Source organism: Mixophyes fleayi, chromosome 2 (genome assembly GCF_038048845.1).
Source record: "Mixophyes fleayi isolate aMixFle1 chromosome 2, aMixFle1.hap1, whole genome shotgun sequence".
NCBI classification, from domain to species: domain Eukaryota; kingdom Metazoa; phylum Chordata; class Amphibia; order Anura; family Limnodynastidae; genus Mixophyes; species Mixophyes fleayi.
Genome location: NC_134403.1, coordinates 366767797 through 366911975, shown reverse-complemented (window position 1 = coordinate 366911975; position 144179 = coordinate 366767797). Strand labels below are relative to the sequence as shown.

General features: G+C 43.7%; 3 protein-coding genes and 1 long non-coding RNA gene across 6 annotated transcripts in view; 1 reads left to right on the top strand and 3 right to left on the bottom strand.

The window, feature by feature from the left end:
- The window catches only part of STYXL2 (serine/threonine/tyrosine interacting like 2), a 67891-nt gene extending 46832 nt beyond the window's left edge, over positions 1 to 21059 (bottom strand). The window contains exons 1-2 of the mRNA XM_075197355.1: positions 20976 to 21059; positions 11752 to 11882 (exon numbers count right to left, since the gene is read on the bottom strand). Of these exons, the coding sequence (XP_075053456.1) occupies positions 11752 to 11861 (110 nt within the window). The 5' untranslated portion in view covers positions 11862 to 11882; positions 20976 to 21059. The remainder of the gene's footprint in view (positions 1 to 11751; positions 11883 to 20975) is intronic.
- A 40249-nt stretch (positions 21060 to 61308) lies between these two features.
- GPA33 (glycoprotein A33) lies at positions 61309 to 84171 on the top strand. The gene is made up of 7 exons (XM_075197354.1): positions 61309 to 61481; positions 75042 to 75193; positions 76899 to 77112; positions 77299 to 77463; positions 80920 to 81036; positions 82272 to 82398; positions 83640 to 84171. The coding sequence occupies exons 1-7, from the start codon at positions 61442 to 61444 to the stop codon at positions 83821 to 83823; spliced, it is 999 nt and encodes a 332-aa protein (XP_075053455.1). The 5' UTR covers positions 61309 to 61441; the 3' UTR covers positions 83824 to 84171.
- A 6600-nt stretch (positions 84172 to 90771) lies between these two features.
- On the bottom strand, positions 90772 to 111225 carry MAEL (maelstrom spermatogenic transposon silencer). Of its 3 annotated transcripts, XM_075197351.1 has the most exons (13): positions 110830 to 111223; positions 106684 to 106797; positions 105573 to 105602; positions 99475 to 99541; positions 98951 to 99106; positions 97810 to 97851; positions 97595 to 97722; positions 97411 to 97465; positions 95179 to 95320; positions 94592 to 94654; positions 93332 to 93467; positions 93055 to 93112; positions 90772 to 91058 (listed from the first exon to the last, which is right to left on the bottom strand). In XM_075197351.1, exons 1-13 carry the CDS (start codon positions 110959 to 110961, stop codon positions 90943 to 90945), a joined length of 1239 nt encoding a protein of 412 aa, XP_075053452.1. In that variant the 5' UTR covers positions 110962 to 111223; the 3' UTR covers positions 90772 to 90942. The 3 variants fall into 3 exon arrangements, with proteins under 3 accessions (XP_075053452.1, XP_075053453.1, XP_075053454.1); XM_075197352.1 differs by lacking the exon at positions 105573 to 105602 and having other exon boundaries at positions 110830 to 111224; XM_075197353.1 differs by lacking the exon at positions 93055 to 93112 and having other exon boundaries at positions 90947 to 91058; positions 110830 to 111225.
- A 3666-nt stretch (positions 111226 to 114891) lies between these two features.
- LOC142140534 (uncharacterized) lies at positions 114892 to 116690 on the bottom strand. Its single transcript, XR_012688534.1, has 3 exons — positions 116591 to 116690; positions 115832 to 116130; positions 114892 to 115666 (listed from the first exon to the last, which is right to left on the bottom strand). It is a non-coding gene; the product is annotated as an uncharacterized LOC142140534 (long non-coding RNA).
- Between the last annotated feature and the right edge of the window lie 27489 nt (positions 116691 to 144179).

The window sequence follows — 144179 nt, the reverse complement described above, 5'->3', positions numbered from 1 at the left end:
GCGTTATTATGTATTTTCCACAAGAACTCACTGAATCCTCAGTGTACTCGTTAACTCGGTTCAAACCCCGGAGATGACTTATTGGAGAAATCAATTGAAATAACTTTATTATCTATTTTTTTTTAATGATCTGGGCATGAATCACTGATAGACTACGGCTGCTCAAACCCTTCTAGGTCAGGGAAGTATTCAGACAATAGAAAAACAACAATTACTTAGTGTCACTGAACCCTGCAGTAGCCTGTTACAACGTAAGGACAAATATTGTTACATTGTATCACTCTGGAATGGGCAGAGATAGCACAGCCCACAAACCAGGGACCGATTCTATGCCTGAAATATACCAGAAATAGTCATACTTGCCAACTATCCCGGAATGTCCGGGAGACTCCCGCATTTTGCGAGAGTCTCCCGGACTCCCGGGCGAGTGTGGCAATCTCCCGAATTCTGCCCACTTCACTAGGAAGTGCCCCAATTCCTAGTGAAGTGGGCAGAATTAGATCCCAAACGCCGCGATTCCTGGTGAATCGCGGCGTTTAGCACCGCCCCCGCTATCAAATGACGTGATTTGCGTCATTACGTCGCGGGGCCAAAATGACGCAATTTCGGCGCCCCGCACGCCCATCTGCTACAGAGAGTCTCCCAGGCACCAACTTAAAAAAGTTGGTAAGTATGGATATAGTCTGTACAACTTGTTGCACTCAGAGATACAGGACAATAACTGACACAAGTATTAGTGTATATGAGCTTATTGTCACGTATTCACAACCTGCTGCGATTGGCTGAAGACAACAACATTTTCACAACTGTCTCACGGAATATTTGCTGCTGAATTTTGTGAGTTTCCCCAGCGGAATCTGTCCTTAAGTGTTTTAATGTGGAATTCCCCATTTTTGGTGTAAAGCTGAACGGTCCGTATAGCAATATTTCTGACTTGATAGAATATAATAAGTCTGAATCCAGTGATCATTGCAAGAGAAGTCATAGAAAAATATATGTTGCATTTTTTATGATATAATGAAATTTATATTATCATGAAAATGTTGTATATTGTTATATCATATTATATGGCTGCAAGAGTCTCGTACAGCTGACTTGTCTGATATTATGATATATCTCCCTCCGTGCTCGCAGTTGATCTGACTCCGGATACTAGACGGCGCTGGCTGCTGATACTGAGATTTCTGGTAGGGATATTTGTTTTTACAGCACAGTGAATAAATGATATGTAGGAAAAACTACAATAACATCTGCAGATTTCCAACCGATAAACAAACAATATAAAAACAAATATATAAACTTTGTGCAACATTGTATCCACCCAGAGTACATCTCACTAATGTTACCTTTATACATAGACATGAATTAGATTCAGTATTCATATTATTGCCCCTTTAAAGTAGATTTGAGGGATATTTCTTGATAAAATATCAGTTAAATGATATTACCCTACGTCGGTGATGGACAACCTCATACATTTCAGGGGCCACAATTTAACTTACAAAAGGGCCGCACATTATCCTTAATCTCAGTAATAAGATAAACCAATACATTTTATCAAAGAAAGAGACGTCTATCTGTAATATATAAGTGTATACAAGTGTTACAAGCTGGAGCAAACAAATCTGACAATAAAGCAGGAAGGAGCTAGGGGCCACAAGTGAATGCTCGGGGGCCACAAGTGAATGCTCGGGGGCCGCAAGTGAAGGCTCAGGGGGCCGCAAGTGAAGGCTCGGGGGCCGCAATGAAGGCTCGGGGGCACAAGTGAAGGCTCAGGGGCCGCAAGTGAAGGCCCGGGGGCCACAAGTGAAGGCTGGGGGGCTGCAAGTGAAGACCCGAGGGCCACAAGTGAAGGCTCGGGGGTCGCATACTATCCTAGGGTTGCCCGTTGACCATTACTGCCCTACGCTTGTAGCATAATTAAGTTACTATTAGTTCCTTATACTTTATCTGAAGAATTTGAAAGATAGAAGTCAGTCTTATTCTAATACTCTTATCAGTCAGCAGTATCAGCCTCTGTTACACGCTATATACCAATATAGAGCTATATATCAATTATTCTAAATATCCGTCATTCTTAATATATCACTTTCTCCTCTTGCTTTATGCTGGCTCTAACTTCATTACAGCACTAGATCTGGTCTGTCCTTTGGAAGGAATTCAGACTTATGAAGGATTCCCAGACAGCAATGTGTTACCCTCTGCGACTTGCCCCAGCAGGGGGTAAATCTGGCTGCTATCTCAGGCAGGTTGTAGTCTGTACCTGCTACCCACATGTGCTCGCTCCATCTGGTGGACGCAGCATGTTACTGCATGCTCTTCCAGGAGAGAGTTGTGCTCCGTACAGTACATCACAAGCCGCAGAAACTACAGTTTGTGTTTCCTAGATCACTATAAATAAATGTGCCCAAAATTATTGACTGTACAGAGCAGGTCCCCATCCAGCCAAGGGTGCGGTTCCCTGGCACTTTTTACAGACTGCTAAATAGTAGGTGAAACAAAATTAAAGCGTGATTCAACAAGGTACGTATCTGACGATTTTGAGTGTATCGTGCGCAGAATCACTCTGTGCTTGCCCAGAACCGGAAGATACAGCCGTGAGCGCAACCAAGTCCACTGCGTCTGTGAACACAAAGGGCGTTTACTGCAGCCTATGATTTCGGGGAGTGAACGAGTCGGGGAGTGTTATGCCGTAGTCAATGTACAGTAGGGGCGTGCCAAACTCAAGTGCACGCAGCCACATCTAAATCCAGCTCTGGGCCTCTCAAAGTTATTTGTTTTCCTGCTGTATCTCTTGCTCCAGCTACAGGGCAGTAGTGATGACAGTCTCATATGCATGCTATAACATGTGTTTGCAAACACGAGCAACTGTATAAATGTATTATATGCTCAGTAGATATTGACAACATCCTAATAAATGTGTTTAATGAAACAAAATTATTATTATTAACCAGTAACATTAATTCAATAAAAAAAAGAATACTGTTCTTTTGCTAATTTATGATCCACGTAAGTATTGGACGCATCCTGCTGCGCCCGGCGTTGCGGAGTGCGCAAAGCCTGAATACGTTTGTTTAATACGCTCAGAATGCTATAATGGGACGGGGCTGCAGACTTACAGTCATGCGCACACTCTGTATTTTCATACCCATGGATATAAAGTATGTAAACCAAAAACTGAAAGTACACGCTTCAAAAACAATTCAATGACATTGCTTAATTTTACGCCCTACACGACTCTGACCCATAATTACCTTCTCCGTCCTCCTCCAATATCACCTGAACATTACATTATATATTATATTATATATTTAACGGGGATAACAGATAAAGAAGGAGAAATATAAGAAACATGAGGATAATATTAAGCACAGGTGACCGGCAGTTCCAGGATGAGCCATGAGATTGAAATGTAATTACAGAGAATAAGTATACAGGGGTCACACGACTGTACCTCTCCGTGCGCTAGGCGAGCACACAAGTATATGGGATGTTCACTTGAAAGCACATTATTATCCCTGGTTATAGAATTCTATTTCCCTGTGAAATAAATCCACGGCACAAACTGCATTCTCCGCAATGCACAGAGTATTATAAACCAGACAATATAAAGGAGGACAAATCAGCAGGACACTTGGAATATATTGAGATACCAATGTCTCTGTAAAAGCTCTAGAAGAATAAAAGATTCTGTCTCCTCTTTATAGACAGGTTAGAAATCCTGATACAAAAAAAATCCTTGAGCTCAAAACCTGAAAACATAAAATGCTTATGAAATGTGACCCAATTAAAGTGAATACAAATCAGAATAGCGAACACTGCAACCTTTAGTGAATAGTCCAATAATAATAGGAATAGTTTCCTTTCATCAGTATATAACTTTCTGTGTGTATCTGAAAAATAATGGATGTATGAACTTTGTTTTGTATAAAGGTGTGTTTGCCACTATTATCTTTCTGCATTAGTGTGATAGAAACCTCATATTGATACTATGTACTAATAGGGGGCCCTGCTTCTCCCACTTTATAACTCTCAGTCTGTGGCTTCCTGCTGCCTCCATTCCCCTCCTCACAGCATGTCACTGCCCCTGTCACATGCAGCCCTGTCCTCACTAACACATCACTCATCTCCTGATATACTCTGTGCTGCTGGGGGACCCTACTCCTTCCACTATATAACTCTGTCCGTGGCTTCCTGCTGCCTCCATTCCCATCCTCACATCATGTCACTGCCCCTGTAACATGCAGCCCTGTCCTCACTAACACATCACTCATCTCCTGTTATACTTTGTGCTGCTGGGGGAGTCTGCTCCTTCCACTATATAACTCTCAGTCTGTGGCTTCCTGCTGCCTCCATTCCTCTCCTCACATCATGTCACTGCCCCTGTCACATGCAGCCCTGCCCTCACTAACACATCCCTCATCTCCTGATATACTCTGTGCTGCTGGGGGACCCTACTCCTTCCACTATATAACTCTGTCTGTGGCTTCCTGCTGCCTCCATTCCCCTCCTCACATCATGTCACTGCCCCTGTAACATGCAGCCCTGTCCTCACTAACACATCACTCATCTCCTGTTATACTTTGTGCTGCTGCGGGAGTCTGCTCCTTCCACTATATAACTCTCAGTCTGTGGCTTCCTGCTGCCTCCATTCCTCTCCTCACATCATGTCACTGCCCCTGTCACATGCAGCCCTGTCCTCACTAACACATCACTCATCTCCTGCTATACTCAGTGCTGCTGAGGGACCCTGCTCCTTCCACTATATAACTCTCAGTCTGTGGTTTCCTGCTGCCTCCATTCCCCTCCTCACATCATGTCACTGCCCCTGTCACATGCAGCCCTGTCCTCACTAACACATCACTCATCTCCTGATATACTCTGTGCTGCTGGGGGACCCTGCTCCTTCCACTATATAACTCTCAGTCTGTGGCTTCCTGCTGCCTCCATTCCCCTCCTCACATCATGTCACTGCCCCTGTCACATGCAGCCCTGTCCTCACTAACACATCACTCATCTCCTGATATACTTTGTGCTGCTGGGGGACCCTGCACCTTCCACTATATAACTCTCAGTCTGTGGCTTCCTGCTGCCTCCATTCCCCTCCTCACATCATGTCACTGCCCCTGTCACATGCAGCCCTGTCCTCATGAACACATCACTCATCTCCTGATATACTCTGTGCTGCTGGGGGACCCTGCACCTTCCACTATATAACTCTCAGTCTGTGGCTTCCTGCTGCCTCCATTCCCCTCCTCACATCATGTCACTGCCCCTGTCACATGCAGCCCTGTCCTCACTGACATAATCACATCAGTGATCAGGTTACTGCCTCCCACAGCGGGATCAGCGCTCTCTTCTCCTGCTGTGACCATTATGATGATCTGATTGGCTACAGGTTGTTCTATCTCCACCTGCTTCATGATGTCAGAGATCACAGAGAAGCAGAAGATGACTAAAATAAAGTTTTCAGACCCTACTGAAATGCACCTTAAAAATGTAGGAGAGGCTCATATAGTGCCTGATTCATTAAGGTATCAAAATGCATGTATATCGAACGTCTGCATTCAGCTACACAAGGATCCGAAGAAACATCTTGTTAAATTTGGGTGTAGGTGCGCTCTGCTCTAACAGACACTGCAGTATACGTCCAATACATATGTGGAATATAAAGTTCCAAAAGAATGCACAGAAAAATTCAATCAATGTCATCTCTAATATATCCATCGAGTACAAAACATTTAAACAAAAAAAAAAAATCTGTTTTTCTTTACAAATGTTTCCTAATAAAATACACTTATTAGGATGTTATGAATGTCTGCTGTACATAAAATATATTTTTATAGTTGCTCTTGATTACAAACACATGTTCTAGCTGTATACACAGCCGTCATCACTAGTAATCAGCACTTACACCTGACCTGTAGCTGGTGTTTTATGCTCTGTACTCGTTCTACTACCAACAGCCGAACGTGAGCTGTTCACAAGGAAATTATTTATTGCGAAATGCGTCAGCACTGGATGATCAGAGTCGTACACATGTATGAACTAAAGATGGCAGCTCCTATCCGGTCCTGGAAAGGGATTAAGTACCAGACACCGAACGTTTCAGTTCATTTTTAGCGTCAGAGAAAGTGGGTTCAGCCGCCAGACGTCGGTGGGAGTATTCTGGATCAGAAGCCGTTACCTATAGGGCATATCACGCTTACAGACCCGGGGATGGTCACCATACTTCCCAACATCCTCTTCTGGCCAAACTCCGCCCAAAAAACAACACCCAATTTTGTGTTAAGCTGGTTTTACTCCTATTTCTAAATGAGGCCCATTGTGGATCGTCTGATGTCATTCCAGCCTTGTGATGAAATGATAATGATACTGTCACTTTATAACTCACCCTACGTTTCAGTGGATAGTCACTAGTGATCACTATAGTGGGTGGAGCTTGACACAATTTGCACTATTTAGTCCCGACCCCTATGCAAGAGGGTCAGTCTCCCATATGTTTTGGGAGAGTAGACAACTATTATTTTACCACCTTGATCAAAAGTTTTTTGAAAGTTGTCATTAAAAGTAGTTGTGTTTTAATATTCACTACAATAATCTTTTTTCTGTCAGAAAGTTCTGTATCTCAAGCTAGAATATAAGCCAACAAAAATTGACAGTTTTTGAAGTGGTTTATTATATATCTGCCTTTTCTCTCATCGAGCTTTAAAAACAACTAATTCAGGAGATTTTGTTTATTTCTGAATTCAAATACAAATTCAAATATTAAATAGTAATCCTGTAAGACTTATTTTAATGCTTTAAAATCAAAACTTTTATTTTGTGTTTGTTCAGGCATGTTTTTGCATCCAATTTGAATGTTATTCCTCTTTTAAATACTATATATATATTCTGTTCATTTTGTTTGTTTTGTTTTCAACTGAAATTGTACACAATTATTGGAAAAATTCAGAATTTGCATCTAATTATTCTCTTTGTAATCACTAGGGGGCAGCATAACACAGATTTTAATATATTCCTTTCTGCAGAATATGATAGCTCAGCCCTGTAGCTTTATGGTGCAATTATCTCTTCCACCTCTACCCATAAAACTTCACTTTATACTTTCCTAAATTCAGTAACTGTTTGGCCTGAGTTATGTCAACTAAGAACAGCTCTGCTTGATGTTAGACATTTGAAGGTACCGAGTACGATAATATATAGCAATAAACACTAAGGTCTGGGATTTACTTGAGAGCGGTTTGACCAAATCGACGGTTTTCGTGCTGTTAAAGGTTCGGTTCATAAACTGCACAATCTACTAAAAGCAAAAATAGCATCAAACGAAACCGCAAGGTCTCAATTCACAAGTGCAGTTCGGAGACGTTGCTGGGATACAAAACGTCACATTTATCTAGCAGCCGGTTTACCAAACTACATGCAACCTGAATATTTTTTTTAAAAGCCATCGTTGTGACAGGTCGCTTAAACTGCATGCTGTTCCAGCGATCTCATCTGTCAGAAAAAGTTGAAATATCAATAAACGCGCTCTAAGCATCTTAGATTAAACGGTTGTCGGTCATTTCATTTCTGACAGTTAAAGGGTTAACCAGACAGCTGGAGAGAAGTCACTGAGTTCCGTTCCCAGGGGAGAGATTTATTTCAGCGCAATGTGTCTGCGGAGCGGTCCACGGAGACACGTTGCCCATGTTGAGGATGGAATCTTGGCTCCCCATAGAGGTGCACGGAAAAGTGAGCGAAGATTCCTTACCGTAATGACCGGCATTGTTCTAAAGATGAAAAGTTTGGCTGGAGAATAACAAGTAACGAGGGAAGCAATTTATGGCCAAGAGAAAATTAAAAACCACCCCAGGACTACAGCTTGATACTGTGACAATAAGTATTTACTACGTGTAATGAATGGCTGCCATAGATCTGGTATTCCCTATCTCTCCTGTCATGGTACGCTTGTGCAATCTTGGTCTTCATATTACATCCAGACATCGGCCTCCTTGCCGCACACATGGGATATAGAGACATTTAGCCAAACGATCTCTCTCACCGCCCTTACAGTTAAAGCAGGGGTCCCAAGGTTTGTCTGTGAAACACCCGTTCCACTCGATTGTTCAGTTTACCAATTATGTCATTTTAATTGTCTATAAACCTCTATGCCCCTTTTTACAAAATAATGAATCGAAAATGGTGGACTTGATTATTAATTAGTACATTAGTATGAAGCAATTTATAAAAAGAGGTCATGGTGTAAGCATAATTAAAGGGGAACTCTAGGCCTGATTCATTAAGGATCTTAACTTAAGAAACTTCTTATTTTAGTCTCCTGGACAAAACCATGTTACAATGCAAGGGGTGCAAATTAGTATTCTGTTTTGCACATAGGTTAAATACTGACTGTTTTTTCATGTAGCACACAGATACTTGATAGCTTATTTGTACACTGACATTTAAAGTTGATATTTGTGTGCTACATGAAAAAACAGTCAGTATTTAACTTATGTGCAAAACAGAATACTAATTTGCACCCCTTGAATTGTAACATGGTTTTGTCCAGGAGACTGAAATAAGAAGTTTCTTAAGTTAAGTTTCTTAATCAATCAGCCCCACTGTCTTTAAATAACACTTTAATGTGGTCTGCTCTGTCAATATATTTGTATCCGATGCACAGAACTAAGCTTAACTGTGATACCAACCAAGGACAAAGTATATCAATAAATCTGCCTGCAAAATAAAAAAGAGTACCTCTCTAAAGCTTGAGGTGGACTTAGATTTTGGATCAGAGCAGAGGGCATCTTGGTTCTACATTTATGCGGTTGAATTTCATTAAGGCTGAGGTTCAAATTCTTTTGCTTTTTTTTTCAAACTTATGTTTAAATTAGGGGTCTCTGATATTTCTTTATTTCCTGGGGACACTGGGCTGCCTGTGAAAAATCCATTAGTAATTCCCAACTACAGAGCACCCCCCGACCTCACAAGGGTTAACAATCCCCCACCCAGATCCCTCTGATTTATACGACAGACAGAAAAACAAGCTGCTAAATTTATCCTGTTCTCCCCTTCCATAGCTCCAGCACTAATTAGCATATTCAAATAAAGATTATGCATGCAAAAATATGCCACTAAGCCATATTCCCAGCTATTTGCATATGCATGTTCTTATTTGCATACATAAGCAGTCCCACGGATTAATGCATAATTCTTACTTGTTCTGTGGTCAAAACTTTTCTGCAAATGTTATAATAGTTTCACTTTTTTGCTTAGTGAAAGTTTTCCATTGTTACCTCTTATTTTATAACTGTAGCATTGACATCAAATGGAAGAACTTTTTTATTAAACTCTGTTATTATGAAAATAATAGGAAAGTAGTACTATATCTAACCCAAGCTTAAGCCACCTGCGGGTCTTCAGTTGGAGCAGAACTACAACTCCCAGCATGCCTTTGACCTATGCAGCTTTTCCACAAACTGGGTCTTTGTCTATGAAAAAACATCTATTGGGATGACCCCAGTGCCAAAAGTTGTTGGCTATCCATTGGCTCCTGGTTCCTGTTTTAGTTCTGGACAGGGCTGGCAAGAGGAAATCAGGGCCCTGGTACAACAAATTCATGGGGACCCCCTTATAGTCGAGCATGCAAAAAATAAAAAAATAAAAAATCGGGTGTGTGGTCATGCCTTTGGGGGCGTGGCAAATGCACCATTGGGGCGTGGCTAACATCAAAATCTCTAGGCTCTCAATGTGCTGGAGTGTCACATATGTCCAAGCACTCCTGACTTTCAGGACATCTAGCACCACAGTGTAGTATACAAAGAATGCAGTGTGTACACAAAGAGTTCAGTCTTGGCCTGCACCTTACATTGGGCACAACACTCACCAAAAATTGGTATTGTTCCTACTAGAATCACAACATTTCACACACTGTGCTGCTCTCTCCTACCTGTTCTTCTCACTTTCACCACCTGTGGCTGCTGGTTTCTTTAGTTGCGGCTTGTCTGGATCCTGGAATGTTGAAGGACCTATTTGGGGGAAAAAAATGGCTACATTTAGAAAATTACAGCCAGCCCCGGCGTTAAATCAATAGCACCCACGATTAATAATTAGGCCTTCCTCCAGCCCCAACATTAAAATAATAGTATTCACATTTAATAAATAAACCTATTCCCTTCCTGCAAACAGCAATACCTATTTCCCGCAACCATCACTGCCATTAAATAACTCATAGTCACATTTAATAAATAGACCTCATTCTCCCGAAACTCACCCCCATATTCAATAGCCCCCAAACCACCCCATCTTAAATTAATAGTCCCCACTATTAAATTGCCCCACCATCATCATACAAACAAAATAGCGCCCATTAATTAGCCACCACCTACCTCACACACACTACATTGCAACAAGCCCCCTGTGCCATCACACACAATACTGTGCCCCTTCATCACAACTACACTGTGCCCCCTTATGCTCACACTGCGCCCTCCATGCTGCTTTCCCCCATTCTATTTTACTCTGTGCCTCTCTCCCCATTATTTTTTTTTACTCTCATCCTCTCTGCCCCTTCTTTTTCACTCTGTGCCTGTGCTCTATTTTTTTTACAAGTGCTACTCTCTTCTTTTTTTTTTTTTTAATCTCAGCCTCTCTCCCCCGTTTTTTTACTCCCTCTGCTTTATAGTACTGTCCCCTTCTGTTTTCCTTCCTCCCCTTGCCTCTCCGTTTCTTTCCTTACCTGTTGTCAGCTTGTATCTTTTCTTTTCTTCTCTTCTCTTCTGTCTTCTCCCTTGGTCTTGTCCGGCGCTCCTCACTGACTGCCGGGCGTGACATGATGAAGTCACGCCCGGCAGTCAGTGTGAATGGTGCAGAGAAGAGAGGAGGGACCGGGCGCCGATCACGTGAGTATTAATTATTATTTTTTTGTTTGTTTGTTTTGTTCCAGCTCCCCCCACCAACGATCTTGCCGGACCGACCCCCCCCCCACTCCTCCCCCCCGCAGGGAAAAAAAATTAAAACATGAAAAAAACGCAAGATGGAAAGAAAAAAAAAATTATTAAAAAATGTGCAACGAGGGCCTGGGCCCGGGTAAAATGTACCCGCTCCCCGCCCCTCTCGGCGGCCCTGCATACGGCCAGTCCCTTCCCCTTTCCGCCACTGAAAACGTTAGATGTAATAAGGGTCCTTTGCCCTCGAAGATGAATTGAACAGAAACATTTGTGTGGGTTTCCTCCGGGTGCTCCGGTTTCCTCCCACATTCCAAAAACATACTGGTAGGTTAATTGGCTGCTAAAAAATTTACCTTAGTCTGTCTTTCTCTGTCTGTCTGGGTGTGTGTGTGTGTGTGTGTGTGTTTTTTAGGGAATTTAGACTGTAAGCTCCAATGGGGTAGGGACTGATGTGAGTGAGTTCTCTGTACAGCGCTGCGGAATTAGTGGCGCTATATAAATAAATGGTGATAATGATGATGATAATACAAGGGTCAATTTGTTAGCAGCCAATTAACCTACCAGTATGTTTTTGGAGTGTGGGAGGAAACCGGAGCACCCGGAGGAAACCCACGCAAATACGGGGAGAACATACAAACTCCTCACAGATAAGGCCACAGTTTATATCTTTCTAAATTCACTTTCCTGTTATGACCTTCATCCCAACCTCAGTTATTCCCACTATATCACGGTTTTCTTCCAGCATCAGTAATTCTAGCTCACCTATGAACAATTAAACTTTATGATCATATTGAGGATCAAGTTGGACTGAGTTACTCACTTGCTGGGTGATGGACTCCGCAGGTATCGAGCTTGGACGGACAGAACGTCATCATCGTCACTTTTATCAGGGACCACTTGGTCGCTGTCCTGGTCGGGACTACTTGCCATGGTGATTTGGTGTCAATGGACCTGTATGAAGAGAATGAGATTTACGTTTTAGAAATTCAAGCAGTCTTGGAGGGAAGAGTCAAATTCAGGACAATGTGCCTCTGGACATTGGACGTTGACGCCTATTACGGTAAGGAATCTCTGCTTATTTTTCTGCACACTATAGCGAGCAGCGGGCAAACAAGTAATCACATGATAAAGCAACAGGAATCACCTTTTAACAAGAAAATATTTAGTTCCATGAGTCTCAGTTATCACAGTCGTCTACAGCAGGTTGTAACGACCTGCCTACTAGCTTGCTGTTTTGTATTGACAGCTCCTGACTCCTGGATTTTTGGACTTTATTTGTGTTTCATTTTATGTGTCATCAGCAGTACCTCTGATCACCAGAGTTGCTGCTATTGTGCCTGTTTCTTGTGCTTTAGGAATTAACCTTGTTGAACTAATTATTCCTTACACCTGGGTGTTCCCCTATGTATACTTGTCACTCCCAGCATACATTGCTGGTTATTGCTGTTACATTCTGTTGTTACTATGTTGTTCCTGCCTTCTGCTGTGCTTCTGGTTACTTGCTGCTTGGGATCTTTCCATACCTCCTGCTTCCCTGCATCTGCCTTGTACCTGGTATTTTCTGCAAGCTCATATTACCTCCTGCTTCCTGCATCAGCTTTGTGTATTTACTACAAGCTCATGGTTACCTATTGTTTTGTACAGTTCAGCAGAAACATTGAGTGTTTTTCAACATATTTGTGGCTCCTAGCTGTATTCCTGCATTCAACCGTGTTACAGGTGTTACAGCATTCCTCTCAATAGTTACAAATTTGGATTCCATAAAGGTTGGAGTCTATTGGACTATAGGGCTGTTTCAACAAATTATTTTGGCAAATTAGAGGCAGACTAAGGTCTACTTTTATTGCTCTGATTTTATCGTCTAAATATTGGGAGGTATTTTACGAGGTCATAAAGACCCGTTTTGTCTTAGAAAAGCAGATGTGTGACAATAGGGTAAACAACCCAAAATGTTTATTCAGGAACACAGGTGCTTCACACAGCTCCCCCCCCCCAAAAAAAAAAAAAATACTACATCAGCTGAAATCTTAAAAAAAGTGAATGTTGCCTATTCTCATTATAACATGGGTCCAGTCCATTTTGTGTTTATGAGAATGCGACCAATCAATTTATTAGGGACCAATGACATCACTGTGACATATTGTACCACTGCGCCCCTCTTTGATGTGACTATTTAATCATTAATCGGTAAATCATTGCATCAAGAATATTGCTCTCCCTCCATTGTGTGAAAGGGACATGGGGCCTGATTCATTAAGGTACTTAAATTAAGAAACTTCTTATTTCAGTCTCCTGGACAAAACCATGTTACAATACAAGGGGTGCAAACTAGTTTTCTGTTTTGCACATAAGTTAAATACTGGCTGTTTTTTCATGTAGCACACAAATATCAACTTTAAATTTCAGTGTACAAATAAGCTATCAAGTATTTGTGTGTTACATGAGAAAACAGTCAGTATTTAACTTATGTGTAAAACAGAAAACTAATTTTCACCCCTTGCATATTAACATGGTTTTGTCCAGGAGACTGAAATAAAATAGTTTATTAATTTAAGTACCTTAATGAATCAGGCCCCATGGTGTTTTTATAAATAAATGAATAAGTACAGGTGCTGACTCATCCCGTTTGCGGCCACTGAGTGATCGTTAAGTTACAGTTAAAAACTGAGCTAAGTAGGAAATATCCATTGGACAGGGTTGCACTGATCAGCAGATTTTCAATGCAGCCCTTCAAGATGGGGTCATTCTACGAATAAGCTTTTAACTCTTTTATTTCCAGATCATTCAGGGAATTGTTGGAAATATGCAGGTGTGTTACTAGCTATGGGCCCGCTAAAGGCGTGTTTTGTGAAAAGGGAGGTATACGATTCAAAGGGATATTGAGCTAAAATTAGGCAGATTCCAATATAACATTAAAGCGGCAGGTCCGTTAGTCCTGATATGTATCACTGGTTGTCGGTGGCAATTGTGCTGTACAATTGTTTTTTTTACACCATGAATTATATTTGCTAATATCCATTGCACCAAGACACCAACCCTGACATCTAATTGTATTATTTTCCCACCTGTCGTATCTGTAAAAATCCTGTTCTTGTTCTTCGTTTTCCGAGAGCGTCTGTTTATATCCTTTAATCTGTATTCTATCTATTTTCTGTAACAATCTAGTCTCCTATTCTTCCTCTATATCACATTATTTGTCTAGCGGTCGGCTAATATACCCAGCACCCTCGCGCTCTTATTCCTTCCATCACGGTAAAGTCTTTCAGCTTAGATTCCTCTCTGAGCCAGACGCACAAAGCAAGCATTTTTTTTTCTGAATTAAACTGTATTTTCCCCCCAAGAAACTGATAGCTTCTTACCTCGCTGACACTGATCCATATTCATCTGTTTACACAAGAGAAACCTCTGATGTCTACACAGACTGGCGCTCAAATATCCAGACGTTTGTCTTATTTATAAGGCGCCTATTGATGGAGCCCTGAACCATGCGGAAAACTGGGGGGTTTTTTGCATGGTTTAGGCAATTTTAAGTAAAAATATTCATTTAAGAGAAGCCTAATGCAGGAGATATCTCCCACATTAGGCAAATTAGCGCATTAACTGCAGTCCCCATAATACTCAACAGGGACTGCGGTCTGGTTATTTTTATCAAGCTCTGAAAAGCTGTTAATGATTAAACAGGCCCCTATCTCTTACGTAGACCTATGTTTCGTCTCACAGAGGGTTTCCTATTTTAGGGTATTTCTGATTAAAGTCATTAACATTAAATTACGACTATATCATACTTGCCAACTTCGGACATTCCAGGAGACTCCTGAAATTCGGGTCGGTCTCACGGACTCCCGGGAGAGCTGGCAAATCTCCCGCATCCCGCTACTGGCTTCCAAAAATTACGCGATTCGCTGTGAATCACATCATTTTGGCCCCGCCCTCCGAGACAAAACGGCATTTCCGTCGCGGGGGGCGGGGCCAAAATGCCGCGTTTGGCCGCGTCCCGTCCCCTCCCGCCCTCCAGTCACGCCCCTCTCCCGGAAATAACTTTGCAAAAGTAGGTAAGTATGTACTATATAGACTCTACATCAAAAAAAGCATCATGTTATAATGTACATACAGATCCCTTTCCCCTTAATCATTATAATCTCACATAGTACCGTCTGCTAATGTTGTCTTATTTGCGGCTCTGTTCTGTGCTAAAATGTAATATACGATTTATGGCTCTTGCTGATAATGGTTCAAAGCGCTGCAGGGACAGATTTAAGAATTAGCCAGAGTAGGCAGGAGCGTAGGGCCACAGAGATTGAGAGATGGCATTTAATACTTGTTTTCTTTTCATTGTGAGATAAAAATTAAGTAAAGGAATGAATGGCGTGAGGTGAGGGTAGTATAATCTGCTCCCCAACACAACTGAAAAAGCTGCAGCATTTCCTGTGCAAAAGGGGTGGCTATGGGATGGGGGGGATTAGGGATTCAGAGGCCATGTGTCTATAGAATCCAGTAATGTAAACACGCAAACCCAGCCTTGATTAACAGGCACAAAATTCTTTATTCATTTAAACGTTTTAGGGTGCAGGAAAAATTTGTAACGTTGTTTATGGAAAACAGTTTTTTAACACATTTTGTTGGAAGACCACTTTTATATAATGTTCAAATGCAATAATAGCAAAATGACATTTATCAATAAATGCAGGAACATGATGATTTTTTTTGCAAACAGACCCAAGACCATTATATGTGACTCAGTGCAGTACAGGTGGCATAAAGTGTTCTTCTCAGTAGCGGAACTATCATTGGTGTCGCTAGTGGGGTGCACCGGGGCCCATGGAGATAATGGGGCCCACTGCATGGCAGATGCAGAGGGTTGGGGGCCCCGGTTCCCTCCTCCCCACTTCCCTGCACCGGGTCCCACAGCTCACTAGTGATTTCCACTCTGATTATTCTCTGGCCATAACGTATGTCACTGAACCCCAAACATGTTGATGAAAGATAGGTCATACTTGTCCAATCTCCACGAATGTCTGGGAGACTTCCGTATTCCCGGGAGGTCTCCCAGACTCCCGGGAGAGCAAGCCATTCTCCCGCATCCTTCCCACTTCCTACTGAAGGGGGCACGTTGGGAGTCTCCAGGACACGATTCGCCGGGAATCCCGTCATTTTGGCTCCGCCCCTCACATCTAAATGACAGTTTTACTGCATTGCACATGGGGACAGGGCCAAAATGACGTGATTCGCCTCCCCCTTCTTTCCTCACACCCACCACCCCTCTGGGATATCCCACATGGGAGGCTTAAAAAGTAGAGATGCTCACTGACCCCTGTGAACTGGATTTGGTTTTGGATCTGGATTTGCTTCGTGTTTTGGTTTTGGTTTTGGCAAAACCGCCCCCGTGTGTTTTGGTTTTGGTTTTGGATTTTTTTAGAAAAAATCCTACAATATGCTAAAATCACATAATTTTGCTCTTCTTTCGTTCCTACATTATTATTAACCTCAATAACACTAATATCCAGTCATTTGCAGTCAATTTTGACCACCTCTCAGGTCACAATATTATTTTCACACACTTTCAGACAAATACTGCAGCGACCTGGCTGGATGGTAAGCGACAGAGCAATGACACAAACACACAGCAGTTCCTAGCACATCTAGGACACATTGGCACACAGCAGTGGCTGAGAAGAAAAGTGGTGCAAGATGTTATGTTGGATCTTAAAATGGAATCCAAAAATCGCGAGATCCGACGACGTAACAATGACGTTTTCCTCATTTTCAAATCCGAAAAAGCGCGAAAGTATCGAGCTGGCTCGGCTCGGTACTCAGATCTGCTCATTTTGGGTATGTTCGGTTCTTGGGGAACTGAGCCTGAGCATCTCTATTAAAAAGCTGGTAAGTATGAGATAGATGTATATGGGAGTGTACGCATCCTTGCAATATCGCCCCAAACAGTCATAAATCATGTGATTGGCGCAATAATTGCATAGATGTGTGCCCGGCTTAAGGAGTATTGCAGCAAACTGACGAATACTTACATCTGAAATATGAATATTTACAAACTTTTGGATGAAAAATATATGTATATTTGCTTTAAACATCACAGTGTTTTTTCTTTTTCTATCCGCCAGTGTATAACACGGCCAGTTTGTCTTTATGGATAATAATGAACCTATTTTTACGTGGTCCCTGTTAATGAAAACAACTAATAACAATTTCTGTACAAAATCCCAACTATATAAATAGCTTATAATTTTACTCTCTAATAGAAGTAAGCATTTTCTGTTGTGTGCACAGTAGTTTCTAGATCCGTAGCGCCCTTGTTAGGCTATTTTACATAGCCTGAACCTTTTATTTCAACACTACGATGCTGCGACAATTTTCTCGCACTTAGCCTCGCGTGTGCCTATTCCACCGAGAAGCTGGGAACTCGCATCGCACTGAGCAAGGTTTTTTATTTGAATCTGGGCTTCACTTCACCCTTAGGCCTGTCAGAGATATTCAGCAATGACACTACATATTGCCGGGGACCTCTGCTGCCGCAGGGCTTTAAACATCCACTTCTACTAAAGGCCGCTCTCCGACATCTGAAAAGCCATTGAGGACAGTCTTCAAAGCCGTGCGCGCCTGGCCTCTCAGCTGCACTTTTTATTACTGAGCCATGAGACGTAAAGTCAAACTGTTCTCTCACACCAAGGGCCGCTCTCTGTGTTTGGCAAACGACCGTAGAGGGAATGTCATAGAACCTCGAGGATACAGCATCAGCATTCATAAATACTTGTCAAAAGCTGCACAGAGAGAGCTGGATGACTGAGCGGCAGGATGACGCTTCCCCAAAGGCAGCTTTACATCGCAGGCACAGGCAGCACAATCTGGATGGTAATGTGATGCGGCTCCCGGTAGCTCTTATAGAAAGGGCAGCAGAACATTGTGTGCACTTGTCTGTCTATCTCTCTCCATTACACAATCCCGGTGGCTCAGTGGTTAGCACATCTGCCTCACAGCACAGAGGTCATGAGATCAATTCCCAACCATGATCTTATCTGTGTGGAGTTTGTATGTTCTCCCCGTGTTTGCGTGGGTTTCCTCCAGGTGCTCCGATTTCCTCCCACACTCCAAAAACATACTGGTTGGTTAATTGACTGCTGACAAAATTAACCCTAGTCTGTGTGTGTGTGTGTGTTAGGGAATTTAGTCTGTAAGCTCCAATGGGACAGGGACTGATGTGAGTTCTCTGTACAGCTCTGCGGAATCAGTGGCGCTATGTAAATAAATGATGATGAATCATTTACATGTAAAGAGAAATAAGATGAAATTTGTGTGTCTTTGTTGTGACTAAAATAAACACTTAATAAAAAATGTCTAATTTAATTCTGACTTTAAAGATTTGCGTGTCTCATCTACCCTCATTACATCCTCCCGGTTACAGGACTTTTTTCGGGCTGCACCCACTCTATGGAACTCTCCCTCGCACAATAAGACTCTCCTCTGGTCTACAAACTTTCAAGCGTTCTCTGAAAATCTACCTCTTCAGACAAGCTTATAATATTCCTCAATCACCCTCTTAACCTCACTACCTTTAGCCTGTTACCGCCTGTTACACAATTTCACACAAGTCAACTACCAACTGACCAACATTGTTGTGTGATAGGATCATTTAGCTTATGAGTCACTTTTACCTTTGCAGTCTGGCTGGGCCAAGATGCAAAATGTAGACTTAACCTCATGTGTCAATCTCCCATTGTCCCATAGATTGTAAGCTTGCGAGCAGGGCCTTCTCACCTCTTTGTCTGTTTTACCCGGTTTGTTTATTAGTTTATTATGTTTGTCCCCAATTGTAAAGCGCTACGGAATATGTTGGCGCTATATAAATAAATGATGATGATGATGACTATTTCTTGTGTTAGTGTGTACTCAATATACTACAATGGCATGTTTATAGCATTTAGGATTACACTGTATGCTCCACTATTCCAAAATGGCCTGTTCCACTGCAAAACTCAAATTTCTAAAAATTTTGCTAATACCTAGTGGTCGGGTAGAACCACTAGTCCTTCTGTCACTAAATCAAATGAGCACTTATGAATGCTACAATTTTCGAGCCAAAAAAACCTTCTATATGACACCACCTTTGCAGAAGATTTCAATAACTAGTAATGATAACTGGTGGTTTAAAACGCGTTAAATATTGGCTTTAAATAATGTCACTAAGTAATTCAAGACCAGTCGTCACACTATACGAAATAGCTTATTTTTCCTCTCATCGCTTCATATCATAGACACGTACAAAGTACACGTTGCTAAGGGCTCCCATGATAACCAGGCCGCTATCACATGCTTATCTGTTGCCTTTCAGAAGCTGATTCACCACTGTGCTTTTATATAAACCTTATTTATTCCAGAAAATAGAAACAACCAACAATACTTATGTAGCTTCCGCCTACGGCTAAGGCTGCGCTGTCAAACAAAATGGAAGCCCTGAGCCCTGGTCACACTACCAGCGTCGTATAAACATCACTTAATATTATATAAGGGACGGTCAACAAAAGCGCAGTAATCTGGTTCTTAGTAATGTCTTAGATGGAATATGGAGACTCTTCGCGGCTAATTGAAATCCCCCTAAACCATTGGGCGAGTTAAAAAGTCTGTTAACACTTTAAAATACAAATTAAGGTGGGTAATTTATTTATTTATATGTGCAATTTTACATAGCTAAAAGTAATCTCTAAATAAGCCTAATGTCTTTGAATATATATATATATGTGTGTATGTGTTTGTGTTGTGTGTGTGTGTATATATATATATATATATATATATATATATATATATGTATGTGTGTGAGTGTGTATATATATATATATATATATATATATGTGTGTGTGTGTGAGTGTGTATATATATATATATATATATGTGTGTGTGTGTGAGTGTGTATATATATATATATATAAATATATATGTGTGTGTGTGAGTGTGTGTATAGATATATATATATATATATATATATATATATATATATGTGTGTGTGTGTGATATCCTATACATTCTGTCACAGAAGACAAAATGAGTCATGTGACACAAGTGGGCGTGTCATTTTTTGCAGTTTGAGGAATACCCCGGCCCCATCTCTGTATGTATACAATACCCACCCAGCGAGTCGAACGTCAGTAACTATTTACCAGCATTGGCGTGTTATGGCCGCATTGAAATGGAACAAAAAACTTTAAAAACGATCATTGCAGAACAACGTAAGCCAAATACATTTAATAAATGCAAACGTGTACAGTCTCCAGTCTACAGTGAGAAAGCTTTATATTTTCACAGCTGTTTACATGCCCTTAATTTGAATTAAAGATACATCATAAATGCAGAATTCTAACACCAGCGTATAAACAGACTTAATGATCTTTGTATTCTTTAAATCATATTTTCCTAGAATCCTTATTAACACGACTGTTATCCCTTAGTCAACTTCCACCATTGAACAGTTCAATCTCTGATCACTGCCAGTAACAAAACAATGCACATTTGTATATAAACGTGATATAAAATCGCACCTACGCAAATGCTGAAAAACAATAACTATAAGACTACAAGACGACACATACAGGACACGTTATATTACAAAGTGTGGAAAGTGTTACGTTGACTAACTCCAAAGCTTGTCTCCTTCATGTTGCTAAAAGCAAGTTGTGTAACCTTCGGAGAAAGCTGTGTCCATTTGCAGACAGAAGGCCGGGGCAGCTGGTAGAGCTGTTATTTTGGAAATAAAGAGATTAGTTAGATAGGGAGTAAGCCCAGGCTGAGCCTTGGGAGTGGACGTTGGAGCTGGCTGAGAATTTTATGTTCCAAGTGGTCGACTGTGACAAGAAACTGAGACCAGGAGACAGCTGGGATCCTATGTCAAATGCAAACCGTGCACACGTAGCAAGAGACAGCTAAACCAGCGTGGAATACATATACCCTCTGCCGCTGTCACCTCAAACCTGGGGCCCAGGCGGACGTGCATTAAACCTGTCTTGGGGTAACGTAAACAGGGCATAAAACAAGCACAATTACCTGGTTTTCGGTGAAGACCCTCTATGAGATTTGCTGTCTCGCACAGGAAGGGACGAGGGAGGAAAAACAACAGTGTCTCAGTGAGCCGTCTAAATTTAGTGTCAGCCCCACATTGGCTGCTGATAGTGCCCGCACATGGAATGCCAGTTCTGTGAGTGAGGCGGGGGCAGGGGACCTGGTCATCACATCAGAATAACCCAACAACACATTAATGACAGGTACAAAGCTCAGGGTCCGGATGGGTGATAAAAAGTACTGGTATTGTTGGAATAAAAAATGAGTATTGTCGTTTATTATCGAATCTTCTCCATGTCCAATATGAATGCTGTTAATTAGATACAGGAATACAGATCTCTTATCCGGAAACTTGTTATCTAGTAAGTCTTGTGATCCAGAAATAAGACACAGTAAATAATTGCTGCTGTACGGTGATAGTGTCCTACACACGGACACCGTCATTGAGCGTTTCTTCCTACAGTCACTATGAGGAGCTCTGCTAAGCAATTTAATGTAGGGGAAAGTAATTTAATATATTTAATCTATTTTACTTATGCCGCTGAAAATAACAGAAAAACATTTGTAGCGGGAAAAATCCAAAGTATACGAGACAGTAGATCTAATAATTGTGATCAAATCTTATTTCAGTTTATATTTTTATACTTCTTTAATATTTTTACGAATTAATTTTTTTATAGATCAAGGACAATGTTTCACGGGCAAACGCAGGATTTGTAGAGGGGGGGTTTCCAAACCACGCCACCAGGGGGCGTGACCAGCATGCATGGGGGAGTGGCTATAATTTTAGACAGTGTTTGGCTGCTCTCCAACTCTTCCTATCCCCATAATATACATGGGCAATGCTGCGTGCGCTACTGTTAGGTGCACACAGCTCTCCCTTTTCAAGCAGAGCCGTGTGAATCGGGAGCAGGCTCCAGCCACCTCAATTATACAGTGCCTGAGGCTTGGAGGGGGGTTTCCAGGCACTAGGAAACGCCCCCCCCCCCCCCTTGGTTTGCGTAAAACGTTTTGTAGCTAAAGAAGTATGTTGAATCTCACATTATAATCTCGGTAGATTCTGGGCTCCTGACAAACAAACGTTGACCACACTGGTGCTGTCAGTGCTGAATTCCCTGGGGCAATTGGGCCCTCCAAAAAAAAAAAATATATGGACCTTCGTTGTAGAAAACAGCCTCATGCTGATGGGTTTGGGTTAATAAATAGTTAATTGATGCAAAAGTATTTTTTGCCTGTGTAGCACTGGTCTCAGCAAGTCTGGGCAAATGCTGGGAAATGCGGGCGCCTGTAGAACTACAAGTACCAGCATACCCGTGGCTGCCGGAGCATGCTGACATTTGTAGAACTACAAGCAGAAGCATGTCCTGGCCCCTGTAAATACATTAAAATAAACACCCCGTCATAAAATGTGTTATTTAAATAAACACACCCACACACCCTCTTTTCCCAAAATATTGCTCACCTAAAAATACCGGCGGTTTAGTCAAAATCGCCAGAAATAAGACAGCTTATTTAAATAGCTGATTCTGATAGGTTAATGAGCTCGGACGTGCAGAGTTATCTTGTCAGTCATAACATAAGAGAGAACACCCCCTGACGTATGAATTATTGTGGCAATCGTTATCTAATGTATGTGGGGGCAAAATGAATTGATAATTAAGTTATGGGGGCAATTTTTATTGTTCATTATATTAAGGGAAAAATATTATTGTATTATTATATTAAGAGGCAATAATTATTTATGTTGGGACTACAAGTACCAGAATGTTGATAGGTGTGGTGCACATGAAATAATAAGTGTTGTCTCCTTTATAAATTATTATTATCCCTGTTAGCAATCAAATATTATTGCCCCTTAATATAATTATATATTCTCTTTGCCCCTTCATATAATGAACAATAAAAATTGCCCCCATAACTTAAGTATAAATTAATTTTGTCTCCATAAACATTAAAATGATAATAATTCATAGCTCTATGGGGCCTCCTCTTATGTTATTATCCAGCAGTGAGTTGTACCCTCCCACAACCACCTCTTTGTTTGCACGTGGTCAAGGTTAAAAGTCGGGAGAGCGATGTTGAGCGTTTTGATGACTGAATCACCCGTTTTTGGGGCAGTTTACCGGAAGTTTTGCCTTTAATACATCGGGCGGTTTAAATCTCAATCCATAAAAATGAATCGGATCGGTAGTTTAGTAAAACCACCGTTTGATGCCTTTATCTCATGCTCTCATATAATTCTAAGACTCCAGTTAAAAATGTAGACATTAAACTCTCGTTACAGCCTAATTATTTTTTTTACGATTATTTTACGGTTTTGGCAGCAATTATCCAGCTGTATATAATGAGTGTGATCCATTCTCACACTTACATGGGATCCTCTATTAGGAGTGTTACTAGGTTATATTTCATCATGCTGGGAATCATAAATTAGGTAATGTGTCTATCACCCTCCGTCTCCCCTGCAGCAAGACAAACACTGGACCTGTGTACCCCAAATATCCTAAAACTACCCCCAGCCTCTGCATGCTACTAACTGAGCTAAAGACAAACACATGTCACCCAAACAAAGGTGAGAGCTCTGTACTACACACTCTGGGACAATGGGCAGTGTCAGACTGAAATACTACACTGAGCATTGTCAGATATAAATAGAAGCTAATGTGTCTGCTTCACCCTCCCCCACAATACTGACAAAGAGCAACTGATGTGAGATCCTTCAAGGTGTCTGCACTGAGAAAGAACCTGTGATCATTTTTCTCCCTGTCATTAGTAGAAATGTTCATTGACCCCCGTGTTCTGGTTTTGGCAAAACCGCCCTTTTGCTCTTTTTTCCCCTAGATTATTATTAACCTCAATAACACTAATTTCAAGTCATTTGCAGTCAATTTTGACCACCTCACAGGTCACAATATTATTTTCATACACTTGCGGACAAATACTGCAGCGACCTAGCTGGATGGTAAGCGACAGAGCAATGACACAAACACACGGCAGTTCCTAGCACATCTAGGGCACATTGGCACACAGTGGTGTCAGAAAAAAAAATGGTGCAAGATGGAATTGTCCTTGGGCCCTCCAACCCAGCCTTATGTAAGATATTGAAAAGGACATGGCTTAGTGGTTAGCGCTTCTGCCTTACAGCACTGGGGTCATTAGTTCAATTCCGACCATGGCCTTATCTGTGAGGAGCTTGTATGTTCTCCCCGTGTTTGTGTCGGTTTCCTCCCACACTCCAAAAACATGCTGGTAGGTTAATTGGCTGCTAGCAAATTGACCATAGTCTGTCTGTGTGTGTGTGTGTGTGTGTGTGTGTGTGTGTTAGGGAATTTAGACTGTAAGCCCCAATGGGGCAGGGACTGATGTGAGTTTGTTCTCTGTACAGCGCTGTGGAAATAGTGGCGCTATATAAATAAATGGTGATGATAGCTGAGGGAAGGGACCTAGCTGATCCTGGACTGCTTGTTATTATTTTGTTAACATAAGTTTCTGATTTTCCCAACACCTTGCCATGAACTCGCTTCAAATGGCGTAACATGGATGACGTTCCTGGATGGTTAAGGTTCCTACCTCTACTGACTGTGGCTTTACAAACGCTACAAATGGCTACACAGCTGTTGTCAGGATTTGGGTAGAAATAATTCCACACATAAGAGGTGGATTTTTTGCTCTTATGCCCGGCATGATAATGACCTTCTTCTTATCACGTGCAAGAACTGCTTCCACTGGTGCAGGACTTACACACACAACCTTATCCTCATCAACATCCTCATCAGCGCCCTCGTCAGCTACGCAAATATCCCCCTCATCCTGTTGCAATTCCAAAGTGGCATCCTCAATTTGTGTATCACCAGCTACACTTGGGCTGTTCATGCACACATCTGCAGAAATGCTGAAAGGGGCCTTCTTTGTGGGTACAATATCAGAAAGGTCTGGCTTACGCATAACACTCTTGGATAGACTCTCCTCAGGGATTTGTGTCATTTCTGAATCAGAACATACATTTTCCTCTAATGCCTTACTGTTTTCTTCCAGCTTGGCTTTTACACGTAAAAGTATTTGGGCACCACTTTTTGAGTCAGAATAACAAGGTCTTGCTAGGTCATGACTGACCTTACACGAAGATTCCTCAGTGACAGTTGCAGAACTAGCACTCATAGAGAAAGGCGAAGGCCTCATTCTTTCCTTGCCACTGCGTGTGTAGAATGGCATGTTGGCAATTTTATAATTTTCTGCAGATAACTTTGCTTGGATAACAGGTCTTTTTTTCTTTGCAAATGTAAAAGGTGTTTTTTTTACATTTTTGCTTCCCTGACTTAAAAACACTATGCGCTTTAACATAGGCTTTAGCAGATGATGTAGAGGGATTATGTCATCATGACTGGTGCCAGCAGCTGCTTGGTGCTCCTGTTCTTCTGTGTACTGCTGTGAATCCATTTTGATAGAACAGTACAATTTGACTGCAGATTAAGAACAACACTGGCAGCCCTATTATTTCTACTTCAGCAATGACAATTAGCAATGGAGCAATCAAGCTCTCCTCTTTGTGTTTTTTTTTATATAACACAGTACAATGTGACTGCAGATTTACACCAAGTCTGCCAGCCCTAGTATTTGTATTTCAGAAATGACAATTAGCAATGGAGCAATGGAGCTCTCCTGAATGTCACTGTAGACTTTGAAGAACACTGCTACCCCCCCTCTTTCTATTCTACCTATGACGCTGCCCAACTGCACTAGAGACTGCCAAGAACTGTGCTACCCCTTTCGTGTCCCTCTGTGAAATGGCGCTGGATCGCCGTGGAGAGCGGTACTTATAGAATCCAAAACTTGCGAGATCTGACAACATAACAATGACGTCTTGCCTTGTTTTCAATTCCAAGGACGCGTGAAAGTACCGAGCTCGGTTCTCGGATCGGAGAAGTTCGGGTGTGCTCGGTTCTCAGGGAACAGAGCCTGAGCATCTCTAGTAATTAGGTCTTTCTGTTCTTTGTGTATCCGACATGTTTTCTGCTACAAGCACATGTGATAGGGTCATTGACATGATGTAAGGAGGGGAATGGGGCCAGCAAGAAGCCACAGACTGAGAGTTATATAGTGGAAGGTGCAGGGTGCCCCAGCAGCACAGAGTATATCAGGAGATGAGTGATGTGTTAGTGAGGACAGGGCTGCATGTGACAGGGGCAGTGACATGATGTGAGGAGGGGAATGGAGGCAGCAGGAAGCCACAGACTGAGAGTTATATAGTGGAAGGTGCAGGGTGCCCCAGCAGCACAGAGTATATCAGGAGATAAGTGACGTGTTAGTGAGGACAGGGCTGCATGTGACATGATGTGAGGAGGGGAATGGAGGCAGCAGGAAGCCACAGACTGAGAGTTATATAGTGGAAGGAGCAGGGTCTCCAGCAGCACAGAGTATATCAGGAGATGAGTGATGTGCTAGTAAGGACAGAGCTGCATGTGACAGGGCCAGTGACATGATGTGAGGAGGGAAATGAAGGCAGCAGGAAGACACAGACTGAAAGTTATATAGTGGAAGGAGCAGGGTCCCCCAGCTGCACAGAGTATATCAGGTGATGAGTGATGTGTTAGTGAGGACAGGGCTGTATGTGACAGGGGCAGTGACAGTCTGAGAGAGATGTGGGTTAGTGTGTGATCACTTCTCAGCTGCTAATACACTAGAGAGGAGGACTGACCTCAGCATACACTTTAGGGTTTATATAATAACACGGGGCAAAAAGCAATGATGTGCTATCATCCAGTCAAATATCAGCATTCAACTCTCTGGTGCAGCCAGACGAATGGAAGCTGATTGGTTGCTATGGGTTACAGCACTTGTGTTCTACTTGTACCATTTCATTTGTAAAATTTGCACCTTAATGATGCCTCTCCTTTAAACCAGTTTGTCATCAGCAGGGTCAGCGGTGCACTGAAGTGCTAGCTCACAGGGTCAGCGGTGCACTGAAGTGCTAGCTCACAGGGTCAGCGGTGCACTGAAGTGCTAGCTCACAGGGTCTGCGGTGCTCTGAAGTACTAGCTCACAGGTCAGGGTATTCCTCACATAGCCTGTGCTTATGTGTGAGAGACGACGAGAGTTGGGGACTTGAAGTAACTGCATATATTTACACCTATAATGCATATTTCTGCATACATTAAGCATACATTTGCATATTTAATTCTGCCCTGAAACCATTTCACAATAAGTTGAGTAGGTTAAGTGTTTTCTCATATGCAAAAGAGCAGTTTGTTCTAGAACGTATTTTCTGCACAGATGAACCTCTGAGGGAGACAAGGACGGTTGATTAATAAAGATGTTTGGTACAAATCTGCAAAACTGGAACCATCTATGTTATAACAGTTATTTAACAACTGCAAATCTTTCCTTCCAAAATTGTCAAAAAATGACATTATTTACCAGTATTTAAAAGAAAGAACTTAAATATATTTTCTAGAAAAAATTCAGATCAGTTCATAGGAGTAAAATTACCTCCTAAACTTAAAGATTTTGCAGGTCCGTTTTGGGGTATATGTCCCTCCAACTTGGGCTGCTCCTCAAACGTCCCATCCCTGCAGCACAATGGAATAAGGGGGCATGACCAAATGGGTCTGGATTTGATCTTTCTAAAATGCGTGGTCGGTAACAGCAACAGGTGAACCAAGGGAGCTGACTGTCATAATTTCAGCCCTTTCTACACCTCTGAAGACATCATGCCTCCCCAATTATGTGACACATATCCTGGACCAGTAGATAACTATAGTTCTGGGAGAGGATAATGGCATTGCAATAATTTAGATTAGAGCGCTCTTAGCAGCAGAGTTATGCATAGGAAAGGATTCCAATGGCTGAAATCTGGAATAGAAACATTGGAATCATAACATAATCATAACATAAGGGTCAAATTAAGAAGCCAGCAAGCTAAGTCAGTCCAAGACCAGTTTCAGGAACGAGTAACAGGTAGCAAAGGGCAACCCATGAGTAGGATTGAAAGAGCAGACCAGACGCAAGAATCAAAGGAGGTCAGGAACACAGGAATAAGGAAATCAGGAACACAGAAATACAAAACTCAGGAACTCAGGATTAAGAACAAGAGCCCAATAATCTGGCAAAGTACCTGTCTCAGTGATGATCTTTTAAAGTGCCTATAGCAGGGGAGAGGTGGAAAAAGGTAAATTGGCAGCACTAATGGTGTCTACAGACTAATTTCCTAAGCAGAAACCAGGGGTTGCATGAAAATGTATTAAGACATAAAAAGATAAATATGATCCAATTCTACCAATCAGTTCACATATGGAGCTCAGACTATATAAAATGTGTTGGTGCTAGCGACCCTAAGGAGAGAACCGGTGGATCTTAAAAGTGGCTGTGATTTTGGGACCAGACACATCACCTCTGGATAATTAGCTCAATATAAAGTAGTCTCAAATCCAGGTGTATGGTAATCTCACCACCTATGGACAATACTTGATCCTGCTAAAAGATATCTTTGACGATGAGAACAAACATTGTCCGCAGGTTGTAGTAAAATCCTGTTAAAATCCTTGACGCTTTTCTCTGCCTCACAGTTTCATCAGAAGGAGATTTTGGTGCCCTAGTGGGGACAAATAAGGCCTTATAAATCCTTGCTCAAGGTATTCATCTAAGTATCATGTTATAATCGTGCATTTATCTAAATTAATAAAACATTATTTTCTATTCCTATTCCCTATTATCACCATCCTGGGATAGGAGGATTGTAGGAAAACATGTACCAAACAATTTCTTGTAAAATAGGCACAGGGAAGATTTTTCGGGAAATAGCTTAGTCGATGGGGGCTACCCATGATAGGACTCATATTTCCAGTATGGAGCGGCCCAGGCTAAAGAATATTCCATGAGGGTCAGAGGCACCTTTAGAGGATCTGTGGGCGTCCACAGCTTCAGATGTAAAATTAATCAACAGTGGGCAATAAACTGCCAATATTGTTGTTTATCTCCCCCAAATTTCTTGGGGGTTGTAATTTGACAATCGGCTCCGATCAAGAACAACCTCGGGTGGTACCTGATGTTGAGAAGTCGCTGTAGGTCTGGAACCGATAGCTTGCCAGATAGCCAGACAAGACGCCATTGCTACCGCCTAGAACTGGATATTGAGAGAGATTCCAGAAAAGTGGTTCAGCTGAATCCGTTTTAGGGTAAATTATTCTGTCTGGAAATGACTGGTTTAGCTGCAGACCTGTGCGCAGGAAAATAATTCCAACACCTGCAATCTGGAGTCACAGCAGTGAGATATTATTATTATTACCATTTATTTATATAGCGCCACTGATTCCGCAGCGCTGTACAGAGAACTCACTCACATCAGTCCCTGCCCCATTGGGGCTTACAGTCTAAATTCCCTAACATACACACACACACAGACTAGGGTCAATTTGTCAGCAGCCAATTAACCTATTAGTATGTTTTTGTAGTGTGGGAGGAAACCAGAGCACCTGGAAAAAAAACCACGCAAACACAGGGAGAACATACAAATTCCTCACAGATAAGGCCATGGTCGGAATTGATCTCATGACCCCAGTGCTGTAAGGCAGAAGTGCTAACCATTGAGCCACCGAACAAGATCAAGAGCTCAATAATCTGGCAAATAGTTAGTCTCAGTGATGATCTGTTATAGCACCTCTTGGATCGCCTTCTTGGAATTTGCTTTGGTGGAGACATTCCACTGATGACGATTGACACCACAAGCGCACACAAGCGCACACGTGAGCGCACAAGTGGATGTCCGTAGACCCAGATCTGAAAGTTCAGGACGTCCTTATACAGAAGACAGATCTGGAAAATCTGGCCAACAGAACATGTAATATATGTAAGAGATACAAGAATTTTCATAAAGTGAAGACAGACAATGGCACCTCTCCTGAATGGTGAACTCTGCAAGCATTCTTTCCTCCATCATAGAAACTAAAGTTCTAGAGCAAAACTATTTTATCAACCCTTAATATTTACATTAGACAACTACAAATTGAAATTATACAATACAGGTTTAGTGCCGCTGTAAACACCTTGGTCAGTTATCTGAAAAAGAACTATCCAGGACTTAATACACTAGTTCCCTTAAACAACATTAATTCCATCTACCTACAACACTATAAAATCCACCTGGGTGGGATAAGAAATAAAACTGTATTTTCGGTATAAACCAAGAATCTCAAAAATATGGACAAGTTATTTTTTTGAGAGATACTTGGCTCCATTTTATCAGAATCTCCCCCGCCCCCCCCCCCCCCCCCCTGTCCAAAGGGTTAAACTTTAAAATTTGGTTTTTCATTGCACGGTTGACAATTATTTAAGATTGTAACCTCTTAAAACATGATTCCCACATAGATGTATTTTTCTAATCTTTAAATAGCAAGGTAAGTATCTTTTTTATCATTGTTTCTTAGCCATCCTCCCACAAATCATTATCTCCTTTTCAAAAGTTCTCTAGTTGGCAAACGAAAACGGCTGCCAGACACACACACAGCCCAAAATACCACAAACTCCATATTAAGATGATCTCCACCACTCATTCTTTCTAAACTTATGACTCAGAGCCACAAAGGGGACAAATCCTTTTGGGTGTAAAGTTTTGCTTTCGTCCATGAGGTTCATAAATAACTACAACTCAAATGGGAATTAGACTAACAGATTAAAATGGGTTTGTTGATTTAACTATTTTTGTTAAAACATTGATAGGGTCTTGCCCAGATTTGTAAGACTGTCAGACTGAGTCCTGAGCTACATGTGTGATTTTCTGTCAGAAACACAGAGATTTTATGAGAATTTACGATATTAATCTCATGCAATTAATGTTGCATTTGCTATTTGGAATGAGCTGAACAAAATTAACTGCCTGAAAGTCATGCCATAAGAATATCAGGGAGACTCCCTGAAATAGGGGTGATCTCCCTCACTCCCTGAAGAGTCTGGCATTCTCCCTGATGCTGAGCCAGTACAAGACGTGGTTGGCTTCGCCATCTGTGGCATGATGACACAGTTCAGAAATTGTGTCCTGTGTCCATGTATTGATGCCTATGGAGGTGGCCATTTTCATGGAGACCAAGATTTAATCAAAGACTGACAGGTAAGACAACATGACTTCAGTAATGGAGACAGAAATTTAAAAGACACTAAAGTCTCTAGAGATTCATTTGCTCCTTTTTCTTTAACGCATAGTTGCCTAGTCTCCCGGAACGTCCTAGACACTCCCGCATTTCTGACCTTCCGAGCTCCCAGGAGAGCAGGGCAATCTCCCGGTTCTCGCCCCCGCAATAGATAAGTGGTGGGGGGGGGGGGGTTAATGAGGCAGATATCGCGCCATCTTAGCCCCGCCCCCTAGTGTAATTGTATAAAATTGTGACAAATGCTCAGGGGCCAAAATGATGCAATTCGTCAAGCACCATCCCCGCGCACCCACCTCCCCCGGGATCTCCCTGAAGCCAGCAAGGAAAAGTTAACAAGTATGTATAAGATTGACTGACTGAATGAAGTAGATGACCGGACTACACAGAGACTACAAACTGCTTGTGTGATTGACCTCACTGTTAGATATAAAACTAGTGATCTCTGTTATTGAATTAAAATCTGAAATAGCTAAAAATCATCTGTACAGCCTAACCGCGAGTGTTTGGATGTGTGTGTGTGTGTGTGTGTGTGTGTGTGTGTGTGTGTGTGTGTGTGTGTGTGTGTGTGTGTGTGTGTGTGTGTGTGTGTATGGAGAGGTCAATGTAAAAGTATGTTATCTCTTGTGTACAGTGTGGAAGTTTATTAGAGTAAATCATGTGTCACAATCATCTCGTGTATTACAGGACTGGTTTCAAAATAACATGCAACAGAAATATATAATGTAACAAAATGACACATTTAAAAACACAACGTATCTAAGGCAACATAAGAGCTAGGCACACGCCTTGCCCGTGGTACTGATAGTGTGCAGGTTTACACAAACACTGGACAGATCTAAGACTATACAGTTGTTGTTAGTGTAAAACTATAATTAGCCATCTCTATGGAAGTACACAGAGTGCAATTGTGTCTCCCATCTGTGGCACTCTGCTGACACCTAGTGGACAATATGCAGAAGGATTTTTATTCTCTAGATGTAAGCAACCTGTGGCTTTTCTGCTGTTGTGGAACAATAAGTCCAAGCATTCCCTTACAGCCATTCTGGGACTTGTGGTTTCACAACAGTTTGCGATCCACAGTTTCTCTAAGTAGACAGACCATTGGTTATGAAATATGCTGTATACAGCCAACCAATTAAAGGCTCATTGATAGTGGTATATATTGTACTATATATACTCTATTTTCTGATGTAAATAAGTAAAAATAGTTAAAAGTTCTGTAGCAGTATTCAGTGATTTGTAGACGTTGATGGCACACGCAATTCTGTTTTCTGTTTATCAGCATTTTAGGATTGTATTCAAGTGTATGGGCAGCACGGTGGCTAAGTGGTTAGCACTTCTGCCTCACAGCACTGAGGTCATGAGTTCAATTCCCAACCATGGCCTTATATGTGTGGAGTTTGTATGCTCTCCCCGTGTTTGTGTGGGTTGCTCCAGTCTCCTCCCACTCTCCAAAAACATACTGGTAGGTTAATTGGCTGCTATCAAATTGACCCTAGTCTGTGTGTGTGTGTGTGTGTGTGTGTGTGTGTGTGTGTCTGTCTGTCTGTCTGTCTGTCTGTGTATATTAGGGTATTTAGACTGTAAGCTCCAATGGGGCAGGGACTGATGTGAATGAGTTCTCTGTACAGCGCTGCGGAATCAGTGGCGCTATATAAATAAATGGTGATGATGATGATGATGATGATGATGAAGTGTTGCCTCACAGCACTGGGGTCATGAGCTCTGCCAATACCCAACTATAACCTTATCTGTGTGGAGTTTGTATGTTCTCCCCGTGTTTGCGTGGGTTTCCTCCAGGTGCTCTGGCTTCCTCCCACACCCCAAAAACATACTGGTAGGTTAATTGGCTGCTATCAAATTGACCCTAGTCTGTGTGTGTGTGTGTGTGTGTGTCTGTCTGTCTGTGTGTGTATATTAGGGTATTTAGACTGTAAGCTCCAATGGTGCAGAGACTGATGTGAGTGAGTTCTCTGTATAGCGCTGCGGAATTAGTGGCGCTATATAAATAAATGATGATGATGATGATGATGATAACTATATAAATATCCGCTGAGGATGAAGTGAAGTGAAGGGAGAGAAAATGTTGGGCAACTTATCTTGAGAAAGGGCGTAACAGGGGTTTTAAAATCCCCGAGTCTTAAATAAAGTTTACAATAACAAAGGCATTCCGTGAGCAGGAATGAGCAACATATATCAACCCACACGCAGTAGGTGACACGTAACTGGATACCGCTACTAATAGTCAGCCATATGCCATTCTCTGCAGCACAGAATACTCCTCTCTCTTCCAAGTCTTCCCTGGCTATAACTGCTCTTCAAAGCAGGAATTGTCATTCAGTACAAGAGTAGTGTACAAAACCCTTTAAATCCATGCAAGCAATTGATGAAAAAAGAAGAAATAATTAGTAAAAAAGACATTTATCCCAAAATTCCACAACTTGAATTGACACAAGTCCCATCCATAAACACCAGGTAAAATTAGATTATTTTTTTCTTTTGCCTATTCGGGCTCCAGTCTTCCGCCCCAATTCCACTTTTTGATATTTGCTCACACAAATGCTATTTATGGCATTCTGGGGGATTGCAAAGGAATTACCAAGAAGGAGGCAAACATAAAAATATAACCAAACAATCAACCAATATAGCTTGGCGCTACAAATATGGTAATAAGCCAATGATACCAAAGTATGAGGTCTGCGGCCTCAAAAAACATATATAGAACACAAAAAATATATACAAAGGTATCACCGCCACAATGAACTGGTAAACACTAAAATTCCAAGTAGATAATATTTATTAAACATGTAAAAATGTATAAAAATGTATAAAACATCACATGTTCAATCCACTATATATATATAGTGGCTTTATCATGTGATGTTTTATACATTTTTATACATTTTTACATGTTTAATAAATATTATCTACTTGGAATTTTAGTGTTTACCAGTTCATTGTGGCGGTGATACCTTTGTATATATTTTTTGTGTTCTAAACATAAAAATATAAATTGAAAGGGTTGTATTTTTGGAGCAGGAGCTGCAATACGTATAACAAAGCTCTGCTCGAAAACGAACAACTTCAGTTTTGATGGAGGATTTCAGAGCAGGAAGGAGGGTAAAGAGCAGCGCAGCGGCCACATGGTAATGGCTAATGATACTTGCCAACTTTTCCTCGTTGGCTTCAGGGAGATCCCGGGGGAGGTGGGTGTTCAGGGGCGGGGCTTGACAAATTGCCTCATTTTGGCCCCGCCTCCTGAACGTTTGTCACAATTTTGGACAATTACAGCAGGGGGTGGGACTAAGATGACGTGATATCTGTGTCATTAAGCCCCCCTCCCCCGCCACTTATCTATTGCAGGGGCGAGAACCGAGAGGTTGCCCTATTCTCCCAGAAATGCGGGAGTCTCCTGGACATTCAAGTAGGCAACTATGCGTTATAGAAAAGCAGCTAATGAATCTCTAGAGACTGACGTGTCTTTTACATTTCTGTCTCCATTACTTGAAGTCATGTTGTCTTACCTGTCAGTCTTTGATTAAATCTTGGTCTCCTTGAAAATGGCCACCTCCATAGGCATCAATACATGGACATAGGACACAATTTCTGAACTGTGTCATCATGCCACAGATGGCGAAGTCGACCGCGTCTTGTACTGGCTCAGCATCAGGGAGAATGCCAGACTCTTCAGGGAGTGAGGGAGATCACCCCTATTTCATGGAGTCTCCCTGACATTCAGGGAGAGTTGGCAGGTAATGGCTAATGTCATCACTATGTATGCGCACCATCGCTCTGTGGAAATGTGACGTTCTCTCCTCCATATTTTTCTTGACCCCAAATCACTGACTACCATCACTACTGGGCAATCTTTATCACTTGTGCAATAATTAAATTATTTTGCTCCTAAAGTAAGGCACGTTGGAGCCTCATTTATTTTGAAATGAAGTCATGAGAGACGTTCAGATCTGCTTTAATTTCGCCACTCACATTTATCATTTTAAATATTTTAATTACAGCATAAATTAATTTTCGAGTTCATAAAAGCTAAACCAGAAGAATCCCCGTTTTGTACTGGGCCACAGAATACGGCTCAATCAGTGCGGCCACCAGCTTGCAGTCAGCGTGGAACACGCGGATTCTGCCCCATGTCTGCCAGGCTCCTTCTGGAGGGAACAACTTGTGCTTAAGCTTGCAATAACGTGATAATATACAGGAACATAGGCAGCAGTTGCGCTTGGTTTGTGCATTTCCGCATTTATAAAATCACCCTTACTGGCTTAGAATGAGTGATATGCATTACAAGAAATGTGGCATCATCCAACAAGCAACCAATCAATGATTGACGGAAGACAAAAGAGCTGTTCTGACCATCAAGGAAGAAACAAAAAACAGTACAATTCTTTAAAACAGGGAATATTTGTGCAGGTCTAATTCCAGATAAAGCTTTTGCCCAAGTTAATTACAAACAAACCCCCAAAAATATACATAGTCTTAATTGTCACATTATGAATGCAGAGATGATGTCTCACCATAATTACATCCTTTTCCCTTTTGCACGGTGTTGCAGACTCAGCTGCCACAACATGTTCAGATGCATTTTGTTTCCTCTAAGTACATATTGGCTAGAAAGATAGTGATCAGAGAAAATAACTCATTTTGGTCTTGTCACTGGGATGTTTATTGATTTTCTGGCTGTCGGGTAATTTCTGCAGCTGACGGAATAGATCTTGTGCACTGCGGTTAATGCTCCCGCTGTTAACACTCTCAGCACCAGAATCCCATACCATTAGCCAAGAATGCCGAGGCGCTCTATGATTGAGGGTATTATTATTATTATTATCTTTTATTTATAAGGCGCCGCAAAAGGTCTGCAGTGCCGTACATGACATATACAGAAAGCAGTGATCCATCACATAATACATGAAGAGGACAATACAAAGACCTAGACATACAGAATAAACAAATATACAGATAATACGCTAATGCAGATCAAATTATTTACAGGGCAATGAGTGAGAGTGATGGCAGTAACCAGTAGGAAGTAGGCCTGAACTTAAGAAAACAGGGCTAGGGCAGCAGGCCAAGAGGTGATGGAATATTAGAGAATACAAGGAAAGAGAAAGACGGCCCTGCTTGTGAGAGCTTACATCCTAAAGAAAAAGGGGTTCGATTGGGGCAGTGGGGTGAATGCAGAGAAAAGGGAGTTAGGAGGAATGTTTTTGGTATACTATTGTCAGGAGCCGCGGCGGCCGCAGGCACCGCCGCGATTCACTTTCTCATTGTGTCAGCCAAGGCAATGGCCGGACGCCGAGTGTGCTGATCGCTGCGCCCCGGCAAGGGGTGTAGCCGGGGGCATGGGCTAACTAGGCTCTGGGCTGATTAATTAGGTGACTTATTAATTACCTGGGGCCTGGTGATCATTTCAGGGCTAAGCCCTGATTGGGTATTGTCAGTATATAAGGCAGGGAGGGCTTAGCCTCCCTGCCGGTTATAGCGTCCTGTTTTCACTACTCCTGCCAGCTCCTGAGCTATTGTTTGGTGTTGAACCTTTGGATTGATTGCCTGTGTATGACCTATTGCCTGTCCCCGGGTTCTGAACCATTGCCTGTGACCCTGACCTATTGCCTGTCCCCGGGTTCTGAACCATTGCCTGTGACCCTGACCTATTGCTTGTACCCGGACTCTGAACCATTGCCTGTAATCCTGACCCATTGCCTGTACCCGGATTCTGAACCATTGCCTGTAATCCTGACCCATTGCCTGTACCCGAATTCTGAACCATTGCCTGTGACTCTGACCCTGCTGGTAGCTAACTTCTCCTCCGGCGCTCCGTCCTGTCTGCAGATCGCTGGCCTACCTCTGTTCCGTGTGTTACTTCTTGTACCTGTGCGCAGCCGTGTGAGTATAAATTTATACTACTTTGGCTTTAAGTCCTGGGGGCATCTGAGTACCTGTGAGCATAACCAGTCTCTACGGGAAAGACGGCTGCTAACGGTGAAGACCTCTTCTACCAGTTCTATGAGTTTATGTCGCACTGGTTGTCGTAACAACGATAGCGCTAGGCTTGTATAGATGTTGAAGTGTATGCGCTAGTACAACTGGTTCCTCCACTTAGTAGAAGCAGAAATAGGTATTACTTATCTTTCCGTCACCATGGAGCTCAGCCTCTGGTGAGATGTTGTGGGATGGATTTGCGGCTTTTATCACTGAGGTGTGGTCATTGCGTGGGGTCCAGATCCATGAAACTGGATGATGTTTGTGCCGTTGAGCTGAGGTGGTCGTCCTAGCTGGATGTTTGGTGCAGGATGGTGGAGATAATGGAAAGGATTAGAGGGTCAAAAACTGGAGTTACAAATCTGTGTGAAAGGGTCAGAAGAGAAATGGTCTATAATGGGAAAGATGATGGGGTAGAGATGGAATTGGAGGTATATATATATATATATATATATATATATATATAGAGAGAGAGAGAGAGAGAGAGAGAGAGTCAAAGGTGGAGTAGGACTAAGATAGAAGTGAAAGTGCAGATAGATTGAATGGTATGGTAATAAATACGGGATGCAGGGGTAAATGTATGGTTGACAGATGAATATGGGAGTGAAATAAAGTAGTACAGATGTGACAGCGTTAAGACTGTAGGTGGAAGTTCCAGAAGATGCATGAAAAGAAATATGAAATAAAATTGGTAGTAAATGCAATGAATGTGGGTGATGGAGATAGATATAGAGATGTATGGGTGAGTAAGCGTGCAAACGGGAGTAGGATTGGAAAAGTAAATAGGGATAATATACAGGTAAGGTGAAAATAAATAAAACTAGAGCGTAAGGATGAGGATGATGAGTATTGGAAATATAAATAGGGATAAAATAGGTTTAGACCTAAGAGGGACACGGTGAGTCAGGTAGGCCAGACAGAAGGAGCTTACAGTAATCATGGTGAGAGATTACAAGAGAGTGAATGAGAGATTTGGTGGCTTCCTTGGTGAGAAAGGACCATATCTTGGATATATTCTGGAGGTGGAAGTAGCAGGATCTTGAGAGGGACAGAATGTGAGGTTTGAAGCAAAGGGAGGAGTTGAGGATGACCCCAAGACATCGGACTTGTGGGACAGAAAGGGGTGTATTATTATTATTATTATTATTAACAGAAAGACAGGGGGGGTGAGGCAGTCCTGACAGGGGAGATGGCCGAAAGACAGCAGGAGACACGAGAAATAAGGAAAGGGGAGAGGTCATTGGATGAAAGATAGATTTGGGTATCATCAGCATAGAGGTGGTACTGGAGGCCAAAGGAGCAGATGAGTTCCCCAAGGGAGGAGGTGTAGAGGGAAAAGAGCAGGGGGCCAAGAACGGATCCTTGGGTAACGCCGACAGGTAATGGAAGAGGGGGGGATCTGGAGTCATGTGAAGAGACTATAAAGGTGCGGTTTGTGAGGTATTTGGAAAACCAGAGAGGACAGTGTTACAGTGCCCTATAGATTTGAGAGTTTGCAAAATGAGGGAGTACTCAATGGTATCAAAGACAGCAGAGAGGTTGAGAAGGATAAGAAGGGAGTAGTGTCCTTTAGAATTAGTGAAGAGATGGTCATTAGTGACCTTAGTGAGCGCAGTTTCAGTGGAGTGGAGGGAGCGAAAACTGGATTGGAGCGGGTCAAGGAGTGAGTGAGAGGAGAGAAAGGAGGTGAGACGTTTGGAGGCCTCATTAGGGCAAGAAGGAGAGGTGATGAGAGAGAGGAGTGAGACCAGGGAGGAGGAGAACGTGGTAGGATCAATGGTGTCTAGGTTATGCCTGGTGAGAGTAGCCTTGGGGCTGGGGAAGGTGAGAGGGATAGAGAGATGCTAAAAGAGAGTAGATGGTGGTCAGAGCAGGGCCGGATTTACCGCTAGGCAACCTAGGCACCTGCCTAGGGCCTAGCGGCTCTGGGGGGGGCACAGCTGGGGGGGACAGGAGTAATTTTAAAAAAAATGAAAAAAAAAAAATTCGGCCCCTCCCCTGACTCGCGGCCCCCCGCGACTCGTGCGGGGGGGGGGGGTGTGCCGCGAGTCGGAGGAGGGGGGGTCGGGTGCCGCGAATCGGGTCCCGGCAGCCTCTTCTCCTCTCAGTGATAGAGAGAGGAGGAGAGGCTGCCGGACCCGACGAGCGATCACGTGACTCTTTCTTTTTTTTTTTCATCTGGACTGACGGAGGAGGAGCAGCGCGCAATAGAAAGGTAAGTAAAACAAGGGACAGAAGTGGTGATGGTGAAGGGGCACAGAAGTGGTGATGGTGAAGGGGCACAGAAGTGGTGATGGTGATGGGCACAGAGGTGGTGAAGGGGCACAGAAGTGGTGATGGTGAAGGGGCACAGAAGTGGTGATGGTGATGGGCACAGAGGTGGTGAAGGGCACAGAGATGGTGATTGGCACAGAAGTGGTGATGGTGATTGGCACAGAAGTGGTGATGGTGAAGGGCACAGTGGTGGTGATGGTGAAGGGCACAGAGATGGTGATTGGCACAGAAGTGGTGATGGTGATTGGCACAGAAGTGGTGATGGGCACAGAGGTGGTGATGGTGAAGGGCACAGAGGTGGTGATGGTGAAGGGGCACAGAATTGGTGATGGTGATTGGCACAGAGGTGGTGATGGTGAAAGGCACAGAGGTGGTGATGGTGAAGAGGCACAGAGGTGGTGATGGGCACAGAGGTGGTGATGGTGAAGAGGCACAGAGGTGGTGATGGTGATTGGCACAGAAGTGGTGATGGTGAAGGGCACAGAGGTGGTAATGGGCACAGAGGTGGTGATGGTGATTGGCACATTGGTGGTGGTGGTGATTGGCACAGAGGTGGTGATGGTGATGGGCACAGAGGTGATGGTGAAAGGGTACATGTGATATTGTGAAGGGGCAAAAGTGACAATGAAGGGGCACAGTGTGATGATAGAGGGACAAAAGTGACAAGAGCACATACTTGGATTTATGCGTATTATTTTTGCAAACAACTTAAGTAAGTATTTCTGCCCTGACTTCAATATTTATTATGTTGTTTTGACCCAACTACTTAAAAAAACGGGACTGCTTGGTAATTATTTAGGGGTGCCTTTTTCTGCAGCAGGGTGGCCTTGCTCTTTTCACATGTTAGGTACGCCTCCAAAGATGCAAGCCACGCCCTCACCTCTTTTGGCGGCGTGCACATGCTTTCATACTTTCATATCTACTTAACTATAGGGGTATATGGTAGGCATGCGGCGGCACATGCTTTCACTTCTACGTAACTATAGGGGTATATGGTAGGCTGCAAAAATATAGTGCTATGGATTGTTGCAGGGAGGGGCCCCAAAAACAGTATCCTGCCTAGGGCCCTATGAGGTCTAAATCCGGCTCTGGGTCAGAGAGACAGAAAGGTGAATCGTTGAGGTTGGAGACAGTACCGAGGTGTGAAAAGACCAGATAAAGGGAGTGGCCACTGTGGTGGGAGAGGAGGTCAATTGACTGAGGCCAAGGGAGTACGAGAGGGATCGAAGTTTCGAGCAGTATGGGGAAAGAAGTTTACCAAGGCCCCCACCTTGCCCGTCACCAGGTCTGGGTGTGTGGGAGAAGGACAAGTAGAATGTTCACCTCCTGTTCTCCTCAGGGGTGATTTTGGTGTCTTTAATCAGTTAGTTTGTAAATATACATTATGGTGTCATTTACAGCTGGTCATATCTGCGTCCAAAACGCGGACAGATTGCGCACTGCAGAAAAAGCGCATTTACATGTTTATACGTGGATATATGCAACGCAATAATAAACACAACAATGTGTCTGAATGAAAATAAAGCACATTAAGATATGTTTTAAGCATGTCATGGTGCGATGGTATTATACTCCAAACACCATTTATCATCCTCATCCACTTGGGTATTCAAGTATGTATGCAGGCGCATGTAGAACTGCAAGTGCCAGCATGCCCATTGCTACCAGAGCATGCTGTCACTTGTAGAACTGCCCTGTAGAGCATGCCCTGGCACCTGGGGATTGCTGGCACTTGTAGTGCCACATAAAAACATACACACCATGAAAAAATACTCTCCCAAATCCCTAGTTCATTTTTTTATACAGTTCAATCCACAGGGATATATAACAGGGAAGTCTTCATGCTGAATGCAGCCGGGCTGTTATATAACTTATCTTCAGTATCCTCATCCCTATATATTTCTTACTTGCCTCCTCTGGTATTTTAAACACTCACATTGTTCTAACAGGTGGTTGCTCTGTTCATCAGCTCTAAGATTATCTACGATGTAATTCTTCTGGGAGCTCATTATCTTCACCTGTCTCCCTTCTCGGCCAATCAGGGTAATTGGCTTTCTATCTAATTCCTCAGTTTCATATCCCTGCCTGTACAACAGAATTGTTTGCTGTGCAAAGTGCTTGAACATTTCCGCACTGTTTTCAAGATCCTGACCCCAATTTCTCCGAGTGACTTGTGCCTGCTCTCTGCCCCTCGTCTTTTTCAGTATAGAGGAAACCGGAGCACCCGGAGGAAACCCACGCAAACACGGGGAGAACATACAAACTCCACACAGATAAGGCCATGGTCGGGAATTGAACTCATGACCCCAGTGCTGTGAGGCAGAAGTGCTAACCACTAAGCCACCGTGCTGCCCACCACTAATCCACCGTGCAGCCTGTTTGTCCCTCGTGCCTCTTTTCAGCATCTTTGTGTCTCCCCCGTTGTATCTGGTCTGTTTCTCTTTTGTGTGGCCCCCTTGAATGCAGAATCTGTGGGGTGTCCACACTCAGCAGGTACAGGGAACCCTCAGACTGTGAAACCCACTCTATACTAGGAAGGGACCTGTCCTCTCCATTAGCCACCAGAATGTGGTCGATATTGTGCTTGAGCTATCAGGTATTGTTCTGCATTGTATACTGCTATTTGGAAAATAATTAAACTAAAGGACTTTTTGTTTGAACACAGTATAACAAGAATTGTATCATCTAGGACAGAAGTAAAAACGTTAGAAATAAGTTATAGCTTCAGGCAAAGCAAGGTAGTGTTCTATATAGATAAGAAAGTTGTAGAAAATACAGATTACAGATTGCCATATAAATAGGACAGGATAAGAAGAGACTTAGAATACACTAAAGCGAATACTGAATGAAGGGATAGTGGGTTAGGGAAGAGTAAAATGAAAGAATAGCGTAGGAAGGTGAGTAAAAAAAGAAAGAGTGAGTAGTTTAGGGTCCTGTCCTAAAAGACTCTTTCTTTGTTGTTCAGGTTTATAATCTTTTGGACAATAATATTTTATAAGATGCGGCTTCCATGCAGTATTATTACCATTTATTTATATAGCGCCACTAATTCCGCAGCGTTGTACAGAGAACTCACTCACATCAGTCCCTGCCCCATTGGGGCTTACAGTCTAAATTCCCTAACACACACACACAGACTAGGGTCAATTTTGTTAGCAGCCAATTAACCTACAAGTATGTTTTTGGAGTGTGGGAGGAAACCGGAGCACCCGGAGGAAACTGCTATCTGTACCATAGCGGAGAAGGAAGGTGGAGAAGAAGGTTACAGATTTTTTTTACTTTAAGATCTTTGAATCATTCTAGATGACTTACATGTAGGGTGAACATGAGAGCTGGTTTTTGGCATTCCAAGATGCAAATAGGAGGATCTGTTGCGGATAACTTAAATTCTTACTCATGAGGACCAAGATACAAGTAAGTACAACTCCAGTTCCTAGGACCCAAGTATGCAAACACAGGCATTAAATGCAAATGCTCTGACATTCTTTCCAATTACCAAAAAGAGCAGAAAATGGGGTCATTTTGCTCAGAAACCCCATAACCTTTACACTTATTGCAGTGACAAGAGCCTGGGTTCTGATTTCTACAGATACCAGTGTGTTTTTGATATTTGGGTGCTCAATCGCTTCTTGAGAATTTATTCAAGGATCTTTGTTGAACTGATATATCTTAAGAAAAAAACATATTTTTTCCGTTCATATGACTTCTCTATATATTTTTACTACATCCTTATACTCTTTGTTAACCCTTTTTTTCTCGTCATTGCATTCATAGAATGTATTTGATTTGCCATATGGGATGGTGGTTACTGTATTTAGGGATGAAATTATTACATTTGTTGGGTTTACTGAAGTTGCACATACTATTGATTCTACATTTGAGTATAATCTACAGGTCAAGAAAGTCAACTCTTTCTGTACTACTGTCTTCTGTGAATTCCAAATTTTGACTGTTTTATATTTAGCACTTTGGAATCACGTCGTCCATGCCCCCTCGCCAAATGATGAGGACATTGTCAATATATCTATGCAATGAATAAGACTTTAATCGTTTGGGTTGTTGTTTCAAATGGTGTAATCTTCACATTATACAAAGATTTACATAACTAGGTGCAAACTTTGTCCCCATGGCCATCCCTTATGTTTGTTAAACTGCCCACATACCAAAAATAATTGTGGTTAAATATATATAAATTGTTCTAATTAAGGAAGTATAGCTTTATATTGTTGAGTACTGTCCAGAAGATAACCCTCCTGTTACTATGGGCTACAAAAAACATTCAATGAGAGGTTTGATATCAATATCTGGATGTCAGGGACAATGGGTTGGGCTGATAGGTTATGTTAGACTTTATGAAATATTGGTAGAAAACAGAACATTGGATTTCTTGGGGGTTTTTTCAATTAAAAAGTTACATTCTTATTACTGAGCTTAGTCCTTTTCAGTTGTTCTATTAGTTCATTATGATATTTTTGTGTATGGTCTGTACTAAATACTTTTTATGTCAGAGCTTTTTATAATAGTTTCACTGCCTCTTTCAAACAATCGAGCTTGTTGAGGATGACTCTTCCACCACTGGTTTGTTAATTATGTCATTGTTAACTTTTCAATTCCAATCTTTTTAAGCCTCCTTCCGCTATTTTCTGAAATGCGTCAACAAAGTGCCTTTTTCATAGCTCGGATAGAAATTACATTTGGTTTTACACCCATTGACCTACAGAAATTCAACAGAGAACTCACGCTTCAAAAATATTTTTTGTAGAAAAAACAAATACGGGAACTGACACATCAAATGAACAAATTGCACCCAAAGAAACACTTTCCCTCACACTCATGATTAATTTAAGCCTCATTAATTAAGAACCATTTAATTTGATTAAAAGGGTGGCTCTAAATTGGACAGAGTTGTAGTTTGATGTTGATGATGCACAGCTTAATATTCATCTATATTCATCCTCTTCATATTCGTCTCCCTCGTTAGATGAGTGCTTGAAACTTTGCTATATGTATAACGTGTCTCAACCACTAACGTTCAGATGACGAGTAATAGAGGAAAGCATGCCGGATAATATCGGATAACACCTACGTTCCCAGACTAAGTATATTATACCAGGGAGGGACCTGAGCTCTTCTGCAAATGGGAGAAAAGGAAGACACCATTGTTATATCCACAATAATTGGGGGTAGCGTCCTCCGGGGATTTTCCAAGACAAAATTCTCCTGTCCCTAAAGAGAGGGATCAACAGAGACAGTCACTTGTATTCCTGGGGTGTGGCGATATAAAGGGTATACGTCATGGGGTTTTGACAAATCTAACATTGAGGACAGTTTACATAAAAACATAATTGCGATGTATAATATTCACATACCACCTGTCACTCACCGGAGTGTGAGTGCCTCCACTCTGGTACGTGGTTCTCCATCTTTCCCGCTCACACCTGTGTTGAACCGCGGCCGTCCGCCATCCTGTCGCACTGCGCATGCGCAGGTCCCTTTAACAACTACACCTGACCACTAATGTGATTGATGGATCAATCACCCCTCCCTACTTAAGGCACCTGCAGCCTTAGGTAGTGGCCTGATCTTGAAGTCTCATTCCTAGTGATTCTCTATAGGTGTCTGCAGTTTCCAAACTGCTTCCAGCTCTACTCCTGTGTGCAGTTTCCATGCTGCTTCCAGCTCTACTCCTGTGTGCAGTTTCCAAGCTGCTTCCAGCTTTACTCGTGTCTGCAGTTTCCAAGCTGCTTCCAGCTCTACTCATTGGCGGTTCCCATACCCGCTACAGCATTACTACTCAGCTGATCGTCTGCAGTTTCCAAGCTGCTTCCTGCTCTATCTCACCGGCGGTTCCCATACCCGCTACAGAGTGTCTACTCAGCTGATCATCTACAGTTTCCAAGCTGTTCCCTGCTCTACTCTACGGCGGTTCCCATACCCGCTACAGCATTACTACTCAGCTGATCGTCTGCAGTTTCCAAGCTGCTTCCTGCTCTACTCACCGGCGGTTCCCATACCCGCTACAGCATTACTACTCAGCTGATCGTCTGCAGTTTCCAAGCTGCTTCCTGCTCTACTCACCGGCGGTTCCCATACCCGCTACAGCATTACTACTCAGCTGATCCTCTGCAGTTTCCAAGCTGCTTCCTGCTCTACTCACCGGCGGTTCCCATAACCGCTACAGCATTACTACTCAGCTGATCGTCTGCAGTTTCCAAGCTGCTTCCAGCTCTACTCATTGGCGGTTCCCATACCCGCTACAGCATTACTACTCAGCTGATCGTCTGCAGTTTCCAAGCTGCTTCCTGCTCTACTCACCGGCGGTTCCCATACCCGCTACAGCATTACTACTCAGCTGATCGTCTGCAGTTTCCAAGCTGCTTCCTGCTCTACTCACCGGCGGTTCCCATACCCGCTACAGCATTACTACTCAGCTGATCGTCTGCAGTTTCCAAGCTGCTTCCTGCTCTACTCACCGGCGGTTCCCATACCCGCTACAGCGTGTCTACTCAGCTGATCGTCTGCAGTTTCCAAGCTGCTTCCTGCTCTACTCACCGGCGGTTCCCATACCCGCTACAGCATTACTACTCAGCTGATCGTCTGCAGTTTCCAAGCTGCTTCCAGCTCTACTCACCGGCGGTTCCCATAACCGCTACAGCATTACTACTCAGCTGATCGTCTGCAGTTTCCAAGCTGCTTCCTGCTCTACTCACCGGCGGTTCCCATAACCGCTACAGCATTACTACTCAGCTGATCGTCTGCAGTTTCCAAGCTGCTTCCAGCTCTACTCATCGGCGGTTCCCATACCCGCTACAGCATTACTACTCAGCTGATCGTCTGCAGTTTCCAAGCTGCTTCCTGCTCTACTCACCGGCGGTTCCCATACCCGCTACAGCATTACTACTCAGCTGATCGTCTGCAGTTTCCAAGCTGCTTCCTGCTCTACTCACCGGCGGTTCCCTTACCCGCTACAGCATTACTACTCAGCTGATCGTCTGCAGTTTCCAAGCTGCTTCCTGCTCTACTCACCGGCGGTTCCCATACCCGCTACAGCGTGTCTACTCAGCTGATCGTCTGCAGTTTCCAAGCTGCTTCCTGCTCTACTCACCGGCGGTTCCCATACCCGCTACAGCATTACTACTCAGCTGATCGTCTGCAGTTTCCAAGCTGCTTCCAGCTCTACTCACCGGCGGTTCCCATAACCGCTACAGCAATACTACTCAGCTGATCGTCTGCAGTTTCCAAGCTGCTTCCAGCTCTACTCATCGGCGGTTCCCATACCCGCTACAGCGTGTCTACTCAAGTGATCGTCTGCAGTTTCCAAGCTGCTTCCAGCTCTACTCATCGGCGGTTCCCATACCCGCTACAGCGTGTCTACTCAGCTGATCGTCTGCAGTTTCCAAGCTGCTTCCTGCTCTACTCACCGGCGGTTCCCATAACCGCTACAGCATTACTACTCAGCTGATCGTCTGCAGTTTCCAAGCTGCTTCCAGCTCTATCTCACCGGCGGTTCCCATACCCGCTACAGCATTACTACTCAGCTGATCGTCTGCAGTTTCCAAGCTGCTTCAAGCTCTACTCATCGGCGGTTCCCATACCCGCTACAGCGTGTCTACTCAAGTGATCGTCTGCAGTTTCCAAGCTGCTTCCTGCTCTACTCACCGGCGGTTCCCATACCCGCTACAGCATTACTACTCAGCTGATCGTCTGCAGTTTCCAAGCTGCTTCCAGCTCTACTCATCGGCGGTTCCCATACCCGCTACAGCATTACTACTCAGCTGATCGTCTGCAGTTTCCAAGCTGCTTCCTGCTCTACTCACCGGCGGTTCCCATACCCGCTACAGCATTACTACTCAGCTGATCGTCTGCAGTTTCCAAGCTGCTTCCAGCTCTATCTCACCGGCGGTTCCCATACCCGCTACAGCATTACTACTCAGCTGATCGTCTGCAGTTTCCAAGCTGCTTCCAGCTCTACTCATCGGCGGTTCCCATACCTGCTACAGCATGTCTACTCAGCTGATTGTCTGCAGTTTCCAAGCTGCTTCCTGCTCTACTCACCGGCGGTTCCCATACCCGCTACAGCATTACTACTCAGCTGATCGTCTGCAGTTTCCAAGCTGCTTCCAGCTCTACTCATCGGCGGTTCCCATACCCGCTACAGCATTACTACTCAGCTGATCGTCTACAGTTTCCAAGCTGCTTCCTACTCTACTCTACGGCGGTTCCCATACCCGCTACAGCGTGTCTACTCAGCTGATCGGTTCTTCAGCTTCCCAGCTGATTCCTGCTCTACTCTACGGCGGTTCCCATACCCGCTACAGCGTGTCTACTCAGCTGATCGTCTACAGTTTCCAAGCTGCTTCCTACTCTACTCTACGGCGGTTCCCATACCCGCTACAGCGTGTCTACTCAGCTGATCGGTTCTTCAGCTTCCCAGCTGATTCCTGCTCTACTTGGTATGCATAACCACTATTGACTATTATTGTTTGCTTGCATACCTATTGAACTATACGTGACTACTGCACTAAGGTACAGTTACCTATGATAGACTGTCTATGCTACATTGCCTGTTTACCCGGACAAGCTTCTCACTCAGCTGCGGTATGCTCTCATCATATTGACTTTGTTGTTACTTGCATATCCGCGCTGACCCGCTTCTCCACGTTGCAGAGCCAGCTACTATATGGACAGACTATTCATTGTATTTACCCACTTGTGTTGTACAAAACTCATTTCTACTCGCGCTGTTTCCACACAGCTACAGTTTGCCGTTTCCACACCACTCTCCTGCACCTGGACAAGTCCTCATTCCTCCTCACAGCAGTGGTACAACTTGCTGCACGCAGACCACTGACTTCCCTGCTACCTACCAGCACCTGGACAAGACCTCCTATCACAGCAGTGGTACAACTTGCTATACGCAGACCACTGACTCTCCTGCTACCTTCCTACACCTGGACATTCCTCATCACAGCGGTGGTACAACATGCTATACGCAGACCACCGACTACCCCGCTACCTACCTGCACTAGTACTACTCTTCCCATCACAGCGGTGGTACAACTTGCTATACGCAGACCACCGACTACCCTACTACCTACCTGCACCAGGACAACCTCCTCATCACTACAGTGGTACAACTTGCTGTACGCAGACCACTGACTCCTCCACGGGCTACCTTCACCTACTCACGTCCTCTCATCTCGTCTGAAGCTATATCGCTTCTTCTCTACAGTTCCAAGTCGCTGACCTTCCACCATCAACAGCTGCAAGTCATTGACTTCATAAGACGTTCTCTACTTTCCTGCTGTTATCATCATTCCAATCATTCACCTAACTGCCCTGAGGTCCGTGGTCAACACCGCCCCTCTGTCAGTTATAACATCAGGTGAAACTCGGGTATAAACTCCTAGTGCCCGTGACACCACCCTTGAGAAAATCAGCTATAAAATTGTGCCTTACACTTCCTGCTACAATGCATTAGGCATTATTTCAATTAGATATTGGTGTGGGCTATCCTGTGGGTTAAGTTCCTGTGACTTTAATCTCATGTGATCACTCGTTATGCTGAAAATTGCCAGACTTAATACCATAGTTACTAACTTTTTAATTGTCCCTTCCATGAGATCTTGCAGGGGGCGTGTGCAAATCGAGTCATTTTGGCCCCGCCCCGTGATTGTAACATTTAGTTTGGGGGGGGGGGGTTAGGGCCAAAATCATGTGATTCACCATGAATGTTCTTGGTGAAGTGGGCGGGATGCAGGAGAAAGTTCTGCTCCTCCGGCGGTCTGAGAGACCTATCCGAAATTCAGGCGTCTCATGGACATTTTTGGAGAGTTGGTAAATATGCTTAATAAAGTTTCTCAGGAGCACAGCATATGCCTGCCAGTATAGGGGACGCTCAATCTCACACAGTACACAGTATTTACATACCTCTCAACATTTATCAATGTGAAAATGGGACAAAATAAACCAAGACCCCTATACATGCAAAACATGCCCCCTATTTAACCACAGTGTGCCATAATTTGCCCGGCCACACCCACATTCCACTGAAGCCCCACCCACATCCCAGTAACTCCCCCCACACCTTTTCAGGTACGTAAATCGGGGCTGTCCAGCTACAGCTGTGTATTTACATCTATCACACAAGAAGCTAAACAAACAGAATCCAAGGTTACATTACACACATAGATTATCGTTGAGTCACACACTGTAACCTCAGTCAGTCAGAGGGGATGCCCATAGCATGCATTACTAATGCCTCGTTCTATTTGCATTGATTTACACACTGTACAGTTTCATCCTCACAAGCAGGATGAGCAGGAGGAGAGAGAGTGAGTCATATTTACACACAGTACGGCAGAGAGAGCAGACTATAAACACATCACCCCCTCCCCCCAGAACAGAAACAGACCTCATGCCAGTGAACGCAATTGTATTCAATTGAATGCATACTTGCCTACTGTCCTGGAATTCCTGGGAGGCTCCCGAAGTTCGGGGAGTCCTCATGGACTCCCGGAAGAGTAGGCAAAGCTCCCGCATTTGCCAAAATTCACGTCATTGAATGGAGGGGCTGGGGCTTAATCACGTCATTAAGCTCGGCCCCCTCCATTCAATGCCGTGAATCTGTATTTTAGCCGTATCACTTGCACCAACTACAGCGCAGGTATAAGTGGTGGCTTATTGTGATGACTACACGCATGAATGCCAGAACAAGAGTTTGCAAGTAAGAGAAACGATAAAATGCATTTTATGTATAGTATTCATTAAAAAAAAAAAATCCTTATTTATGTATTTTATGTAAAAAAATGTAAAAGAAATATATTTTGAAATATATTTTTGTTAATGATTATAATATTAAGAGTTGTAAATTAATTATAAGAAATCTGCACTGCACTGTGTTCGGTTTATCTGCATACAGCAAGTACCGTGTAGTGCAGCCATCGCCTACTAACACCTATATTCAAATAGAAATGTTTCTTGATATCCGCTTATACTAGAATACGGGATGTATGTGTGTTCAAATTATGTCTGATTTTTAAAACGCAAATTGCGTTCACATTGCGTTCAAAGTTGAAGAAGGATCAAAGAGAGCAGGACAGATCTAAAACGGACTATGACCATTGGTGTAAGTACCGTGGGTGCAAGGTCCCCATTGGAGACCTCCGGTACCCTGGCATCCTCTTCTGAACGGCGCAGTCGCCAGCTGTGCATTCTCAGATGAGGGCCCCTCTCCGCTCTTTTCACAGCATTGTGGGGGCCCAGGGTGACACAGTGGCATATCTAGGCCCCTACCCAAACTTTGCTTTGGAGCTCAGCAATGCCTAGTTCCACACCCAACTGTGACACCATTTTAGTGGTGCAAGCATTAAGTTACTCCAGTCAGTTATTACTTACACCGCTCTGGCAAATGTCCCGCAGATTTTGCACATGTCCCACAGCTCTAGCACATGTCCCGCAGCTCTAGCACATGTCCCACAGCTCTTGCACATGTCCCGCAGCTTTTGCACAAGTCCTGCAGCTCTTGGACATGTCCTGCCTCTCTGGCAAATGTCCCGCAGCTCTTGCACATATCCTGCCTCTCTAGCACATGTTACGCAGATTTTGCACATGTACCACAGCTCTTGCACATGTCCCGCAGCTTTTGCACAAGTCCTGCAGCTATGGGACATGTCCCGCAGCTCTTTCACATGACCCGCAGCTCTGGCACATGTCACGCAGCTCTTGCACAAGTCCTGCAGCTATGGCACATGTCCCGCAGCTCTTGCACATGTCCCGCAGTTCTGACACTTGTCCCGCAGTTCTGACACATGTCCCGCAGTGTTTGTTATACTGAACTGATGAAGTCACTGCTCATTTATAATGAACTTCTAACATCTCACCAATTATAACATGACAAGGTGCAATATAAAATGTCAGATAAAAGTGACTTAAACATATCACCATATTGAGGTTGTAAAACAAATATTACCCGTCCGTTTGAGTCACAAATATAATAACATCATTATAAAAAGCACTAATGGAAATAGTTTCACCAAATCTCAACCTTTCCTTTGGGGAACTGAAGAAAGCGCAGTAAATATTTAACAAGCAAATACTTTTACTTTGCGCAGTGGTTAATGTGAGGCAAAGTAGTAATAATTACAGGTCTATAAAGATAGGTGGTGGCTACAGAAAACCTCTTTCCATCTTTACATGAACCTGACATCACACAACAAGATGGAAACATCTGCAGATTAATGTCTGCTGGAGATCTCCTTAAACTTTTGTTTCAACAGTATTTAACACTACAAGGAAAAAATGAAAATATGAAAATACAGGCACGGCAAAGCTGTTATCCAGATAGTTCCAGAAACCAGAAAGATTTAAAATAATTAGGTAAATAATTGCCGCTGTTGGGTGATACTGTCATAAACACATACATGATCCTACAGACACTGCGAGGAGCACTGCTATACCATTTAATAAGTAGGGACTAGACAGGGACAGTGTGAAGAAAAATGTCGGTTAAGTCTATCACTGCCAGCAATGCAGGATCTCCATCCTGACATACCCCACACAGGTGGCCAATGACGCAGATTCCCCATCGCTGGCACCAACACTCATATAGGGAGGCACCCAGTATCCTGGTGATTGGGTGTTCTCCTAGAGATCAATATACCCGTGCTTCATAATGGTGCTCTGGTAAGAGGCAGGACAAATAAATCATGGCATCACCAATGTTTCTTGTATAACAGAGGTGATCTGGAGCTGCCATAATAGCTTCCTAAACCTGTTTTGTCTTATTTGGGACCTAAGAGTAAATATGGGTTGGATATTACAATCTGAGGAAAGCTCAGATCTTATGGGGGTTCCAGATTGTAAATTACAAATTATTGGAGTCTTCAGATAATCTGTGCCACAGCACCCCTAGTGTTAGAACATGTGTGTTACATCATCTGACATAAACTGGGATGTCTACAACATCAAAGATAGATAGATAGATAGATAGATAGATAGATAGATAGATAGAAAATAGATAGATAGAAAATAGATAGATAGATAGATAGATAGATAGATAGATAGATAGAAAATAGATAGATAGAAAATAGATAGATAGATAGATAGATAGATAGAAAATAGATAGATAGAAAATAGATAGATAGATAGATAGATAGATAGATAGATAGATAGATAGATAGATAGATAGAAAATAGATAGATAGAAAATAGATAGATAGATAGATAGATAGATAGATAGATAGAAAATAGATAGATAGAAAATAGATAGATAGATAGATAGATAGATAGATAGATAGATAGGTGAAATGCGTGAGGATCCTCACCTAGAACATCATACCTCTCAAGGCTAACTCTGATATTGTCACCTGGAAAGTTTCTCTTGGCCAGAGATTATATTTACTAATGAACGTTCTCCCTAGGGATAGAGATAAGCCTGACATTATTGTTCTTATGCACAAGCATTTTGTTACATTTTTTGATTAAAGGTTTTGTAAAGATATACTACTAAACTATATTATTTTTCCATATGTTCCTAATATAACCAATAGTGACGGAGCATTTGGAACGGCATTGGATTGACACAGAAAAGCTGGCTCTAGTTATTTAATGGGTGTGCACCCTAATATTATTAATCAATACCTGACCTACTATCACAATTAATTTAGGTTTAGTTGTACAGTATATTTGGTACCCTTTTTTCTTTCGTGAGATAGATTTTTATGTTACATACAATGTGATATATACCATATTTTTCGCTCCATAAGACGCACTTAACCATAAGACCCACCTAGTTTTTAGAGGAGGAAAACAGGAAAAAAATATTCTGAACCAAATAGTGTAATAAAATATTAATAATAATAATAATAAATAAAATAATAATAAACTATAACAGAATAACATTTGAACCATGTAAAGTGAACAGCAGTCAACAGTGGCATTAAGAACCATATTTAAAGCACAAAGCACAAAGTGGAACATCATATGTATGGGGTAAATCAAGATTTAATGAGTGATAAAGATTATTTTTTTTAATGAATTGTGCCCCCTGCAGTCAGCATTCATAGTACCTCAGACAAGCCCAGCCGTTGAATGGGGAGTAATGCGCATGCGCTGTTCCCGCTGTCTACTAGGAAACGCCGCCTACTACAAACTCTTCTCCAATCAGCGCGGCGATAACACAGCCTGCAACAGCACTCACTCCTCGCTTGCAGCCTTCCCTCCTGGACCTGCTCTCCTTCCATGCAGTCCATGCTTTCTCATCTGGCTGCAGGCTTCCCCACGGCATCATTAAGGTCCCCAACGTGCACTCTTTTTTGCAGTATTCGCTCCATAAGACGCACACACTTTCCCCCCCACTTCTTTTGGGGGAAAAAGTGCGTCTTATGGAGCGGAAAATACAGTATATTAGAGAGCTCAGGTTTGATTCCTCGAGAACTGAACACACCCGAACTTACGGCTCGGTACTTTCGCGCTTTTTCGGAATCGAAAACCAGGCAAAACTTCATAGTTACGTCTTCAGATCTTGTGAGTTTTCAAATCTATAAATACTGCCCTCCATGGCGATCTAGCGTTATTTCAAAGAGAGACACAGAAGGGGTACCACACTGTGTAGAGCAGTTGGTCAGCCAAATAGATAAAATTGAAAGAGGAGGGGGTAGCAATGTTCAACCCTACAGTGACATTCAGGAGAACTCCCTTTCTAATTCTCTTTGCAGAAAAATACAAATACTAGTGCTGGCAGGGTTGGTGTAATTCTACAGTCAAAGTCTACTGTGTTATATAGGTAACACAAAGAGAAGAGCTTCATTGCTCCATTGCTAATTCTCATTGCTGAAATCCAAATACTAGGCCTTGCAGGCTTTTCTTCTGAATTTGCAGTCAAATTGTACGGTGCTATATAGGTTACACACCAAGAGGAGAGCTCCATTGCTCCATTGCTAATTGTTCATGCTGAAATAGAAATTATAGAGCTGTCTGGCTTGGTCTAAATCTGCAGTTACATTTTACTGTACCATAGCTCACTCAGAAGCGGGAGAGGTGGCAGGGTTCAGTGCTGAATCAGAAATTGTAATAATAGGGCTGTCAGTGTTGTTAAAAGTCTCCAGTGACATTGTACTGTGCCATAGCTCATACAGAAACAGGAGGGGCGACATTGTTGTTGTCACTCTCCAGTCTCAGTCATGATGATACTAATCCCTCTACTTCATGTGCTAAAGCCTATGTTCAAGTGCAAAGTGGTTTTAAGTCAGGGAAACAAAAATGTAAATAAAATTCTTGTATCTTTTTAAAGAAAAAAAAAAGCTCTAAAAAAGGTGAAAGTTTACTGTAGAAAAACATAAAATTGCCAAGATGCCATTCTCATAATCATCCTCATCATTGTGTACATCTTCCTCAAACAATACTAAATCATCCCTGCTGGAATCCACCATCACAGAAGTCTGTGTACTTTGATGTAATTACCGATAATGGCCTTCCTCATGGACTTTGTAGTTCATTTTATGGCAGAGCTGTCACGATTATTTTTGGGCAATTCTTTTAGACCAGCCCAAATGTCAAAATGTTGTGCTGACTCATCTGTATCACCACTGGGTGTCTTGGGAAGCTTAGTTTTTACCTAGAAGCAGTTGCCAGAGAAACTGAAGGAGGAGACGTCATTACAAGATATTGATAACTCTTGGATCCTGGCAAAGTGTATTAAGTACTTAATCTACAATTACAATATAGTTAGCGTATTTGCTTTGTTTAATTTCCTCCTTCAATTTCTCTAGCTGCTTCTCAAAAAGTCTAATTAAGGCAATCACTTGACTCAAGCTAACCGTGTCTGCACTCTCTTCACAGGTGACTACTTCACTGGACTAAAGTACATTTCCCCTCAAATTCTAGTCTTCTTGCAGATGCTGCATTCTCCTACATGCTGTTGCAAAATCCGAAAATGACCCTAAATATTTCAGGACACAGACAGCATCTCCTGCATGTCATTGTCATTTTTTAAAAAGTTTTGTACCACCAAGTTGATTGTGTGAGCAAAACAGGAAATGTGATGGAATTCCCCCCGCTGTAAGGATCTAACAATATTGGTGGTGTTGTCAGAAATCACATTTCCTCAGGAGAGTCCAAGCAGGATAAGCCATGTTGCAATGACATCCCTTAGTTTTTAAAAGAGGTTGTCAGCGGTAATATCTCTAACCTGCGCCTTGTCTCGTCTCTGATAACCACCTATCTCTCCCACCTTCAAGACTTCTCCCGTGCTGCTCCCCACTTATGGAATTCCCTACCACACTCAATTATGTCTCCATTCATTTTGTCTGCCTTGTCTGTTCTTGTTTTTATGTATGTCCTGTTTTATGTATGTCCTTGTCTTCCCTACTGTACGGCGCTGTGGTGCCTTACAAATCTACGATAATAATAATAATAATAATAATAATAATAATAATAATAATAATAATAATTTGCCTCTTAGTGAAGCCGGTGATACACAGAGTAGCTGCCTCAGAAAAATGTGACGTACTTGGGTTCATGATGCTGCTGTTCCTGCTGCTGAAGGCGAATCACCAACCCAGTGGGCAGTCACAGTGATATAATCTTTAGTTTGCCCAGTTCCGCTTGTCCCCATATCTGTGGTTAAGTGTACAGTGGGTAGACTGGCATTTTGTTGCCCAATAATTACATTTTTTCGAACCTTCTGGTAGAGGTGAGGAATATCTTTTCTAGTAAAATGGTGTCCTGATGGAATTTAGTAATGGGGACAGAAGACCTCAAGTAATTGTCTAAAACCAGCTGCATTAATAGTGGATATTGGACGCTGATCTAATACTAGCATAGTCGCCATGGCGTCTGTGATCCGCTTTGCGACTGGGTGACAGCTTTCTTGCTTTTTTCCTCTTGCAAAGGATTGTCTAACAGTCAATTGTTGTAAACTACTAGTAGTCTTCTTCTGGGTTGAAGATCCACTCCCAACAGCAGCAGCAGTGGGACTAACGCTCAATAATTCTTCAGAGGAATCATGGTTAGTGGAGGAGTCATCTAGCATTAGCAACTTGGATGCAGGACTAACTCCCATCACTTGTGAGGATATTGATGATGAAGGTGTTGGGGGTGTAGATTTCAGGTGTTGGGATATAAATGAGAGAAGGGAGGTAGCTGATGCTGGACTGCTTGTTGTTATTTTTTAGCATAAGTTTCTGATTTTCCCAACAGTTTTCTATGAACTCGCTTCAAATGCCGTAACATGGATGAGGATCCCAGATGGTTAAGGTCACTACCTCTACTGAGTGTGGCTTTAAAAACGCTACAATTGGCTACACAGCTGTTGTCAGGATTTAGGTAAAAATAATTCCACACATAAAAGGTGGATTTTTTGGTCTTATGGTACAATAGTCTTCTTCTTATCACTGGCAAGAACTGCTGCAATCTTTGTTTGAAAGTGTATGAAAATAATAATATGATAACGGCAAATGACTTGAAATGAGTGTTATTGAGGTTAATAATAAATAATGTAGGAACCAAAAAAGAGCAAAATTATGTGAATTTAGCATATTTTAGCAATTTTTCTAAAAAATACAGATCCAAAACCAAAACCAAAACACGAAGCTAATCCAGATCCAAAACCAAAACCACTTCATGGGGGTCAGTGAGCATCTCTAATATATATATATATATATATATATATATATATATATATATATATATATATATATATTATATTTGGCTATCACATGGGTGTTGCTGTAAGGTGAGGAGGGGTCTAATTTCTACCGACCTCTTGAATGTTGAATCATATATTAGCTTATGTCATAAATGTGGACATCGACACTGAGTATTACAGTGAATTCTGTATTCTGATCTGCCTGCTGACAAAGTGCTGTGTGATCCGTGACTACACACCGACCTGCCAAGAGTCTCATAAAACTGCTAAGAGCTGTTTTATTGTTCATTAACAATGTATTTATAGAGGCTGACATGTTTACTGCACAGTCGGAGTGTTCCTGGGCTGGGTTACCTTGTGTCCCTCACAGGCTGTCATGGGACTATCAGAGCTGGAGATTGTTTTTGCAGTAACTTCTCTTCCACATTTTCGTTGGTCACAGTCCAGAGCTTTGTTTCCATTTCAGGTCACTCTGCAAATTTATTTCATATTCTAATATCAAATCACTAAATAATTTTCCAACTGATACAAATATGTCAACACACTATACAAGACGGCAAGATTACATATGCAGGTTGTCCAGCACATATGCAGCTTGTTCAGCATATATGCACTTTGCCCAGGACATATGCAGGTTGTCCAGCACATAAATAGTTGTCTAATGCATATGCAGGTTGTTCAGGACATATATAAGTTGTCCAGCACATGTGCATGCTGTCCAGCACATATATAGGTTGTTCAGGACATATATAGGTTGTCCAGCACACCGACGACTTGCCGGCACATATGCAACTTTTCCAGGACATATGCAGCTTGTCCAGCACATATTCAGGTTGTCCACCACATATATAGTTTGCCAGCACATATGCAGTTTGTTCAGCACATATATAGATTGTCCAGCATATATGCTGTTGTCCAGCACATTTATAGTTTGCCAGCACATATATAGGCTCTCCAATACATATATAGGTTGCCCAGCACATATAAAGGTTGTCCAGCACATATATCGGTTGGCCAGCACATATATAGGTTATCCAGTACATATGCAGGTTGTCCAGTACATATATAGGTTGTCCACCACATATATAGGTTGTCCAGCACATATACAGGTTGTCCAATACATATGCAGGTTGTCCAGTACATATATAGGTTGTCCAGTACATATATAGGTTGTCCAGCACATATATAGGTTGTTCAGCACATATATAGGTTGTCCAGCACATATACAGGTTATCCAGCACATATGCAGGTTGTCCACCACATATATAGGATGTTCAGCACATATATAGGTTGTCCAGTACATATATAGGTTGTCCAGCACATATATAGGTTGTCCAGTACATATACAGCTTGTCCAGTACATATATAGGTTGCCCATTACATATACAGGTTGTCCAGTACATATATAGGTTGTCCAGCACATATATAGGTTGTCCAGCACATATATAGGTTGCCCAGTACATATACAGGTTGTCCAGTACATATATAGGATGTTCAGCACATATATAGGTTGTCCAGTACATATATAGGTTGTCCAGCACATATATAGGTTGCCCAGTACATATACAGGTTGTCCAGTACATATATAGGATGTTCAACACATATATAGGTTGTCCAGTACATATATAGGTTGTCCAGCACATATATAGGTTGTCCAGCACATATGCAGGTTGTCCAGCACATATATAGGATGTTCAGCACATATATAGGTTATCCAACACATATATAGATTGTCCAGTACATATTCATGAAGTCCAGCACATATATAGGTTGTCCAGTACATATTCATGAAGTCCAGCACATATATAGGTTATCCAACACATATATAGATTGTCCAGTACATATTCATGAAGTCCAGCACATATATAGATTGTCCAGCACATATACAGGTTGTCCAGCACATATATAGGTTATCCAGCACATATATAGGCCATCCAGCAGATCTCAGGAGCCTTTGATATTATGAATTATCACATGAGTAATGTGTGTGGATGTTTATCAAGTAAAGAGACTCTAGCACAGTTCAGCCCCTCTAGAAAAATCAAAATTTGGGATTAGTGTCACTTTCATGTCCCTGAGCCCTGATATACTTCCATCTTACTAATATACATGGTGTCCTTACATTACACCAGCATGTTACTCTTTACGTGACACTATTTATTTTTTCATTATTGTTTTCTCCTCTATCTTCCTCATAGTAAAATGTATATGAAGAAATCATTACAATGTAGGTACTGTGCTGTGCTGAGAACTGAAGTTTGCAGACATGTGATATAGACGGACTCAGTGTTACATTACTTACACTGATAACTCCCCTCATAATCAATACTGCTCAGGTTTCTTCCACAGTATGTTTAGCCTGAGGTGCAAATTGTTATATTTATGGCACAAAGTGCTTTTAGTGGTTTCACTGACCCCTCTCTCACACTTGCTGTGTCCATCTGCTGACCACATGTCCTGTCTCAGGGGTTAAATAATTTATTTTAGATCCTGGTTGACCCTGCCCTAATAGGAGGTCCAGTCACCCATGATACATTTATATCCACAAGCTAAGTGTGATGATTATTGTAGTGTAGTAGAATCATCATACCATACCATGGACGTACACAGCATATTTTACTAGTGTGTGAACCCAGGGATTTATTTTTAAAGGTGAATATTCATCCATAAATCATTAACTCCTCGTTCTCCATTGTTAACCCTTCATCATTAACTCCTCATCCCCCATCTATCATTAACCCCTCATCTCCCATCTTTAACCCCATTCATCATTAATCCTCTAATCCTCATAATATCACTTACCTGACCACCCTCCCTCCTTATTCAACAAGGCCATCAAAGCTCCATCTCACTGTACATCAGTCCCCCTGTGAGTACTTCTCCATCCCACTGTACATCAGTCCCCCTGTGAGTACTTCTCCATCCCCCTTTACTTCAGTCCCCTGTGAGTACTTCTCCATCTCACTGTACATCAGTCCTCCTGTGAGTACTCCTCCATCCCACTGTACATCAGTCCCCCTGTGAGTACTCCTCCATCCCACTGTACATCAGTCCCCCTGTGAGTACTCCTCCATCCCACTGTACATCAGTCCCCCTGTGAGTACTCCTCCATCCCACTGTACATCAGTCCCCCTGTGAGTAGTTCTCCATCCCACTGTACATCAGTCCCCCTGTGAGTACTTCTCCATCCCACTGTACATCAGTCCCCCTGTGAGTACTTCTCCATCCCACTTTACATCAGTCCCCTGTGAGTACTTCTCCATCTCACTGTACATCAGTCCCCTGTGAGCACTTCTCCATCCCACTGTACATCAGTCCCCCTGTGAGTACTTCTCCATCCCACTTTACATCAGTCCCCTGTGAGTACTTCTCCATCTCACTGTACATCAGTCCCCTGTGAGCACTTCTCCATCCCACTGTACATCAGTCCCCCTGTGAGTACTTCTCCATCCCACTGTACATCAGTCCCCCTGTGAGTTCTCCTCCATCCCACTGTACATCAGTCCCCTGGCGAGTTGACAGCTAAAGTTTAATTTAGTCCTTTTTTGTATGCTGAAAAAATAGGTCTGTCCTGCAAAAATTGATTAAGAGGTATGGTCTCTCATCCCATGCTGTGTCAACCTGTGGCCTTCAACTTCTGTGGAACTACAAGTCTCAGCCAAACCTGCAAGCTGAGACTTTATTGAATGGTTTTAACAGTTCCCTCTAATTTGAACATAAACATTTCTTTACTTTTCCAGGATCAGTGCTGCCCCTCATGGACATAAAAGGTAATTTAATCTGAAAGGATCATTTACGATCCGTAAAGGTGCAAAATCGCAATACAAATGTGCTTTAGGGAAACTACGCGCCTACCTTAGCGCAAATGCGTCCAGCTGTACACTGAAGCGCCTGGATCTGCGAGTGCGCAAGTATTTGGCTTTGTTGCACCAATCTGCAGAAACATTAGTGATTTTTTGGATGAACTCTTCGGGAAAGGTGCATATCCTGTAGGTAAGACAAGAAGTTTATTTATAAAACAAAGTTTTGCAAAAACAATAATATATATCTGTTTTTTAGTTATTTTTATTTTGGGTGGTATTTTATGCAGTTTTATAATGTATGTGCTCAGTAAATACAAATAAGGTGTATTACAATTACTGCTGGGTGCTATGGTGTCAGGTTCCACTATAATGGGTGTGAGCCCCGGGTGAGGAGGGGTTAGTGGGCTGGGATCACAAGCAGAGACAAGAAGATCATTGTGAGCTGCCATTGGCTGATACCTGCAAGTTTCGGGCAGGAAGGGAAAGGTTTAGGGAGGGGACTTTTAGGTGAGACTCGTTTCTTGCGACCTGAGTCTGAAGCAGACTTGTGACTTCTATCCTGGGTGAAGGGAGAATTGGGTACCAGCCCCCCACTATGCAGAGAGCAGAGCCAGCCGTCTTCTACCTGTGCACAGGTGAGTGCCTGTCATCCAGGTGTGTGATCACTGATCCCCTCTCCCTGCCCAGCCCTCACACAGCTCAGGTTACAGTTCTGCTTCAAGACCCGACACTATCACTGTTTGTATGTAGATAAAAGAGAGAGATTTCATTATCGGGAATTGGTTGTTTTTGGCATATTGTAGCCTCTGTTTGAAGATGTTATGTCCAGCAGGTCTTAATGGAATAAGAGATCTCCGGTATTAAAATATAGTATTTGGCTTTTTCTTGTTACTGAATTGGGATAAATCAAAGTGTTTTTGTTTTTTTTAATTATATATTGTGTTTCTGGATCTCAGGTGTCTCATGTTGATTTATGTTGGGGCAGCACGGTGGCTCAGTGGTTAGCACTTCTGCCTCACAGCACTGGGGTCATGAGTTTGATTCCCAACTATGGCCTTATCTGTGTGGAGTTTGCATGTTCTCCCCATGTTTGTGTGGGTTTCCTCCAGGTGCTTCGGTTTCCTCCCACAATCCAAAAACATACTAGTGGGTTAATTGACTGCTATAAAAAAAATTGACCCTAGTCTCTGTGTGTGTGTGTGTGTGTTAGGGAATTTAGACTGTAAGCTCCAATGGGGCAGGGACTGATGTGGGTCAGTTCTCTGTACAGCGCTGCGGAATTAGTGGCGCTATATAAAATAAATGATGATACATTGTATGTGTCTAACAGTTTGCTGACATTTCCCACCTCTCTTGCGGGTGAGGTGCAGGTTAGCGCCTTGAAGTCGAGGGTGTGACTTGTCCTAGTGCCCTGCCCACTGGCGCTCAATGATGCAAATTGTGGTATTACTCTGGGTTCTGCCAACCGTCTCTCTCTCTCTCTCGGCTTTCAGACATTCTGGGAGAGACGGTGGGCATGGTCATTTAGGCTGGTCCTATAGGGGGCTACCTTGGGCTGGATCACTGGGCTACCAGCATTTTTTTTCCCTTTAAACAGTTGCTAACAGGCTGCTGAGCTGAGTCTTGCCAGCCAGCCCCTAGTACTAGCCTCTGAGGACCATGTCAAACTGCTTTCTGTTCTGACCCACCAAAGCATTTTCTACAGCTAGTGTTGCACGCGGGTAAGAGACGTGTAACCTCCGTGTCTGTGCTCTATAATCTTACTACTGCTGTACTCTGTTGACTACATTGTCCCTCTTGAGAGTAAATTGGATAAATCGTCACTATTATTGCACTGAGCACTTTAGTATTTTTTGGGGGGGAAGGAGGGGTTTGGTTCTTCACCCACCATAGACACCCTTCATATGGTCTGAATATTCATGTGACCACTATAGGTAATCGGTGCTTTCAGATAATTTTTTCTCGGACTGAGAATTGAATTATTGGCATCCTTATTGCTGGTGACTGGCGCTCTGAAATGTATCTTTTTTTTCATCCTCTGATTGTTGTATGTGTGTAGGATTAGCCGTCCTTTGTCGCCGCAGCAGCTTACCTGCAATGCGTGGCAAATGTAACGCCATGTTGGCCTTTGTTAGTGATTGTTATTATTAGGGTTGGTTGGTTTAGGGTCTGATAATAATGACGATTGGTTTAATCTATTACTGTACAGATCCTGCTGAGTACATTGGAAGGTCAAACAAAACGAACAGCTGCTGAATAAAGGGATATTTGTTGGTAGATTATGGAAAATCTGTGATTTCAGTTAAGTGAAGTGAATCCTGTTTGGAAAATATCAGAATACAAGAAATTGTCAGTTTGTGTAAGTTTGTAAACACTTCACCTTTTAGTAGCTCTATCTTGAGATGGAGAGGAAAAGGTTTTACCCCTGACATAGTCTCTTGTTGTTTTTATATAGAGCCATGAATATAATTGTTAGACTCGTGGGTGATTTAATAGTTTTTCAGCTGTTTGTCTTTTGGGCCTTCTGTGTATTATTAAGTATTTGTGTGTGTGTGTATATAGCTAACATCATAGGAATGCGTTGTGCTCCAGTATAAGTTTAGTGTTTAAAACTGGTGAGATTTTATTATTTTTGTTAACTGCACACAACAGCCATCGCCTGAGAGTTCATGCATTGTACAAATTCAGCATAAACTATTTCCCTGTTGCCATGAATTTCTGGGATATATGGAGCGGAGCAGTCAACGGAGCAGTTCAGGCGGATAATTTGGGCACACTGGTCCAATCACCATGGATTTCCCAGCTCTGCATGGCCTGGGGATGAGTCTGTGCATTCTTAGTGAACCCCTTTTGGGATTTGACTTCCAAGATTAAACCATACTTGCCAACTTTTGCACGTTGGCTTCAGGGAGATCCTGGGGAACGGGGGGTGGAGCTTGATGAATCACATCATTTTGGTCCTGCCCCCTAAACGATTGGCACAATTGTGGCCAATTACAGCAGGGGGTGGGGTTAAGATGACCCAATATTTGCGTCATTAAGCCCACCCCCCACACTTATCTAATGTGGGTGTGAGAACCGAGAGGTTGCCCTGCTCTCCCGGGAGGTCTCCCAGAAATGTATTTTACATTGCTGTCTCCATTACTGAATTCATGTTGTCTTACCTGTCAGTCTTTAATTAAATCTTGGTCTCCATGAAAATGGCCACCTCCATAGGCATCAATACATGGACATAGGACACAATTTCTGAACAGTGTCATCATGCCACAGATGGCAAAGCCAACCACATCTTATACTGGCTCAGCATCAGGGAGAATGCCAGACTCTTCAGGGAGTGAGGGAGATCACCCCTATTTCAGGGAGTCTCCCTGACATTCAGGGAGAGTTGGCAATTATAGATTAAACTGGACTTTACAGTGCTTGCCAAAAAAAATCAGAGTGGATGGACCAGCATCACTCCCCCCCCCCCCCCCCCCCATAAATTAAAATAAAAGATTTTGCTACAGACCCCAGCGATTCAGTGTCGCGCCCCTGGAGTCCAGCATATTGTCCTGCTTGCTGTTTGGGTACCGCTGTTCTTAGCTGTGTTCTATGATACAAAGCATACTTGCCAACTCCCGGAAACTTGCTTCCGGGAGTTGGGGGCGTGACTGGAGGGCGGGAGGGGGCCAATCACGGCATTTTGGCCCCGCCCCCTATGAAAGCGTACTGTACGCCGCGGGGGCGGTGCCAAAATGACTCTATTGACATGGCCCCGCCCCCTTCCTCCAAAATGGCGTGAATCTTGGATCCGGGAGAAATGTCAGCTCCCCCGGGTGACTGACCCGAATTTCAGGAGTCTCCCGGACTTTCCGGGAGAGTTGGCAAGTATGATACAAAGTAATCTGGAAGTTTTGTTACTTTAACCCTGTGCTCATCTTGTGACATGTATTTTATAGGAAACAATATATTTTTTCTAATCTGTTTCCTGCATTATCTGTGTTTATGTAATAATGTTTAGAACCTAATGTTTGGCTTGGATTTGTGTATAATAAAACTGCAGGAAATGTTAAGTGCATGCTGGTGTAAACCTTCATTATACCTTTGACAACCAATGGGACACTTGGTTTCATTTTGTGACTTGCACTTGACAAATGAAAGTGAATTGCCTATTGGTTGAAGTGTTTGAATGCAATGCCTCAAAGGTACGTTAGTCAGTGAAACTGCATCTGAGTCGTACTTGCCAACTCTCCCGGAAAGTCCGGGAGACTCCCGAAATTTGGGTCGGTCTCCCGGACTACCGGGAGAGCTGGCATTTCTCCCACATCCCGCCATTCCCTTGCTAAAATGATGCGATTCACCGAGAATCGTGTCATTTCGGTCGCTCCCCACGCGACAAAAAGTCATTTGACTCATGGGGCGGGCCCAAAATGAAGCGATTCAAGGCGCCCTGCCCCCTCACGCCCCTCTCCCGGAAGTTACCTTCTGAAAGTAGGCTGGTATGCACTGAATCGTATCATTGAGCCTCCCCCCACTTTACTGGGAAGAGGGGCCAGGAGAACGGCCTGCTCTTCTGGTGTTTCTGGAGAACTACCCGACATTTGGGAGTCCCCTGGACGTTAATGAGACATGAGGCATAACAACACTAGACCCTGCTGAATAGAGAAGCTGAATATTATTGGTCAATCCAGCAAAATAACTCCTCTGCTGGCAGACCACTGCTTCCATAGCCACGTGTCTGTAAATAAATGTACTTATCGTTGCTCTTAGGAAAACTCTGGGTCCATCTCTCTCCACACCCTTAGGTGCAGCTATTATAGTAAACTAATGAGTCGTTGTATTTAACAGTAGAGCAGCGTTAGTGTCCGTATCCTTGTGCTGTTAGGCTGTGTATTGCTGGGCTACATCAGGGTGTGAGGTTATTTAATTTACTAAGTATTCCCTCTGAATGACCTAGGGCACCAATGTCTGTCGGTATACACAGGCTGACTGCATTCCTACAACAAGGCTACTTACCCACTCCTGACTGAGGGGGGACTTGTAGAACCTGTAAATACATATATCAGAGTGTGGTTTTAAATGCATTTTGGAGAGATTTGTATATTTTCAAATACATGGAAAAGGAATAATTGGACTTTATGGGGGCAAAAATCCCAGACAAGTAAAAACGTAATTGGTTATGGATTTATATGAATCAATGATTTTTAGTGTCTGGACAGATAACAGCCAACGTTTTGGGTCCTACAATTGGGACATGGCTTGAGCATGACACGGGGCGTGGCATGTCACCACAGGGGGGCGTCCATCGCGTCTGAAGCGATACTCCTGATGATACTGGGCCAGAGCGCTAAAGAACTTACCAACTCGCCAGGCTCTATGTGCTGCAGTACTTCTTAAATAGCCTTCCCGGTGCAAAGTCACAGGGAAACATTTGTCGGTGAATCTTAATACATTGTTGTATTGGGTGAAATGGGGGGAAAACCCCTCCTATGCCCTGAAAATACACTTTGTTTTTGCCAATATTAGGGCTTTTTTTTTTTTTGGTTGGTTTTTTTTTTTTTGCTCTTTTGAGAAAATCAGCTCCCAAGTGTCATTAATTTATTATAATATTGTTAGTAACATATTTTGAAGGATTGTTAGCCTGCCTTGTCATATACAGCCAGGTAATTAGTGACGTCTCTCTGTGACCTGCTGGCTGCTCTCTGTAACACTGGGCCGGCTGTTTCCGTGAGAATACCCTGCACAGCTCGGGTGAAAGTCACAGGAATCCAGCGCTCGGGGTGGAACGGGAGGGGGAGGACGTTCAAAGAAACCTGAAAAACCGGATTCTGCTGGTGGCTTATTTTATTTATTTCTCAAATTTTACTGAAGGAAAATGCATGTTTTACATATGGATTATGCACATATCTCAGCGTTCCAAAAAATATCTTTATCTCTCTGAGTGCCTGTGGGGGTCTGAGGACATGTGGGACTATTTTGGATCACGAGGCAGATCCGAGTGGTGGAATTTTGGAGCATGTGGGTGCAGTTTGGGTTGCAGAATGAGCAGGTTGATCACCACTGATCCAAGAGCATCAAACCATATTCTGACCGGGTCCTTGTTTTGTTACTATTAGCAACATCAAAACAAAAGGCCAATGTCTTGTATTTATTCACCTTCAGGTAACTTTACTTGAATGGCCTACTGCAACCTTTACTAATACCATGGCTTTCAGTTGCTGTGCTCTCCAGCCAGGTATTTATATCACCAGACAGGGCCACTCTGGGATACAGTACGGCTCTGCTATGCATACTGTTGCATTCAGAGAGCTGATGATTTATTCTCGTTGTCTATGAGGAGATAAAGACATGGCTGAAAAGCACAGCAGAGGGCTAGAAAGAAAAAGTTGCAAGAGGGAATGTACAAGCCAATGAATTATTGTCTGAAGGTGACCGTTTTGCTGGTCTTTCCAGGACACTTCTTTCTATTTTCAACAACCAAATTTTGTTCTCTCATTTACTTATTTTCCCATTATGTGAACTCATGAACCCAACAAGTGTAAATGGCTTCCAATAACTATTTTACCTTATTTGGCAAACTAAAGGAAACCTGAGCTTCCTGCAGGTCGCATGACGATACCCAGGGGTTCAGGCTTTTCATTCTGCAGAGTAAGACGCCCCCCAATTCCTAGTGAACGGATATTGTGACCTCTAGTGATCACCTCACACAAGTGCTGCTATTGTAAATCAACAATTTTATAGGTATCGTCTATTCGTATTGCTGGTTTCAGTCCCTTGTGGTGTTTGCTGGATATAACGTGTGTGGTTATAAACAGTCATCCCCTAACCACATGCAGAGCTGTCTACACCAAACTTGCATGTCCCTAATTTGTTTCAATAGCTCAGTCCTTTGTAATTGCCGATGACTAGTTTGAACCTGCGTTTTACATTCCTCAAGGATCGTTCCACTTGTACATTCATGGCAGAGAGTTACTGTAGCTGCTAAACACCCTGCGTAAGGGTGAGGAAACTATTCTCATGGCTAGTTGGATACCCCTGCTTTGTCTCACAGTGGTAGCTCCTTGTGTCCCATTTTGTAGGGCAGTCACTTTGTATATCCTTTTGTCCCCGGCATTAACAGCGGACTGTGAGCACAATTAAGTAGATCATTAGTGGCTGAAAATTCTATATACAGGGCTGTGTAAAAATTATAATCCATAGTCTTGTCTTACGGTTTCCAAATTTGTGACCACAAAAAAGATGCAGACTTTTTATTTTTCTCATTAATAATAATATTACTTTACTCTCCAACAGTATTCTTCGTTTCGCTCTTCACATTTGAGGCCTATTGCAATTCATTCCCAGAGCTGACTGATTGGGACCACCCTGTCTCCCCCTCTCCTGTGTTACTCCAGCTACCCCGTCCTCACACTACTCCAGCATAGCTTTCCAACGGTGATACAAGCCCCACCCTGATCCGCCACAAATGCCAACTTTTCAGTAAAGCTCCACCCATTGTCGTGTAAGCTCTGCCCATTTCGACATCTGCCAATTAGGTTATGTCTGGCCACCATTGAACACAGTCGATTGGTCCCGATGATCACGCAGACTTATGCGTACACAGCTACACGATTTACCTTCAGATCTGTGATCATCATCTCATAACAATCTGCTGAAAAGATGGTGACTCCGTACACTGTACAGAGATCTGCCGACAATACTGCTCGTGAGGGCGTACACCCTGCCACGTTTGCCCGACATCGATGATCGTGATTTTTCGGACATTAATAAAACCAAATCAAACTATACAATGTGCTTTGGTGTGATAAAACGTGATGGTGGGAAGTACACTCGCTTGCAATATCTGACCAAACGGTCATGAATCATATGATAATTGGATGAAAAACCCATAGGTTCTACCTATCTTAACACACATGAAGATGATCCTCTTATTTTCTTTGTCTCTCGAAAGAAGAAACTCTCCAAAAGAGAGATTAGCACACTACTTCATAAATCAATTATACACATGCACACCAGGGGTCGTTACATTTCTTGGCCCATTAAACCTCATCATAACCAGGTCCCCCCCCCCCCCCCCTTCTTCCAGGATAGATAGTGAGATACACATCATGAGATGAAGTGTCCTATGCCATTGGTCTGCATTGATAATGGGAACCTACTGTGGGACAAATTTAGAAAACCCCACGACCCTTTCCCTGGAGATTGTGGTGTGAGACAATTTGGGACAGACTGTAGATATTTGCCAGTCAAACATCCTGTGAGACACTGACGTGTGTTCTTTGCAATATGTTGATGAGGGATTTACTCTGTGGTTACTGCATGCAGTGACAATACCTGATTTTATTATGTGGAATTAGTGGTAGGAGCTGATGTCCTCTGTAGATTGCAGACAGAATATTTTACGGCGTGGAAGAGACTGCTCTGCGGGGGCGTGGCTTAATGATGGGAGTGGTGTCATTAAGCCCTGTCCCAAAGGTGCCTGCTCTTACTTGAGTCTGGGAGGGCTCCCTGAATTTCGGGAGCCTCCGGTAGAGTAAGCAGGTGTGGTGTATGCAGTGTAATGTTGATAAGGGACGACACAGCAAACAAACCAGGGGCTCTCCAAGCCAAAAATATTATTACTTTAAAAATATGTAAAACTAAAATGTAAGGAACATTCTTACTTTTACAGCCCTTTTACTTCTTTTATTCCTATACTCGAGATGACTAGCTGAGCATTTAAGTAAATTAATGGACTTTCACTATAAAAGTTGCAAGAGTAAAATCTTGAAAAAAAAATAAATATATTTTAGTTTCCTACTTTTGCCTATTTTTTCCCTATGAGACCAAAAGACACAAAATACGACTTGTGAAGGTAAAATACATTGTTTAACCTGACATCCCTGCTGCTCTGTTAAAAAGTAACATATTATCTCCCCAGTGTATTAAACAGCTGTCTGTTCCCACACACATAGGGCAGTGTTCTAATAACATCAGGTACAGGTTAGAAAGTCCAAACAGTGTGTTTTTTTGTTTTGTTTTTTTGCCAAAAGCAAATCTGCTAAGCTGTCAGTCACTTATCAATTTTTTACAGCCTGACTGTGATTCCAGTGGTGTCTGCCATTAATATTTGGGGGAGGGGAGTAGCGGTCCTGGGACTATATCTTCACATATTGGCTTCTCTTGTTTAAAATAAACTCATTAATTCCAATATGCTACTAGACTACAATCCTATCTCATCCGCTCTATAATAATTGTCTAAAAGTCACATGTAGCAAGTTACATATATTGCCTGTGTATACAGATTATCAGACACTATTATATATAGGATTATGCTACCTCGCACAATGACTTTGTATGGGATCAGCTTGTACTTTACTTTGGGCGTCTTTTTCTGCACACTGAGGGCTAGATTTACTAAACTGCGGGTTTGAAAAAGTGGAGATGTTGCCTATAGCAACCAATCAGATTCTAGCTGTCATTTATTTAGTACATTCTACAAAATGACAGCTAGAATCTGATTGGTTGCTATAGGCAACATCTCCACTTTTTCAAACCCGCAGCTTAGTAAATATACCCCTGAGACTCAGATACAGTAGATCTGCATCTGATTACAGCAGTAGTTTTTAAAGTAAGATAAAATACCTGTAGTGCGCTATTGGAGACCGATACAGGTGACGTCACATGGAATTTATTGTTGTTCAGAATTCCGATGGTCAATCTCCGGTTTTAAACACTTGTCTCATAAAATGTTTCTTTTGATCGGTATTCACCGACGGCGCAGTACAGGTCCATATGTTATGCATATTGGATGCAGGTATCCCTGGCTATTCTGATTTCCAGAACTTTATAAGATTGACCCACCCCAAAAAAAAACATTGCTACTTGCCTGTGATCACTGAAAACCCTTTTCCCTGCTCATTATTGTTGAAACCCCTCCAAACTTTCTGTGTGAATTTCCCGTTTCATTTAATGGGAAATTCATAGAGGAAGAGTTTCGACAAACCCGCTGTATTAATAAATAAAAAAATGTAAAAAATTGCCCGATCAGAAAAAGTTTCAAGTGCTCAAACCCGGTGGCTGCAGGTGTACAGGTAATACAATAACGTGCCAGTAGCAACGTTTTTCGTTCTGGTGGATTTTCTCTTTTTTAATATATATTGATGAATTTTACATCAGCAAATCTTTGTAGACTGTGCTGAGATGCACCCGCATGTTGGCAGAGCTCCTGAGAAGGATTTTACAATGTTGAGAACCAAATATGACCTCTGGTATAACTCAGCCGAGGAGGGAACTGAATACAGCACCGTTCTGGCCTCCGGCAACAGTGACTCAGTTGTGTAGCGTCATTGATGCCAACAAGTTCGATTTCAGCTAAATTTAGCTGGTAGTGTGTTGCAATCTGTAGAGAGCCAAAGGTTCATTCAATTCAAACCAGTAATATATTCCTCCACTTTCACACAATCCGTTTCAAAACTTTCCGTTTACAAAATGGGAACGGCATTGTCTGTTTGGTTTCAATTCTCAGTATGAGTAATTATACAAGGGAACAAATTCCACTCGGTGAACCCTGTAAAGTCAGTGTCTGCTTTTGTTCATTAAGGGTCTGGCACGATGCGTTCGGTACCTGCTGTAAATATTGACCAGGAAGAAAATACTTCCACTAATTTACTTGTTATAGGGCACACAATCCGTGCAGGGTCTGCTTTAACCTGCAGACGTTGTAATATCAAGTCAGTGGGTGGATCCAAGTCTGTGAGCAAATTTTATTTCTCCCTTCCAGAAATCTGTCATGGACACTGGACTGTGCCGACTCCCTGATCTGATATCTTATCAAATAATCAAACAGTCAAACAATTTATCACCTCTATTTTGTAAGGAAACTGCTTCTGAACACCTTTACCTGTCACAAACCGCGCTCTGCGCACTCATGACTTGGAAGTTTACTGTAAGGGGGGGACACACAGGATTTCAGCACTAGATCTTCACTCCACTTCCAACACAAGCACACACTTCCACACCTCTCAACTGTCACCATCTAAGTATAAGACCCAAAGAAATCCTATGACTTAATTACCCAATTGTGCACACTCTGCACTCTGATAGCTAAGAGCTAACACTTCCCGCACTGGTATTTAAAGGGTTAACACAGCCAAGCATTCAACCTCTTCTAAACAGGCAGTGAATTTGTTTAAAGCAATAAGGACAGCAAAAAAAAGTACAATGCTTACAGATGATAAAAACTCATAAAACATACAGCAAAACATATCAAATAAAAAGGAGAAAGTTTCAGAGTATAAACTTACATACATGTTGTATAATCTGCGCCAAGGTATATTGACTTGGAAGATGGACAGCTTATCAATGTCGATTGATTTCCCAAAAGACTGACAATATCTTGTAAGGGGTCTCCGCTTTTAAAGACACTTTTTCACTTTTCCCCTCCTACATGGGTGGGTCTCCAGGGGAGGCCTGTAAAACTGTTTTACAACCACAATTTACATCTTCCCTATTTAATCCTCAATGCTAAAATGTAATCTATAATTTCTGTTACACAGACCCAATTTTATCATTGGTAAATTTGTATTGGCGTTATTAATATAAGGATGCCAAACATAGGTCAAGGTCTTTAAAGCTGTTCAGTTCCCCCTAAAAGTGGCAATGTTATCTTCTGGTTCTTGGGTCTGCAGGGCCACAGAATAACACAGGCCAGTACTCAGGCCTCTCATTTTGCACATTGTCAGGTCATTAACCCTGTGAGAGCATGGTCGTGCTTTAAAGTCATTTGATATACAGTATTTACAATGCAGTCCCTTATGATTGTACTTTATTCACCACAGTTATGTTATGTGTTAATCCCTATAACGGTAATGCCTCCATTTTCACTACAAAGTCCAATAACGATCAAAGAATAAACTTAATTTAATTAATTATTTAAATTATTCTCTTTAGCCTGTGATTTGCTTTTACCTCTAATAGGGAGACGAAACGTCACTTAGAATTTGAACAAAGCACTGATCCGTAGGGGCCGCCATCTTGTAGCGATATTGGGCTTGGATATAGTAATTTGGTTGTACTGACACCGGATGGATACAGGACCATGGGGCATTTGATAAATATTCCTGACCAAACTAAAAAATACTGTCCTACACAAATAATTTATTTTATTTATTTTGGGTAAAGTGAGGGAGGTGGCCAGGGTAGGATTTGTTTTCAAGTGGTTGATGAATGTATCAGGATATACAATTTTGACACATGGCCTGGCCACTCCCCCTTTGATTATAAAGGTGTACTTTAGTGCGAAGCATTTTACTTATCACAGCAAATTGAATCGGCTCCTATTCTACTGAAGTGAGCATTCCTGCAAAAATTCCCGACTAGAACACTGGGAAAAAAAATTAGGAACCCAGACCATGTCCTTTACCTGTTAAGCAATGTGCTCATTGGCCAGTATGTCCTGCAACGTGGTATCGCTGAAAATTAGATTTGCTGCTTAGATTTTCTTTTTTGGGATCACCTTGGTCGTTGCTCCTCCCCTCCGCTCTCTTCTTTTTAAACTGCTTTTTTGGGCGTGATTAATAGATTTGTGGGAAGACTTCTCAATTGGCTTCCCAAACTGTATCATCATCACCATTTATTTATATAGCGCCACTAATTCCGCAGCGCTGTACAGAGCACTCATTCATATTAGTTCCTGCCCCATCGGAGCTTACAGTCTAAATTCCCTAACACACACACACATACACAGGCAGACAGACACACCCAGACAAGGGTCAATTTGTTAGCAGTCAATTAAGCTATGAGTATGTTTTTGGAGTGTGGGAGGAAACCGGAGCACCCAGAGGAAACCCACGCAAACACGGGGAGAACATACAAACTCTTCACAGATAAGGGCATGGTTGGGAATTGAATTGAACTCATGAACCCAGTGCTGTGAGGCAGAAGTGCTGACCACTGAGCTACCGTACTGCCGTAAACTGTATATTTGTGAATTAATAGAATTCACAAATTGTGTGTGTAATATATATATATATATATATATATATATATATATATATATATATATATATATATATATATATATATATATATATATATATATATAATAAAGGAAACACGGCGCCACATAGTGTATTACCACAATAAAATAATGTAATAAGAGAGAGTAAAGTGGATGAGTCAGATATATACTCAAAGATTATAACTTCTCTCCGATAGGGCTAATGAAACCGAAAGGGTGATTAAATATATACAAAAGTTACAGCACACTGTGTTCAATGCCACCAATGTAATCACCAATAAACATATATCTGCGTACCAGATGATAGAACCAGAAGATGTATGAATCAGTTCAATGGAAAACTCCAAATCTGAGCAGCTGTTACCAGTAACGTCACTCATCCAAGTGTATAATTCTGTTAGGACTGGAACTTCAGCATCATAGGAGCAATATAAAAAAACTCATATAGTGTAATATTGTAAAACTCAGATTTTACTAATAAAATAGTAAGTATCACACTTACATAAAAACACAAGGTAACAAACATATATTGGTATCTTTAGGTACTCATCTGGGATGTATTCAGAGATGTATGCATAGATATCAATCAGCTCATATGTAGATCTCTGCAGCGCTCCCACCACACTAGTACCACGATGTCCAAACAGATGATGGAAAGGTCCTTAGACACTCCTCAACGCGTTTCGTCTGGTTAGATGTTCAGACTCAGTCTTATTCTCTCCTTAAGCACTGCACACTTAGTTTAAAAAACGATCCAGAGTTACAGGGGTACTAAACTGTGACAAGCCGACCGAATATATATATATATATATATATATATATATATATATATATATATATATATATATATATATATATATATATATATTCTCCTGTTGACCTTACAATATAATTTTTGATGGCTGGGAGGTAGAGACAGAGACCTGTCTCTATGTACTCTAAGAGCTGAAAATTGAACCTGGTTTCTGTAGGATGTCTTCCAATCAATCCATAGAATAAACACAACCTTCTGTTCTATTATATTTATAATTCATTGGTATAATTACTTTGAACACGTAGAGTGATTCCTGCTGCTACCCACAGCTGCGGGTGCCCGTCAACCTGCGTTCGTTAGAATAAATAATTTTCTCTTTTTTTGTTTGTTTCTTTGTTTTTTTTGTGTAACCTGGAGAGATTGCCCTTTAATTTCTGTCATGGATTTTATATCTTTTCTCAGTGTTGGTAGCGATTTCTGCCATCAGTGTACAAACTCCCCAAAAAATCGTTGAAGCTCCAAGAGGGAGCAGTATCGCGTTACCATGTACCTACCAAACCACTGCAACGGACAGAGTCGGAGCCAGCGTCGAGTGGCAGAAGTTGCCTGAAGAGGTAAATTTTGGTCTTTTATGGAACTAAATGTGTGTGATTCGTTGGTTGTCGCCAAATAATATAATAAAATATTTAATATTGTAAGGAAAAAAAAATATATGCCACCAAAGCTCTCTGATTTGCTCAGAAGTACAGTAACTGTGTAAACTATCCAGGGCAAGTTTAAGAAACTTGTATGTCTCTAGTTATGGAACTACAAGTCCCAGTAAATGCTTCTACCAGTTTTATAACGACATAAAAACAGTCATTCTGTGGCCGCCTCACAGTGTTAGATCATTCACTACTGTGTGGAAGTGAGCAAGAAAGAACCATTATCTAGGACAAAAAATGTCTTTGAATCAAGTTTAGGCAACATGTGGGATATTGAGCTCTACAGCAGTAGCTGTATTTTGTTGTTGTCTTAGTTAGTGACTCTATTTCTTGCCTTTTCTGCCTAAATGCTGAAAAGAATAATTAAATAGCGATGGTTCATATAAATGTAAAATTGCAGGTTATCATTTCTACATTATAAATGCTCTGGCAATAGGCGGGTCGCAGTGTACCGCTTCCCAAGGGACCCATTTTATTGGCTTTTATAACTCAATATTGGTCCAGCCTATTAAACTAATAAGTGCTGTGACTGGTTCCTTGTAAACTGAATTCTGAAAAATATTGGTACAACCACACAAGTTGAATGCCTCCATTGTGACTTGGCAAGAGATACATTTTAAAACGGGTCCTTGCATTGGGATTAGAATCAGATGTTTGTGTTTATCACCAAAACATAACACTTATATATTACTAACATACGTACGACTATTATGAGTCACTTATTACTATGATACCGTTGTCTGAGCATCATATACTAAAGTAAAGGTCTCTGTCGGTAGATTTGCAGTAAAACATTGACGTTGTAATTGGTTGCATCGTTTTAACGTTATTTAGCAAAATGGCCGTCCACCAATGCATTACCATTGGCCTCTGGAAAATGTGACAATTGACCTGTGCACTTGCTGGTGGCTCTAGAAACTGGGACAGTTATTTGCAGCCCTGCTGGGTGACCTGGAACATGTGACCTGCTGGGTGGTCTAGAAACTGTGACAGTTATTTACAGCCACAAATATCTGCACGTCTTTAGAGAACCATGCCCAGCAATGTAACTTTGATGGAAGAACTTATACATATATTAGCACTTCTGCCTCACAGCACTGGGGTCATGAGTTCGATTCCCGACCATGGCCTTATCTGTGTGGAGTTTGTATGTTCTTCCTGTCTTTGCGTGGGTTTCCTTCGGGTGCTCCGGTTTCCTCCCACACTCGAAAAAAATACTGGTAGGTTAATTGGCTGCTATCAAAATTGACCCAAGTCTCTCCCTCTCTGTGTGTCAGTGTGTGTCTATATTAGGGGATTTAGATTGTAAGCTCCAATGGGGCAGGGACTGATGCGAGTGAGTTCTCTGTACAGCGCTGCGGAATTAGTGGCGCTATATAAATAAAGGATGATGATATATTGTAGTGTATAAAGTAATTCTTTAGTTTGTTGAATATAATGATAGCATAGTTATTTATTTATTATGCTCTGTCGTTTAATTTTTTTTACATGTAGTGTATAAAAGTTATTGAATTCTGTTAATAAAGTCATTTAGTCATTACAATTCACTTTATTTTAAGGCAGTTTACTGCCCGGTTTCTCTAGTTTTTAATTTATTTTGTTTCTGCTTTTTTAGATTGAAGTTCTTGCTGGCTTCTATGGAAGTGTCAATACCAGTGATCCTTCGTATGAGGGACGAGTGTCATTCACCAGCAATATGTTTGTTAATGATGCCTCGATTTTTATTAATAATCTGAAGATGGAAGATAACGGCACTTACCAATGCGAAATAAAAATTCCCAGGGATCGAACGGGTACCCGTCTGGCCAAAATGGAGCTTGTAGTCTTGGGTAAGTTTTAAAACGCACTGTATATGGACAAACTGGTTTCAAAAAGGTCTGTGGCCCCTATATCAGTTATTTTGCCAACTGTAATATAAGACTGGGATACAGAAAGTCAAACATTACAGCTAGGAAATTTTATCTTGAGGTTTGTAGACTTTTTTTTAAAAAAAATAATGAAAATTGTCTTTCTAGTGACCCCATCCAAACCAGACTGTGCAGTTGTTGGAACGGCAGAATATGGACAGGTCATCAAACTGACTTGTTCCTCCAAGGAGGGGTCTCCAATCCCCCAGTATACATGGCAAAGTTACACCCCACAAGATGCACCAAGAGCGATACCACCGACTGCTGTCACAGGTATAAATCTATCTGTTCTATCATAAACAAATGAAAGTACATCCTCTTTCCAATCTGTGTTCATACATATCAGGAAGGGATTAACATCTACTCCTAAAATTGACATACTGCAAATCACCCCAAATCATCAACCCTCCAGCATGGTCCTTGATGATTTCCATGAGGTTCTTGTCATAATACGCTGCGTTTGGTTTTTGCCAAACATGGTGCTGCTCATGAAGACAAAAAACCTCCAGTTTGGTCCCTTCTGTCCAGAAGACATTGTTCCAAAAATCTTGTTTCATTCAGAAGCAACATTGCAAACCTAAGCCCAGGAACGGAACAATGCATCAGCAAACCCCATAGAAAAATCACGGGCCCGTGCTCTGTTTTCAGAAGGTAGGGGTCCTCTTCTACCAAACTTGGGCTTCACTGAGCATGCTCAAAAGAGGCCCTCACTCTGGTCTTCTTGGTACAGAGGGGGCCTTGGGAGCATGACCCAGCATTGTCCCAGAGATGGGGTTTTCTTCAGGCTACCTTACTATGGAATTCATAATTGCTTAGTCTTTTTCTGAACATGATATTGACCAAGGTTTGTAGATCCCTGGCTTGTAGCTATTAGGTTCCTTGCGAGTTCTGAACTTTGGGTTAATTTGTTGGAACATCATCTCCTGGGAAGATGGGCAACTGTCTTTGGTGTTCTCCGTTTTGCAAATTATTTCTCACTGTAGAGTTATGGACTTCAGATTGTTTGGAAAATGTAAATTTTTTCCAGACTGATGACCAGTAGCAATTGCTAATCTGAGATCAATGTCTTTTCTCCTCGGCAAATCCTGAATGCTCCAGTCCGAACTACCAAAGATTCTGCTTCTATATAGAGGTGGTAGAACTTTCTGATGGTCCAATAAATGAAAGGCACTTAGTTAGCAGCACCATGGCTCAAATTACCATATTCATTATTTTTCGAAAACGAAGGACAATCTGTTATAGGTATATGTGTCAGAATCCTAAACCAGATGACTGTTATGTCCTGAATTGTAAAAACACAGGTTTGAATGAGTGAATGAAAATTGATATCAGAACAAAAAGTTCCTGTGTGTATATGTATGTATTTGTGTGTGTGTTTGTGTGTGTGTATATATATATATATATATATATATATATATATATATATATATATATATATATATATATATATATATATATATATATATATATATATTATAGATAGGCGGGGGGAGGGGAGCCCTTCCCCTTTCCCCTCCCCCCCCCCCACCCCTAGCTGTGTTTTGAGCTCACTGAGTTACTGTGCTTATTCTTTACTGTACTGTGCTGTCTCACCTCGTATTGTAATTTCGTTTGTCCCTGTACGGTGCTACGGACACCTGGTGGCGCCCTATAAATAAAAATTTAATAATAATAATAATTTGTGCATTTAATTCTATTAAAGGACACTCCTGCAGCTGTTCACTAGAAAAAATAGCATGTATTCGGCAAAGTCCTATGAAAATATGGAAACTTTTGTTTAGAATGTTGTTGAATGTTATTAGCACTTATATAATGATACAAATACACATCACTATGGAATCTTTTATTAATATAATAATAAAAACAGATCTCATGTAAAATAGAGTCTAGCTAGAAAACGTTCTATGAAATGATTCATACAATATCAGATTATTAGACTGTAACCAGCATCTACTGATAAAGTTATGTATGTACCATAAACCCAGTATCGGATAGAATAATATTACAAACAAACATAAGTTGGTTGTAATTTATAAACACTACGTAATCGCATACACCAAAATGTAACTTGTGGATCATAACCAACTTAGGGGTATATTTACTAAACTCTGGGTTTGAAAAAGTGGAGATGTTGCCTATAGCAACCAATCAGATTCTAGCTGTCATTTTTGTAGAATGTACTAAATAAATAACTAGAATCTGGTTACTATAGGCAACACCTCCATTTTTTTTTTCAAACCCCTAGTTTAGAAAATATACCCTTAGTGTTTTATAACCTGTTTTATGCAAGTACTAATGTAATCACACATCACATTAGAAACAATGTAACCACAGTTGCAACATTGATGTCAATAAATTCATTGTTAAACACAGTTTATTGTTATATAAAAGTCAAAGCAGTGGGGATTGAATGATTTACCAGCCACTTCTCCTCTGGGTAGATTCAAACAGCATGTAACATTATTCCATAACGGATATATTTTAGGGGTTGCTAAGCCTAAAATACTTTTACAAATGTATATACCTTATATTTTCATATCTTTATAAAACTTGAGATATGACATTTACAGTGCAGAGGAGTGCAAGCCATTGTTCTGTTATCTGTTTGGCTGAAGGTGGTTACACACCGCAGAAAACTCCTCTGAGATATCTAATTATTTTACCAACGATTTAAAGTCCCGATGAGCATGCCGATTCATGTGTACACACCTACGGGATTTACCTTCAGATCTGTGCTCTTCATCTGTCATAACCATCGGCTGAAAAGATCGTGACTCTGTACACCCTACTGCTGGTCGTGTGCGAGTACACAGTGCAGAATTTGCCAGACATCGTTGATAGTGATTTGATGTGCTTTGGAACGATAAAACATGATCATGGGATCGTATGCTAATGCAATATCATCTATTTATATAGCGCCACTAATTCTGCAGCGTTGCACAGAGAACTCGCTCACATACGTCCTTGCCCCATTGGAGCTTACAGTCTAAATTCCTTAACATACACACAGAGACCGAGAGAGACTAAGGGAAATTTAATAGCAGCCAATTAAGCTACCAGTATGTTTTTGGAGTGTTGGAGGAAACCGGAGCACCCAGAGGAAACCAATGTAAGCACAGGGATAACTTACAAACGCATGGGGAGAACATACAATCTCCACACAGATAAGGCTATGATCGGGAATCGAGCTCATGACCCCAGTGCTGTGAGGCAGAAGTGCTAACCACTTAGCCACCCTGCTGCCCACAGATGTGTGTAACACATATATCGGACCCAACGGTCATTTATTGTGTTATTTGGCACAATAAACAGGTGAAAAACCTGTATTGTGTACCCAGTTTCACTGACGGGAAGTCTGTAGGATAATTCCTCCCACAACAGCAGCCTTATCTTGAATATCTTCGTTTCTGGAAAGTTCCTGAAACTTGTCCATGAACCAAATATTCACAAGAAGGCGTCTAATTGGTCCACTAGAACCCTGCGACATAACTGAGTGACAATGAATATTGGTTCATCCCACAAAGTGGCTGCCTTAACTATGTTGAGTTGAAGGGTGCGTCTATCCGATGCCCTAATAAATGGAAACGACCATACTTTATTTTTACTTTGCCAACAATCTAGCTGTAAAGACAAATTATGTTCTGATAATTACAAATTAGATAACTATAATCTGGTAATGATAAAACCTTTGTATTGAACAATGTGTTTTCTCTCTCTTGCTTTCTTTAGAGGGAGGAGAACTGACCTTGAAAAACATTTCCATGGAGTCGTCCGGATTCTTTATCTGCACGTCCACCAACAGAATTGGCAAGGACTCCTGCAATCTCACGCTTGCCGTGATGCCACGTAAGATGCCAGTGTCCTCTATAATGTACCGATAGCTAAAAGAGCAAATCAAACCTACTAGACATAAGATTTTTTTTTTTTTGTTTGCTAAACTTAAACTACAAATTGACTCGCATCAAAGAGCGACTGATAATATTAACTGTTATATATGAAGCTTTTTAGGAGGGTATTCCGATGTTGTAATCATCATCATTAGCGCTTATTTGCATGGCATCCTAAATCTCTGCAGTCCTGTATAGTCCATTACATATTATACAAAATACAATTGCACATGAAAACAAGTACAAACGAGGTAGATGAAGGAGGTGTAGACGTGAGACAACCGGTAGAAAGGACCCTGCTCGTGAGAGCTTACAGTCTAGAGCAGTGCTTCTTAAACCTGGTCCTCAGGACCCCTAACAGTGCATGTTTTCCTTATCTCCTTACTGTAGCACAGGTGTATTCGTTACTGACTGACACATTGTAACAGATACACAGGTGGTATAATTATTTCCTTTGTCACCTTGAATACATGCACTGTTAGGGATCCTGAGGACTGTGTTTGTGAGAAACTGCTCTAGAGGGTGAGGACAATGTAGAGATATTAGTAGCTAATGCAGTGTATCGTAACTCCAGTCCTCGTGCACCCCCAACAGTTTGTTTTTTCAGTATTTCTTTAATCATGCACAGGTGATTAGGTCCACTTGGCTGGGTCAGTAATTATCCTACCTGTTCCACAAACAGAAATCTTCAAAACATGAGCTGTTAAGGGTGCGTGAAGACTGGAGTTAAACACTGAGCTAGATGGACTCCAAGTGGGTCTGAGACAGAAGCTGATAGAACATGTGGAGTAAGTAGTATCGGGGGGGTTTTAGGATAGGTTAGGTAGTTACACAAATGGAGAAACATTGACTTCCTAAGAAGATTTTGCAGTCTATTGAAGGACACTCGACTACACGAGAAATGTGAATGCAATGTCAAATATCTCAAGTTGACAGTGTCCCTCCCCTTGTTCACAGTTCTACAATGTTCTGTTCATTGCTTCTTCGTCTTTCTTCTCCTAAATTCTCCCGTTGGTTGATCAGAATACTGCAAACGGCCAGGGAGACGCTGTCTGATCTTTGCAGCCACCTGTCTCCTGTAGATCACATAATGTTTACAACTGAATCTCTAGTGTGACCAGATTAAGTAAATATGGCCGCTAATTTCTGAATCTTAAAAAGCTTAAATATTTTATAATTGCTTTGCTTCAACAGCCTCCATGAACATTGCATTATACGCTGGAGCCATTGGTGGGAGTGTGGCCGGTATCATACTCATTGGAGTAATTGTCTATTGCTGCTGCTGCCGGGATAAGGACGACGGGGAAGATTATGAGATGGCGTAAGTTAACCCCACAAGCTTCTCCTCCGCTTTACTAAAGAACACGACTAGAACACATCTTTTAAAGCAGATAGTATAAACAACTCATCTTTCTCCTTGTCCCCATTAATCAGAATAAGAATATTTTTGTACGAAAAATCACTGAGGAAATATCGTTTAGATAGCAGCCCTTTGACCCAATCCTTTATCAATAGGCAATTTAGAGTATGACATAAGCAAGAGCTAAGACAGAATCTAAGCTACAGACATACTACTTCTTCCTGATTTGGATTAATCAGTAAAGGGTAAAGTAGGGGATGGTTTACAAATCTACCAAACCATTTTCAATGTAATAGTAAAGCTATTGGGCCGAGCGTCTGCATCCTTCCAGAATCACTGCGGCCTGTAAGCGTGGTCAGAATAGGACCACCATGCCCTATTATCATCCAGTCTTTCGTTAGGGTCAATGCTGAGCATCATGGCCATTTCAAGTCCACATGCACTGCTATCAGATCAACTGCCCCATGTTAGAAACTGAAACTGTATTGAAACTTGTATGATAAAAATAGATGAGATCTTCCATGAAGTTTTATTTTCCTCCAAGGCACAGCAACAGCAGAGTAGATCGAACAGTTAAATCGGCATGAACAAGTTGGTTAATGGAATGAACACAATTAACCATAACCTAGCTTCTAATACCTCTTAAAACAAATGTGCCTATGCTGTCATTGGGATGTAATAGGATTTGTTTAAGCAACTATCTATAAAATCTATATCTTCCAAGATATCTCCAACAGTTCCACAGGATTCCTCGCACACCCTCCCTAGAACCTTTCTGTAACCTTCTAATCAGACATTCTTCTGCTCACTCAAGCAATAGTAGAAACAAATATAAAAATTTAGTATAAATGGACTGTTACAAAACATATTTTTTTCCATTTCGAAGATACCACTGTATAGTTTCTGTCCATAAAGAATATTTACAACAAGCTTAACCCTCTCTAATAAACATGTTTGGTGCATTTCTCAAAAATGTTCTTCTGTAGACAAAAACTAAAGACCCTGCTCTGGCTGCAACTGTATCCTCTAAAGAAAGATTTTTGTTTTAAATAACGTGCTTGAGAATGGTTTCTAATAAGGTGGTCAATGCTTAAGTATAATAAATATATATAAAATGGACGTGCCCCTTATATAGAAATCCTGCAGTTTTTCAGCTCTATCCAAGTTGTGTTTTAATGATATACTAACTGTTCATTATTTAGGGAAAGAGAGGATGAGGACCAGGACGAACACCCACAAAAAAGCCAAATGAAGCAACAGCAACAACAACGGTATTCCGAGGAGGACGAAGGCGATGAGGATGACCTTGAGGAAAGTAACCAGCACAGGCCTCCTATGCCGCCGGCGAACAAGCCACGTTTGGTTATTGATCCAGTAGATGCTTAAACTAGCCAATGTAAAACAGTAAAAAAAATTATTGGTTATTTGAAACGAGGCTGTCCACTGTTTTTAAATATTTTAAACTACTTTTGAGTGGTGAAAAAGAGGGGAAATAGACAATGTAACGCAGAGATGTCTACACTGTGAAGGAGGACTGTTTTTTTTTGTTTTTTTTTTGTTTTGTTTTTTACATTTGGATGTTTACACTCGATGGCAAAGGAAACCTACAGTTTTTTTTATGTTGTATAACATTTATCAAGTTATCTTTTATTAATGGAATAAAGCAGTTTTTTATACATATATTTTTGTTTATATAATGGTCTTGTGTTCCTCTGCTGGGATTGCTACCGGACCCATCTATCGCACTAGTTATAGGAGAGAGGTGACCAAATATTTTTTTTTAATATGTTGTTTAAAACGATTTAAAAATAAACTTCACAATGTATTACTTTTATTTTGTTGTTGTGCAGTAGAAAGTGATTTTTTTTTCATTTGCAAAACTTAAAGCTATAGTGACATCTGTAGGCTGTACTACACAATAAAATGGCAAAAGTAGGTAACATTAAACAACAACTTAAAAATCTAGGAATTGGTTGCCTTATTACCCATAGATTGTTAGACTGTGTTTCCTCAACATTTACCCCAGGGGTACCTCATCATGTGAAAAAAACAAACTATAAAATAATAGTTTAAAACTTATACAAAACAAATGGGTGGGTAACTTTTTTATGAAATTCTGAATCATGAAGGATTGATTTATATATATTTTTATGTGCGTGTGTAAACTTGTAATAAAGATATACCGTATTTCCCCATGTATAAGACGCACCTTTTGCCCCAAAATTTTGGGTCTAAAAAGTGGGTGCGTCTTATACAGTGCCAGCGCTATTTACCTCCCTCCAGAATGATGAAGAAGAAGACCCCTGTTGGACTACCACCGCTTACTACCCCCACCCACAGTGGAATAACGGAACAATGATCCCACCACTCTCCGCCTGCGGTGACATGGATCCGGTACCGAAGAGTACCCAATACAATCTATAAATACTACTTAATCTAACTGTTTCCTCTCCCACGCACCTTTTCGGGTCTCTGCGGTGTGTCAATCACGGCACCTGAGCGCTGATCGCGGAGTGAGGATAAGAGACAGGAGTCGCCGTCCCGCCACTGCCACCTCACAGGAAGCGAAGGGATTTACATGGCCTGGGTCCTACATGGTGGTGTCCACTCTACTGCCTGCAATTCGTCCAAGACAAGTATGAGCGTTCACTCACCCCGGTACTTGTACCCGCAGAATCGATCAGCTCACTCTGAACAAACTCTTTTGTTTCCTAGTTTCAGTATTCTAAAAGAACAAAGGTCCCTCAGGCGCCTCCCGCTCGGTGTGTTCAGCGAGGGAGAGCTTTGCACTGCCTACACAAGATGCGAATGAGCTTGGGAAGGTGAGTTTACAAAACACAGCAACTCTCGGGAATAACTTTGTGTAATACATCTTTTTTCAAATTTTGGGCCCCAAAATTAAGGTGCGTCTTATACATGGGTGCGTCTTATACTTGGGGAAATACGGTACATTTAAATGTGATAACAAGGACAAATTGACAAACAATATGGGTACTTGGCAAACGTGCTGTTAAACAGGGTACATTATAAGGAATTGAGTCTGCATTAGATCTCTCGGTAAGCTTATTCAGTAAAACCATTACTTAACAGTAACTCAAACTACAGACCTATCTCTCTCACAAACTGCCCCAGCAAATGACACGTCTGTACAGTTTGTTTTAAAGTTCAAGTTTATTCTTCTAAGGCAGTCCTGGCCAATCTGTGGCTCTCCTTATGTTGTGAAACTACAAGCCCCAGCATGCTCTGCTGGTAGATGTCCAGCTAATAGCTGGCAAGGCATGCTGGGACTTGTAGTTTCACAACACCTTGAGAGCCACAGGTTGGCCAGGCCTGTTCAGATAATGAGTATTTTATGCACGAGACTGTATAAAAAAACACCAATCTGAAGTTGGTTTTAAAGTGCACACCTTACTGTTTGGAGCAAAGTTTTAACTAAAGATATTTTTTTTTTATTCAAATTGAAAAATAAGTTTTATGGTCTTGTGAAAAAACATTATATATATATATATATAAATTAGTGTGTATATATAATGTGCCTGTCTATACATGCATGTTTTGTGTATATAATCAGGACATTGATTTAAAGTAGTCTTGTTTTAATCCTGTAGGGAAGAGCATAAAATGTTGTTCTTGCTATTTTTAATCAACTGGGTCCCGAATGACAACATGGAAAATGAAAAGTAGTCTATTAATCCTGCATAATTATCAGTGGAGTCATATATTTTATGTATCCTGGTTGGGACCAGATACCACCTCCAATATACCTTATACAAGTTCTTAATGCAAAGGAACTAGATGTCCAGTCTTTTCCTTATAATGGACCTAGAGTCCTGCTACGGGGGCCTGTCCAGGTCAGCCTCCCATTAAAGGTCAAATTGTGGAGTAGAGGCTTGTTTTGTACACAATAAGATATTATTATGCATTTTGCTAAAAGTTCATGGGCTTAGAATAATTAATGTTGTAACAAGAGATTACCCCGTTTTTCAGGACAAATATATGATTTAAAATAATAATAAGCTTGCTCTCCATTAAATTTCCAATTGTTGATAAAACCAATGGTCCTGTTGTGCGTTATATAACATATGGCTTCAAACATAGAAAAGGTTTTTATTTAATTTTTTCTCCTTTTAAAAATAAAAAGTTTAAAACTATAGGTAATATTTCTTATTAACTTTCCTGTACTTGCAGCGTTCACTAAGATCCATAAAGAGAAATATATATGAACATATCAGGCTTATTAAAGCGTTCCTATACCCACGAGACTTACCACATGTATACATCCTTCTATATTTATCCAGCACAATCCAATTTCCTGACACTATTATGTAACATCGTTATGTCGTCTGCTCAGATGAGTCCTTCATCTGACAGGTACACTTTAAATGATCATCTTTAGAAAGTGTATTCTTCTGTGATAATTTCAGATATTAGAGAGCATAAGGACGTCTCTACATTATAATAGGCTAATACTATGCTAAATGTGATGAGGGTAAATGCCATGCTGACTTAAGAAATGGGAGACTGGCAGACGTGTAACAGAGATTACTGGATACTTATCTGGTTAATGAACAATAACCTTATTTCATATCCATGTTTTATAAATTGTAAATATTATTCACCCAGAATAGGTTAGATATGTTGTGGCCACATATTAGGGAAGTATTACAATTTTAGAATCCATCAGCATTTCTGCTCCGTCTAGTAGAGTTTTATACATTGAGATAGTGTTTCTCTGGAGCAGAAGTTCTCGTGGCTCCTGTACAGTGTGATGTCATGTGTTAACTACATTCAAATATAATGATCTTTAAGTATACATGTAATAGTAGATTGTAAAATTAATAATTATCTTCATGTTGAAAATGTTTAATGTATGTGTTTTATTAAGATGACACTTTATATATATATATATATATATATAGATATTACGTAATTGGTAAAATCCATGAGTTGTAAAGGATAACTGGTTATATCCAGCTCTCTAACTAAGAGATGAAAGAACTCTAGTTTAATCTCCCAGAATGCTGAGCAGTGAGCCATGTGCACAGGACAAGCCCAGATGGGACCCTGAACAAATGAAGTACACGGATTGGAGAATGATTGCTCTGTCCTTGTTTTAAATCACTTTCTTTAAAATTATAGGGATATAAAAAAAAAATAACTTTTAGATATTAAGAATTGAAAAGAAAATTTGTTATGGGCCTATGTCTACTTTTGTAAATAAAACCTTTTATATCCTTTTACGGTACCTGGTTCTGTTAGTATGAACATTGCCTTAATACACACATCACCAGGTGCATATAATGACATTGGTCTTTGGAAGAGATTGAACAGCTTCAAATTCCAGTTTTCATACAGATTTAACAGACACTGATCTATAACTGTGGTCTAATGCATTGTAACAGATTCTGGATACTTCTACTACTAATCTTGATTAGCGCTGGCTTACCTGAGGTGCGGAGTCTAACGATCTCCCCGGTGTTCACCAAGAACTGCCGCAAGGCGGGGTGGGCTTCGCTGCCAGGAGTCGCAGGTCGCGGTCCTCAGGTTCGCCCCAAGATGTAGTACAGCGGAGGTTGCGGAGTCGGACAAGCCGGTTCGGTACACAGGAATGGAGTCAGGCAGAATCAGGAGTCAACAAGCCAGGTTCGGTACACGGGTCACAAGAACAGAGGAATGGTCAGCAAGCCGGGTCGGTACACAGGGATAGGAGTGCCAGAGTAGTCAAACAGGCAGAGATCAGCACACAGGAAGACACAGGAGACTGGAAGACACAGCAATCCACGAAGCACAAGAGCCAGGAACAGGTAACTAAGGTTCAAACAGGCATGTGGAGGGGTGCTGGGTGAGTAGGTGGTTTGAGTGACAGGTCAGGGCATGTGTTATCACTGATTAAAATATATTGTTTTAACTTACTCCTGAGATTAATGATAATGTGTGACCTGTTTAAAGGCTAGAGGGCTGCACATGTAGCCATAATTGTATCATGGTACCTATCACACCCACTTACGTATTGTATCTGTTTTTTCACACTGCACATACTGAGACTGGAAGTAATCCCAGATATGTCTGAAAATATGGTTTTATTGATGTTGCCTATAGCAACCACTCAGATTCTAGCTAACATCTCCAATTTTTCAATCCAATAGTTTAGTAAATATACCCCTTAGACTTTAGTAGTCACTCGGCCATTGAGTAAGGTTTGCTAAACATGCAGAGATATAGCAAAGATAAAACTACTCGGTTTATGTTTTGTACACGTCAGGAAGTTGTTCCTGCGCTCTTAGGTTATTTAAGATTAAATGCTTCATAGCAAATGCATTCATAACACATAAAATAAAAGGGTGTGTATATATATCAGGAAATTGGACGTAAATGGCTGAGGGGTGCTCCTTAAAAACACTTACATACTTTTACTTTGTACAGACAGATCTTTATCTTTTAATGAGTAGCAGATTTATTTCAACTTCCTTTTATGATTGTTAGTCACATTTATATATAAGGCTGTTTAGTGTAGCTGCCCTTTCTGAAATCACCGTTTCAGTCAAAATAACACCATTAATTATAAAGGGTCAACTCTATGCAGTGTAACTATATTTTACCCATTTATAACACATTAGATTCCTTGTGAGAGTGGGCAAAACAAAACTTTATTTTATTTTTATTGCAAACTTTCAACAGACAATTTATATAGGGAAAAAAAAAAGTGTAGATTTCTGGACTGAAATGCTGTATGGACATTAATGGACAGTAACGTCACAGCCTGGAAGGCATATCCAAAATGCATACAGTGACCACACGTGAACGGTCAGCTTTTTCATTTTACATCCTTTGTAAGATGATTGAAGAATTGTAACCAAAAAGCCCTTTATAGAAGCCTTGTCTATATGTAAATGAATCGCTTAAGCTGGGTACACACTACAGAGAAGTAAACGATTAACGATATACCAACGACAGAATAAATTAAAAAAAATCCCGATCAGCATACCGATTGACGTGTACACACTATACACGATTATCATCAGATCTCTGCTCTTCACCTGTCAAAATTATCGGCTGCAAGGTAGTCCATAAAAGGCAAGTGACAGCTCAGGTCTTAATTCATTGAGAGATGTTCAGCCCGGCAATTGTATTGGGCAGCCTGTCTTGACACAGCACTGTGTTAAGTGCTGTACTGTAAACTGGCCGTAAATTCTGTGTGACAGCTTTATCTCCAGCAGCTGAAGTTTAACCCCAGGAACTGACAGACGCTGCTCTAATCTCCTCATACTGCACTAATCTTATCCGTTCCAGCCCACACACAGAGGGTTAAGACTACATGTGCAGGGGGAGAGAGGGGGGAGCAGCCCATACCATCCATATCAGTCTCTTCTCTAAAGAAAAACAGCAGACAGTTGACAGAGACCATGGATCATGACAAGATCAGCAGCAGGCAGACTGAGATCTGTCACTCTGAGACATTATTGGCCGATAGTCGGGTGACTTCATACACACTGCAGGATTGGAAGGCGATTGGTCGGCAAAAATTAAACAGTACGACCAACCAAACGACACGATGATCGGCACTTTGGGGCAACTTTAGATCATTGTGTAAGTATACACACTACACGATGTCTGATCAAACAGTCGGATGTCGGCTGATTTGTCCAATTATTGGATGAAAAACCTGTAGTGTGTACCCAGCTTTACACGCTGGTCCCAGCCCTACACGGAACTTTACAGGCAATGCCTGATACGCCGGGGACAAGAGAAAACATTTAGTAACTGCAGTCTTAAGGCCACTGAGATCAACAGTTTTAGGGAAGTGTTAGCAATAAACTTTTAGTTGGTCATGGTGGACACCCTTAGTACTGTACAGAGGCCCAGGGCAGGACATCCCCCTCATTCATGAAGTCAATGACATATGTTTACTAAAGCTATGGGAGGTTACAGTCCTGGGCGGATGGAACCCAACAATTAGAAGAGACAATGTTCTCAAGATGGGTCAGAATGCATCATATACTGAAGTAATAACCCATTGTTTGTACCCCTGCTACAAGCCAGGGGGTATATTTACTAAACTGCCGGTTTGAAAAAGTGGAGATGTTGCCTATAGCAACCAGATTGTATCTATGCTTTATTTAGTACATTCTACAAAAATGACAGCTAGAATCTGATTGGTTGCTATAGGCAGCATCTCCACTTTCTCAAACCTGCAGTTTAGTAAATATACACCCAGGTCTCTTTTTATCTCTACTGCCCTTTCAAAGGAATATGCAATGAACATAACAGAAGTCAGACAGGCTGTGTGTACACACACAGCAACACGGGCTATAAAGCTTTAATTTCAGGGGTGGATCGCTGAACCAAAAATACCTTTTATTGTGTGTTATGACGTACATACACAAAATGCAAACAAGGCCTCTGAATAAAGAAAAGTTAGGCCGACATCACCCATAAGAAATATTTGTCAAATAATATGAACATTATAAACCAGCAGATATTAGATACTTGTGGTGAAACAATCAATCATTCATTGGTAGTGAAGGAAGCAGGAAACTCCTCCAACAATCTGAGTATTCCTCTTCCACGGCCCTTGGAGGGAGGATTTGGAGTCAGTCCGCCCATCCTTGAAGTACTGCTCTCTACAAGAGAAGCAGAACATTATTACTAGAATACGGGGCAATGTTTTTGTTAAGGGCCCTTTCTTCAAAAGAAGTAAAACAGGTCCCACACACTGAAGCCACGTCTGGAAAGCAGGTCAGTGATTCACTAGGAACCAATCACATTACTGTTCCCTAGTGAATTACTACGAATACTGGGTCATCCCACTAGATTGTAAGCTCACATGAGCAGGGTCCTCCTTACCCCATGTTTACACACCGGCATTTATATGGTCTACCATATAAATTCTATGTATTCCCCACTACACGGCACGGCCGAGCACTGTGGCTCCTTACAAATCAACGGCAATAAGAACACACTTTAAATTGAAGGCGTCATCTACACGCAGTGCAGATAGCCATTTTGGCAAGTCATCAGCCTACCATGTACCTAGGAACCAGGGACCCCATGGAGATACTGCCTGACCAATATTCAGGAGGCTACATGATCATGAAAATATCACCCACAAAATGGCTGCCTCCGCTGTGTGTAGGGGACAAGTCCACTTTAACAGACTTGTATGGAATACATCATAATGCACATGTGAAAAATGGATCCTCAAATGTATGAAAGGTTCTGGTGAGGAGCTCGGTTGGGTCTTACAACAAAACAGAAAAAAGTTTTGCAATTTTAATATGCATGCACTCAGTTAATTTGCAGAGGATTTCTTCACTTCTAAAAACACAGAACAAAAGTGGAGTTATAGTGATAAAACTCCTGCGTTATGGTGAGAGCTCAGTCCTACTACAGCCCTGTTCCCCTCCAACTCCGCTCTTCTTATCAGACTGGGATATGAGCAATGTAAGGAGGACCGTGGAGTGGAGCCAACTAGCAACGTACATGTGATAACCAACAATCCACATCTCTTGTATTTCCATTTTACTCTTCTGTATAATTGAGCAGAATATGGTTTATAGAAACAAAAGGATTTGGAGTGAACTATCGGCAATCCACAAACGACCTGGCTGCTCTACTGTATGTCATGACAAGTTATCCTCATCACTGACAGTACAACACCACTCATTCTGCACTGAATCTGAGGAGGTCTCCCCTACATACAATTTTTGATACTTTGAGTTTATTTTCTTCAAAATCAGCAGACTTCTGCTTTCACCCCTTCTGGGGTAACTGCCTTGATAGAAATATCTAAGTCATCACCAACCTCCCAAACAACATCCTCCAAGAATACAATACCTGACCTACTGCGCTGCTAGATTTGTGCCGATACCAACACTGCCTCCTGCCATCGGGCCTCACCATTACATTTATAAAAACAACGAAGCATAACATTGTTGCACTGTATATTTGATGAATTCATTTGAAATAGTGCAATAAATGCAAATACAATATAACTAGAAGTAGAATACAGTTCTCTTTAAATAAGGATATAGAACATAGCTTCCTACTCTCCCGGAATGTCCGGGAGACTCACGAATTTCTGGGAGTACTCGCAGGAGAGCAGACAATTCTCCCTGATCCTGGACGGCTGTGTAAACTAAACGGAGGGGAATCGCGTCATTAGCCCTGCCCCCAAAACGGACATCACTACTCAACCAATAAAAATGGGACGGGGCTATGATGCTGGGTCCATCACGTCACTAGGCCCCGCTCCGGTGTTACTGGTTCAGAGTAGTGATGTCTGTTTTTGGGGGCGGGGCTAATGACGTTATTCTTCGAGCCCCGTCCCCACACACCCACCTGCACCCCGGACCTTCCGGGAATCATCTTGCCCATGTTGGCATGTATGCTATAGAAGAATTATCATTGGCTGTGAGGAAGGGACGGACACAGCCCAACCTGAGGAATGGGGCAGCACAGTACCTCATATGCAGTAACCTAACCAAAACAGGAGACTTCCATGTGGTATCCAGCTGAGAGGGCAGGACAGTGACATACGCTGCTCTCTGTATCTAGGACTGAAGGATTAATTAGAGAATTGAAAAAAACATGTTCAAATGGATTTTTCTTCCTACTTACCATGTTCTGAACCTGCAGAAGTGAAACGGTCACTCAGACGTTGATGATCCATATTTTTCTGGAGAGAGAACATACAGAAAACGTCATTACTGCTGGTGCTGACAGATATAAGACTGCAGGGAGCAGCGGAGAACACCTGTATAATTCAGGTCACACGATGACGTGATGGGAGGGTCAAGATTTATATCCAAGGTGACCGATCGATATGAAATGGTTTATCTGCGTATTACATCACCTGAACATAGCATAAGTACCGTGGTCCTAATGAAAATCTGACCTGATATCTTTTGGCATCAAGGACGATGGTCTTTGCGTTGCCGGACGCCTGGTTGCCTTCGGGCTGGAGGTTGGGTAAGTGAGCCGGTGTAAGGACTACGTCATACACAGAGGCCAGAGCTTTGCTGATACAGTAACTAGAATAACAAGGGAGAAAAGCCACAGGACATGACTAGATAACAGATACAACCAGGATGTGTGGTCAGACACATGCAACCAAATAAGATGGTACAAAGGTGAAGAACGATCACAGTGCTGGTATATACCAGTTATTAGCCAACTTTTTAAATACAACTAAATACTATTTGTGAATGGGGTGATCAATAAAACAGACATATATTAACGTTTACCAATACAAGTCTTTGGATATTACATATTAAAAAGAATGCTAAAGTTCCTCTTTGGTGTAAATGACAGATGTTATAAGTAATCCATGTCTGCATGTTTTTATCAGACATTATAATGCATCAGTCACCTACACACAGTGAAACAGTGTTATCAAATCATGAAGCTGGTTTCTAGTTCACCGATAGGTTGCATTCCTCTCGAGGTCACGGATTGGACGATTTCTCAGAAATATTGGTTCAGCTTTGAGAATGTCTCTCTGTGCTGTGTACAGGCATGACTGACCCATAATAATATTTTATTTAGAGTGTAGACCTGGGGGATAGAATTAGTCACCCCTTGCGGGACAGCTCCATGAAAGGCCTTCAGCCTAGTCTTTTAGACCTACCAAGCACCACCGAATGTGACCAGCCACCGCCCGGGAGAACTTCAGCTAAACAGAGCTCAGACGACCACTTAAATATTGTCTCTACCAGGTTTTAGTTTCTTATCTATTAGACTTTGTCGGGACAAGAAGAAAAAGGACTCCAATCAAACGTAACTGGAGTAGGATGAGATCTGATGAAGACTGGAGAGACATCTGAGTAAATGGTCACGTGTTATATTTTGAATTTGTTTTTCTGTAAATTTTTATAAGGGTCATCCCGGATGCTTATATTACCAACGAGGGGAAATAGCTACGCTGCCTGCTCTTAAATATTGAAATCAAGCAGCCTAATATACTGCAGCAGCCAAATGATGGGATAAGTGTGGCTGAACGCAGCAGAGACATCAGAATGAAACGTTTCTCACACATAAGCACAACCTTGATCAACTCTGCAAGCGGCCAGGAGGAAAGAATGTTCCTTATACATCAGGTTTCAGAAGGAGGTGTAGAAGAGCTTACAATCCACACAGATAGAGCCGTTATACTTACGTTATTTTCCTGCAGCTGGCAAGCGCACAGCACCACATGTCGTTGTCCTCGTGCCACTTGCACCTGTTAATACACACAGTCAGCTGATACTCTGGATTTTGGCAACAGGGGGTCATTGATACTTAGACATAAACAAACGTTAATCATCTGAAATAAACCTTAGCTTATTCTGAACTCTTTTAGCCTGCCCTACTGCTGTCTGGATTGTGTGTCCTCCTTTATATTACACAGTGGTGGCCACACTCAGATTTCAACTAGTGAGCTGTGCCTGTAACACTGGTGACCGTACAATATCTGGCTGTCAGAATAATATACAATGGGATGTATTACTGACCAGTTAGTGGGAGCTGTCAGACCAGTGCCCCCTAGGGGTGCGATCTGGATCTGATGGTTTGGTTCTATTCAGCAGCCTGCATAGGGGTGTTTAGCAACGTACCACAATGAATGATTAAGGATGTACAGAAGTTTCCATCTATCTGTTATAATAACTAACCACATACCATTAGAGGTCATTTTTCAAGAACACAAAGTGACAATAATTAGGACAGAGGACGGGCACCAAGCCGACATCATAGCCCCGTCTTTACCTGGTGTTGTTGGCGTAATCCCAGTGAACGACATCGAGGAGGCGATGGACGCTGGATCTGGAAGGCTCCTCCTCCAGTTTGTTTTTGTAGAATGCGATGATTAAACTCTCTATATCCAGCAACTGAAAATCATTTTTTATTCCTGCAAGAGAGGGGGATGACGTTACACTAGCAATACGTAGAGACGATGGAGAGCAGAGACAAAACCCTGCACTGCGTTCTAAGTGTTCTTAGCCCATCTCTGCAGCATAGTGCGCTGCCATAGAACTCCATTGTATTTATCGATTCCAGTCTGACCTGAAAGAACACAATGAAAAGTACAAATTCTTATTGTCAGTCAGGTTCTTTCTGCAGTATCTGGGGAACTTCCAAGTTCTCATTCCATCTACAACAACTGCTGCCCTCTTCTCTCACATAGAAACCAGTTGTACTTATAGGAGTCATTATCACAACCACTAATCCTGGGGGTATCGGGGCTCTCACACACGGCTGGAGTGTCCCCTATGCTGCCACAGAGATGATGAAACTGCTCGTACCAGCACTGGGTGATGGGTCAACAGGAGGGATTGGAACGTTACTAAAGTGCCACAAAAAAAGTGTGGATGAAACACGGCTCCAGTGATGCTCAACTTCAGACAACGATGACAATATCAACGTCCTCTGTACATGACTCATGTACTTTGCACTTGGAGCGGAGCATAAAATGCAAACAAGACATCTTTGCGTTCAAACCTAAAGATTTGGCTTACGGATTGCAGTAGCCCTCTGTGCACTCTCTACCGGTGACCATTTATAAATCTTTCAAATATTGGTGAGGCCTGTCGAAGTCGTATAATTGGATGAACAAAAGTATATTGGTTAATATTGTTTTACCACGCGATCGCGATCAGTATGCCACGCTACACGTGGCATGGCGCCATCACGCGGTAAAATACGCACGCAAACTCTCCCAGTATAACATTTAGTTATTTATATAATTCATATTGGTTCCATTCCACAGTGATTTATGAGCAGATAGTATTTAGTTTATTATTAGTTTATATATTATGATTATATGTACACTTTAGTGTTATTTGTGGTTCAGGTTGCAGGAAATGTGTCATGTTTAGTGTCATTTTAATCCCCCATTCATCAGCAGTTGTCCGGTTCATTCGCCGAAGAGATCGCACATTGCATACTCTAGTTATCGATGTTAGGGAATAAATGATCAGAGTGATACCAACTGTAAAATGCTAATAGACTAGTTGAAACTGGAGTCATGGCGGGAAAGTCAGAGCACAACCCCTGGAGAGATGGCCCCCACCTTTGGATATTTTGGTTTGAACTGGCTTATGACCTGCAGCACTCTGGACCTTCCTGATACCTGGACCAACAGAAGTAAGCCACACCATCTGCATTGTTTTCACTGTAACACTGAGTGTATATAATACAGCTCTAACTGGTACCAAATCAGTCTTTCTCTGACCACAGTATTCTGGAGTGAAGTACTGTACGCTGGTACCAGTGGGACCGCAGCTAGCGCAGCGGTATGTATGTATGTATCTTTTGGTATTGGCTGTACTGTATTATAATTATGTATTGAACTGCTAAATATTGCATCTGCTAAAATAAATTACTTTGTGCTTTGGAAACACAAATCGCTTATGCAATGCTTATTTGGAAACGATAAAATTACTTTACTAGGCCCTTTCAACCCAGGGTTTAAAAAGAAAAAAATCAAAGTTAAAAACACCTTCATGACCAAAACACATTTCACAGTTTTGCAAGGTGATGGTAAAACCGTAAAAATAATTTAGAACCATTTTATGTTTTTGGAAACATAGTGAAATAACTTGCAAATTAAATAAATAAATAAATAAAAATACACACATAATTACAAAAATATATATTATATTATTTTCATTAAGTATAAGGTGATGATTCAATGAGGTGCGAGCATGTCATTTCTCTGCATAGAATATACCGGAGAGTTCAATTATAAGAGCCACATTACTGATCATGGCTGAAAATAGGGGGTGCTGGTGAAAATGGGCCAAAATTATAGGATGTAAAGGTGTCGCAGTTGTAAATATTGGAACAAACAGGCATTTTGGGGGCCAGTTTTTTTCTTTTTTACACTTCCCGGTAGAACTAGTAAAGCGCAGGGTGTCGTGGTCTAAACACCAGGGGGCGTGTTCCAGTCCCCACGGGGATTGAGATTTGCCCTTACCAATGCATTAAAATAAAACTCACCAGCTTTGTCCGCCAGCCACTGGAGACACCATTTTACTCTGTATATATCATTGTTCTGAAATACAGAAATTACATCACAGTAGTAAAGACATAAATCACAGCATTTCCAGTCTAGGATTGAAGTTGTGGGCTCAGTAACCCTCTGGACACATTATTAAAGTGTGGATTAGAAGTTAGCACAAACCTTACAATACACTGGTGTCCACAAAGCAGGAGCGGGACAGACAAATTCGCAGAGGGAACGGAACAGGTTGTGATAATCCTTGTTCGCCAGCTCGAATCCAGACACCGGGATCTGGTGTGTGGCGGCACCTGAGAGCAAGAGGGAGCAAGTTAGCGACACAAGGGCTGCGGGGTCTCATTCACAGGTTGTACAGGACGCAACGGGAGACATCTTACTTCCTGCCTGGCAGTGATAGCGGAAGCCGAACGGCAGCTCTCCTGGGAAGAGAACAAAGAGTTCAGTATTATCGTCCTACTGAATATGGCAGCGATTACCAACATGTATGTGTAAAAACGTTATATTTATATAGTGCCAGCATATCAGATGAACAGATGTCATTGTATCCGCGTTTCATTTGTCCTAGCATCTGGGCTTACACAGAAAACTCCCATTATTGTAAAACAGTCACTGATATCGCTGGTTTGTGAGTCTACACTCAGTTCTGTCTGGCAGAAGAAAAGCGTATGCGCAGTACGCGGGATTACTGGAGATTTCAGACACACAGACTGATCTTGTGACAGAACGAGTCATCTTTAAAGACCGCTTTGAATAATTGAATTACCGTATTTGCTGGCGTATAAGACGACTTTTTTGCCCTGAAAAAACATGTCTGCAAGTGGGGGGGTCGTCTTATACACCGGGTCCAGTATCGCACGGTATCCAGTGCGGCCGCGGCGGGTCATCAGCGTGGCTGCGGCGAGCATCAGCAGCGATAGAGGGGTGCCAGCCTTTTCGGCGTGACCGGCCCGTTCTGCTGACAGGGAGGGCAGACAGGGAGCAGGGACCAATCCAATCAGGCTTTGTATACAGCCAACAGCCAACCACAGTCCTGCACCATTGTACAGTGCAATACAGAATTTGTTATCTTCCTTCTATCATTGACTAGTGAATTACGTTTAATAAACTTGCACTGTTTTATGTTTACTGTACATGTTTGATAACATACAGCCTTGTGACAGTTTTCCTGCATGTCATAGGCATTCGAATATAAATTAACATGTTGAAATCAAATCTGATGTTCTTTTACGTTTTATTTGGTGTGTGGAAGGTGTGCGGAAGAGGGGGTAGTCTTATACGGCGAGTATATAACAAACTCTATATTTTGAGTGGAAATGTTGGGGGTCGTCTTATACGCCCAGTCGTCTTATACTCCGGCAAATACGGTAATTGCTTTTCTTCACTAAGCCTGTACCAGTTAGCGACCAATTAGATGAAAAAAAGTCATGCAGATTGATTGTTCCTACATTTAAGTTGCTTACATATCCCATGAAAAGGACGCTATGAGAACAGCGATATGTAGGTAATAAAGAGCCTCACCAGGATCGATAAAGTCGTGGAAAGAGTTCATGATGCCGCTTTGCAGAGAGTAGCGCACACAGCCAACCTCACAGGGAACGAACCGCTGGTCGCACAAACTGGGCATCTCCCCGTGGCTGAACACGTTGATGACGTAAATGACATTCTTATCCATGCCTACGAAACAGGCGGCAGTGAGTTTTACGGAGACACTTATGTTTTATTTTTCCATCTGCTTTATTAGGTTTTCAGTGATTTATACACTAAGAGGGCAGATTTAACTGGAGATATAAATGAACTCTTCTCATGCACCTGTAGTTATATAGTCACAGACCTTCTCCGCCACTTCCAATATGCACGCCAATAACATTACACTACATATCACTGGGATTCTGGGTCATTATTTCAGTGATCTCTCACTGTTTTATAATGGTCATAGTGCAGTGGTAACCTGCAAGATTCTCATACAGTTATATAATAATGGAACATAATAAGACTGTAGCATTAAATATAGAGCGCCACCTAGAGGAAGTGTGAATATATACCTTCAATCCTCTTATGTGCCTGTTCTGGACGTCTCACCGCTTCTCTGGACGCCTCTCTCTGCTGCTCCTTTAACATTTTACAGTCATGTGATCAGTAACTTAACCCTTTACACAAACTTAAATATTGAAAATAATTCTTAAATGCTCTAATTTACACCTATAAGTGCCACCACACCTATATAAATAACGTACATTTTTAAAACAATGGGTAAAGATACTGGCGCTCCGACTAAAAAGGGAACAAATATAATATCAAAATACACATTAAAGACTGGTAAAATACATATGGAATCTAAGTGCCGCCATCACACTTCATGCAAATACAAAACCATCAACATACACAGCAACCCTCCTACAATGAACCATCCAATATGAATTAAGATTAGAATAAGTGTCCTTTGTGCACATGAAATAACACGTTCATAACTCATAAAAACACTAAATAATGGTTCTTTGGCTGGTCTCCAATTTGCGTCTCACTCAATTTGTGTCATAGAAAGAAGAAATTTATTTTATTTTTTAAAAAAATAAAAATAAAGTAATAGAGTGAAGTATTTTCTAATGTAGGGGGGGGGGGACAAAAAGCAAAAAAACCTTCCACCAACATAACAGGGTTACACCAAGAATCACGATCCTGGTGAATGTGAACCTGTCACATAGAATTCACCAGACATACCTCTGCACCCCCTCTGGGTGACCTCCCTGCACTGTACAGAGGAAGGAGGGGGAGCACCCTGCATTGCCAGGTATCCTCCCTGCACTGTACATAGGAAGGAGGGGGAGCACCCTGCATTGCCAGGTGTCCTCCCTGCACTATACAGAGGAAGGAGGGGGAGCACCCTGCATTGCCAGGTGTCCCCCCTGCACTATACAGAGGAAGGAGGGGGAGCACCCTGCATTGCCAGGTATCCTCCCTGCACTGTACAGAGGAAGGAAGGGGAGCACCCTGCACTGCCAGGTGTCCTCCCTGCACTATACAGAGGAAGGATGGGGAGCACCCTGCATTGCCAGGTGTCCTCCCTGCACTATACAGAGGAAGGAGGGGGAGCACCCTGCATTGCCAGGTATCCTCCCTGCACTGTACATAGGAAGGAGGGGGAGCACCCTGCATTGCCAGGTGTCCTCCCTGCACTGTACAGAGGAAGGAGGGGGAACACCCTGCATTGCCAGGTATCCTCCCTGCACTGTACAGAGGAAGCAGGGGGAGCACCCTGCACTGCCAGGTATCCTCCCTGCACTGTACAGAGGAAAGAAGGGAAACACCCTGCACTGCCAGGTATCCTCCCTGCACTGTACAGAGGAAGGAGGGGGAGCACCCTGCACTGCCAGGTATCCTCCCTGCACTGTACAGAGGAAGGAGGGGGAGCACCCTGCACTGCCAGGTATCCTCCCTGCACTGTACAGAGGAAGGAGGGGGAGCACCCTGCACTGCCAGGTATCCTCCCTGCACTGTACAGAGGAAGGAGGGGGAGCACCCTGCACTGCCAGGTATCCTCCCTGCACTGTACAGAGGAAGGAGGGGAAGCACCCTGCACTGCCAGGTATCCTCCCTGCACTGTACAGAGGAAGGAGGGGGAGCACCCTGCATTGCCTCCTCATCTAGGTGACCTCCCTGCACTGTACAGAGGAAGGAGGGGGAGCACCCTGCACTGCCAGGTATCCTCCCTGCACTGTACAGAGGAAGGAGGGGGAGCACCCTGCACTGCCAGGTATCCTCCCTGCACTGTACAGAGGAAGGAGGGGGAGCACCCTGCACTGCCAGGTATCCTCCCTGCACTGTACAGAGGAAGGAGGGGGAGCACCCTGCACTGCCAGGTATCCTCCCTGCACTGTACAGAGGAAGGAGGGGGAGCACCCTTCACTGCCAGGTATCCTCCCTGCACTGTACAGAGGAAGGAGGGGGAGCACCCTGCACTGCCAGGTATCCTCCCTGCACTGTACAGAGGAAGGAGGGGGAGCACCCTGCATTGCCAGGTATCCTCCCTGCACTGTACAGAGGAAGGAGGGGGAGCACCCTGCACTGCCAGGTGTCCTCCCTGCACTGTACAGAGGAAGGAGGGGGAGCACCCTGCATTGCCAGGTGTCCTCCCTGCACTGTACAGAGGAAGGAGGGGGAGCACCCTGCATTGCCAGGTGTCCTCCCTGCACTGTACAGAGAAAGGAGGGGGAGCACCCTGCACTGCCAGGTGTCCTCCCTGCACTGTACAGAGAAAGGAGGGGGAGCACCCTGCACTGCCAGGTGTCCTCCCTGCACTGTACAGAGGAAGGAGGGGGAGCACCCTGCACTGCCAGGTGTCCTCCCTGCACTGTACAGAGGAAGGAGGGGGAGCACCCTGCACTGCCAGGTGTCCTCCCTGCACTGTACAGAGGAAGGAGGGGGAGCACCCTGCACTGCCAGGTGTCCTCCCTGCACTGTACAGAGGAAGGAGGGGGAGCACCCTGCACTGCCAGGTATCCTCCCTGCACTGTACAGAAGAAGGAGGGGGAGCACCCTGCATTGCCAGGTATCCTCCCTGCACTGTACAGAGGAAGGAGGGGGAGCACCCTGCACTGCCAGGTATCCTCCCTGCACTGTACAGAGGAAAGAGGGGAAACACCCTGCACTGCCAGGTATCCTCCCTGCACTGTACAGAGGAAGGAGGGGGAGCACCCTGCACTGCCAGGTATCCTCCCTGCACTGTACAGAGGAAGGAGGGGGAGCACCCTGCACTGCCAGGTATCCTCCCTGCACTGTACAGAGGAAGGAGGGGGAGCACCCTGCACTGCCAGGTATCCTCCCTGCACTGTACAGAGGAAGGAGGGGGAGCACCCTGCACTGCCAGGTATCCTCCCTGCACTGTACAGAGGAAGGAGGGGAAGCACCCTGCACTGCCAGGTATCCTCCCTGCACTGTACAGAGGAAGGAGGGGGAGCACCCTGCATTGCCTCCTCATCCAGGTGACCTCCCTGCACTGTACAGAGGAAGGAGGTGGAGCACCCTGCACTGCCAGGTATCCTCCCTGCACTGTACAGAGGAAGGAGGGGGAGCACCCTGCACTGCCAGGTGTCCTCCCTGCACTGTACAGAGGAAGGAGGGGGAGCACCCTGCACTGCCAGGTGTCCTCCCTGCACTGTACAGAGGAAGGAGGGGGAGCACCCTGCACTGCCAGGTGTCCTCCCTGCACTGTACAGAGGAAGGAGGGGGAGCACCCTGCATTGCCAGGTGTCCTCCCTGCACTGTACAGAGGAAGGAGGGGGAGCACCCTGCACTGCCAGGTGTCCTCCCTGCACAGAGGAAGGAAGGGGAGCACCCTGCACTGCCAGGTATCCTCCCTGCACTGTACAGAGGAAGGAGGGGGAGCACCCTGCACTGCCAGGTGTCCTCCCTGCACTGTACAGAGGAAGGAGGGGGAGCACCCTGCACTGCCAGGTGTGCTCCCTGCACTGTACAGAGGAAGGAGGGGGAGCACCCTGCACTGCCAGGTATCCTCCCTGCACTGTACAGAGGAAGGAGGGGGAGCACCCTGCACTGCCAGGTGTCCTCCCTGCACTGTACAGAGGAAGGAGGGGGAGCACCCTGCACTGCCAGGTATCCTCCCTGCACTGTACAGAGGAAGGAGGGGGAGCACCCTGCACTGCCAGGTGTCCTCCCTGCACTGTACAGAGGAAGGAGGGGGAGCACCCTGCATTGCCAGGTGTCCTCCCTGCACTGTACAGAGGAAGGAAGGGGAGCACCCTGCACTGCCAGGTATCCTCCCTGCACTGTACAGAGGAAGGAGGGGGAGCACCCTGCATTGCCAGGTGTCCTCCCTGCACTGTACAGAGGAAGGAAGGGGAGCACCCTGCATTGCCAGGTATCCTCCCTGCACTGTACAGAGGAAGGAAGGGGAGCACCCTGCACTGCCAGGTATCCTCCCTGCACTGTACAGAGGAAGGAAGGGGAGCACCCTGCACTGCCAGGTATCCTCCCTGCACTGTACAGAGGAAGGAAGGGGAGCACCCTGCACTGCCAGGTGTCCTCCCTGCACTGTACAGAGGAAGGAGAGGGAGCACCCTGCACTGCCAGGTGTCCTCCCTGCACTGTACAGAGGAAGGAAGGGGAGCACCCTGCACTGCCAGGTATCCTCCCTGCACTGTACAGAGGAAGGAGGGGGAGCACCCTGCACTGCCAGGTATCCTCCCTGCACTGTACAGAGGAAGGAGGGGGAGCACCCTGCACTGCCAGGTGTCCTCCCTGCACTGTACAGAGGAAGGAGGGGGAGCACCCTGCACTGCCAGGTATCCTCCCTGCACTGTACAGAGGAAGGAGGGGAAGCACCCTGCACTGCCAGGTGTCCTCCCTGCACTGTACAGAGGAAGAAGGGGGAGCACCCTGCATTGCCAGGTGTCCTCCCTGCACTGTACAGAGGAAGGAGGGGGAGCACCCTGCACTGCCAGGTGTGCTCCCTGCACTGTACAGAGGAAGAAGGGGGAGCACCCTGCACTGCCAGGTGTCCTCCCTGCACTGTACAGAGGAAGGAGCACCCTGCACTGCCAGGTATCCTCCCTGCACTGTACAGAGGAAGGAGGGGGAGCACCCTGCATTGCCAGGTATCCTCCCTGCACTGTACAGAGGAAGAAGGGGGAGCACCCTGCACTGCCAGGTGTCCTCCCTGCACTGTACAGAGGAAGGAGCACCCTGCACTGCCAGGTATCCTCCCTGCACTGTACAGAGGAAGGAGGGGGAGCACCCTGCACTGCCAGGTGTCCTCCCTGCACTGTACAGAGGAAGGAGGGGGAGCACCCTGCATTGCCAGGTGTCCTCCCTGCACTGTACAGAGGAAGGAAGGGGAGCACCCTGCACTGCCAGGTATCCTCCCTGCACTGTACAGAGGAAGGAGGGGGAGCACCCTGCATTGCCAGGTGTCCTCCCTGCACTGTACAGAGGAAGGAAGGGGAGCACCCTGCATTGCCAGGTATCCTCCCTGCACTGTACAGAGGAAGGAAGGGGAGCACCCTGCACTGCCAGGTATCCTCCCTGCACTGTACAGAGGAAGGAAGGGGAGCACCCTGCACTGCCAGGTATCCTCCCTGCACTGTACAGAGGAAGGAAGGGGAGCACCCTGCACTGCCAGGTGTCCTCCCTGCACTGTACAGAGGAAGGAGAGGGAGCACCCTGCACTGCCAGGTGTCCTCCCTGCACTGTACAGAGGAAGGAAGGGGAGCACCCTGCACTGCCAGGTATCCTCCCTGCACTGTACAGAGGAAGGAGGGGGAGCACCCTGCACTGCCAGGTATCCTCCCTGCACTGTACAGAGGAAGGAGGGGGAGCACCCTGCACTGCCAGGTGTCCTCCCTGCACTGTACAGAGGAAGGAGGGGGAGCACCCTGCACTGCCAGGTATCCTCCCTGCACTGTACAGAGGAAGGAGGGGAAGCACCCTGCACTGCCAGGTGTCCTCCCTGCACTGTACAGAGGAAGAAGGGGGAGCACCCTGCATTGCCAGGTGTCCTCCCTGCACTGTACAGAGGAAGGAGGGGGAGCACCCTGCACTGCCAGGTGTCCTCCCTGCACTGTACAGAGGAAGGATGGGGAGCACCCTGCATTGCCAGGTGTCCTCCCTGCACTATACAGAGGAAGGAGGGGGAGCACCCTGCACTGCCAGGTGTCCTCCCTGCACTGTACAGAGGAAGGAGGGGGAGCACCCTGCACTGCCAGGTGTCCTCCCTGCACTGTACAGAGGAAGTCTTGTGATTCTGAAGTCAGGTGACCCCGTTCTGATAATATAAGGAGCAGCCGGCTGGGGGACCGCTGGTGAAGGCTCGGTGGGCGGCCTGTTGCCCATCGCTGCCAGAAGTAACGACAGCAACAAGCAATAGGTATAATGGCTGCAATAACCAATCACATTGATCAAATATAATTATATATATATATATTTAGTATACATGGCCCCATTGGAACTGCCAATTCATTTAAACGCTCCTGGACATTGAATCTCAATTCAATTAATAGGGTTATTTTAAGATTTTAATTGTGTTAAGACAAACAAAACGAGGAAAAAAAAATTCAGGAAAAGCATCAAACACACTGGAATCATGCACAAGGGAGAAAAGGATTAAAACCATCAAGCAACTTCTTACCAATATTTCAGAGACTCGTTGTGGCATTTTCTGTGGGGTATAAAGACACAGTGCTGTAACATAGTATAATGCAACGCTGCCCCCTACTGCTCATATAACATAGTATAATGCAACGCTGCCCCCTACTGCTCATATAACATAGTATAATGCAACGCTGCCCCCTACTGCTCATATAACATAGTATAATGCAACGCTGCCCCCTACTGCTCATATAACATAGTATAATGCAACGCTGCCCCCTACTGCTCATATAACATAGTATAATGCAACGCTGCCCCCTACTGCTCATATAACATAGTATAATGCAACGCTGCCCCCTACTGCTCATATAACATAGTATAATGCAACGCTGCCCCCTACTGCTCATATAACATAGTATAATGCAACGCTGCCCCCTACTGCTCATATAACATAGTATAATGCAACGCTGCCCCCTACTGCTCATATAACATAGTATAATGCAACGCTGCCCCCTACTGCTCATATAACATAGTATAATGCAACACTGCCGCCTACTGCTCATATAACATAACATAATGCAACACTGCCGCCTACTGCTCATAAAACATAGTATACGCAACACTGCCCCCTACTGCTCATAAAACATAGTATACGCAACACTGCCGCCTACTGCTCATAAAACATAGTATAATGCAACAATGCCCCCTACTGCTCAAGTAGCAAACCTGTAGTCCGAGCATAGTAGTAAAACAAGTCCAGCTAGAAAAACAAACAATGCTTGTCAACGGCTAACAAAGTTACAATCTTAGATTAAACTCAAAAAATTAAAATGGGTAATATAAAGTAGGGATAAAACAGACAGACTGTACATCACCAATAGCTCCATAATTCCTTCCATCTCAGAAACAGGGAGATTACGTTGTTCTACTTCCATTCAGTTGCGCGACCCTAAAGTAACCTCAAGCTCACCCCATACTACTAAAGCAAGTAGGGAGCCTGGCAGAGATGTTATTTTACAGATTCATAGGCAACGTGTGGATGACACTTCACCCAGCATAGTCACCCTTCATATTAACTAGTACAAACAACTGCACAAGACATACATGCTTGGAAAGTAACTGATGTATATTCCCACCAGCAGGATTCTTACCTTTCCATGCCCAAAATGTCCAAGATCAGCTTGGGGACTTGGCGGATCCGGCTCACGGCTCCTCCATGCTTTAGCCTTTTCAGAATAGGACTCCCTCTCATGAGCCGTCAACAACTGAAACACATTTAAGCAAGTTGCCATAAGACAAATCTTTTAGAAAGCATGGACATAAAAACCCTTGGGCGTCAGTCCCTTGGGGGAATTAATTGATTTGAGATGCTGTCCACTTCTGCCATTCCCCCGGCATACAGATTATGCTATGTAACTGTTCTATTTTCAGTCATTTTTATTACTTATTCTCTGTCCTTGCACTTATTCGTATTTCGTTTGTTACATCCAAAGACCTGAAACTTTTCATACGAAATCTAAAGTGCAATAGGTTTGTCCCTGTTACTCTAACAAATCCATAAACCTTTTAAGAATATAAGTATTGCTTGGCTGTGTTAACTCTGAATGCTAGATTACAATGTTTTAACCCCTTTGGCCAACAGCATAATATGTGCCAGCGTGTACATTTATGTAACAGGTGTCAATTTCCCCCCTTACTACCTCTATTCAGGTGAACGGGAAGTTCACTCACAGTGGAGGGACATCAATAAACGCCCACATAGCTTGTTTCAAACAAACCAAATAGAGAAGGGAGCATGACGGGCAGGGATCCTACAGATGTGGAGATTTTTTTTTTTTGTGTTTCACTTAAATTCCACCCAAAACAAGTTTTTATCCTCTAGCTTGTTGTACTCCACTGAAAACGGCTATCGCAAGAACGTCACTCAATTTATCAAGGGGTTAGTACGAAAGAAATCTCTGATATCTTCTTTTCTCCACCGACCCAGCGTTCAGCAAACGGGGAGGTGTCATGTGCAAGCTAATTTTTAGGCATAAATCTGCAAATAGGTGTTTGTGAATTAATTTCTAGAAATAGTGTGACATGGCTCTCAGAGAAGCTGTTAGATCAATGGGTTTTGTTTATATTAAACTACCCAGAGGGGGCTGGTAGATAATAGTAGCACCTTGTACCATTTATGGCAGGACGCAAATGTGAAAGCCTATGAAAATCTCTCTTTCAAGACAATGAAATCTAACACATGTCTGGGAGACCCCAGACAGGCCGACTGCAGAGACAGGGTTGTATGTTAATGACAGATGCAAGCGGTATAGGGTCAAAGGAAAATATGATATAATTTTCTCCAATCTTATAATTACCAGAGGCATGTGTGGTATGCAGATGACGGGGAACTTATGACATGTTGTGTGGAGGTAAAATCATGTTTGTAAGTCCTACTGTTGAAAAGTTAGGACAGTGTAAAGAAAACTTGACTTAAAGGTATTCCTACAGCAGAGTCATAAAACCCTAATTTGCATTCTACCCTCCTGTTGGTTCTGACCTCACAGGAAAGGGGGCTGGGGGTCCTGCAGCTTGGTTTTAAAACTGTAGTGAAAATGTAAATTCGTGTTCACTCTGAGGGAGTCAATTTGATATTGAAGAGGGTCCCATTTTTTCTGCTTGATTCTAAGTGAGGTATCAATTCTGTGTTTTATCCTTTTTATTTTATAAGAAACAATTGCATTATATTTGTGTGCCATTTACACAGCACATTGCTTCTAAAGAGGTGAAATATTTTTTTCATTAAAATTACGATAAGACTTTTCTGTACATAGATCAAAATATTTGTGAATATCAGGCACGGTGCGTGTACAAGGAGGTTAACAGGCACACTACACTCTCTGCCAACGCTACAGCTTCTGTCTGTCTGCCTGCAAAACCCGCTTCCCTACAGCAGAGGAGGGGGCTCTTTATACGTTATGATAATAGATTTGAGGAATGATAAATAACTGCAAGTACATCATTATGTATCGCTGTGATCTGCAGTGATACAGAATGATAGTTACCTCAGCCCACTTGTAACCAATGATAAATAGACCCCAATGAAACATTACCATATTACTGGCCTTTCAGAAAAGACCATAAAAAGGGAGAGGAGGCAGGAGGGGGGGATGGAGCAGATAAGGGGGGGATGGAGCAGATAAGGGGGGCAGGGGGGTGAAGGAGCAGATAAGGGGGGCAGGGGGGGATGGAGCAGATAAGGGGGCAGGGGGGAGTGAAGCAGATAAGGGGGGCGAAGCAGATAAGGGGGGCTGGGGGGGGTGAAGGAGCAGATAAGGGGGGCAGGGGGGTAAAGGAGCAGATAAGGGGGGTGAAGCAGATAAGGGGGGCAGAGGGGGTGAAGGAGCAGATATGGGGGGGATGGAGCAGATAAGGGGGGCAGGGGGGATGGAGCAGATAAGGGGGGCAGGGAGGGTGAAGCAGATAAGGGGGGATGGAGCAGATAAGGGGGGGCAGGGAGGGTGAAGCAGATAAGAGGGATGGAGCAGATAAGGAGGGTTGGAGCAGATAAGGAGGGTTGGAGCAGATAAGGGGGACAGAGGGAGCAGATAAGGGGGGCAGAGGGAGCAGATAAGGGGGGCAGGGGGGGTGAAGCAGATAAGGAGGGTTGGAGCAGATAAGGGGGCAGGGGGGATGGAGCAGATAAGGGGGGCAGAGGGAGCAGATAAGGGGGGCAGAGGGAGCAGATAAGGGGGGATGGAGCAGATAAGGGGGGCAGGGAGGGTGAAGCAGATAAGGGGGGGGTGGAGCAGATAAGGGGGGCAGGGAGGGTGAAGCAGATAAGGAGGGTTGGAGCAGATAAGGGGGGCAGAGGGAGCAGATAAGGGGGGCAGAGGGAGCAGATAAGGGGGGCAGAGGGAGCAGATAAGGGAGGATGGAGCAGATAAGGGGGGCAGGGAGGGTGAAGCAGATAAGGGGGGATGGAGCAGATAAGGGGGGCAGAGGGAGCAGATAAGGGGGGCAGAGGGAGCAGATAAGGGAGGATGGAGCAGATAAGGGGGGCAGGGAGGGTGAAGCAGATAAGGGGGGATGGAGCAGATAAGGGGGGGCAGGGAGGGTGAAGCAGATAAGGGGGATGGAGCAGATAAGGGGGGGGGGGGTGCAGAGGGAGCAGATAAGGAGGGTTGGAGCAGATAAGGGGGGCAGAGGGAGCAGATAAGGGGGGATGGAGCAGATAAGGGGGGCAGGGAGGGTGAAGCAGATAAGGGGGGGTGGAGCAGATAAGGGGGGGGGCAGGGAGGGTGAAGCAGATAAGGGGGATGGAGCAGATAAGGGGGGGGTGCAGAGGGAGCAGATAAGGAGGGTTGGAGCAGATAAGGAGGGTTGGAGCAGATAAGGGGGGGGGGGTGCAGAGGGAGCAGATAAGGAGGGTTGGAGCAGATAAGCAGGGTTGGAGCAGATAAGGGGGGCAGAGGGAGCAGATAAGGGGGGATGGAGCAGATAAGGGGGATGGAGCAGATAAGGGGGGGTGCAGAGGGAGCAGATAAGGAGGGTTGGAGCAGATAAGGAGGGTTGGAGCAGATAAGGAGGGTTGGAGCAGATAAGGAGGGCAGGGAGGGTGAAGCAGATAAGGAGGGTGAGGCAGATAAGGAGGGTTGGAGCAGATAAGGGGGATGGAGTAGATAAGGGGGGCAGAGGGAGCAGGGGGTGAAGCAGATAAGGAGGGTTGGAGCAGATAAGGGGGATGGAGCAGATAAGGGGGGCAGGGAGGGTGAAGCAGATAAGGAGGGTGAGGCAGATAAGGAGGGTTGGAGCAGATAAGGGGGATGGAGTAGATAAGGGGGGCAGAGGGAGCAGGGGGTGAAGCAGATAAGGAGGGTTGGAGCAGATAAGGGGGATGGAGCAGATAAGGGGGGCAGGGAGGGTGAAGCAGATAAGGAGGGTGAGGCAGATAAGGAGGGTTGGAGCAGATAAGGGGGATGGAGTAGATAAGGGGGGCAGAGGGAGCAGGGGGTGAAGCAGATAAGGAGGGTTGGAGCAGATAAGGGGGATGGAGTAGATAAGGGGGGCAGAGGGAGCAGGGGGTGAAGCAGGTAAGGAGGGTTGGAGCAGATAAGGGGGGCGGGGGGTGAAGGAGCAGATAAGGGGGGCGGGGGGGGTGATGGAGCAGATAAGGGGGGATGGAGCAGATAAGGGGGGATGGAACAGATAAGGGGGGCAGGGAGGGTGAAGCAGATAAGGGGGGATGGCGCAGATAAGGAGGGCAGGGGGAGCAGATAAGGGGGAGGGGATGATTCCTCCGGGGAGGGGGCACTTACCGCCCAGTCCGCGGAGCACAGCGGGATGGCCTCTCTCACCCCGGACACCTGGTGCCCCCGCTGCCGCAGCACTGGAATCATGTCCAGCACGAAGAAGAAATAGGCGTTGCGGGAGGACTTCTTGTTCGGCATGTCGCTCTAAGGACACAAGATGGCGCCCTCCGGAAATAAGATGGGGGCTCCGCGCAGGACTGAGCGGCTGGATCCCGTGACGTCACGGACATGGCGCGGTGTGTACCGAGCGTCCACCTACAGTCACCCGGCTGTAGCTGTCTCCGCCATTTTCCCTCCTCTCAGTCACACTCGGTCTTAGCACCATTACTCCCAGTGCTCCTGGGCGGTGTCACATTACAGAGACCACAGTATATGTAATAACACAAATTAGACTGTGCACTGGGTCAGTATTGAAAACCAGGGACAACATTTTGTGGGAGCACACCTTTGAAAGCTGGGACTGTCCTTGGGAAATAGGGACAATGAGCCTCTTTGCTGTATACATACTGTCAGCCATATGAGACGATGTTTGATACATTAGTACAGGCCTGTGGGTCTCTAAGAGCTGTGAACTACAAGTTCCAGCATGCCCTCCCAGCTATAGTGTGGCAAACTACTAGCAAAGCATGCTGGGGCTTGTAGTTTCTCAACACCTGGAGAGCTACTGATTGGCCAGGCCTTTGTGCCTGTTAGATTGACCCTAGGATTGGAGGGTGCGCTGGGACTTGTAGTTCTGCAGACAGCACCATGAAGCCACTGGATTTGTTTAAAAAACTCAAATGTTCTCGATGATATTGGGAGAATTGGTAGATTATACCAAGTTATCCTGGAATACTCTGAATAAATGCAAGGCTTGGTGAGCCACAGTGGACTGAATACATATATTCAAACAGGTTAGAAATTCGATTTAATTTCACCAGTCAGATGGCCATGAATATTTTCGATGTAAAATCTATTATTGACCCAGATTCGAATTTGCAGTTCAACATTTGTATTTACAGGTTTCCTTAAAATCAGTATTTTTAAACACTATTTAAAGAAACAATCCCATTAGAAAATCAGGTGTGTTTTTAACATAAACTGTTGTAGGCTATAAGAAGAATGTTGGTATTTGCCATTTTCCCTTATTTCCCTAATAATTTATCATTCTGGACTACCATGGCAACCACAGGCACATGATGTAGCGAGCAGAGAGGCTTCAAAACGCTCCTCTGAGCTCTATCTGCAGTGTGACAACCTCTTCCTGCTGTGGCCTTATGTCTGTGTAGCAGACTTACTGTGTCTGGCAGCCATTAATATTTGCCAGTCAGAGAGCTTTTGCAAAGAAGATATTGATTTGTAGGAGGATAGCTAAGAAACATGATTATCAGATGCATGCTTAAAAGTTACTTGCTATTTAACTCCTTCGCCACTGAGGCTGTCCTCTGTGCAGAGCCTATTGTGGCACTTTTAGGGCTGGTCACATTCCAACATCAATATCCAGTGTCGGACTGGGGCATGAAGGGCCCACCGGGGGACTGCAACACTAGGGGCCCACCAGAGGGGGTGTGGCCAGCCATCATAGAGGTGAGACCAGACACTAAAGGGAGAGTGGTCAGCCCACGAAGGACAGCTAGCACCATAGTGTAGTATATAAAGAATGTAGTGTGCTCATCCTTCTCTTTTAAAATGACAGGCTGACTGCGCACTTAGTTACTACCCTGCTCATGCTCCTCTGGGCGGTTGGATATCGGGAACTCCTACTCTCGTCTGCCCTGCTCAAAGTGAAAAACACACTACCGCGCAGGTTCAGAGAGCCCAGACGCGACTCTCTACACCTGTGTGGTAGTGTGTTTAACGGGAGTGTTTGGCAAAAACGGGGAGGGGGGGGGGGGAGGAATTGCGCTCTACCCCTACTGTTGCAAGAGCAGCATTAACACAGGTTATCCCTCTCTACGAACTAATAATATACTGAAAGTTAAGCGCTCATTGACTTATGTATTATTCCAAGTGTAATGCTAATAATAAAATTTGTATTCTTTTATCTTGAATACAATTCGTATTGTTCTATATCTTGTATTAGGCTGTGAGCAAGAGGCTCGGTTCAATTAGTGGGATAACATTTAATGTTAGTTTTATCACAATTTATTGAATTCTGGTTAAAATACATAAAAATACATTAATATAGACAAATAAAATACTCCAATTAAACCACAGTATTTATATTATGAGGCATTGATTTCTATATACATACATATGGTATGGCATCAATTGAACATACATAAAAAATCAGACAAACCTAGGTATATAGACCTGGACTAGTCTAGCTACTGGGAGGCAAATGGCAGTGGGTATAAATGCTGCATTGATCCAGATATAACACAGTCACTGATATCTCAATAAAATAATGTTCATAGCATACAAGTCCAGTAGATGGGAATTGGTATTTCTTTAAGTCTCTGCTAGTGCAATATAAATATTCAGATCACTGTCCACATATATCACATGGTTATCGCTGCGATGCTTTCAAATTTAACTTTGTTTACTTGCAGTTTCGATGTATATAGAGATGGTGGCCGGGTACCCAGTGTGCTGAAATCAGAGGATGTTTCTCGTGGTCCATGCTTGTTACTGTTGGAGAGGAAGGTGCCTGCGTTCCACTGTGGAACGCATCTATCCCTTCCTGTTCTCGCGTATGTCCAAAAGATTAATTGTATGCAAGTCGGGAGTCAGCTGTTTTCTTAGCTCCTCCCTTACAACGGAGGGGGTGTGGCTATAATGTGGCGGGGCCTACCGGTGGATAGTCCTGCTGCCCTGCAGGCCAGTCCGAGCCTGTCCATATCAGTAATATGTTTATACAGTACCCACACAAACTATACCTTGTTTTTTTCAGAATACTTTTCAGGAAATACCATTAGTTTGCTACCCCAAATGGCCAAAAAAGTAATTGTTTTTATTGGACTTTGCAAGAAAGTGAATGTATGTATTTTTTGTTTCTAAACAGCACAAAGAAATACTTTGTGGTCCTTGCTTAGGCATCGATCCACCTTTCCAAAATAGCAAAAAGCTGTATTCTACACCTAGGTTTTCAAAATAAAAAGTGTTGTGAATCCTCACAGTAATTGTTTTCTGATAGCTATCATTGGAAGCTAGAGGTGTGAATCCTCACAGTAATTGTTTTCTGACAGCTGTCATCTGGAGCTAGTGTTGTGAATCCTCACAGTAATTGTTTTCTGACAGCTGTCACCTGAAGCTAGTGGTGTGAATCCTCACACATAGGAGGATACATCATATTTTGGGCTATTCAGTATTTCTCCAAATATTACCTGTTAGAGGTACTTGTTCACATGATCCATTTCATCTAGGGTTGTAGTTTCAGATTTATAAAGTTGCAATTTTTTAAACCTTGCCCAATAATCAACACCGCCCATTCTCACTAGACCATGTAGGGTTTTATTGTTTTTTAATTATTTTATGGTAAGCCCTCACTGACTGTGTTTGTCTCTGCTTATGTAAATAACCAGTTGTGTCTTCAAACATCCCTGATGCCATTATTAGTAAACTGTTAGTATTTATCTAGACATATACATATTGTGAGTGTATCTCATGGCAGCGTTCTGATACACTGAACCCAACTGGCAATGTGCCTGCCTGAGCAGGCAACTAGTACGATGCCTGTATATAGCGGCTGCCCAGGTCAGGAAATAAGTGCTGTGCTTGTGCCTATGAACAGGTACCCCCCCCCTCCCCCAACATCTATAATAGTTATTCAGCTATATTATGTATCAAGTGTACTCCACATCACTTAGATTGTAAGCTCTTTGGCAGAGCCATCTTTACCATCTGTGTCATATCATATCATTTGTTTGTATCATTATCCCCTCAATATGCAGTGCTGTGTCACATGGTGCTAATTCTTGTGTCGTATCCAGGGCCATTGAACCAGTATAACGAACAAGCAATGTTTTCCGTTACAGTTGCATAAAAGTTTGGAAAGAAAACATCTTTTATATGTGATTTACATTTCTATGTTTTTGTTAACTTCAGATTTAAAATATAAAAACTGCAATAAAGACATAAGCAGAATAAACCTTGATGCATGCATTTAATTCTATGCGTTAAGGGCATGTCCCTAATAACAAGGCCTCAATGCTGTTCTAATCTATCAGAGCCCTCTTGAGTGGAAAGATGGAAGGGGGCGGTGGTAGATCTCACCCCGTATTCCTTCATTAAGAGAGTTTAACAAACCTGGTTTCTTGTTGTAAGATAGAAAGAGTTCTGGGTTGTGGAGAAAAGAAAATGTATCCCCAAATATTTGGACAAATGGTTGTCCGTTCAGAAAGATATCTGTGCGCATTGGGGAATAACAAGAAACTTGGTTCGTCTTGACAGTAGGGAAGCGGAAGGATGGATTAGGGCTCTTGTTTATCTAGTGATGCCCAGATGATCTGGTGTTTTCAATGGAGACTTAAGATGTTACGAAGAGGACCCAATAATTCTGTCTTGGTTCAGCAGTAGAAGCTGCTCATGTCAATCACACACAGGCTTTGCGAATGTGGCTGGAATTCTGTTGGACGTTTGCTCTGATGCCGATGGTCATTGATTTGTTGAATCGAGCTCTGTTGTTGAGGTGTTTCCAGTCATTCTTTAGGTATTGTAGACCTGTCTTACATACGCTGTGGTTCAGTGGGTCTGTATTAGCTCTGTGATGGAGTATAACTCAAACTGTAAATCTGTCACACTGCCTTGTGCTAGATTCTTGTTCTGTACGGGGTTCCCTCTTCTTTTCCTGCAGTATATTACTCATACCCAGCTCCTCTGTTCAGGCATCATGGTGTGGGTATGAGGAGGTCCCAGTACCCTCCTACAGACACAAAACACACAGGTTCCAAATGAGAAAAACAATCTTACATTTGACCAGCTCATCCCACCACTAAGATGTTTTTCTGCAAGTTTTAAAGACTTCAAACCTATTAAGTGATCTCTGAATACTCCCAATGTGATTGTACATACAGTAAGTGATCCTCACCTTGTTTGTTGCCTGCATCAATTAACTGCTCATCCGACACTTGCGGTATTACGGAGAATCCATTCCGGGTAGACCAGCTTCTCCGTCTTCGGCTTACAATCGTGTATTGAACACGGGGCACCCGTGGGCGCAACAATGTCTACATTTCCCATGTACAGGACACCACAGGGAATCGCGGTGAATGTCACAACGGTATTTATACTTGTGTTTCTTCATGGGGAATGGATAAGCGGCTTTATGGAGAAGGCAGACCACTAGATCGGAGGAATGGTGTTTAGGCCGACAGGAGCAGAGCTCAGCTGTAATTAAACAGAGATCGCACTGAGTATATCATTGATGACTACTTTGATAGGACAATAAACATAATCATGAAATAGGGGTATATGGGATTTTATGGCAAATCCCCTTTCACTTTCATGCCTTTCCAAAATACTAGTTTTATCTACAGCAGAGGTGCACAATCTGTGGCTCTCCGAGCACAATAAGTCCTGGCGTGCCTGATTTGTTGGTACACCACGCTTGGAGAGCCAAAGGAAAAAGTGGAGATGTTGCCTGTAGCAACCAATCAGATTCTAGTTGTCATTTTGTAGAATGAACTAAATAAATGATAACTAGAATGTGATTGGTTGCTATACGCAACATCTCCACTTTTTCAAACCCGCAGTTTAGTAAATATACCCCCATGTGTTTATGCTTTAAATCATAAGCTCTATAGGTCATTAGTTAACATTACCCGATCTGTTATAAGATTACACTTACGCAGAGATGACCGGGAGGGATACATTCTTGTAGATGTTACAGAGTGATGACACTGCCAGTATCAGTGTGTAGCTGCTATTTATACCCTACCAGGATGAGGTCACAGTTGTAGGTTGTGATGTCACTTGATCTAAGTTCCCAAATATGGCATCTTAAACTGATAATTGTACGTAACCATGACAACTCCATAAAACAAACACAACTTAAAAATAGATAATTTTATTTTTAATTAAATAACTTTGTACTTTTTTATAACCCACTAATGATGACTTCAAAACCTGAAGTGTGAATACAATTAAACTAAACTGATTAATATTATAAAGAGGTTTTTTTTAGCTACAAAACAGTGAATAGTACAACCCTGATGGATGGATGGATGGTATATTGATTCCATGTATTTGAATTAAAAAAAATGTCCACTGATAAATTCTTGCGTCTCTGTAGAATTGGATGAGCCTCAGTGTGTTCAAAATTTGGACTGATGAACTCCAACCCCTCCATAAGTAATAATTATTTTGTGATTTTGATCTGAAAGACTGGATTAAAAATGATCTGTTGGAATTAGCGATGCCGGGAATGTTTGATTGGGGAGTTAGAGCTGGAAACATGGCAACTTTGGTTGTAAAATTAGGGGTAGCAATGCATAATATTTTGCTTGTTGAATTGGGGGTGGCAACATTGAGTCTTTGGGGCATATTGGGCATTTTCAATTAGCTTTCCTGTTCACGGTAACGCGCGTTACAGTGAAAAGAGTGCAGTATTGATGGTAATCCAATAACTTGGATTTTTCTTCGCAACCCTATTGGGTGCGCACGAAAATCCACGTTATTGCGGTACCATGGATTGCCTTCGCGGGCCGGAAACCTAATTGAATACCCCCCTTTGATTGTGGAATTGGAGGTAGCGGAATTTTTGATTGTAAAGTTAGAGGTGGAATCTTTTGATTGTGGAATTAGTTGTGACAACATGGAATCAGAAATGGCATTGTGGAATCTCTCTTGTGGAATTATGAGTTACAACGTGGAGTCTTTGAATGTGGATTTTTTTTTAACGCTTTTTATATTCAGCAGACTAATATGCTACCAAAAGTGCAAACAATAAAATTGAACATAGGAAAAACATGGTCACAAAATCCAAGGATGTTAAAGGACGGGGGTGGAGGGGGGGGGGGGGGACGGGGGTCATGCATGCAACATGCCTTATATACCATTTGTAACTAAAGACATGGGGAAGGGGGGGTCAGTCTGTTTCCAACAATAAACTATTACAGACTTTTATAGGGTGAGTGGATAGGTCTTGGGGACGATAGCCTTGAAAGATACAAGGGTCTTAAAGTATTTTAAAAACACAAAAATTACTTAAAATCGTGTGTAAACTATAGATGGAGCTACTAGAACTCTCCCTTATAATTACGAATCCAAATAATGAGGGAACGCTGACAATAACTAGTTCTAGTTAAGCATTTGTTAATTTATTTCTAAATATATGAAACAATAAAAAAAATAGTACTAAAATGAGCATCAAGCTTCCTAGATTCAGTCAGTTATTGTCACGTTATACTACAGTCATGGCCAAAAGTTTTGAGAATGACTCAAGTATTGGTTTTCACAAAGTTTGCTGCTTCAGTGCTTCCGACCTTTTCGTCAGATGTTGCTATGGTATACTGAAGTAAAATTACAAGCATTTCATAAGTTTCAAAGACTTTTATTGACAATTGGATTAAGTTTTATGCAAAGAATGAGAATTTGCAGTGTTGACCCTTCTTTGTGAAGACCTCTGCAATTCGCCCTGGCATGATGTCAATCAACTTCTGGGCCACATACTGACTGATAGCCGCCCATTCTTGCCTAATCAATGCTTGGAGTTTGCTAGAATTTGTGGGTTTTTGATTGTCCACCCGTCTCTTGAGGATTGAACCCAAGTTTTCAATGGGATTAAGGTCTGGGGAGTTTCCTGGCCATGGACCCAAAATTTTGATGTTTTGATCCCCGAGACACTTAGTTATCACTTTTACCTTATGGCAAGGTGCTCCATCATGCTGGAAAAGGCATTGTTCATCACCAAACTGTTCTTGGATGGTTGGGAGACATTGCTCTTGTGTTCTTAGGCAAAATTGTGAGTGAGCTTACTCCTTTGGCTGAGAAGCAACCCCACAGTTGAATGGTCTCAGGATGCTTTACTGTTGGCATGACACCGGACTGATGTTAGCGCTCACCTTTCCTTCTCCAGACAAGCGTTTTTCCAGATGCCCCAAAAAATCTGAGAGGGGATTCATCTGAGAAAATGAGTTCACCCAATCCCTCAGCAGTCCAATCCCTGTACCTTTTGCAGAATATCAGTCTGTCCCTGATGTTTTTCCTGGACAGAATTGGCTTCTTTGCTGACCTTCTTGACATCCTCCAAAAGTCTTCGCCTCACTGTGTGTGCAGATACACTCACACCTGCCTGCTGCCATTCCTGAGCACGCTCTGCACCGGTGGTGCCCCGAACCCGCAGCTGAATCAACTTTAGAAGACGGTCCTGGCTCTTGCTGGATGTTCTTGGGCGCCCTGAAACCTTCTTCACAACTATTGAACCTCTGTTCTTGAAGTTCTTGATGATCCGATAAATGGTTGATTTAGGTGCAATCTTACTAGCAGCAATACCCTCTCCTGTGAAGCCCTTTTTGTGCAAAGCAATGATGACTGCACGTGTTTCCTTGCAGGTAACCATGGTTAACAGAGGAAGAACAATGATTTCAAGCACCACCCTCCTTTTAAAGCTTCCAGTCTGTTATTCTAACTCCAGCAGCATGACAGAGTGATCTCCAGCCTTGTCCTCCTCAACACTCTCAGCTGTGTTAACGAGAGAATCACTGACCTGATATCAGCTGGTCCTTTTGTGGCAGGGCTAAAATGCATTGGAAATGTTGTTTTTGGTATTTTGGGACAAAGTTCATTGTCATGGCAAACAGGGACTTTGAAGTTAATTGTAAATCATCTGATCACTCTTCATGACATTCTGAAGTATATGCAAATTGCCATCATAAAAACTGAAGCAGCAGACTATGTGAAAAATAATATTTGTGTCATTCTCAAAACGTTTGGCCATGACTGTATTAGACAAAATGTCCTGAAGTTGGATCCTTCAATAACAAGGGTTAGCACAGCTTGTTATTGTAATCCAGAACATAATCAGTCCCTAGCAGGGCACATATACTGTCCACTATATGGAGCTCAACTTGGACATTTATCACATACTTTTGTGTTCTCCCCTCTAGGATATCCCGGAGGGGAAGCCAAATGTCACAAACGGGGGGGCGTCATGCACCAAATCACATCATTTAGGTATCCATCCAACCACTTGACTAGAAAGACCCAGGAGAAATACTCAAAATTTGGGAGTCTCCTGGACATTCCAGATGGGCAGGTAAGTATGATTTATCCCAACCTACCATGTCCCACAGCGTGCGCAAATAATTAATATCCACCTGCAGAAAGGATAGTAGCAAGATACATTAATCAAGATCCATTGATTAAAGGTTATCTTCAAACATCCATGATTTTTGTGTCATGCAAATCTTGGGAATAGCAGTCTGGGTTAACCTAAAATACACACTGATCAGGGACAACATTAAGACCACTGACAAGTGACAAGAGCCAAATTGTGATGCTAGATGACTGAGTCAGAGTATTTCTACAACAGCAAGTCTTGTGGGGCGTTCCCAGTATGCAGTGGTTAGTACCTACCAAAAGTGGTCCAAGGAAGGACAACCGGTGACAAGGACATGAGCAACCAAGGCTCATTGGTGCACGATGGGAGCCCGTCTGGTCTGATTCCACAGAAGAGCTACTGTAGCATAAATTGCTGAAAATGTTAATGCTGGGTATGATAGAAAGGGGTCAGAACATACAGTGCATCGCAGCTTGTTACATATGGGGCTACGTAGCAGCAGACTGGTCAGTGTGCCCATGAGGACTCCTGTCCACTGCAGAAACCACCTGCAGTGGACACATGAGTGCCAGGACTGGACCATGGAAGAAGGTGGCCTGGTCTGATGAAGAACGTTTTTTATTACATCATGTGAACGGCCAGGGATGTGTGCATTGTTTACCTGGGGAAGATATGACACCAGGATGCACTATGGGGAGAAGGGCTGGATATGATATGGCGACAATGAAAATATCGACAATCAGAATGTTGGCACAGTTAAAATGTCAACATTCAGAATGCCGAGATGCTCATTATGTCGCCACAGTTGAAAAAGTCGACATTGTGACTGCGCAAATAGGAAAAAAAATTATACATACATCAGGCACTCACAATAAATCATAGATGATCTTCTTCCTTTGTTGTAAAATGGGATTCGCCCACCAATACACCTCCTTTATGACTCGTATATTTGGACAACAACTCGTATATTTTGGGGTTATCCTTCAAATTAAGAATACAGATAAAAATGTGGGTAGGAGAACAAGAGAGAGGTAATGTCACGGTTCCACGGGAAGAGTCAAGCTGAAGAAGTGAATTCTATGGTTCGTACAGTTTAGCACTACTTCTGGCAGGGCGCGGAATCTAACGAGGAGACGGTGTTCACCAGTAACCGCCGCAAAGCAGTATGGTCTTAGCTGCGTCTGACCTTCAGGTCGCGGCCCCCACCAGGAGTACTGAACGGAAGCCCTGGGGAAGGCTTAGAGCAACTGTAGAGGGTCAGTTCTTCAGACAACGGAGGAGTAGTAGAAGCTGCAGGTAGAGCGGCTGCTCTACAGGCACAGGAGAAATAGACGCAGTGGATGGAGCGTCAGCTCTTTAGGCAATAGATACCACGGATGAAGCGTCAGCTCTTGAGGCAATAGATAACACGGATGAAGCGTCAGCTCTTTAGGCAATAGATAACACGGATGAAGCGTCAGCTCTTTAGGCAATAGATACCACGGATGAAGCATCAGCTCTTTAGGCAATAGATACCACGGATGAAGCGTCAGCTCTTGAGGCAATAGATAACACGGATGAAGCGTCAGCTCTTTAGGCAATAGATGCCACAGATGAAGCGTCAGCTCTTGAGGCAAACACAGATGAAGAGTCAGCTCTTGAGGCAATAGATAACACGGATGAAGCGTCAACTCTAGGCAATAGATACCACGGATGAAGCATCAGCTCTTGAGGCAATAGATAACATGGATGAAGCGTCAACTCTTTAGGCAATAGATACCACGGATGAAGCGTCAGCTCTTTAGGCAATAGATAACATGGATGAAGCGTCAGCTCTTTAGGCAATAGATACCACGGATGAAGCATCAGCTCTTGAGGCAATAAGGTAACAGATGCCACAGGACACACAGGAAAGCCACTTCTAATCATCAGGGAATGACTCAAAGAACAGGCACCTTAGGTAAGGAGGAAGTGCCTTTTAAACTAAGCGCCATTAGGATCCACCAATGAGAGAGGAACAGGGGTTTTAAAGAAGCCGGTGGGTCTGCGCATGCGCAGACCCGATTTCAAGATGGCGGCGCCCAGGACGGAGTAGTAGAAGCTGCAGGTAGAGCGGCAGCTCTGCAGGCACCGGAGAAATAGACGCAGTGGATGGAGCGTCAGCTCTTTAGGCAATAGATACCACGGATGAAGCGTCAGCTTTTGAGGCAATAGATAACACGGATGAAGCGTCAGCTCTTTAGGCAATAGATAGCACGGATAAAGCATCAGCTCTTTAGGCAATAGATACCACGGATGAAGCATCAGCTCTTGAGGCAATAGATAACACGGATGAAGCGTCAGCTCTTTAGGCAATAGATGCCACAGATGAAGCGTCAGCTCTTGAGGCAAACACAGATGAAGAGTCAGCTCTTGAGGCAATAGATAACACGGATGAAGCATCAACTCTTTAGGCAATAGCTACCACGGATGAAGCGTCAGCTCTTGAGGCAATAGATAACATGGATGAAGCGTCAGCTCTTTAGGCAATAGATACCACGGATGAAGTGTCAGCTCTTGAGGCAATAAGGTAACAGATGCCACAGGACACACAGGGAAGCCACTTCTAATCATCATGGAATGACTCAAAGAACAGGCACCTTAGGTAAGGAGGAAGTGCCTTTTAAACTAAGCGCCATTAGGATCCACCAATGAGAGAGGAACAGGGGTTTTAAAGAAGCCGGTGGGTCTGCACATGCGCAGACCCGATTTCAAGATGGCGGCGCCCAGGACGGAGTAGTAGAAGCTGCAGGTAGAGCGGCAGCTCTGCAGGCACCGGAGAAATAGACGCAGTGGATGGAGCGTCAGCTCTTTAGGCAATAGATACCACGGATGAAGCGTCAGCTCTTGAGGGAATAGATAACACGGATGAAGCGTCAGCTCTTTAGGCAATAGATAACACGAATGAAGCGTCAGCTCTTTAGGCAATAGATAACACGGATGAAGCATCAGCTCTTTAGGCAATAGATACCACGGATGAAGCATCAGCTCTTGAGGGAATAGATAACACGGATGAAGCGTCAGCTCTTGAGGCAATAGATAACACGGATGAAGCGTCAGCTCTTTAGGCAATAGATGCCACAGATGAAGCATCAGCTCTTGAGGCAAACACAGATGAAGAGTCAGCTCTTGAGGCAATAGATAACACGGATGAAGCATCAACTCTTTAGGCAATAGCTACCACGGATGAAGCGTCAGCTCTTGAGGCAATAGATAACATGGATGAAGCGTCAGCTCTTTAGGCAATAGATACCACGGATGAAGTGTCAGCTCTTGAGGCAATAAGGTAACAGATGCCACAGGACACACAGGGAAGCCACTTCTAATCATCATGGAATGACTCAAAGAACAGGCACCTTAGGTAAGGAGGAAGTGCCTTTTAAACTAAGCGCCATTAGGATCCACCAATGAGAGAGGAACAGGGGTTTTAAAGAAGCCGGTGGGTCTGCGCATGCGCAGACCCGATTTCAAGATGGCGGCGCCCAGGACGGAGTAGTAGAAGCTGCAGGTAGAGCGGCAGCTCTGCAGGCACCGGAGAAATAGACGCAGTGGATGGAGCGTCAGCTCTTTAGGCAATAGATACCACGGATGAAGCGTCAGCTCTTGAGGGAATAGATAACACGGATGAAGCGTCAGCTCTTTCGGCAATAGATAACACGAATGAAGCGTCAGCTCTTTAGGCAATAGATACCACGGATGAAGCGTCAGCTCTTGAGGCAATAGATACCACGGATGAAGCGTCAGCTCTTGAGGCAATAGATACCACGGATGAAGCGTCAACTCTTTAGACAATAGATACCACGCATGAAGCTTCAGCTCTTGAGGCAATAGATAACATGGATGAAGCATCAGCTCTTTAGGCAATAGATACCACAGATGAAGCGTCAGCTCTTGAGGCAAACACAGATGAAGAGTCAGCTCTTGAGGCAATAGATAACACGGATGAAGCGTCAACTCTTTAGGCAATAGATACCACGGATGAAGCGTCAGCTCTTGAGGCAATAGATAACATGGATGAAGCATCAGCTCTTTAGGCAATAGATACTACGGATGAAGCGTCAGCTCTTGAGGCAATAAGGTAACAGATGCCACAGGACACACAGGGAAGCCACTTCTAATCATCAGGGAATGACTCAAAGAACAGGCACCTTAGGTAAGGAGGAAGTGCCTTTTAAACTAAGCGCCATTAGGATCCACCAATGAGAGAGGAACAGGGGTTTTAAAGAAGCCGGTGGGTCTGCGCATGCGCAGACCCGATTTCAATATGGCAGCGCCCAGGACGGAGTAGTAGAAGCTGCAGGTAGAGCGGCAGCTCTGCAGGCACCAGAGAAATAGACGCAGTGGATGGAGCGTCAGCTCTTTAGGCAATAGATACCACGGATGAAGCGTCAGCTCTTGAGGCAATAGATAACACGGATGAAGCGTCAACTCTTTAGGCAATAGATACCACGGATGAAGCGTCAGCTCTTGAGGCAATAGATAACACGGATGAAGCGTTAACTCTTTAGGCAATAGATACCACGGATGAAGCATCAGCTCTTGAGGCAATAAGGTAACAGATGCCACAGGACACACAGGGAAGCCACTTCTAATCATCAGGGAATGACTCAAAGAACAGGCACTTTAGGTAAGGAGGAAGTGCCTTTTAAACTAAGCACCATTAGGATCCACCAATGAGAGAGGAACAGGAGTTTTAAAGAAGCCGGTGGGTCTGCGCATGCTCCTTGAGAAAAAGGCGCAAGGATGGAATTGATTCTGAGGAGATTTTTGTGAGAGAACGGCCCCAATACCCACATTAGAGGCATCGATCTCCAGAAAGAACGGGGAGGAGGTATCCGGTTGTCTAAGGATAGGTGCTGAGGCAAAGGCTTTCTTCAGGAAATGAAAGGCCTCCAAAGCGGCTGAAGGCCAAGATTTAGGGCTGGAGCCCTTTCTTGTTAAAGCCACAATTGGCGCCACGATGGAGTAACCCAGGATGAAGTGTCTATAATAATTGGCGAATCCCAGGAATCGCTGAATGGACTTCAAGCCAAGCGGAAGAGGCCACTCTAAAATTGCTTTAACCTTATCTGGGTCCATTTGCAGTCCTGATCCAGACACGATGTAACCAAGGAACGGTATTTGATGGAGTTCGAAGGAGCGCTGCCCGATCACCCAGCGTGTGACAGGTAATATGGATGGAGGGTTTGGGGAATATGAGGAATTCTGGGAAGGGGAAGAAGTGACCTGGACTATCTCTCCGAAAAATGAGACGAAAGAAGGAGAAATCCCAGACTTACCAACCAATGACACTTCGCCTATTGGATGATCCAGACGGTCTGTGCACACCCCACTACTGGAGACTGACCACCAGGTGATAGTGGGCACCCATTTGTGGTGAATTGCAGTGGCAGCTCTATGGAAGATATTGAGTGTGGGCACTTACATTATAATAATCTAGTAAATGTAAAGTAATTATGTGCTGTCACTAATGTTTCTCGGTTTGCTTTCTTCTGCAATAACGCAATATTACTTTATAATAATGCTCAGCTTGATATTACCTGCAGCATCTGCTGATGTTTGGATGTGACAAAGGATACACACTCACAGTCTTTATTTGTGCAGAATGACAGGAGAATGACAGTGCTCCTGCTGTATACTGTGGGCATTGTTTTTCTGTATACATAGATGCACAATGTCCTTAACCTTTTAAATGACAAAATTAAGATTAAAGGTGGTTTTAAAAATAATTTTCACGCCCTCCTTATCTGAATGGAGGGGTTCCATCCTCTAGGACCCCATCATTTTGTTTATAAAAATAAGGACAGGGGGAATGGAAGTGGTCGCACCAATTGTTAAGGAGAGATTATACCCTTCTAATATAAGAATTTTTTGGATAGTTATATCCTTAGGGGCATATTCAATTAGCTTTCGGATTCGCGGTAACGCGCGTTACCGCGAAAAGTGCGCGTTCTTGCGGGTATTACGGTACCGCATTAACGCGGATTTTCGTTCGCAACCCTATGGGCTGCGAACGAAAATCCACGTTATTGCGGTAACGTGTATTACGTTTCGCGGCTGTTCCGGCGCGTTACAGCAAATCCGAAAGCTAATTGAATATGCCCCTCAATGTCTTGTTTTAAGGGGTGCATCAAAAACCTCTAATAATGTAAAGAGAAGAGAGAAAAGAAAATTGGTTTAGTAAGATGCACTAAACACTCCACTTATTTGAGTAATTCTAAATAGCTAGGGATTCTCCAATATAAAACTTAACTTTTATTGAAATAATATTAAAATCTTCTAAAACAGTGAAATATCCAACAGAATAAAATAGATTAATGAATTTGTGAATTAAAAGCTGGCCACATCTCATAAGTCTCAAATTCACCAATCATATAGGGCAATTAAATAAAATACAGTCTCAATATATAATGGGGCGTATTCAATTGTGAGCGTTAACGTTGCAAAACGAGCGCTAGTAAAATATTACCGTTTATACGGTAATATTGCGTGCGAAAAGCGTTAATACGGTAGTTTACTCGCGGAATTTCAGCTCGCCGCTCAGGAAGCGGCGAGCTGAAATTCCGCGAGTATTTACCGTATTAACGGTAAGATTTTTCGAGCGCTCGTTTGTTAGCGTTAACGCTAACAATTGAATACGCCCCTATGATTGTTGTAGTAATCCCTCTAGGGAATGTGAAAGCAGTCCAGGGGGTAAATGTATCATACCCCGGTTTCTTCAACTCCCGCGAGTTCGGCATCTTCGCAGCTTAAATTTAAAGCGGCGCTGCCTTGTAAAGGGAAACTTCCTTTTTTTATTATATTGATGGTTAGGGCTGGCTTGAAAAACACCATGAGCAACCACTAGGTGTCACTATAGCAGTATAAATCATCAGTCTGGTTCTGCTGAACAAACAAGCAGTGTTTTCCTGGGATATGACTGTGTTTTGCTTCATAATAAATATCAGCTATCAGGAAAGAGACTGTTATAATTGTTTCAAATGTAGGGTTGTTTCTGCAGGTTCTTCAATCCCACCCAACTTGGAGAGTACGGTTTCAGTCCTACAGACAACTGTTTTAGAGGAAGAGTAATGATGAAACGATGGACCCAGACTTGTTTAACAAAAGGAAATAAAGAGCTCTCATTGGATATATGTTGTGCCGAACTTCGTATACGGGGTCCAAATATGATATCAATGAAAGGGTGCATAAAAAGAAAATATATTGTAATATTAGAAAACAATGATGTATTGGTCTTATTTTCATAAAGCGATATGTACTTGTAATATAATTCTACCTGGTATGCAGCCAATATGTATAAATTGAACAAAAATCAGTGGAACTTATGAGGTCTTGAAACTGGATAAAGTGAAATAAAAATAAAAATTTAAATTAAAATATAGAATGAATAAAAGTATATCAAAGCAGCCGCTTAATGAATTAATCACACAAGACACAGTATTGTATATTGGGACAGTGTTATAGCTCTTGCATGGGAAATTTCAAAGCAGGGAGAGTGGGTTATTCTCCCGCATGCGGCCAATCCTGCCCACTTTCTAGTATAATGGGCATGATGGAGCCCTCATGAAGCAGGTAACGGTGAATCACATAATTTTGGCCCCGCCCTCAATAGCAAAATGACGTTATTGCGTCACAGGGGTGGGGCCAAGATGTCACGATTCGCGCCACCTTCCATCTCCTCGTACTTCACCTCTTTTCCGTGATCTCCCGGAGGGGATGGGTTACCTATAGTATTGGAGCCTATCCCTATATTTTGTATTGTCCATTTGTATAATGCAGGGGTTCCCAAAGTGTGAGCCGCGGCTCCCAGGGGTGCATCCCAGCATCCTCCTCCCTCCTCGCTTCTCACTGAATGTCGGGCGTAACGTCATCACGTCCGACATATTCAGTGAGAAGCGGCGGGAGAGAGGAGGACGCTGGGTCCCGGGAGCCGCCGGATTGGTAAGAAGACAGAAGAGAAGACAGAAGAAATGGAAGAAAGAAGGTCAAGTATGGTAAGTAAAGAAATGAGGATATGAAACAGCAATGGAGGGGCAAAAGAATGAAGGAAGTGGCAGAGTGAGGATGAAGAGGGGGCAGAGTGTGGTTGAAGGAGGGCACAGAGTGTGTGGAGATGAAGGAGGGCCCAGAGTGTGTGGATGAAGGAGGGCACAGAGTGTGTGAATGAAGGAGGGCACAGGAGTGTGTGGATGAAGGAGGGCACAGGAGTGTGTGGGTGAAGGAGGGCACAGGAGTGTGTGGATGAAGGAGGACACAGTGTGTGGATGAAGGAGGGCACAGGAGTGTGTGGGTGAAGGAGGGCACAGGAGTGTGTGGATGAAGGGGGCACAGTGTGTGTGGATGAAGGAGGGCACAGGGTGTGTAGATGAAGGAGAGCACAGAATGTGTGGATGAAGGAGGGCACAGAGTGTGTGGATGAAGGAGGGCACAGGAGTGTGTGGATGAAGGAGGTGGATGAAGGAGGGCACAGAGTGTGTGGATGAAGGAGGGCACAGGAGTGTGTGGATGAAGGAGGGCACAGAGTGTGTGGATGAAGGAGGCACAGTGTGTGTGGATGAAGCAGGGCACAGAGTGTGTAGATGAAGGAGGGCACAGAGTGTGTGGATGAATGAGGACACAGTGTGTGGATGAAGGAGGGCACAGAGTGTGTGGAGATGAAGGAGGGCACAGAGTGTGTGGATGAAGGAGGGCACAGGAGTGTGTAGATGAAGGAGGGCACAGAGTGTGTGGATGAAGGAGGACACAGGAGTGTGTGGATGAAGGAGGGCACAGGAGTGTGTAGATGAAGGAGGACACAGGAGTGTGTGGATGAAGGAGGGCACAGAGTGTGTGGATGAAGGAGGACACAGTGTGTGGATGAAGGAGGGCACAGGAGTGTGTGGATGAAGGAGGGCACAGAGTGTGTGGATGAAGGAGGGCACAGAGTGTGTAGATGAAGGAGGACACAGTGTGTGGATGAAGGAGGGCACAGGAGTGTGTGGATGAAGGAGGGCACAGGAGTGTGTGGATGAAGGAGGACACAGTGTTTGGATGAAGGAGGGCACAGGAGTGTGTGGATGAAGGAGGGCACAGAGTGTGTGGATGAAGGAGGGCACAGAGTGTGTGGATGAAGCAGGGCACAGAGTGTGTAGATGAAGGAGGGCACAGGAGTGTGTAGATGAAGGAGGGCACAGAGTGTGTGGATGAAGGAGAGCACAGTGTGTGGATGAAGGAGAGCACAGAGTGTGTGGATGAAGGAGGGCACAGGAGTGTTTAGATGAAGGAGGGCACAGAGTGTGTGGATGAAGGAGAGCACAGTGTGTGGATGAAGGAGAGCACAGAGTGTGTGGATGAAGGAGAGCACAGAGTGTGTGGATGAAGGAGGGCACACAGTGTGTGGATGAAGGAGAGCACAGAGTGTGTGGATGATGGAGGCCACAGAGTGTGTGGATGAAGGAGGGCACAGAGTGTGTAGATGAAGGAGAGCACAGAGTGTGTAGATGAAGGAGGGCACAGAGTGTGTGGATGAAGGAGGGCACAGAGTGTGTGGATGAAGGAGGGCACAGAGTGTGTGGATGAAGGAGGACACAGTGTGTGGATGAAGGAGGGCACAGAGTGTGTGGATGAAGGAGGGCACAGAGTGTGTGGATGAAGGAGGGCACAGAGTGTGTGGATGAAGGAGGGCACAGAGTGTGTGGATGAAGGAGGACACAGTGTGTGGATGAAGTAGGGCACAGAGTGTGTAGATGAAGGAGAGCACAGAGTGTGTAGATGAAGGAGAGCACAGAGTGTGTGGATGAAGGAGGCACAGAGTGTGTGGATGAAGGAGGGCACAGAGTGTGTGGATGAAGGAGGGCACAGAGTGTGTAGATGAAGGAGGGCACAGAGTGTGTGGATGAAGTAGGGCACAGAGTGTGTAGATGAAGGAGAGCACAGAGTGTGTGGATGAAGGAGGCACAGAGTGTGTGGATGAAGGAGGGCACAGAGTGTGTGGATGAAGGAGGGCACAGAGTGTGTAGATGAAGGAGGGCACAGAGTGTGTGGATGAAGGAGGGCACAGGAGTGTGTGGATGAAGGAGGGCACAGAGTGTGTGGATGAAGGAGGACACAGTGTGTGGATGAAGGAGGGCACAGAGTGTGTGGATGAAGGAGGGCACAGAGTGTGTAGATGAAGGAGGGCACAGAGTGTGTGGATGAAGGAGGGCACAGGAGTGTGTGGATGAAGGAGGGCACAGAGTGTTTAGATGAAGGAGGGCACAGGAGTGTGTGGATGAAGGAGGACACAGTGTGTGGATGAAGGAGGGCACAGGAGTGTGTGGATGAAGGAGGGCACAGAGTGTGTGGATGAAGGAGGACACAGTGTGTGGATGAAGGAGGGCACAGAGTGTGTGGATGAAGGAGGGCACAGAGTGTGTGGATGAAGGAGGGCACAGGAGTGTGTGGATGAAGGAGGACACAGTGTGTGGATGAAGGAGGACACAGTGTGTGGATGAAGGAGGACACAGGAGTGTGTGGATGAAGGAGGGCACAGGAGTGTGTGGATGAAGTAGGGCACAGAGTGTGTGGATGAAGGAGGACACAGTGTGTGGATGAAGGAGGACACAGTGTGTGGATGAAGTAGGGCACAGTGTGTGGATGAAGGAGGGCACAGAGTGTGTGGATGAAGGAGAGCACAGAGTGTGGATGAAGGAGGTGGATGAAGGAGGGCACAGAGTGTGTGGATGAAGGAGGGCACAGAGTGTGTAGATGAAGGAGGGCACAGAGTGTGTGGATGAAGGAAGGCACAGAGTGTGTGGATGAAGGAGGACACAGTGTGTGGATGAAGTAGGGCACAGAGTGTGTAGATGAAGGAGGGCACAGAGTGTGTGGATGAAGGAGGGCACAGAGTGTGTAGATGAAGGAGGGCACAGAGTGTGTGGATGAAGGAGGGCACAGAGTGTGTGGATGAAGGAGGGCACAGAGTGTGTGGATGAAGGAGGACACAGTGTGTGGATGAAGGAGGGCACAGAGTGTGTGGATGAAGGAGGGCACAGAGTGTGTGGATGAAGGAGGGCACAGAGTGTGTGGATGAAGGAAGGCACAGAGTGTGTGGATGAAGGAGGACACAGTGTGTGGATGAAGGAGAGCACAGAGTGTGTGGATGAAGGAGGACACAGTGTGTGGATGAAGGAGGGCACAGAGTGTGTGGATGAAGGAGGGCACAGAGTGTGTGGATGAAGGAGGGCACAGAGTGTGTGGATGAAGTAGGGCACAGAGTGTGTAGATGAAGGAGAGCACAGAGTGTGTGGATGAAGGAGTGCACACAGTGTGTGGATGAAGGAGGGCACACAGTGTGTGGATGAAGGAGGGCACAGAGTGTGTAGATGAAGGAGGGCACACAGTGTGTGGATGAAGGAGGGCACAGAGTGTGTGGATGAAGGAGGGCACAGAGTGTGTAGATGAAGGAGGGCACAGAGTGTGTGGATGAAGGAGGGCACAGGAGTGTGTGGATGAAGGAGGGCACAGAGTGTGTGGATGAAGGAGGACACAGTGTGTGGATGAAGGAGGGCACAGAGTGTGTGGATGAAGGAGGGCACAGAGTGTGTAGATGAAGGAGGGCACAGAGTGTGTGGATGAAGGAGGGCACAGGAGTGTGTGGATGAAGGAGGGCACAGAGTGTTTAGATGAAGGAGGGCACAGGAGTGTGTGGATGAAGGAGGACACAGTGTGTGGATGAAGGAGGGCACAGGAGTGTGTGGATGAAGGAGGGCACAGAGTGTGTGGATGAAGGAGGACACAGTGTGTGGATGAAGGAGGGCACAGAGTGTGTGGATGAAGGAGGGCACAGAGTGTGTGGATGAAGGAGGGCACAGGAGTGTGTGGATGAAGGAGGACACAGTGTGTGGATGAAGGAGGACACAGTGTGTGGATGAAGGAGGACACAGGAGTGTGTGGATGAAGGAGGGCACAGGAGTGTGTGGATGAAGTAGGGCACAGAGTGTGTGGATGAAGGAGGACACAGTGTGTGGATGAAGGAGGACACAGTGTGTGGATGAAGTAGGGCACAGTGTGTGGATGAAGGAGGGCACAGAGTGTGTGGATGAAGGAGAGCACAGAGTGTGGATGAAGGAGAGCACAGAGTGTGTGGATGAAGGAGGGCACAGGAGTGTGTGGATGAAGGAGGGCACAGGAGTGTGTGGATGAAGGAGGACACAGTGTGTGGATGAAGGAGGACACAGTGTGTGGATGAAGTAGGGCACAGGAGTGTGTGGATGAAGGAGGGCACAGAGTGTGTGGATGAAGGAGGGCACAGTGTGTGGATGAAGGAGGGCACAGAGTGTGTAGATGAAGGAGGACACAGAGTGTGTGGATGAAGTAGGGCACAGAGTGTGTGGATGAAGGAGGACACAGTGTGTGGATGAAGGGGGGCACAGAGTGTGTGGATGAAGTAGGGCACAGAGTGTGTGGATGAAGGAGGACACAGGAGTGTGTGGATGAAGGAGGGCACAGGAGTGTGTGGATGAAGGAGGACACAGTGTGTGGATGAAGGAGGGCACAGAGTGTGTGGATGAAGGAGGGCACAGAGTGTGTGGATGAAGGAGGGCACAGGAGTGTGTGGATGAAGGAGGGCACAGAGTGTGTGGATGAAGGAGAGCACAGAGTGTGGATGAAGGAGAGCACAGAGTGTGTGGATGAAGGAGGGCACAGGAGTGTGTGGATGAAGGAGGGCACAGGAGTGTGTGGATGAAGGAGGACACAGTGTGTGGATGAAGGAGGACACAGTGTGTGGATGAAGGAGGACACAGTGTGTGGATGAAGGAGGACACAGTGTGTGGATGAAGTAGGGCACAGGAGTGTGTGGATGAAGGAGGGCACAGAGTGTGTGGATGAAGGAGGGCACAGTGTGTGGATGAAGGAGGGCACAGAGTGTGTAGATGAAGGAGGACACAGAGTGTGTGGATGAAGTAGGGCACAGAGTGTGTGGATGAAGGAGGACACAGTGTGTGGATGAAGGGGGGCACAGAGTGTGTGGATGAAGTAGGGCACAGAGTGTGTGGATGAAGGAGGACACAGGAGTGTGTGGATGAAGGAGGGCACAGGAGTGTGTGGATGAAGGAGGACACAGTGTGTGGATGAAGGAGGGCACAGGAGTGTGTGGATGAAGGAGGGCACAGAGTGTGTGGATGAAGGAGGGCACAGAGTGTGTGGATGAAGGAGAGCACAGAGTGTGTGGATGAAGGAGGGCACAGGAGTGTGTGGATGAAGGAGGGCACAGAGTGTGTGGATGAAGGAGAGCACAGAGTGTGTGGATGAAGGAGGGCACAGGAGTGTGTGGATGAAGGAGGGCACAGAGTGTGTGGATGAAGGAGGGCACAGAGTGTGTGGATGAAGGAGAGCACAGAGTGTGTGGATGAAGGAGGGCACAGGAGTGTGTGGATGAAGGAGGGCACAGAGTGTGTGGATGAAGGAGAGCACAGAGTGTGTGGATGAAGGAGGGCACAGGAGTGTGTGGATGAAGGAGGGCACAGGAGTGTGTGGATGAAGGAGGACACAGAGTGTGTGGATGAAGGAGGACACAGTGTGTGGATGAAGGAGGGCACAGAGTGTGTGGATGAAGGAGGGCACAGAGTGTGTGGATGAAGGAGGGCACAGGAGTGTGTGGATGAAGGAGGGCACAGAGTGTGTGGATGAAGGAGAGCACAGAGTGTGGATGAAGGAGGGCACAGTGTGTGGATGAAGGAGGGCACAGAGTGTGTAGATGAAGGAGGGCACAGGAGTGTGTGGATGAAGGAGGGCACAGAGTGTGTGGATGAAGGAGGGCACAGAGTGTGTGGATGAAGGAGAGCACAGAGTGTGGATGAAGGAGAGCACAGAGTGTGTGGATGAAGGAGGGCACAGGAGTGTGTGGATGAAGGAGGGCACAGGAGTGTGTGGATGAAGGAGGACACAGTGTGTGGATGAAGGAGGACACAGTGTGTGGATGAAGGAGGACACAGTGTGTGGATGAAGGAGGACACAGTGTGTGGATGAAGTAGGGCACAGGAGTGTGTGGATGAAGGAGGGCACAGAGTGTGTGGATGAAGGAGGGCACAGTGTGTGGATGAAGGAGGGCACAGAGTGTGTAGATGAAGGAGGACACAGAGTGTGTGGATGAAGTAGGGCACAGAGTGTGTGGATGAAGGAGGACACAGTGTGTGGATGAAGGGGGGCACAGAGTGTGTGGATGAAGTAGGGCACAGAGTGTGTGGATGAAGGAGGACACAGGAGTGTGTGGATGAAGGAGGGCACAGGAGTGTGTGGATGAAGGAGGACACAGTGTGTGGATGAAGGAGGGCACAGGAGTGTGTGGATGAAGGAGGGCACAGAGTGTGTGGATGAAGGAGGGCACAGAGTGTGTGGATGAAGGAGAGCACAGAGTGTGTGGATGAAGGAGGGCACAGGAGTGTGTGGATGAAGGAGGGCACAGAGTGTGTGGATGAAGGAGAGCACAGAGTGTGTGGATGAAGGAGGGCACAGGAGTGTGTGGATGAAGGAGGGCACAGGAGTGTGTGGATGAAGGAGGGCACAGTGTGTGGATGAAGGAGGGCACAGGAGTGTGTGGATGAAGGAGGGCACAGTGTGTGGATGAAGGAGGGCACAGAGTGTGTGGATGAAGGAGGGCACAGAGTGTGTGGATGAAGGAGGGCACAGAGTGTGTAGATGAAGGAGAGCACAGAATGTGTGGATGAAGGAGGGCACAGAGTGTGTGGATGAAGGAGGGCACAGGAGTGTGTGGATGAAGGAGGTGGATGAAGGAGGGCACAGAGTGTGTGGATGAAGGAGGGCACAGAGTGTGTGGATGAAGGAGGGCACAGAGTGTGTGGATGAGGGAGGGCACAGAGTGTGTGGATGAAGGAGGGCACAGGAGTGTGTAGATGAAGGAGGGCACAGAGTGTGTAGATGAAGGAGAGCACAGAGTGTGTGGATGAAGGAGGGCACAGGAGTGTGTGGATGAAGGAGGGCACAGTGTGTGGATGAAGGAGGGCACAGGAGTGTGTGGATGAAGGAGGGCACAGTGTGTAGATGAAGGAGGACACAGAGTGTGTGGATGAAGTAGGGCACAGAGTGTGTGGATGAAGGAGGACACAGTGTGTGGATGAAGGAGGGCACAGGAGTGTGTGGATGAAGGAGGACACAGTGTGTGGATGAAGGAGGGCACAGAGTGTGTGGATGAAGGAGGGCACAGAGTGTGTGGATGAAGGAGGGCACAGAGTGTGTGGATGAAGGAGGGCACAGGAGTGTGTGGATGAAGGAGGGCACAGTGTGTGGATGAAGGAGGGCACAGGAGTGTGTGGATGAAGGAGGGCACAGAGTGTGTGGATGAAGGAGGGCACAGTGTGTGGATGAAGGAGGGCACAGGAGTGTGTGGATGAAGGAGAGCACAGAGTGTGTGGATGAAGGAGGGCACAGGAGTGTGTGGATGAAGGAGGGCACAGGAGTGTGTGGATGAAGGAGGGCACAGTGTGTGGATGAAGGAGGGCACAGGAGTGTGTGGATGAAGGAGGGCACAGAGTGTGTGGATGAAGGAGGGCACAGTGTGTGGATGAAGGAGGGCACAGAGTGTGTGGATGAAGGAGGGCACAGGAGTGTGTGGATGAAGGAGGGCACAGGAGTGTGTGGATGAAGGAGGGCACAGGAGTGTGTGGATGAAGGAGGGCACAGAGTGTGTGGATGAAGGAGGGCACAGAGTGTGTGGATGAAGGAGGGCACAGAGTGTGTAGATGAAGGAGAGCACAGAGTGTGTGGATGAAGGAGGGCACAGGAGTGTGTGGATGAAGGAGGGCACAGTGTGTGGATGAAGGAGGGCACAGGAGTGTGTGGATGAAGGAGGGCACAGGAGTGTGTGGATGAAGGAGGGCACAGAGTGTGTGGATGAAGGAGGGCACAGAGTGTGTAGATGAAGGAGGGCACAGAGTGTGTGGATGAAGGAGGGCACAGGAGTGTGTGGATGAAGGAGGGCACAGGAGTGTGTAGATGAAGGAGAGCACAGAGTGTGTGGATGAAGGAGGGCACAGAGTGTGTAGATGAAGGAGGGCACAGAGTGTGTGGATGAAGGAGGGCACAGGAGTGTGTAGATGAAGGGGGCACAGTGTGTGTGGATGAAGGAGGGCACAGGGTGTGTAGATGAAGGAGAGCACAGAATGTGTGGATGAAGGAGGGCACAGAGTGTGTGGATGAAGGAGGGCACAGGAGTGTGTGGATGAAGGAGGTGGATGAAGGAGGGCACAGAGTGTGTAGATGAAGGAGGACACAGTGTGTGGATGAAGGAGGACACAGAGTGTGTGGATGAAGGAGGGCACAGGAGTGTGTGGATGAAGGAGGTGGATGAAGGAGGGCACAGAGTGTGTGGATGAAGGAGGGCACAGAGTGTATGGATGAAGGAGGGCACAGAGTGTGTGGATGAAGGAGGGCACAGGAGTGTGTGGATGAAGGAGGGCACAGGAGTGTGTAGATGAAGGAGGGCACAGAGTGTGTGGATGAAGGAGGGCACAGGAGTGTGTGGATGAAGGAGGACACAGTGTGTGGATGAAGGAGTGCGCAGAGTGTGTGGATGAAGGAGGGCACATAGTGTGTGGATGAAGGAGAGCACAGTGTGTGGATGAAGGAGGGCACAGAGTGTGGATGAAGGGGGCACAGAGTGTGTGGATGAAGGAGGGCACAGGAGTGTGTGGATGAAGGAGGGCACAGAGTGTGTGGATGAAGGAGGACACAGTGTGTGGATGAAGGAGGACACAGTGTGTGGATGAAGGAGGACACAGTGTGTGGATGAAGGAGGGCACAGAGTGTGGATGAAGGGGGCACAGAGTGTGTGGATGAAGGAGGGCACAGAGTGTGTAGATGAAGGAGAGCACAGAGTGTGTGGATGAAGGAGGGCACAGGAGTGTGTGGATGAAGGAGGACACAGGAGTGTGTGGATGAAGGAGGGCACAGGAGTGTGTAGATGAAGGAGGACACAGGAGTGTGTGGATGAAGGAGGACACAGTGTGTGGATGAAGGAGGGCACAGGAGTGTGTGGATGAAGGAGGGCACAGAGTGTGTGGATGAAGGAGGCACAGTGTGTGTGGATGAAGGAGGGCACAGTGTGTGGATGAAGGAGGGCACAGGAGTGTGTGGATGAAGGAGGGCACAGAGTGTGTGGATGAAGGAGGGCACAGTGTGTGGATGAAGGAGGGCACAGGAGTGTGTGGATGAAGGAGGGCACAGGAGTGTGTGGATGAAGGAGGGCACAGAGTGTGTAGATGAAGGAGAGCACAGAGTGTGTGGATGAACGAGGGCACAGGAGTGTGTGGATGAAGGAGGGCACAGAGTGTGTGGTTGAAGGAGGGCACAGGAGTGTGTGGATGAAGGAGGACACAGTGTGTGGATGAAGGAGGGCACAGGAGTGTGTGGATGAAGGAGGGCACAGAGTGTGTGGTTGAAGGAGGGCACAGGAGTGTGTGGATGAAGGAGGACACAGTGTGTGGATGAAGGAGGGCACAGGAGTGTGTGGATGAAGGAGGGCACAGTGTGTGGATGAAGGGGGCACAGAGTGTGTGGATGAAGTAGGGCACAGAGTGTGTGGATGAAGGAGGGCACAGAGTGTGTGGATGAAGGAGGGCACAGAGTGTGTGGATGAAGGAGGGCACAGAGTGTGTGGATGAAGGAGGGCACAGAGTGTGTGGATGAAGGAGGGCACAGAGTGTGTGGATGAAGGAGGGCACAGAGTGTGTGGATGAAGGAGGTGGATGAAGGAGGGCACAGAGTGTGTGGATGAAGGAGGGCACAGGGTGTGTGGATGAAGGGGGGCACAGAGTGTGTGGATGAAGGAGGGCGCAGTGTGTGGATGAAGGAGGGCACAGAGTGTGTAGATGAAGGAGGGCACAGAGTGTGTGGATGAAGGAGAGCACAGAGTGTGTGGATGAAGGAGGGCACAGGAGTGTGTGGATGAAGGAGGGCACAGAGTGTGTGGATGAAGGAGAGCACAGAGTGTGTGGATGAAGGAGGGCACAGAGTGTGTGGATGAAGGGGGCACAGTGTGATAATTTTTGTACATGTTGTTTTACTTTGTGCAATCTTATTCCGCTTAGTATTAGCTGTAAATTATTCTTTGACAGAAATATAATTGAAAAAAATATATAAAAATATTCTTTTCCCTTGGATTTATGTGTATTATTTTTGCAAACAACTCACTAAGTATTTCTGTCCTGACCTAAATACTTATGATGTTATTTTGACCCAATTACTTATAGAACGGGACTGCTCGGTAATTATTTTGGAGGGGTGCCTTGAAAAAATTATGGAGACTCTAAGGGTGCCGCAAGCTGAAAAAGCTTGGGAACCACTGGTATAATGTATGTATTTATAGATGACTTTATGCAGATTTTCTAGTTATAGGATTGCTGTTTTGAAACCTCCTGAAAATGAGTAAATCTAGCCCTTGGGCTTAAATAAGTCAACGTATGTTATTTCTACACCCGGTCCCCAATCCTAACACTTGTACTTCTAGGTCTTGCTGCACCTCAGCTGTGTTACCATCAGCCCTTTAATAGAAGTAGAACTCTGATCAAGTTTAGCAGTAACTTCTCTTCCCATTCACAGCTATAACCTGCACACAGAATACAGCAGTGGTGGCAGCGTGCAGTGATGACCTTGGTCTGAGAGAGACATGGTCATTAGTCCGTGGGAGAGGTTGGGGGCAGTGCAGGGAGTGAGTCATTAAATGGGTTAATACTTTTACTTGTCAGATCTCCTCCTTTGTTCGAAATCGACCTCATTAAAATTGAATTCATTCATAGCACATAAAAATGCAGGCAGCCACTAGACAATTGCTAATTAAGCCTAACTTATTTTTTTGCTGTTTAATTTCTTTTAAATGGAAATTTATCATGCAAAGTTAACTTTTCAGGTAGAATGTCCTAGTAAATTGCTTATTATGCTGTTTCTTAAGGGATAATAGTTATATGAATAAAGATGATATGTGTATTTAGCAATTTAAATTGGTCTCTTTTACAGAATAAGGAGGAAATAACTGTTTATTGTTGAGAATGCAGATTATTTTTGAGCATGTTAATAAGTTCAGCAGGGCATGATGTGATTATGTAACATTGTGTTTAATTGCATAAGGCAAAGAGCATGACATAAGTAGCTGCTCTATCTAGTTAGGTGCTTCTTTCACCTGTTCTCTTTTTTTGGGGTACATAGAGGCTGCCCGACACAGGGGTGTAACTGCAAAGAATGCCGGGGATGTAATCGCTGCTGCCCCCAACGTCCTTGTAGGACACAAACCACATGCAGCACTATAACACCTCCATACCCCCAGGATGACCCTGGATTTTTCTCTGGGAAAGGGAGTAACTGTCTAGTGATTTGGAGGTGTGACAGCCATTAAATTTGGAGCGTGGTTGAGCAGATCACCAATAGACCACAGTCCAGGTAAGTGAAAAAAAAAGGTGCTTCTTGCCCTTTGTATCTTTATTTCATCATAATATTATTTTTTATAATCATAAATTGTTATTTTGTCATTCTGATTTAATTACAATTAAATACTATGTGGAATAATTAATAACATGGTGGAAAAAAAACATGATTTGCTGTAACCCATAGTAACCAATCAGAGATCAGCTTCTAGCGGTCCTGTGCTGTCAGAATAATGAAAGCTAATATCTGATTGGTTGCTATTGGTCACAGCACAATATCTGACAGTATGTCTTATAAATTGGAGTACAGCCCTGTGCTTAATACGTTTTCATCACATTTAACATAACATTTTTTTGTACTGTTTGAGTTGTGATATGTAGATTCATCTCGACTGGCGCTGTAGCTGCCTGTGGTTATTGTTTCATGTCATTTGTTTGTATCATGATCCCCTCAATGTACAACGCTGTGTAATATGGAAACATAGAAGTTGACGGCAGATAAGAACCACTTGGCCCATCTAGTCTGTCCATATTTTAACTTATGGTACTCTCAAACCCTATTTGGTCCTTTAATCTTTGTAAGGATATCGTTATATCTATCCCAAGCATGTTTAAATTGCTCTACTGTATTAGCCTCTACCACCTCTGATTGGAGGATATTCCACTGATCCATTACCCTTTATGTGAAGTAATTTTTCCTCACATTTCCTCTGAACCTACTTCCCCCAGTGTCCGTGGGCAGCACGGTTGCTCAGTAGTTATCACTTCTGCCTCACAGCACTGGGGTCATGAGTTCAATTCCCGACCATGGCCTTATCTGTGTAGAGTTTGTATGTTCTCCCTGTGTTTGCGTGGGTTTCCTCCGGGTGCTCCGGTTTCCTCCCACACTCCAAAAACATACTGGTAGGTTAATTGGCTGCTATCAAATTGACCCTAATCTGTGTGTGTGTGTGTGTGTGTGTTAGGAAATTTAGACTGTAAGCTCTGATGGGGCAGGGACTGATGTGAGTGAGTTCTCTGTACAGCACTGCGGAATCAGTGGCGCTATATAAATAAATGGTGATGATGATGATGATGTCCTCATGGTCTAATACTTCTCTTCCTTTGAAGAATGTTTCCCTTCTGCACCTTGTTAAAACCCTTTATATATTTGAAGGTTTCTATCATGTCCCCACCTTCCCTTCTCTGTTCCAAACTATACATATCATCAATAATGAACCCCTGGTGCTTTTCCGCAAGATCCCCACTATTTTTCAAGTAATTTTCTAATAGTATTAATTCCTATGTGATGGGGAATATTAGTATATAAGGACTGTACGTCCATAGTGAGGAAAGCATAATCCTGTTGCCACAATACACCATCAACAAGATGAAGACGGTGCATTGAATCCCTAATGTATGATCTCCAGGGGTTGTAAATGGGAATCAACACAAAAGGACAAATTAGAAGTGAGAGTGAGGAAACTTAAACCTGAAATAATAGGTCGTCCAGGAGGTACTAAAAGTTACTTACATAATTCCGGCAAGTGATAATAAATAGGAGTGACTGTAATGGTAATAAAAAGGACCCTCCATACATCTCGAGAGATGACACCCTCCACCAAGCACCATCCAACAAAACCTTTAGTTTAGATTGGTAGAAAGTTTTTACTCTGATAGCCGCAAGGTTTATTACATGTTCCTGCAATTGAAAGCGATACATAGCTGGTTCTCCGGCTAATGCCATCATTTGCGGCAGCTACATGTTAAGATCATCGCTAATGTGGTAGCTGTAAGTTTTCTATTTATCGAAGTATGTGTTCACCTCTATGACTACATAAGAACTTCGGTGCTTCACTGGAGGACAGTTTTACTCTTCATGTCATACGTCCTATTTTTCTTCAACCCGGGATTTATCGAGGGGTAATTCCTGGGTCGGACCCGGGTTGCCTGCACTATGAATGGTGCAACCCGGGTTTTTCAACCCGGGTTGCACAGAAAACAAGCTGATTGGCTGTCTGCCTGTCTCTGGAGGATGATGTCATCGGTGGGAGCCCATGGAAGAAAAAAAAAAACAGTCACCTTTCAATGACATCACCATTTTTCAGCCAATGAAAACTGCTCTGGTGATGACTCCCACAAATTGCCAGGGCACAGACTTGTGCAGTATGAATGGGGTCAACCCGGGAAATTCCCGGGTCCGAGGTGCAGTATGAATGGTGTTTCTGAGCTGGGACGCTCCGAGCCCCGGCAAAAACCTGGCTTGAAAAACCCGGGATATTGCCGGGGCGGCAGTATGAAAGCGGTATAAGTTGCTCTTTTGTGGCTGCTTCTTACCCACTATAGGATTCTACACCAACTGATCCCCCATTACCGTGGGCTGCAGTGTATGGAAGATTATACTATCTTACAGCTTTTTATTTCACAACTATAAGTATTTTTCATTGTGATCTTCATGTCGGTGAGATTTTTATAGGCACCGTTAGTTCCAACTATGGTAATCATGTTTGATGGCATTAAATTTTATTTACCGTATATACTCGAGTATAAGTCGACCCGAATATAAGCCGAGGCACCTAATTTTACTACATAAAACTGGGAAAACTTATTGACTCGAGTATAAGCCTAGGGTGGAAAAGAGCGCTAATTTAAAAACCTAAATAAAAATGATAGGTTCAATCTATGAAATCATTTTTAGCTAAACCATAAATAACAGTAGATGACAAGGAACATTCATAAATGATTATAAAATCATTGGCATTGGGTACAACCTAACCTAAATAAAGGGGTATATAAGGGGTAGGGATATAAATGTATGAACATGGTGGCTGTATTGTTTGTTCATTATGTAATTGCACTGTAAATTTTAAAAAAAGGAGAGAGAGAGAGAGAGAGAGAGAAAGAGAGAGAGAGAGAGAGAGAGAGAGAGAGAGATAGATATTACCCGGCAGTGGAACGCATATGCGTTACAACAACAGGAAGTTCGGCATTTGAAACGCAAGTTTGCGTTCCAAATGCCGAACTTCCTGTGTTGGAACGCATATGCAGAAGTTGAAGCCGAGGGACCGGACACCAGGTAAGTTCACCCGTGTATAAGCCGAGTGCCCTTTTTCAGCATACAAAAGTATGCTGAAAAACTCGGCTTATACACGAGTATATACGGTAAATAATTATTAAGTGGTTATTGATACTGTTTTATATTTGAGGTTATTTAATTTAGTAATTTATGTATCATACGTGATTATATTAAATCTATTAGTTAGTAACATTGGTGATTCATGAGAGGCTTTCACTTTTTATATGCATAGTGCTTGTTTGGTTTGTTTAGCGCTCTGTACAGCACTGTGCAATATGTTGGTGCTATATAAATAAATAATATAATAACTAACACTGAAACATGTTTTTAGATCTGCAACATTCTATCCTATGTTGACCACGCCCCAACACTGTGAACACGCCCTTTTTGCCGGCACACAGCCCTATCCCTGTCCATCTATGGAGGTGGGGGCCTAAAAACTTAATTTACCCAAATTCCTCTTGGCAGCCCTGACTATGGAACTTTAGTCATTATAACCAGTTAGATTCCCATGACCTCGGATTTACTCCTGGATCACTGCTGGGTTCTATACGGCTATTATGAAGGGTTCAGCATCAATATTGGTTTTAATTTATTTTTTAAATATAATTTATCTGTATTCACCACTCTTTTTTTATTCTTTTAGTTCTGATTCCCAGTTTATTAGCAAACTATGGCAGCAATGTCCCAGCACTACACAGCTTAATCTCCTTCATGCTGTCCCTGCGGAGAGCTGGAGTTTTGTCTGTGTAGTGTTAGGGGGCATTTAGAGGACACAGACGTACAAAATTTTATCTGCCATTAATGTTTTAATATCTATACTCTGAGATTGGCTGTTATTTTCTTGACAAGATTGATGTATTTATTTACTTCTTGTCTGTACCAGTCTAATGGTTCCCCGGAGTGTCTGCCTGCTTCCTGCTATGTCTTTTATCCTTGCATCAGTTGTGTTAGGTCTCGGGTCTGTCTCTGCCTCTTCCTTTGAACACAGGTATGTGAACCATCATGTACTGGCTGGTAGAACAGGTATGAGGTATCATATCCGGAAACCGTTATCCCAAACGTTACAAAAACCAGAAAGGAAAGAAAAATGTCACACTCCGATATGATCAGCAAGTGCATCATCCTACACTGTGAGGAGCATTGCCAAACAAGTAAATCACAAATATAATTACAGGGACAATGTGGAAAAAGGCAAGCAACATAAAAGTAATTTTGAATGTTTATCACATGGTACTTACAGAATGGACCCTTATCTGGAGAACCCTAAGTCCACATCATTCTTCATAGCATAGCCAGCTGCCTGTCACTCTGCCATTATCATCTTTTCTTTGTCATACAATGCAGAATGGATTTCCAGGACCTGAGTTCAGGCTAGGTACACACTGAAGAATTTTACAACCGACGTGTTATTTCAAATGATTGTACCTACGACTGAAAGTCCAATCAGTCTGACTGTTCATCCATACACACTGACACAATTTTCTTGTGCTCTTCATCTGGTCCTCTAGTCTTCAGAGAATGACAGCACAATATTTATTCATTCATTATTGTCACACTGATTAAAACCGCCTTCTATAGTTATCCACATGCACTAACGCATTTCATTTGCTTCTGTGACTCTGAAACTAAACATTCTGTTTCAGAACGAACAAATGAATTATTCCATCTACAGCACTCTCTACATTTA

Bases quoted from the DNA above. Each gene is read 5' to 3' on its own strand.
- MAEL (XM_075197351.1), bottom strand. From the start codon at position 110,961: ATGCCGAACAAGAAGTCCTCCCGCAACGCCTATTTCTTCTTCGTGCTG. The intron at 106,798-110,829 runs GTAAGTGCCCCC...AATGTGTTTCAG, and splicing joins TGTGCTCCGCGGACTGGGCG to TTGTTGACGGCTCATGAGAG. The intron at 97,723-97,809 runs GTAAGATGTCTC...TCTTGCTCTCAG, and splicing joins CTATCACTGCCAGGCAGGAA to GTGCCGCCACACACCAGATC.
- GPA33 (XM_075197354.1), top strand. From the start codon at position 61,442: ATGCAGAGAGCAGAGCCAGCCGTCTTCTACCTGTGCACAG. The intron at 61,482-75,041 runs GTGAGTGCCTGT...ATCTTTTCTCAG, and splicing joins CGTCTTCTACCTGTGCACAG to TGTTGGTAGCGATTTCTGCC. The intron at 77,113-77,298 runs GTAAGTTTTAAA...TTGTCTTTCTAG, and splicing joins AATGGAGCTTGTAGTCTTGG to TGACCCCATCCAAACCAGAC.